General features: G+C 51.6%; 4 protein-coding genes, 1 long non-coding RNA gene and 1 pseudogene across 15 annotated transcripts in view; 2 read left to right on the top strand and 4 right to left on the bottom strand.

Annotated features, from left to right (window-relative positions):
• Positions 1-4340, bottom strand: part of LOC108408745 (olfactory receptor 10T2) — a 6708-nt gene extending 2368 nt beyond the window's left edge. The window contains 2 exon segments of the mRNA XM_037018538.2: positions 3172-3579; positions 4304-4340. Of these exon segments, the coding sequence (XP_036874433.2) occupies positions 3172-3579; positions 4304-4340 (445 nt within the window).
• Positions 4341-9483: 5143 nt separating this feature from the next.
• Positions 9484-40382, bottom strand: NOTCH3 (notch receptor 3). 3 transcript variants are annotated; one of them, XM_017678978.3, is made up of 33 exons: positions 40288-40382; positions 37212-37290; positions 33803-33945; positions 33388-33726; positions 33176-33298; positions 32854-33087; positions 32073-32228; positions 31799-31984; positions 31543-31656; positions 31274-31387; positions 30540-30773; positions 30317-30427; positions 29640-29832; positions 29414-29565; positions 29088-29201; positions 28488-28643; positions 27349-27574; positions 26768-26969; positions 26376-26529; positions 25833-26017; positions 25177-25309; positions 24833-25090; positions 24632-24750; positions 23689-24260; positions 22110-22442; positions 20248-20402; positions 19927-20149; positions 18917-19001; positions 16807-16969; positions 15322-15626; positions 14904-15051; positions 12319-12416; positions 9484-11518 (listed from the first exon to the last, which is right to left on the bottom strand). In XM_017678978.3, the coding sequence occupies exons 1-33, from the start codon at positions 40322-40324 to the stop codon at positions 10466-10468; spliced, it is 6897 nt and encodes a 2298-aa protein (XP_017534467.3). In that variant the 5' UTR covers positions 40325-40382; the 3' UTR covers positions 9484-10465. The 3 variants fall into 3 exon arrangements, with proteins under 3 accessions (XP_017534467.3, XP_036874084.2, XP_017534468.3); XM_037018189.2 differs by lacking the exon at positions 40288-40382 and adding an exon at positions 39692-39899; XM_017678979.3 differs by lacking the exons at positions 37212-37290; positions 40288-40382 and adding an exon at positions 36336-36444.
• Positions 40383-45738: 5356 nt separating this feature from the next.
• On the bottom strand, positions 45739-52229 carry EPHX3 (epoxide hydrolase 3). Of its 2 annotated transcripts, XM_017678976.3 has the most exons (8): positions 52080-52229; positions 51610-51998; positions 51369-51454; positions 50827-50984; positions 50595-50723; positions 49611-49714; positions 49379-49515; positions 45739-49276 (listed from the first exon to the last, which is right to left on the bottom strand). In XM_017678976.3, exons 2-8 carry the CDS (start codon positions 51850-51852, stop codon positions 49051-49053), a joined length of 1083 nt encoding a protein of 360 aa, XP_017534465.1. In that variant the 5' UTR covers positions 51853-51998; positions 52080-52229; the 3' UTR covers positions 45739-49050. The 2 variants fall into 2 exon arrangements, with proteins under 2 accessions (XP_017534465.1, XP_017534466.1); XM_017678977.3 differs by lacking the exon at positions 52080-52229 and having other exon boundaries at positions 51610-52073.
• A 2858-nt stretch (positions 52230-55087) lies between these two features.
• On the bottom strand, positions 55088-138231 carry BRD4 (bromodomain containing 4). Of its 8 annotated transcripts, none has more exons than XR_012124463.1 (21): positions 138081-138217; positions 95332-95467; positions 86720-87038; positions 82976-83113; positions 81544-81679; positions 79894-80186; positions 78887-79249; positions 77934-78062; positions 73873-74082; positions 73066-73265; positions 72426-72721; positions 71272-71382; positions 62054-62106; positions 61603-61945; positions 60482-61063; positions 57564-57938; positions 57317-57447; positions 56993-57198; positions 56726-56921; positions 56092-56609; positions 55088-55713 (listed from the first exon to the last, which is right to left on the bottom strand). XR_012124463.1 is itself a non-coding variant. In XM_073220239.1 (21 exons), exons 2-21 carry the CDS (start codon positions 95400-95402, stop codon positions 56541-56543), a joined length of 4155 nt encoding a protein of 1384 aa, XP_073076340.1. In that variant the 5' UTR covers positions 95403-95467; positions 138081-138217; the 3' UTR covers positions 55088-56540. The 8 variants fall into 8 exon arrangements, 7 of the variants coding, with proteins under 7 accessions (XP_073076340.1, XP_036874296.2, XP_073076338.1 ...); XM_073220239.1 differs by having other exon boundaries at positions 55088-56609; positions 57564-57726; positions 57826-57938; positions 73873-74115; XM_037018401.2 differs by having other exon boundaries at positions 55088-56609; positions 57564-57726; positions 57826-57938.
• On the top strand, positions 108351-121629 carry LOC140845618 (3-oxoacyl-[acyl-carrier-protein] reductase pseudogene; annotated as a pseudogene).
• A 49-nt stretch (positions 138232-138280) lies between the features above and the next one.
• Positions 138281-140450, top strand: LOC140845619 (uncharacterized). The gene is made up of 2 exons (XR_012124464.1): positions 138281-138419; positions 139465-140450. It is a non-coding gene; the product is annotated as an uncharacterized lncRNA (long non-coding RNA).
• Positions 140451-141252: the final 802 nt, after the last annotated feature.

The following is a 141252-nucleotide window of genomic DNA, read 5'->3' as shown; positions in this document are numbered from 1 at the left end:
CAACCTGCAAGCTCAGAAAAAAAAATCTACATTGGAAATGTTTGCACTTTTTTGGGACAAGGGACTTTGTTTTAAGGAAAATGTTCTTAATGCAATGCTTCCTTGCTTATCAAGAGTAAATTGGCTGAAAAAACTAATTCCGTCTTAAGTTCCTTAACCACCTATAGAGAAAAAGGAGGGTGGCCGGGTATGGAGAGGCCTGATTTGTGCGCCATCTGCTGGCATTTGGAGTTATCTGCAAGCCAATGACCCTCAATAGGAAAAAAAGTAGTTGCGCGTTTGAAAAATTCTCATCCAAATAAGGAGCAGAAATTGAGAATGATCATTTAAAAATTTTGGAAGTTTGCTGTAATTTTAATTTTGGAAAAATAAATGTTAGAAATCAGTTCTGAAAACACATAAAGCAGAGAAAAATAACAAAAAATGTGCTTCATGGAATCTTCCAGTTATAAACATGGAATCTCTGTTTATAAAAAAAAGACAAGTCAGGACTACCGGAGAGTGTTAAGTGAAAAAGCAGGAAGCAGGCAGCCATGTTGGTCAGCCTCAGAGGTACACACTTTTTCCTAAAGATAAAGAGCCAGACAGTGAATATTTTAGGTTGTGGGAGCTGTGGAGTCATTGTCGTAACTGCTTGACTCTGCCATTCCAGTGTGAAAGCAGCTATAGACAATGCACAAGCAAGTGTGTATAGTTGTATTTCAATAAAACTTTATTTACAAAAGTAGGCAGGAGGTCAGATTTGGCTCTCAGACTGTAGTTGTCCAACCCCTGAACTAGAACAATTAAAACTAAAAGAATATTCCATTTAGGGAAACTCCACTGAGGTCCTCTGAGGGATTCATGCTATGAAAAAAAGCCAAGCCTGACTTGAAATATTCAGAAACTTAAGCAAAAATGAAACTCCCAAACCAAGAATCTCAGACTCCCCTTTAAACATCTTGACCTAAGACAAAGTATACTGGGTAGAGATGTCCAGAGCATTTGTCCAAAAGAGGCCCTTTATTGAAAATTAAACAATATCAGGGAGAATATCAGAGCCTTTAGATAGTGAGAATGACAGAAACTCAATCACTGAGAAGATTCCATAGAGAAAAAAGTCATTGGATATGACCGTTTAAAAAGTAAAATTTAATCATGCAAAACATGATTAAGTTGAAAAACCGTTATAGGCAAATCACGAACTAGAAAAGGTTATGGTCCTAAAAAAAAAAATCTTTGGCTCTTACAAATCATTAAGAAGAAAATGAAAACTTCCAGTTATAAAATAAATAAGACCTGGGGATGTAATGTACAGCATGCTGACACCAGTTGATAACATTGCACTGCATGTCTGCAGTTGTAAGAGGAGATTTTAAAAGTTCTCAGGGCAAGACAAGAAATTTTTTGACTTTGCGAGGTCATGGATATTAACCAGCCTTATTGTGGTAATCGTGCTGTGGTATATGCTAATATGGAATCATTATGTTGTACACCCGAAACCAATCAGTGTTAACTGTCAATTATATCTGGATTTTAAAAAGAAGAAAAAAACACCCAGGCCCACCCAGCCCCCATACTTGTAGAGTTCAAATGAAAGCCCACATAACCGTATGACTGAATATTTAAAGTTAAGAAATAGTTCAGTGAAACATGTTCTAAGTCCTTAGACTGAGAAACGTAATGACCTGGGAAGCCAGATTTGAATTTAGAGTTCCTGGATGATTTAGAGTGGCGCCCTGGAACGCGGTGGTGTGTGGCGTGTCCTGGCCCTGTCCCCTTCCCCCACCCAGGCTCCACGCAGCACTTCCAGCAGCCTCACATATACACATATGGACACCCCAACGATGCAAGTTCAAGTTGTAGCTACACCACCACCAGCAGCCACTCCTTGGCCAGAACTTAACCCCAGCAGCAGGTCCAAGTTAGAGGGATGCACCCAGGGAAGGGTCCCCATAGTGATTTAAACACACCTGTGTGAGGAATTCTGGGATCTTGTAGGGCTGCTACTTGCATGCTTCTGGCGATGGGGAGGTCACTACCTGACCCAAATAGCCATCACATAGAGCAGAACTCCTGCACTCAGACAATCCTTCAGTGACCTGCCAGGCCAGCGAGGCTGAGCTCTGGAATCAGACAAGCTTGAATTTGAATGTTGGTGGCTTCACTAACCAGGGGCAGTATGACCCAGGGCAGCTCTCTTTGCCCCTCTGAGCCTCGCGTGTGAAAGCAGAGACTGATCCTGTGAGCTTACAGATAACAGCAAGATTCCCTGAACCATGCAGTGAACCCCTTGGTCGCGGATTCCTTGCAAGGACAGCTGCTTGGGTTATTATCCTTGGCTTTGCACTGCCGAGGAAGAGGAGCATAGAGGGATTAATCTCATATTCTTGCAGTTGTGCTGACAGGGTTTGAAGCAGGAGTCCGTGTTTGGAGGCTGGGTCTCAAGGGCTGGATATTCTGCTGCTCACCTTTCATCCTACACGTTTTCGCTGAGCGTCTGTTCAGTGCCGGGCACTGCTCGGCACACAGCAGGGAGCTAAATGGGAGGCGGAGATCCCAGCCTTGGGGGAGCAGAAGATTCTAGAGAAGGGAGTCAGGCAAAAAGCGGCAGGTGTGATAACTAAGCCAGACTGTTTATTAGAAATAAGTAATACAGAAAATGGGAAAGCAGAGTACTAGAGGGAAGTGGAGGGGTCTGAAGACAGTTGTGGCCTTACATGGTCAGGAGGCTTAATGCTGTCTCTCTGCGATTTCTGGCTTGTCCTCCCTCATTTCCAGATCCCAGGGTGCTTGAAAGACCCCAAATTTGCAGTTGGAAGAGATTAGGAAATCAGGAGGATATCTGGGAGAGAGCATCCAGGTAAAGGCAACAGTCAGTGCAAAGGCCCTGGGGCAGGATTGTGCCTGAAACATTGAGGAGGAACAGAGGGATAAAGAGGAGTAAGAGGGTGAGAGGAGGTGAGGGCAGGGAGGTGACAGCAGCATTTTGCCAGGATCCTGTGGGTCACAGAGAGAACTTTGGCTTTTATGCTGAGTGAAGTGGATTCTGAGCAGAACACGGATGTGACCCGTGCACCCTGACGTGCCCCTCTGGCTGCTGCAGGAGAGCAGTGGAGGGAAACGGGTGGAAGCCGGGATACCGAGGAGAAGGTGGCTGAGCCCGTCTAAGTGAGCAGTGATGGGCGCTACACCAGGGTGGGTCCACGAAGGTGGTGGGGGTGGCCAGCTGGGGACAGGCTGTGCAGATGGAGCCCAGCCTTTCCAGACGGCGTAGACGTGGGTGTGAGAGAAAGAGCAGGAGGTCGGTGCCAGCCGAGTGCATCAGGCGGGCAAGGTGGGACCAGTCCAGCCGGGAGGCAGAGGGGACTCTGCTCCTCCCTGGAAGTGCCCAGGCGCCGCACAGCAAGCAGCGCAGCCTCCTGCGGACCGTTAGCCCTTCTCGCCCCAGCCCTCGGCACCCACGCAGCACGGAGGAAGAAGAAACAAGGATAGCCTGAATGTGGCTGAAATGTAACTCCGCAACAGCAGAGGAGCTGTAACGGGGAGTGTGGGGCAACATGTCCCGATTCTGCTTTCCGGTGGTGACAGGTGAGAGTCCTGGGCAGAAGGAAACCGGGTCGCAGGGTGATGAGCTTCCTGATTTGCATACCTGACCCCTTGAAAATCAGTCACACGCATAGAGAGATCCCGAGGAACTAGCAGGAGCCAGGGGGTGCTGATTCTGGGGCCCCGGCCGATGCCACCCTCTTGGTGATGGTGAGGGACTAGAAATGCATGGGCCTGAGATCTGGAGTCTCTCCTTTTCCCCTCTCTGCTCATCAGAAAGCTGCCACCCCAAAACAGGAGCCCCTTCCCCACCACCTTTGAACCCTCACCTCTACATGACCCTTTGGGGGTGTGTGCCCATGAAGCTCCAGGGTGCGTGTGTGTATCTGCTGCTTGCAGGGCGCACACACACGCATGTCACACCCATGTGTTGAGACTGCACCTGAACACCTCCATCTCCCGCCATGTGTGCTGGGGATCTGTGCACGGATTTTGTGTGCAGGTGAGCATGTGTGATTCTGGGGGCCCCGCTCTCCCTTCCTGGGTAGGTATCTTCTCCCGGGCACCACATCCCATCGTCTGCAGAAAACAGAACTGAACCCCCATCGGGCAAACCACCTTCCAAGCCTGGCCCTTTCGGCTGTTTTCAGGTCAATGCTCAGTCAGCTCTGCCATTTCTCTTCCCTGCCCCGACTCATTTTCAGATAACTCCCCTAAACTGGGACGTGCCAGAGTGGCTTCTCCAGCCCAGCAGAAACTCCGGATCCACACTCACCATAGCCGAGGGAGGTTGCCCCTGTGCCTGCCCGCATCTCCCTCTGCCCACCACCTGAGACAGAAGGGGCTGAGGGCCCGGGTTATACAAGGGAGTCCCTGGAGCTGCTGTCCCAGGGGCCCCCAGCCACTAACGAGGCCCCCAGGGCTCAGGCTGGTGACATCCTGAGAAATTTTCCCCCTCCTGGAAACTCAAAACCCTGGGGTCCATTTCTCAGCACCACCCCCAGCTCTGATGGCAAACAATAGGGAAAGACTAAGTGTGATTTCTTTTTGTGGATGGTGCTCCCCAACACCAGTCAGTGCCCACCACATGCAGGGCAAGGCTGCTGCCGCTGGGAAGATGCACCCCCAGCCCTGCCCTCAAGCAGCAGCAGAAGAAATGGATACTTGTTAAACAAATGTTGCCCAGGCTTAACTTCTCCTACTGACACCAGCCCCCTCAGTCCCTCTCCTGCTTTCCCCCAAATTTAGTCCCCAAACCTCTATCCTCTCTTCTCAGCTGCCCCCAGCCCCTCAGCCCCGCCCCAACGCAAACCACATCATTCTTACCTGTTGTAAAAGCCCGTCGTGTCCCCTTCCTCCAGTCCGTCCTCTGCACTGGCCGCAGAACAGCAGACCCTGTCTGTGTTCCTTTTCTGCTCAGAGACCTGCCATGACTCCCCAGTGCCCTCAGAGTAAGTTTCAAATCATCTTTAAGACCCTTGTGATCTGGCCCCTGCTCCCTCCTCTAGTTTCAAATCCAGCATTTGCCCCACGAAAACTGGAACGTCCATTTATGAAATCAACATGAAGGAAGTGGAGTGCAGACCAGCCTCTCCAAGTAGCTGACCCTTCCCCTGGGATTCCCATGCTGTTTCACGCCAGTGTGCCCCTCCCACACCGTTCCCTCAGGAATTTCCTAGCCTCTTGCAAACTTCTATTCTTCCTGAAAGGCACATCCTTATCATTACCTCCTCCAGGAAGTCTTCCCTGGTTGCTCCAGGCTAGTCACATGCAGCGTCTGTGTTCCCGGAGTTCCTGGATTTCCTCTCATATTTTGTGTCCTTGTGTATCTTCCCCAGCCTATGAGCTCCCCAGGACTGTGCTCAACCTCTTCCACCTCCCAGATGACAAATTTCCTCTTTGCAATGCCAGCCTCTTTTCTTTTTTCTTTTGATATCATTAATGTACAATTACTTGAACAACATTATGGTTACTAGACTCCCCCTATTATCAAGTCCCCCCTACATATCCCATTATAATCACTGTCCATCAGCGTAGTGAGACACTATAGAATCATTATTTGTCTTCTCTGTATATACTGCCTTCCCCGTGTGTCGTCCCCCCCCACTACATTATGTGCGCTAATCGTAACGCCCCCTTTCCTCCCCTTGTCCCTCCCTCCCTTCCTACCCATCCTCCCCAGTCCCTTTCCCTTTGGTAACTGTTAGTCCATTCTTGGGGTCTGAGTCTGCTGCTGTTTTGTTCCTTTAGTTTCTGCTTTGTTCTTATGCTCCACACACGAGTGAAATCATTTGGTATTTGTCTTTTTCCGCCTGGCTTATCTCACTGAGCATAATACCCTCTAGCTCCATCCATGTTGTTGCAAATGGTAGGATTTGTTTTCTTCTTATGGCTGAACAATATTCCATTGTGTATATGCTCCACATCTTCCTTATCCATTCATCTACTGCGGGACACTTAGGTTGCTTCCATTTCTTGGCTACTGTAAATAGTGCTGTGATAAACACAGGGGTGCATGTCTTTTTCAAACTGGGCTGCTGCATTCTTAGGGTACCACCTCTTTTCTTTTCTTGGTACCTAATTTTTCCCCACCTCCTTAGCCACTCCTTCTTAATCTCTTCCTCTCACAAATCCTAAAATTAGAATTCCCCAGGGTTCAGTCCTAGACTCTCTTCTCTCTCCCTGAGAAATACATATTTTAAAAAATTTCTTCAGCTTTATTGAGAGAAAATGACATTTAACAGTGTGTAGGTTTAAGGTGTTCATTTGATATATTTATGTATCACAACGTGGTTACCACCATAGCATTGGCTGTCACCTCTGCCCCATCGTATAACTACCTTCTCTTTTTGGTGGTAAGAACATTTAAGATCTACTCTCTTAGCAAGCTTTTGAGTATAGAAATACAGTATCGCTAACTATAATCACCATGCTGTACATTAGGTCCCTAGAACTTGTTAGTCTTATAAGTGGAAGTTTGTATCCTTTGACCAACTTCTTCCCATTTCCCCTGCCCCAAACCCTGGTAACCACTATTCTACTGTTTCTCTGAGTTCAGCTTTTTTAAATTCCACAAATAAATGATATTTTTCTTTCTCCATCTGACTTATTCCACTTCGTGTAACGTCCTCAAGGTTCATCCGAGTTACCGCAAATGGCAAGATGTCCTTCTTCCTCGTCGCTGAATAATATTCCATACTGTATGCACTCCACATTTTCTTTATCCACTCATCCACTGATGGTTCCATATCTTGGCTACTGAGAATAATGAAACAATGAACACGCGGGAGTCCTAGCTCAGAAATTTGACCTCGTGAGTTCCATTTCATGACTGCAAGTTTAGCTCATGATTTTGCATGCCCGCTCTATACAAACCGCCCCTGTTATGTTTTAGGGTCCCCAGAAGCAGACTCTGAGACAAGGACTCGAGTGAATGTTTATTTGGGAGGTGACCCCAGATATCACCAGCAGGGGAATAGAGAGATGGGAAGCAAAGATCAAGCACGTTCTCCCTGTGGCAACTCGGGTGCATTCCCACTGGGAGCCCCTGGTGAGCAGCCTAGGAGAGGTGGCTGAGGTACACAGACACCAACTCCAGTTGGTCATGTTTGAGGGTTAATCCAGGGGGCATTGATTCCCCAGTACTCTTGGCCTGCTGTACACGTGGATAGAGTAAGCTTTCGTGGCCAGAGAAAGCCCTCAAAGAGACACAAGCACCGGCTGTTGGAAGGCACCCTGATGTGCACTTAAGTGATCAGAACAAGGACACTGACATCACCTGCTACGCCTGGTTTTCCCCTTCGTCTCTGACCCTCTTTCCTGACTCCAATATTGAAGCTGTCCAGGGGTTCAGTCTGACTTTCTTCTGTCTGTCTAGATGATCACTTCAATCAGACGGTGTTAAATACCTTATCCATGCCAATACTTCTCAAATTGATATCCTAGACCACTCATTCCCTCTGAACACCAGACCCATAAATCCAACATCAGAAATTTTGGAGTGATGACCTCCCAAAATTCTCTCATCCACAAAGAGAAAACTGGAATGAGATCGTGGTCTGGGAACTAGATAGTGGCTGTGACGGCACACGCTTGTGAGAATACACAACCATCCACTGCATTAAACACTTTAAAATGGTGAACTTTATAGTATATTTATTAGAACTCAATTTAAAAATCAATCAGGATAAGCTATCATCTTAACACCCTAAAGAAGAAAAACGATATAATCATAGTGGACACAGAAAAGGCACTTGACAAAATCCAACATTTGTTCATGAAAAAATATATACATATATACTGTCAGCAAATTAAATATGAGGTTTCCATAACGTGATGTTCTGCTTCTACAAAAAACCTACAGCTACCATTCTCTTTAATGGTGAAAGCTTGAATGTTTTCCCGTAAGGAGTAGAACAAGCCAAGGACGCCTCCTCCACCACTTTCACTCAGTAGCACACCGAGGTCCTACCCCCGTGCAGCGTGGCACGTGTTCCAGGATATGACCCCAAAAGCACAACCCAAAAAAGAAAAAAATCCTGATAGACAAAATGTAGCCAAAGGCCGGAAGGTGGAGTGACTAGGCATTTGCTGCTTCCACAGAATCCCTGCTTCTGCAAGCCTGATTGCCCCTGAATTTATCCCAGCCCCAGTCCCAGAGCAGAGACTGATCGCTTTAAGAAATGAGCGCCGCCCACGTCCCTCTGCCGTGGTGATGAGGTAGAGCGCTGGTGCTCCAAAGCAAGTTTTCCCCCAACTCACAACTGGCCACGTCTGGAGGCATTTTTGTCAAGTGGAGGAGGCGCTGCTTGCAGCTAGTAGGTGGAGGCCAGGGATGCAGATAAACACCCTCCAATGTACAGGACAGCCCCCCACAGCAAAGAATGATCTGGTCTCACATGTCATTAGTGTCAACATTGAGGAACTAGGTTAGAGGATGTGTACATGACCCAACTGGGGTCAATACAAAAATCAACCTCAACACTAGAAGCTTCTCAATTCTGTAGAAAGTGCAATATGATCTTTGCACCTATTTCGCTAACACCGAGGGAGGCTGGAGCTGGAGGGGTGGGAAGAGAAGTGGGGTACCACACCGAACCTGAAGATAAAACTGATGCAGAGGTGAAGAGAAACTCAGCCTTTGTGGACCTCATGTGAACCACTAGATCAAATCTCCCTGAAGCATTTTAGTTACATGAGTTAATTATTTCTTGTGTTCGTTTGTTTAAGCCAGTTGGGTAGATTTTTGCATCACTTGCAACCATGAGCACCCCAACTGACAGGGGGGTCAGTGAACAATTAAATCCCATCCTCCTTGCCTGGAGGACACCAGTGTAAACACAGCCTTGTCTTGGGGCACGATCTGTCATGACATAGAAACCCAGCCAAGCTGGTATATCTAAAGGAGTATTTATTACATGAACAAAGCGTCCCCAGAACCAACGGGAGGTGAGATTCGTGCAGAACCGGCATCAGGCACTTAGAAGGCAATTAGTAAATACCTGTTGTCAGTATAGTGAATGCTCATTTAACAGGCATTGCTACTCCATCTGGAACTGAGATATTCCCTCCAACTCTCTCGAGCTATTTGAGCACTCATTTCTGATGCTTCCTGCGTATGAAATTCTTCTGCTCTGTTTGCCCCTTTGTACCCACCATCTCATATTTCTTAGTCTGCTGGTGACCTTAAAATCTCCACCAACTAACAGAGGGCGTTCTTAGCATGTTCATTAAGCAATCTTCTTGGGCGAGAGAATCTGACTGGCTCATCTTAAGTCAGGTGACCACCCCTGATCCAATCAGAGGCATCATCTGGCCAATGAGGAAGCATGGGCAGGGCAGGCAGGCTACGTGTGCTTATCTCAAGACTGGAGCTCAGGTTAGCCTTGGAGAGACAGTAGGCCCACCACTGTCACCACCCCAGCACCCTCCTTAGCTAAACACAAAGCAGTGACAGAATGTTAACTATGCCTTTATTAGGTGGTGAGAGGAGTGGGGGCTGTACAATGCCAGGCCTGGGAATGTAGCTACACAGAAGCCATATAACAAAAACAGCCTAAAAATAGTTCTATTCTGCCATAGGGCTGGGCCAGGGGGGGTGACAGGAGGAGGAGGGGGTGCTGCCCAGGCAGCTCCTTGCCTTTCTGCAGTCCCGTATTTACAGGGGGAGAAAGGGAAATAAACACATCTGCCCTGGTTCCCACCGAAGTCCCTTCCCAAATGGAAGCAGCCCAGGCTCTAGGGTGGAAGGCTGGCCTAGGGGTGGGCTCTCTGGGCGAGGGGGGCCATCCCCCCAGCAAAGCTATAGGACAAGTTCCATCTGGAATGCAGTGAAGTGAGGGAGTGGGTGTGGGGAGAAGGATCCCAAGTCTTGCCCAACCCCTGGCCCCAGAGAGAGCGCCCGAGGGTGCCTACGTGGTACACACCAGGGCCGTGTACTCAGTACACAGAATCCTGGTCATGCCTGTGTACTCGGTACACAGAATGCAGCTTGGCCGAGTGGGCCCACAGACTTGGCCCCACAGGGGCACCGGGAGATTCACAGGGGCAGGGAGGGAGTGTCTCCATATATATATTTTGTAAAAAATAATAATAATGTTTGCTTAAATGAATTTGTTTCTATACAAAATGTAAAAAAAAAAACAAAAAAAAAAAACGGAAAATAATAATAATCCACCATGTCAGAGCATGAGGCCAAAGGAGGCAAGAAAAGGAGGGAATAGAGAACTGAGGGAGGGGACGGTCCCAGACTCACCGCAAGACCGAGAGGCGGGGATCAGCCCGCACCCCCTATAAATAAAGGAAGACTGAAACCCTACGCCGGTGACCCCTCTGGGCCACACACCACAGGGAGTCAGGGGCGGGGGGCAAGAGGGCTGGTGGGGAGTCTGGACAGGGTGTCTTCTCAGTCCCCCCAAAGCCAAGAACTAGGGAGCCCTCAAGCCAGCACCTGCCTCTTGGGGGTGACTTCCGGCTGGGACCCCAGCTGGGTTTGGGCCTGAGCAAGGGGACCAGGGATGGCCAGGGGGAGCGGCCGGGCAGGCAGCGCCCCGGCAGCCGTGGCCGTGGCCCCGGGGGCGGCGGCCGGGCTGGGTGTGGAGTCGGACCAGTCAGAGAGGGAGGGCGGCGACGGGCTGGCCCACTGCTCCGGGGGCTCAGGAGAGGGGGTCAGGTACGGGTGCTCGCTGGGCACCCGCAGGAAACGGGCCTTGGGGGGGCTGCCGTGAGCCCCGGCTGCCGGGTACTCCTCAGCATGTCCCGGGGCTGCCAGGTACGGTGGGGGCCGCTCCTGGGGGGACACGGGGGTCCCGGCGTTCAGCAGCTGGGGTCCCGGTGCCAAGGGCAGCAGGAACGAGGGCCCCGGCGGGGCAGGTGGGGGGAGCCGGGCCCAGTCGAGGGGAACGGCCACAGGATTCAGCAAGCCCAGGCTGAGCACACAGCCCCCGGGGGGCTGACGCCCTAGACCTGCCCTACCTGGGCCACCAAACTGTGCCAGAGACACCGTGGTGGCAGTGGCTGCCGTGTAGGGCCCCTCAAGGGCAAAGCCACTAGGGGACGCAGGAGGCCCACCAAAGGGCCGCGGGGAGTCCAGCGAGTCCACAGGGGACAGCGTGACCGAGCTCTCAGCCAGCGGGCCCGGGCAGGCCAGCGTTAGCTTCTTGCCCCGTCCCCGGGCACCCTGCGGCCCCAAACCCGCCTTCCCTGGTGGCCTCCGGCTCTTCTTGCCCCCCGACTGTGCCACCTTGAGGCCAGGGAGGAAGGCTCCAGGCGGGCAGAGCATGGGCCCCAGGCCATGGGGGCCGGGGGGGCTGCGGGGCCCACTGGGCTGGTCCAGCAAGTGCACGATGTCTTGGTGCAGCCGCTCCTGGGCCACATCCCGCGGCAGCCTGTCCAGGTGGTCCGTGATCTCGCGGTTGGCAAAGTGGTCCAGCAGCAGTTTGGCGGCCTCGTAGCTGCCCTCCCGGGCGGCCAGGAACAGGGGTGTCTCCTCCTGGGGGGCCCCAAAGCCCACAGCATGTCAGGGTCACAACACCCAGGATTAACTCCCGGCTGGCATCACCACAGCCTCCTGCCTCTGGCGGAAACTAAGAGCTAAGAGTTCCTACTCTCTAGCCCGATGGACCTCAGTTCGAATCCCAGCTCTGCTGATGGAACCTGGGTGGGTTCTTCCCCTTAAACCACAACCATCCAGCACCTCGTAAACACCAGGCCCCAGAGACAAGATGAAGGTGAGGAAAGGCACTCACCTTAGGCACAAAAGTAAAGAGGCGTCAAAAACATCAGTCATTAAAATAAATGATATTCAAATGCAATTTTTTTAAATTAAAATATAAAATATAAAATAAAATATAAAAATTTCAAAGAAGGACAGAATCCACCCCTGCACCCCTCTGAGCTTCACTCTTCCCATCAGTAAAGTGAAGAGAGAGTAATTCCACTTTGCAAGAGTTTTTAAATGATCGTTACAGTTGCCCCTTATGGAGGATCTGCTAAGCATGAGCTTACTGAATCTTCAGGAGATGAAATGAAGTGCGTACTTTTCCTTCCCTACTTCACTATGAGGACAGTGAGGTTCAGATGAGTCAAGCAACTTGCCGAAGGTCACACAGCAGCTGCCATACACTTCCTCCTCTGATCCACTGTTGGAGCCTCTTGGGCCCAAATCTCACCCCTGAAACCCAGCTGCAGGCAGAGTGAATGTCCCCACTAGCCTACCCTACCCTGCTCTCTACCATGCCCAGGAGGCTGTGCCAGAGCTGATGCCCAGGTGGGTCAAGGGCTAGGGCTCACCTTGCTGTCCTGCATGTCCTTGTTGGCTCCATTTTTGAGCAAGGCCAAGGTGGCCTCCACATTGTTGACGGCCGCTGCCCAATGCAAGGCTGATTTCCCTGGGGGGAGAGGGGAGAGGTCAGGGTCTGGACCAGGCTCATTTGCTGGCCTCCCTTGGCAGGGGGACAGGAAGTGTCTAGAATAGGGCCCAGTGGGGGTGCAGTGGGGTGGAGGGAAATGCCTGCCATGGGTATCTGAGCACCTGTGTTTGGATCTATATGTGTGCAGACCTGTGGAATGACTCCCTCTGTCCAAGGGAGACACTCCATGTGTGAGCAGATCTATAGATATAACTAACTCTCCATACATGGGGTACCATGTGGGCCTCATTCCACTGCACCTAGACCTGTGCAGTAGCCACCAGTCACATGTGGCTCAGACCTGTGCTGTTCAATGTGGTAGCCACCAGTCACATGTGGCTCTTTCCATTTAAATTAATTAAAATTAAATAAAATAGGTGCCAAGATCATTCAATGCTGAAAGATGGCTTTCTCAACAAATGGTCAACTGGATCTTCACAATCAAAAGAATGAAGTTGGACTCTATCTCACACTATTCAAAAAAGAACCCAAAAGGAATCAAAGACCTAAATGTAAGAGCTCAAACTATAAAACATTTAGGAACACATAGGAATAAATCTTCATGACCTTGAGTTAGGCACAGAATTCTTAGATATGATACCAAAAACACAAACAACAGAAATAGATACACTAGATATCATCAAAATTAAAACTTTTGTGGTTCTAAAGACACCATCAAGAAAATGAAAGTAAAACCTACAAAATGGGGGAAATATTTATAAGCCATATATCTGATAAGAGACCTACCTAGTGTATATAAAGAACTCTTATAACTCACTATAGCTTATAACCATTATAACTCACAATAATAAAAAAGACAAGTATTAAGAAATAGGCAAAAGATCTTAATAGACATTTCTCCAAAGAAGATATACAAGTGGCCAAGAAGCACATGAAAAGATGCTCAACATCATTAGCCATCAGGGAAATGAAAATCAAAACTACAGTGAGACACCAATTCATACCTACTAGGAGAGCTAAAACAAAAAGATATACATAAGTGTTGATGAGGATGTGGAGATACTGGAACTCTCATGCACTGGTGGTAGGAATGTAAAATAGGGCAGGCTCTGTTGAAAACAGTGTGGCGGTTCCTCAAAAGGCTAACATGGAATTACCATATGACCCAGCAATTCCACTCCCAGGGATATACCAAAGAGAAATTAAAACATATGTCCACGCAAAAACTTATACAGGAAAGTTCATAGCAGCATTATTCATAATAGCCAAAAAGCTGAAACAACTCAAATGTCCATCAACAGATGAACAAGTAAACAATATGTATATCCATACAATGGGATATTATTTAGTCATTAAAAAATAAAAATACTGATACATGCTACAACATTGAAGAACCTTAAAAACATCATGCAGAGTGAAAGTAGTCAGTCAAAAAAGACTGCATAGCATATGATTCCATCTATATGAAATATTCAGAATAGGCAAATCCATAGAAAGTGCATTCTAGGGCTGGGAAGATGAGGGGGTTGGAGGGTGAGAGCTCAGAGTAAGAGCTTTTTTGGGTGACAAACATGTTCTAAAATTTATCGTGATGATAGTTGCATGACACATGGTTATACTAAAAGCCATTGCATTTTATATTTTAAATGCTGAGATGTATGGAACAGGAATTATACCTAAACAAAGCTTTGACAAAATAAAAGCAGGCAAAACAAAGTTTTAAAAATTAAATGACATGAATATTTAGTTCTTCACTCACCCAGCCACAATTTCAAGTGCTCAGTGGCCACCATGCTGCTCAGCATGCACCAAGAATATCTCCAACATCCCAGATAGTTCTGCTGGACAGTGATCCTTTAGAACCACAGCTCTAAACTGAGGGTGAGTCACCTCCAGGGGCATTTGGCAACAGCTGAGGGTATTTTTGGTTGCCACAGCTGGGGAGTGGGGTGCTCCAGGCATCTTACTAGATGGCTGAGGATCCTGCTTAACAGCCTACACTTCACAGGACAGCCCCCAGCGCAATGGATGATCCGACCCCGAACATCAGTGACGCTGCGGTTGAGAACACCTTCCTCAAAGGGTGCTTCTGAGCTTCTGAGCACGGGGTCCTCTGACATGAGGGCAGGTTACTGTGAATCTGCACTGATCAGCTTCTGTGCATACAAAGCCACCCCCACAGAGGGACCTGTTGTCACAGGGATTTGGCCTTTTGCAAATTTACTGTACCAGTTGCCCAGCAGATGGAAGCAGAGTAAGTTCTAACAAAGCTGACCGGAAAGCAGTGTCTTGGGAAGGGTGCCTTTTTCTAAATCATTGTGGTGCCATAGAGGCTGGTGGGTGCCATAAAAACAAATGCATGAGAATGTCAGTCCACGTGGAAGCCCTGTTACACACGAGCTCCATGATTAGGTCTCTGTGTAGGTGCGACATGATACCAGCAAGGTAGTTGGGGCCCAGGTAACACCCGCTCAGCCCCCACCCGCCACCACTCCCACAGCCTACCAAGCTCATCCACAGCATTGACATCAGCATGGCTGGCGATGAGCTCTTCCACCATGCCCTCCACCGCCAGGCGGGCCGCCAGGATCAGTGCTGTTGAGCCATCCGCCATGCGGGCATCCAGGTCTGTGGAGCGGTTCCGGATGAGAATCTAGAGGAGAAGCGTTGTGTGGCTGAGGGTGGGGGTATTTATGGCAGGAACAGGGGAACGAGAAGCACCTCTAGTCTCCCTGAGGTCCCCAACCTCCACATTCCTTCAAATCCATGAGGTTCAGGAAGCAGCTACTTCCTGGGCACTGTACTCTCATATATCCCCATTTTACAAATGAGAAAAACAAGCTCAAAAAGACAGAACCAGGGCTCAAACCCAGGTCTGTCTGATGCTCGTCCCAGCTCTGAAATCCGAAGGGGCCCATCTCACCTGGAAGACACCCTGGGCATCAGCGGTGACAGCCGTGTGCAGGGGGGTGCGGCCGGAGTGATCCTGGGCGTTAGTGTCCGCCCCAGCATCCAGCAGCCGCTTGGCTGCATCAGCCCGGGCATAGCGGGCAGCCAGGTGCAGCGCCGTCTCGCCTGTGCGGTCAGTCCTCGCCCCGAGCTGAGCGCCCTGGCAGATCAGGTCTGAGATGATGCTGGCTGACGTGTCTTCCACCTCATCCTCCTCAGCTGGCATTGGCTCCAGGGCCCCTCCGCAGAAGGAGGCCAGCATTAGCGGAGTAAAGCCGTCTAGAGGGACCAGGAGTGTGTCACAAGGGAGGTGGTCACACGGGACTTCCTAGGGGACACTATTAAAGGCGCCATATCAGGAGGATGTGGGTAACACAGGAGCACGAGAGGGTGTGGTTGGACGCATGTGCATCCCTGGCTGGACGCATGTGCATGTGCACATGTCTGTGTCAGGTGCCCCAGAAGCCAAGCCAGGATGAGGATTCTCAGGCAGGTGATGTGTCACAAAAGAGCTTCTAAAACAGTAGGGGACACAGGACAAGAGAGAGAGAGAGAGAGAGAGAGAGAGAGAGAGAGAGAGAGAGAGAGAGGAGAAGAAGCAAGCATGCAACCTCCAGAGGGACCCTGTCAGCCTGACCCTGAAGGGGGACTCTAGAGGCAGAGCTGGACCTCAGAGTTGCAAGCCAGCTTCCAGCAAAGGAACTGTGTCTTTCCTACTCCCACACCTACTGGTTAAGGGCCACTGCACGGGACATAAACTCCCCGGTAGCCTGAGGAACTTCAAAATAAATCATTCATTTTGCAGGGGCGGATCATTTGGAGCAAAGGCAAAACGCAGCTTGGAGCAAGAACACCCTGAAATCTGGCAAAGAGGGACCCAACAGGATCCAGATGACGTGGTCTGCCACACTCTGTGTGAGCATTTGCCTTGGCCTCACGTAGGGTGCCACTCGGGGCTCCATTCTCCAGCCTCAAGCCCTGGGCAGAGCTGACCCCAGTCCCGGGTTCAAGGACAGGCATGTGACACTAGCCCAGTCAACGTGCATGTGACAGCCCCAGATCAAACTGATTGGTTCAGGGATGACATGTGACCCTATTCCATCCAACCAGAACTCATCCTGGGACTTTTGTTGGTATGACTGGTAAAAAGGTTTTGTGAGGCTGGTCAGGCATGTGGCCATCATGCACCCAGGAGAAAGCCTGCCTGAGGTGTAGCTCAGAGGTGGTGTGTCTTGGATCCAAATATGCCCGATGCTTCCAATTACAAGAGCTGGAAAACCCCTTGTTTTACTTAAGCTAGTTTGAGTTGGGCTATTATCCCTTACAACCGAGAGTCCAAATTAAACACCCCCCACCCCAGCCACAGATGGATACCTGGACAGTCAGCTGTCCCCAGAACACAGACCTAGATGCAACCCCTCATGAGAAGGACAGGTAAGGGGAAGGTGCCCTCACTGACCTGGGCCACGCACGTTGACATCCATGCCATCAGCATCCACGTCACCCTGCGGCGGCGTCAACGCCATGGCTGGTGCCACACGGATGTCCGCAGCAACCAAGTGGTGTTGAGTCCACTGGCGGCAATCCACAGCATCCTCAGCCCCAATGCTGGGCTCCTCTACCTGGGGGTGCAAGAGCCCAGGTTCCCACGGGAGTGGGGAGAGAGTCAGAGGAGATAGTCTGGGCATGCCCACAGGCTTCCTTCCCGGACACACAGCCCTAAGAAGTCATGAACATCTGCTTCTCTTACAGATAAGAAAATAAGAAAGGGATGACAAGGGATTTTAATCTGGGTTGGAAGTGGGGAGGGGCTGGGAACTCAAAGTGAGTGGTCACAGAAGAGACACAGAGAACAGCACCTGTAGGCACACACCTGTCTCTACACTAGACAAGAACACACCAAAACTGAAATTAAGAGAACAATCCCCTTGACAACAGCATCAAGAAGAATAAAATGTTTAGAAAGAAATGTAAAACTTGTAGTTCAGAACCTATGAATCACTGGAAAAAGAAATGTGGGGCATGAGGTGTCCAAGGATCAATTTTAACATGGGAAAGGGGTGAATGGGAGGGAAGGAGAAAGGTGGGGGATGCCCTGGATCCCACATGGGGCTCCAGCCTGGCAAGTTGAACATGAACATCAAGTATCAGGACCAAATAGTTGCACACAAAGGTAGCAATTTACCTGCTACATTCACAGCACCTGGGCCCCTAGGAGGAGCCTGATAAATTTCAGACTTACAGATGGGAGTCGTGAATGACATTATGGAAACAGGGCAGAACATTTCCAGCGAGCCTGTCAGGGCATTTAAGAGCCTTCAGGGACCAAGCATGAAGTCTGATCAAGCCGGACCTGAGCTCAGGGACCCAGGTGGGGAGTTGAAGTTCATGAGACGGGAAAGCCAGGTGATGTACAGCTAACCAGAAAGGGTTAGGGAGGATGTGATAGCATCCTGCGCAGGTTCAAGATCTGACGCTGTCACTTAGTAGCATGTGACTCTGGGCGAATCACATTAGAGCTCCGAGCCTCTCCTTAGCAAAAGAATGACACCGTCATTTTGCAGTGCTGTCAGAGACATACTGCCCTGTCTTCTTAATACCCACTTCTGGATGAGAAAGAAAAACAATGCCTGGTGTGAACAGGTTTCTTTAGTTGTCAGTCATAATAGATGTCTCTGTTTCACAAACATTAAAATATAGGCAGGGATAGTAAGCATAATGTTCTTCATGTAATTGTAGATTAATGATACCAAAATTAAAAAAAATAAATATATATAAGCAGGGAAAGGCAGCTGAGAAGGGAGGTGTATGTCAGTAGCTAATATATAGGGTTTTCATAAAGATGAAATAAGATGCTTTGTCCACATTCAAGATACTTGGCAAGTGTCAAAGTCAAAGTCATGCTAGCAGGAGCTCATTATCAATGTTGTCCCCAGAAGTCGTATGTTGAAGCCCTAAGCCCCGACACGACTATATTTGGAAAGGGGGCCTTTAAAGAGGTAATTCAGGTTAACTGAGGTCATAAGGGTGGAGCCCTGACCCCACAGGGCTGGACCAGAGCTCAGCCTCTCTCTCTGCACACACACTGAGGAAAGGCCGTGTGAGGACACAGTGAGAAGGGGGCCATCTGCAAGGCAGGAAGGGAGGCCTCACCGGGAGCCAACCCTGCCAGCACCTTGATCTTGAACTTCCAGCATCCGGAACTGTGAGAAAATACATGCCCGTTGTTGAAGCCCCCCAGTCTATGGTATTTTGTTATGCAGCCTGAGCTAAGAGAGCCCAGGGGTGTGGCCTGGGAGAGGAAATGCCACTTGGAGCCATCTGGGAGCACATGTCTGGGCACATTGGACAAAATGGGGCCCAGCAGAGAGAAAGCCGAGTTGCTCTCTGGGCCAGGGATCCCCTCCGCTAAGACCCCAGGCTGGCCTGGGAGCAGGGGCTTGGTTCGAGGGGCAGGATGGGAAGGTGTGAGGGCTATTCTCCAGAGCTTGGGACAGCAGACTTTCCCACTGGCCACCGGGGCCCCTACCCAGGACCCTGGGGGCAGGGCACAGAGGAGGGGGCACAACCTTCAGTCGCTTGGCCTCTGGGCACTCTGTGTCCATCCAGTCTGTGGCCACCTCCCCCATCAGACTCTCGCCCTTGGCCATGTTCCTGTGGGGACAATGAGAAGGGGAAAGGAGACAATGTAGACGGGCAATCTGGGGGAGGATTCAGGGTGAGGTTAGAGCAGAAGTCCCAGAAGCAAGATCAAGGTCTGGAGTTGGGATCCAGGGTCCTGGGTCAGTAAGCACAGAAGGCAGGATCAAGATACAGAGTATAGTGAGGGGGCATAGGAAGGGGTCAAGGTCACAAAGGGGACAGTCAGGGGCAACGGTGGTTGATGGTCTTTAAGTAGAATCGGAGAAGGGACAAAAGTGGGGTCAGGGGTCAGAGCAGTAGACTGTAAGACGAGGGTCACAGGCACAGAGCAGGGGCTGTAGAGGATGAGGTCAGGGGTCGTGGAGGATGGAGTCAACAGGTGAGAGGTGCAGCCAGGATCAAGTACATGTTGTTCAGGGGTCAGAAGTCATGGGGTCATGTGACAGGGGTAAGCTCAGAGGTAGGCCAAGGTGGGGTTGGGGTTCTTGAGGGATAGATCAGGGAGTTAGAGGTGAGGCCCCAGGACAAGGCTGGACTGAGGATCATGGAGAAATAAACACTGCACGGGGTGGGGGTGGGGGGTGTCAGAGGTGAGGTCAAAGGTCAGGAGGGTTAGAGCCAGAGGTGGTACTGGGGTCAGAGAATAGGGTCAGTGATCAGTGAGGGGAGGAGGCACACAGAGAGGTGAGGAGGTCAGCAGTCACATGGGAATGAATTTTGAGCATCAGAGTGAAGATTGAGAAGCCAGAGTCAGGGTGGGGTCAGAGCGGGATCTAAGTCAGGCAAATTGGGACACAATGGGGCCAAGGGTCACAAATCAGGGGTGATCCCCAGGGGTCATGGAGTCAGGGGTCAAGGAATGAACACTGGGGTCAGAGGTCAGAGTCAGGTCACAAGCCTCCCACCCTCCGGGTAGGGGGCCGGATAGGGTCCTCACTTCATGCCCAGCGCGTCCTGGCCCACAGGCTCCCGCCGGCCCTTGTGGCCAGTGGCCACGTCCTTGTGCAGCGAGAAGCCCTCGGGGAACCAGAGGGTGCTGTGCTCGCGCTTGCGCCGGGCCACCATGACGCCCAGCACCAGGACGACCAGCAGGAAGACGGCGCTCGCCGCCAACAGCGGCAGCAGCGGCAGGCTCGGCTCCGGCGGCTCCAGCGGCTCCCCTGCGGGCAGGATGGAGGGGCTTCAGCCCCGGGCCGAGGCGCCCGCCCACCGCGGGAGCCCAGGGGCCGCTCGGGTGGCCCGTTGGGCCAGTCCTCACCGCGCGCTGCCCGCAGCGGGTACGGGAAGTCCAGGCGCTCCACGGCCGACAGCGCCCCCAGGTAGTCGGCGGCGCTCTGGGCGTCGCGGAAGCAGTGGCCATTCTCCGGCGACTGCAGGCACAGGCGGTTGTCGATCTCCAGCATCACCACGGAGCTGCGGGGAGCCGGGGCAGGCCAGTCGGGCTCAGCGGGCCTCTGGGGCAAGCCCAGAGCCAGGCTCACCACCTCACGGCCCACGCGCCCCCATCTGGTAGCCAGCCCCACCACACCCCCCAGAGCAGTCTTGCTGTGGCCACCAGCGTCCCCACAGCCGTGAGTCGGACGGGCATCATTCACCTCCCTAGGGCATGCCGTTGGTGCACACCCAGATCTCCATTACCTGGCTGGTGGGTCTGTCTCCCAACACCAGGAACACTGGCTTCTAACACCTGATAGCTGCCCCTTCTCCAGGGAACTGGCCTCGGCAAAGTGGGGTCCCCTCACTTGGGAGGTGACACCCCTTAGGGCAGACCTCTGCCAGTGACTGGCTGGTACAGGTGGACACAAGCTGGCCCTCCTGGCTCCAGGTGCAACTGACTCTGAGATGCCCTTCACACTCCTGTCCTCTCTGTGGGATCAGCTGGGGCCCCTTTCTGCCTCAGTTGCCCCTTCCTGCTTTCCCCAACCCCTCTCCCCTGAGAGCACCCCTTCCAGACACCACGTGGATCTGAATGCCTATCTCAGGCTCTGCTTCGAGAAGCCCAGCCCTCCGAAACTCCCTCCCTCCCCCGAGAGCTCTAGTACCCAGTCCTCCTCTCTCTCTCTCTGGCTCCTTCTCTTTTTTGAGATAGTTTCCTTCAATGAATCCTTAGGTCCCAATGTCCCCAGGCCAGTCTTCTGTCCCCACTTCTGAGTCCTATTCATGGCTTCAGTGATCATTAACATCCTTCTGTCTTTCTTGTCTATGTCTTCAGCCCCCAGCCTCCTCCTGCACGGGCCTCCATGATGCCCCCAGACTCCTCAGACTCTGTGAGCCCAAAGGGACCCATTTTTCACCCTGTGTCCTCACCTCAGTCACCACACTCGGGGGAGGGCACACCCCGACCTTCCTCCCCACCTCAGGCCCACCCAGTCAGAGCCCCCGCCCCCCACCATCTCTAGAATCCAGCCTTCCTTTCCGTGTCAGGGCCCCACGCTCCTCAGAGACCACACCTCCCTTGTGAAGCCTCTATCAGGCCACGGGCAGGAGAGTTCTGTATCCTCCATATATAATAGAAGTGTCATATGTTGAAGCCCTAAGCCTCCGCATGTCTATATTTGGGGAGGGGGCCTTTAAGGAGGTAATTAAGGTTCACTGAGGTCGTAAGGGTAGAGCCTTGATCCCATAGGACTGGGAAGCGACACTAGGGCTCAGCTTCTCTCTCTGTGCACACACAGAGAAAAAGGCCAGGTGGGGACATGGAGGGAAGGCGGCCATCGGCAAGGCAGAAAGAGAGCCCTCACCAGGAGCCAACCCTGCCAGCACCTTGACCTTGGACTTCCACCTAAGAACATGTCCTAAACCATTCTGCTAGACCTCTGCCTCTGCAGAAGAAAGGAGCAGTAGACCAGGGGGCAATTCTGTTCCGCAAAGCACCCTTGCCCCTGTCCAGAGGCATTATCGGTTGTTCCATCCTAAGGGAGGGGGTGCTACTTGCACCTAGTGGGTAGAGGCCAGGGCATGAGGCCACCCACATCAGAGAATGATTCAGCCCTGAGTGTCAACAGTGCCAAGGCTGAGACAGTGGGATGTATTGCTCTCCCAACATTTAAGGGAAGTGATGCATGAGACTAGCTCAGCACCTGTGAGGCCCCACAGTTCCCCAGGGGTGTAGCCACTCACCCAATCACCTCTGGGGCCAGCTCCCGCCGGTTCCGGGATTCAGAGCCAGGGCCGGGCCGGTGGTAAGGGAAGACCATGGCCTGGCCGTGCTCGTCCAGACGGAAGCGCAGCGAGGTCCGCAGAATGCCACTGAGCCGCTGTAGGAAGTCGGCACTGGAGCGCAGCAGCTCCTCAGGGGGCACCAGCACAGTGAGCACCAGCACGCCCCGGGCCAGCAGGGCCGGCACCTCACCCGCACAGTCCAGCCCATCCCAGCCACACTCCTCCGTGTTGCAGCCCTGGTCACAGCGGCCATCGGCAAAGTGGTCTGCACAGTACTTCTCGTACACTGGGCTGGGGGCAAAGAGAGATGCGTCAGGGGGCCTCCAACTCCCTTGCACACATGCCACAGAGCACCCGGATGCCAGAGACCGAGAAGGCAGACAGAGGACTCAGATGTATCCAGCATGTGTCAGGCTTTCTGAAAATCCATTCATTCCCTCCATAATTAACAAGTCAGTAAGTATTGGCTTGGCGTCTGCTATGTGCTGGATGCTGCTGCACGGCCTGAGGATGTGGCCCCAGCCAAATCCACATGGAACAGGCATTCCAGCGGGCAGAAACAGACTTTAAAGGAGATGAATGAACAAAATATACAGCATTTCAATTTCATGTCGGTAAAAGCTAAATGTAAACATGTACACACATGTACACACACACACACACACACACACACACACACACACACACACACACACACAGAGTTCTATATGGAATTAAATGTTCCAGAGAAAAATAAAGCAGAAGTGCTGGGGGTAGCCAGGGAGGAGCTCACTGAGAAAGTGAGGCTACCTAAGCTAAGACAAAGGAGGTGAGGGAGGGCCATGTGCTTCCCTCAGGAAGCATAGTCCATGCAGAGAGGACAGCCAGGGCATAGGTCCTGAGGCGTCCAAACCTGGGTGCCAGGGTGGCTGGAGCAGAGTGAGTGAGTGAGGGCGAGAGTGCAGGGTGGGGAAGAAGATGGGGAGATAAAGGTAAGAGACAGACAAAAGGGCAGAGCACAAGGATGGAGAGATGGAATGCATGGGACAGACAGGCAGGGCTCAGGAATGGACACAAAGAGGGCCAAAGAAGGGCAGGGATAGACAGGGGCAGGAACAGACAGATGGACACACCGGCGAAAAGGGCGAGTGGATGGACAGAAGGACCGACAGCCGAGGCACATGGATGAGCAGGTGAGGCACAAAGATGTACAGGTGGGTGGATAGACTGGCATACAGATAGACAGATGGGTGGACAGATATGGTTCAAAGCTGGACAAGAAGGGGTGTAAACAGTTGGATGCACTGGGGGACGAAAGGAATTCATGGATGGACAGAAAGACAGACAAACAGGACACAGAGAGGGGCAGATGGGGTGCATAGGCAGACAGAAAGGCCCACAGATGATCTGGCGTGGTGCCGGGACAAACGGGCACGAGAAAGGATGGACAGGTAGGTAGGCGGAGGCTGGACCCCGCGGATGGTCGGGAGTGGTAAGGGGACAGAATAGACAGACGCTCGCTCGGGCGCAGGGACGCGCGTATGGGCGAGGGGCTCACTTGCAGGCGCGCTCGCGGCCGCCCGCGCGGCAGTCGAAGTTGTCGTAGAGGCAGGCGGGCGAGCTGCAGGCCGGGTCACAGCGGCTGTTGTTGAAGAGGCGCCAGCACTGCAGCGCCGCGCACTGCCGCCAGGGGTCGCCCACGGTCAGCGAGCAGTCGCCTCCGTCCCAGCCGCAGCCTGGGCTGTTACACTCGCGGTCGCAGCGCTTGTCCCCGCTCTTGGCCTCGCAGGCGGCGCTCGGGCACAGCTGCTCCTCTGGGGCCTCAGGCACCGCGGCCGACACCTCGCAGCGCGTCCCGGCCCAGCCCGGCGCGCACACGCAGCGGAAGAAGGGCGCTAGGGCCGCGGGGCTGCAGGTGCCCCCGTGGAGGCAGGGAGAGGCCACGCAGCTGGCGTTCGTGGCGACCCCCGGCGGCGGCGCACCCCGCGAGCCCCGGCAGGAAGGCCCCGACAACCCCGGGGGGCAGGCGCAGCGCGGCCCACGGACCGTCTGCTGGCACGCGACGCCCCCCGGACACTGCAGCTCCCGGCAGGAGCGCGCCACCCGCTCGCAAAGCGAGCCCCAGAAGGGCTAGGGATTGGTTTGGGGAAGGGAAGTGGGGAGAGGGAAATGAAAGGGCGGAGAAGAGAATCAGAGGGTCCACGGGGGAGAGAGGGAGGATGAGGGTCAGGACTTGCGACCGGTGGAGCCTCCAGTGTCCCTAGGTCTGGCCCAACTTGCCCACTTCCACCAGAGGCCCCACCTCGCAGATAAGCCCGGCCTTCCCCAGGAGGCCACGCTTCCAAACCTCACCTCGCACACACCCAACTCCAGGTAATTCCAACCATTTCCCGGGAACCCCCTTCCATTTCACCTTTTCTCCCCTTCAGCCACGTCCTCCCACAGGCCACCCTGCCACTCTTCTGCCAGAGACCCTGAGGTGACCAACCACCCCCACCTACCGGGACGCATTGGCATGTGAAGGTCAGTATGGCCCCAGGGCCCAGGCCAGGACTGCACTGGCCTCCGTGCTGGCATGGCTGGGACTCACAGGGAGACAGGACAGTCTGACAGCGGGGACCTGGGCAAGCAAAAGCTGGTAGGTCAGCCTCACTAGGGGAATCCAGGCAGGGTCCAAGGCCAGCCCCCTCGCCCACACTGACCTGTGAAGCCGGCTCTGCAGAGGCAGCGGAAGCTCCCACCCGGGGCCTGCAGGCAGTCCCGGGTGTGTGCCCCATGGCAGGCACCCGGGTGACATTCATTGATGTCTGCCTCACAGCGCAGCCCAGTGTATCCAGGGGGACAGGTGCAACGGAAGCCACCCACCAGGTCCACACAGGTACCATTGTGCAGGCACTGGGGGCCTGGGTCCAGGGGCAGGCCTGCACCACAGTCATCCTCATTAATCTCACAGAGCACTCCTGGAGGCAGGGAGGATGGCTGAGCAGTCAGGAGGCATCAGAGACCCAGCCTCCCATCCCGTCCCCCAACCCTGGCCCTGGCATACCCAGCGTGCCAGGGGGGCAGGAGCAGAGATAGCGGGCCACGAGGTCAATGCAGATGCCTCCGTGCTGGCAGGGCTGGGAGGCGCATTCGTCCACATCATCCTCACAGTTGTCACCGGCATAACCAGCTGGACACTGCGGGCAGGTGAGACAGGGACCCACTCAACACAGAGGGACACAGATACTCCCCATGAAGACATGGTGAATCCCAGCCTAAAAAGATACAGGCAGCTTTCCAACCCACGGAAACATGCCCAGCATGCAGAAACACACACACCACCAGATATGGAGGGCTGCAGGATACACCCAGCGCAGAGGGACACACACACACATAATAAATGCACGGGACAGACACACAGGAGAAACACCCAGATGCACCCAGGACACAAACAACCAGAGACACACATTCGGACATGAGCACATGCATTCATACTCAAAGATACGGAGATACGTCCAGGCACAGACACATACCCAGACAGACAAACACCCTCAAATTTACCCAGAGTGATAACCACAAAGGTATACCCAGGGTCACAGAAGTAAAAACCTAGACATGCCTGGAAAGACACCAAGCCACAGACTCACAGAGATGTGTGCCCAGTCACAGCCAGGTGTGACTAGTGCCCCTGTCCCCTCCTCTGGGCACTCCTCCCCTTACCTCACACACGTAACCACCCATGTAGCCTTGGCAGGTGCCCCCATGCTGGCAGGGCTGGGCCAAGCAGGGGTCCAGCTCCTGCTCACAGTGGCTGCCTGTGCGGCCCTCTGGGCACACGCAATAGTGGGAGCTGTCCTTGTCCACACACTGCCCGCCAGCCTGACACAGCCGCTCTGGCCGCACCCCTGCAGAGGAGAGCTCCATCAGACACACATTACCCCGTCCCTGCCTGCATCAGACACACATCACCCAACGTCCCTGCTGGCACTGGTCGCCAGGGTCTCACCCTCTATTGGGTTGTCACATATGCCCCCAAACTGGCAAGGTCTCAGTCACCAATACATACTCACAGCATCACGGACATCCTTCCAGCAACTTCATGGTGAGAGACGCATACACCATCCTGACCTTCATGGCTGTCACTCAACCACACATCCACACACACTTAGTCACACACACCCTCAGCCCACTCCCACTAGCAGGAAGGATGTGCCCACTCACCCACCGGAGCCCCACACACTCGGCCACCACGCTTCCCCTCACCAGTATGGGCTGCAGCCTCCCTGCAGGGCAGGCTCTGGATGTCACAGAGGCGGCCGCTCCACCCAGGGGGGCAAAGGCAGTAGAAGGAGGCCCCAGTACGGGCACAGCGACCTCCATTCTGACAGGGTGCCCGGCTGCACCAGTCTACCGGCATCTGGAGGGGAAGCCCATGGCATCAGCGCTCGGAGACCCCCTAGAACGGCACCCTAACTTCTCTCCCAGGATCCTGAGCAGGCCCCACATCACAACCTGCCTGCAAACCCCTCCCCCAGAACCCAGGCAGGCGTCTTCGCCTGAGTCCCCAGCGGGCTGCAGCCCACTGCCCCACGCAGTCCCTACGCCCAGAACATCCCTCCAGACTCCAACCACAAGACGTCCGTGGCCCCGTCCACCTGGCACTGAGTGCCCGTGAAGCCCTCGGGGCAGGTGCAGCGGAAGCCAGGGTGGGCGGCAGCGCAGACGCCCCCGTGCAGGCAGGGCCGTGAGAGGCAGGGGTCAGCCTCACGTTGGCAGTGTGCACCAGTGTAGCCTGGGCGACACAGGCAGCTGAATGAGTTCACGCCATCCACACAGGTCCCGCCATGAAAGCAAGAGCTGGAGGGGAGGGGAGGGACATGTCAGGCTCCGCCCTCCCACAGGCCTCGCCCCCTGGGACCCTTCTAGCGACGAGGGAGAAGGCAGCCTGAACCCTCCCCTCCCCTAGGCGCTGAGCTCCAGCAGAGGCTGTTGTCCCTTAGTCCCAATTTACCAGGTGGAGACCCCGCCCGGGCCTGGCCTCACCTCCTCGGGGACCAGTATTGCTAAAGTGACCTGCAAACACGTGCCCTGCCCCTTCCCAGGCACTGCTCCACCAGGCCTCAGAGTCCGGAGCCAGGTGCCCAGCTGAAGATCCCCCTCCAACACTTCTGGTCCCCACTTCTTCATGCTGCATACCATGCCGGGGTCCCTGAGCTCCCAAGCAGGCCGCACCCACCTGGGGCTGCAGTCAGGTAAGTCCTGCTCACAGCGGAGGCCTCCATAACCTGGTGGACAGGCGCACGTGAAGGAGGCCACGTGGTCAGTGCAGGTGCCAGGGCCGCACGGGCTGCTCAGGCACTCATCCACGTCGCGGGCACAGCGGGGGCCAGCGAAGCCGGGGAGGCAGGAGCATGAGAAGGAGCCCACAGAGTCCTGACACAAGCCTCCATTCAGGCAGGGGTCTGTAGTCAGAAGGGGGCAGGTCCGGTCACTCACCTCACCCCCCTCTGCCCAGCCTGACTCTGCCACACCTTGCATACAGGAGAATCAGGAGGAAACCAGGATTTGCTGGGAGGGGCCCATTTGGTCAGAGGGGCCAAATTCTGTCCCGTCAGTGGCCTCACCCCCTCCCTTATCTGGAAACCTCCCCTATGTGGAAGGGGGAGGGGTCGGGGGAGCCAGAAGTTCCCTCTAAGCTGCCAAGCACAAGCTCCCAGTTCATCTGCTTAGTTCCTGCGGTCAGTACAGGTCTCCTCCAAACCCGTGCTGGCCAATGTAGTGGCGACTGGCCACCTGTGGCTACTGAGCCCCTGACGTGGGGCTGGTGCAAGTTAAGATGTGCTGTAAGTATAAAATACACACTGGATTTCAGATTTTCAAGACTTAATATAAAAAAAGAATGTAAAATAGTTCAATAATTTCATATTAATTACATGTTGAAATGATAATCTTTTTATATGTTAGGTTAAATAAAATGTTATTAAATTTAGTATGACTTGTTTTTGCTTTTTTAATGTGGCTACTAGAAAAATTGTAATTGCATGTGTAGCTTGTGTTATTTGCTAATGGCACAGCACTCCTGCAGAACTCGCCAGGGGCCTACACTTGACACACAATCCTAACTCAGGTGCTACCAGAGGCAGTCTACAGGCTTCCGAGTCAGACAGACCTGCGCTCCAATCCCAGCTCATCCCCCTATTGTTGTGTGACTTTGGGCAAGTCGTTTCACCTCTCGGGGGCCTCAGTTTCATGAATAAAGTGGGAAAAGTAACGGAACAGTGATGACAGAATGAAAGCACAGTGCTGGGCACACAGTGCAGGCTTGATGAACATGCTCCCTAGGGCAGCAGCCCCTAAGAGCTCCCCTGAACTCACTGGGGTCACAGTCATCGATGTCCTGATCACAGGAGGGGCCACTGTACCCAGCGTGGCAGGTACAGCTGAAACTCCCGGCCAGGTTGGCGCAAATGCCATGGGAGCCACAGGGTGAGGCGCTAGCACACTCGTTCACATCCTGCTGGCATCGTGGGCCTGAGGTTGGGGAGGAAGGTAACATCTAGTGTTAGAGGGTACAGGGTAGGGCCTTGGGTTGCCTGGGGCTCAGCAAACTTGGGGGGCCTGAAGACTGAGATAGCTGAAGGCAGGAACAAGTCACAGTCTTTGCCTCTGGGCATTTTGCACACGTTCTTCCCGAATGGCCTTCTTGTTTCAGTGGGTGCTGAACACATTTTGTGGTTGAGATCTGCTCCCCAACCCCTCAGCCTGAGTCCTTGCTTCCCCATCCCCATAATCCCTTCCTCTTCTTCCAAACTGACCACGTGGGCTGCGAGTATCTGTCCCTCCCTAGAAGGAAGCTCCCTAAAAGGCAGGATCTGGGGTGGGTCACCCTGGAGGACCCCAGCATCACCTAGTATGGGGCAGGGTGCAAAGGAGGTAAAGGAAAAGAGGAGGAGGAAGCAGCAGCAGCTGGTGTACCTTGCCAGCCCAGGGGACAGGAGCAGACAGCCGGCCGGCCTGGGGCAGACTCACAGTGGCCCCCATGCTCACAGGAGCTCGGGGTGCAGATGGACAGCAGTTCACACTGATGGCCTGGGATGGAAGAGCAGAATGGGGCAGTCCTTCAGGGAGTCCTTGTTCTCTCCTCCCTCCAGGGTCCCTACCTTGGTACCCCCCTCCCAATGTCTTGAGGAGAGGGGAGAAAAGGGGCAAAAGGGCAAATGCAGAGGAGGAAGAGAGAATTGAGCAGAAGGGAAATGAGAAAAAGGGGATGTGGCATTGGGAGGGAAGGTGAGGACACTCACCCTGGACACCGGGGGGACAGGTACAGTGGAAGCCTATTCCATCACTGGTGCAGGTGCCACCAGCCTGGCAGGGCTGGGATTCACAGGCATCTCGAGTGAGGCTCTGGCTGCACCGGGGGCCACTCCAGCCAGGCTCACACACACAGCGGAAGCTGGAGGGGGAGGCAGTCAGGGCCAGGGCTTGGGCAGGGATGTACGGGGACCAGGCGCTGGGGAGAGGCCTCACCCTCCAGGTGCATCATGGCAGACACCGTGACTGCAAGGCTCCTGGGCACATGGATGGCTCCGGGGGAGGCAGAGTGGGGGCAGAGAGCCAGGCGGGCAGAGGCAGTGAAAGCCGTTTTCCCCATCCACACAGGAGCCGCCCTCCCCACACGGGCTGGATGCACACTCGTTGATCTCTACATTGCAAAGGGGCCCTGGGGAGCAAGCAGACAATGTCATTCTGGAACGAGGACAAGGGAGCCTACTGGGAGGGACAGCCCTGACCCTTTAGCACGGTCACATCCTTGAGCAAGGGCCACCTCATTTTCCATTTCCATAATGCATCAGCTCTTCTGCAAATTGGGACAACCACCTCAACATGGAGCCACCTTGCCCCAGATCATCTTTGTCCCCAAACTTAAATGAAGTCACTTTTATTGCCACCAGCAATTACCTTGGCCCCACTCAGAAACACCCCCATCCCCTAGTCTGGACACTCTTATCTACGTTCCGCAATAACTTTGAGCTGATTACAGGGACAACCTCACCCAGTGAGAGAGAGCATTGCCTCGGAGCTCAGTGTGGACAATCTCGTTGGACAAGCGTGCGCAAACAGAGGGACGAAACTTAGCCAAGAAAGATGGGAGATTTCACCCTTACCCTATAAAGACCCCCTTTCCATGGCAGCCGCTTGCCCACCTGTGAAGCCAGGCTGGCAGACACAGTCATAGCGGTTGATGCCATCCCGGCAAATCCCAAAGGTGCAGGGGTTGCTGGCGCAGTCATCGATGTTGACCTCGCAATTCACACCTGGGGAAAGGGAACTTGGCAGGGGTAGGCACCGCTGGTGCCCCACCAGGGGCATTATCCCCAAGCCTTCTGTGCCCCTCCAGATGTAGTTTCTGCCCCCAGCCCCACCCACCTGTCGTGCCAGGCGGGCAGCGGCAAAGGTATTTGTCCACCAGGTCCAGACATTTGCCCCCATGGCGACAGGGCTGGCTGCGGCACTCGTCCACCTGTCTCTCACAGCGCGCGCCCGTGTATCCCGGAGCACAGGCACAGGAGAAGCTGGCGATGCCGTCCACGCAGCGCCCATGGTGGCACGGGTCCGGGGAGCAGTCGTCCACGTTGCGCTCACACAGCGTGCCCTCAAAGCCTGCAGGCCCAGAGGGTCAGGCCAGGCCCACTTGACGAAGTACTGCCCACAGCCACGGCCTCGGCCCAATCCTGGCTCAGCTCCACCCCAGCCCCATCCATTGAGCCAACTGGAGGCAGGCTTATCCAGGCCCCTCCCCCAGATGGCCACACCCCATTCAGCCAAACCTTCCAGGGCTCCCTCGCCCTTGGCGGGAAACTTCCACAGTTAAATCCCTCCGCCGGACGTGACCCCTTCTCCAATCCTTGTTGAGGATTGAACTATCAGCCCTGTTCCTGCCTCACCTTGGAAATGGGGACACACGGAAGATACATAGAGAAAGAGCTACTCTGGATCCTGCCAGACCCATTGGTTCATGCTTATGTCCATCATTAGCCTGCCTGTCATTGGGCCTGCCTTGATGCTGCCCTGCCCCCAAATTTTCCTCAAGGTTGTCATTGGCCCTCTCCTCCCTGAGCCCCGCCTCCAGATTCTCGCCGGCCTGTCATTGCTGCGCTCACCCTCTGCGCAGCGGCACTCGTAGCCGTCGGGCTGGTCCACGCACTTGGCTCCATTCCGGCAGGGGGTGCTCGCGCACTCATCCACGTCCAGTTGACACATGGCCCCGCTGAAACCTGCAATGGAGAGTGGGGTGAGCAGAGGCCCAGAGGGGATCAGAGCAGCCACCCACCCCTCGCCAGCCCTAATAAGGCCTTATAGGCCCCCATCCTGAAGCCTTCGCCCCTGCAGGGACCTGCCTTTGTCTGGCTCCCTGGCTCAGGGTCCTCACCTGAGGGGCAGGTACAGCTGAAGCCATTCACTCTGTCCTTGCAGACCCCGCCATTGACACACGGGCTGCTCTGGCACTCGTCCAGATCCACCTCACAGTAAGTACCTGTGAAGCCTGGGGATGGGGCACAAGGGAGAGGGATTAGGATCCCAGGCCAAGCCCAGTTCCACCCCTGACCCCCTCCCTGCCCCGCCTGCAGGCTCCGCTAGCCCCGCCCCCAGCCTCAGGCTCCGCCCCGGCCACACCCACCACGCACCTGCCATGCAGATGCAGGTGAACTGGCCTATGCGGTCGAGGCACGTGGCCTGGTTCCGACAGGGCCCGGATAGGCACTCGTTGACATCGGTCTCGCAGCGTGGGCCGGTGTAGCCGCGGCCACACTGGCACAGGAACGAGCCCTGTGTGTTTACGCACCGACCCAGGTGTTCACAGGGGTTGGCGCCTAAGGGAGTAGGCACAGTCGGTTTGGGTGTGGGCAGCTGAGGACCCGCCTATCCCCTCCTTCCTAGTTCTCAGAATCGTCCCCTCACCGATCGAACACTCATCCACATCCTGGTCACACGCCCCACCGGTGAACCCAGGTGGACAGGTGCAGATGGCCCGGCCGTTCACAGGATTAGTGTCACAGATAGCATCCTCATGACAGGGGTTGCTGACGCAGGCATCATCCAGGTGACACAGAAGCCCTGGGAAGGGGTAAGCAGGGGTCAAGGTCAGACCCCCCCAGCTCTGCCCCAAAAAGCCCCACACCCTCACATAGTTTTGTGTTTTGTTTCTGTTAACCTACAGTGTATAGCAGCTCTTTCCCCCCATTTATTATGAAAAACTTCTAACATACAGAAAATTTTATTCATACATCGTCCACCTTAATTCAACTATTGTAAGCTTTATCTTTCTTTTTTTCTGAACCAATTTGGAAATGAGTTGGAAACATCCACATACTGTTTTTCGATCTGTTGATTCTTTTTTCTGATTATAAAAGGGTCCAACCTTCAAGCCTTTGCTTCTGCAGCATCCTCTGGCTGAGGTGCCCTTCCCTCCACCTCCAAGACCCCCTCCTAAACACTTCCTCTGGCCTTTACCTCTTCCAAAGGTCCCTTCCCGTTCTTGAAAACAGTATAGCTCTCCATTCCCATGGCTTCTGCCCTGGGCTGTGTGCCAGCCTCCTCCCAGGCCTCTCCCAGGCTTACCCTTCACCACAAATCCAGCCTCCAGCATAAACATGCTAACACTCAGGTCAGACTCCATCCTTGCCCCCACTACAGAGCCATCAATGGCTCCCCGCTGCCTGCAGGGAGAACAGCCACTCACCAGTCTTGCCCATGGGGCAGGCGCAGTAGAAGGAGGCTACGCGGTCATGGCAGGTGGCCCCATGGAAGCACACAGCCGTGGCGCAGTCATCAATATTCTGACTGCAGCTCTCACCCGTCCAGCCATTGACACACACACAGCTGTGGCCACCCAGCGTGTTGAAGCACGTGCCCCCGTTGTGGCAAGCATTGGGCTGCAGCTGACACTCGTCCACATCCTCCGTGCAGAATTGGCCTGTGGCACACAGACGCACCAGTCCAGCCACCTGCTACAGGCCCACCTAAGGTTGGCCACCCAGCTCCCTTCAGTCCGGGGTGTTCACCTGTCCACTCGGGAGGGCACTGGCAGTTGTAGGTGTTGACACCATCCACACATGTCCCCCCGTTGAGACATCGGTGCCCTGGACAGTCGTCCATGTTCACTTCACAGTTCTGGCCTTCAAACCCTAGCATGGGGGGAGGAGGTGAGGATGGTCACTGCCAGGCGGGTCTGCTATCCTCCCCACCCCAGCCACCCCTAGTACAGCTCCCTCACCAGGAAGGCAGGCACAGTCATGAGTGAGATCGCTGCTCTGTCTACATGTGCCCCCATTACGGCAGGGTGAGGGGGCACACGGCACTGCGGGGCTCTCACACAGTGGCCCCGTGTAGCCAGCTGGGCACTGGCAGCGGAAGGAGCCAGGCGTGTTCAGGCAGGTGGCACCGTGGCGGCAGGGCCCGCCCACCCGGCACTCATCCACATCGCTTCGGCAGCTGCGGCCCTGGTAGCCAGGCGGGCAGGAGCAGATGTAGCGGCCGTCGGGCCCCACAGAGCAGCGGGCCCCGTGGGCACAGGGGCTGCTGAGGCAGGGGTCTGGCAGTGAGCAGTCAGGGCCTGGAGGGACCAGGAGAGGGTGAGCTTGGGCCGACGACACCCTTGGCCTCAGGCTCCCCTCCAGACTCTCCCTTACCTCGGAAGCCGCGGGGGCAGCGACATGAGAACATGGCAGTGCCTGCCACCACCGAGCTCTGGCAGACCCTGCGGCCAGCACAGGGGCCCGAATGGCAGGGGTCTTCCAGCTGGCACCATGCGCCTACCCAGCCTGGTGGGCACCTGTGGGCAGAGACGGCTCAGTGTTGGCAGAACAGGACAGAGAGCCCCAGAGATATGCACAAGACAGGCCAGAAACAGCCCGGCAAACACACACACTCACATTCACGTGACAAATACCCACAGAGCACTTCCTATATTCTCAGCAGTAGGAATAGAGCAGCACACACACTGAAGGCGGTCTCTACCCTCCTGATGCTCGCAGCCAGATCGGCCTGCATGGAGTTCAGTGGTGACCCCAGAAAAGAAATGTCCACGTCCTAGAACCTGTAACTCTGACTTTACTTGGAAAAAGAGTGTTTGCAGATGTAACTAAGTGACAGATGTCAAGATAAGGTCATCCTGGGTTTTCCAGACGGGCCCTAAATCCACTGACAAGTGTCCTTATAAAAGAAAGACAGAGGGAGATTTGGAGAATGAAGAGAAAGGCAGGTGAAGACAGAGGCAGGGACTGAAGTGTTATGCCCACAAATGAAGGAATGCCTGAAGCTAGGAGAAGTTAGAGAAAGGAAGGGAAACTTCTCCCCTAGAGCAGCTGGAGACACTGAGGCTGCCAACACCTCGCTTTCAGAACTATGAGAATAGATCTCTGTTGCTTTAAACCATCCAGTTTTTGGTCATTTGTTATGGCAGGCCCAGGAAAACCAAGACACAGGGGAAGGGGGCCAGAGGGAGGAGGGAAGGTAAATATTGCATTTTTACAGGCTAAAGAAGTGGGGGAGGGGACCACAGGCTGTGCAGGGAAGAGCATTTCAGGCGGAGGGAAGAGCAAATGCAAAGTCTCAGACTCTGAAGACAACCACAGAGGCCCAGACAGACAGACAACCCCAGAAACACACACACAGCCACCCACAGAGGGACACACCAGGGGAACAGGGTGGCCTGGCAAACGCTTGGACACCAACCCACAGCCTGAGTCATGGATATGGGCAACTTTCACAAGGGCAGACAGAAAGGACCTCCACTAATCCTCTGCCTTACTGGGGGCACGACAACCCTTCCTTCCACTGCGGGGAGGAGGCGGACGCCAATGCTGGTGCCTCCGCTTTAGTGGACAGGTCCTTCAGCCTGCAGCCCCCTCCCCAACCCCACCAAGGCAGCCTTGAATGTGAGGGAGGTTACGGGAGAGCTGGTCTTAACACTGGAACCTTCAGAGGGACACCAGAGGGCCAGAGGGAGAGGCCTGGGGAGGCGATTAGGTCCAGGCCCCGCCCCTGACGCTGCCCACCCCTGAAGCCTGTCCCTCCTTCTGGCTTGTCCCTATAGCGTGGGGCTCAACGCGGGCAGCTGACTCAGTCCTTAGCTTCACCCACAAGATCCTCCCCCCCGCGACAACGGGCCCCCAGCAAAACAGGTCGGGGCACGATGGGCGCGGGTGCAAGGTCGTGCCTGGAGGTGGGGTCCAGCTCCCAGCCCCACTCCCCAAAGGCCCGACGCGCACGGTTGGCCGCCACGACTGCACGTCGGGAGGGGGCGCGCTGCGGCGGGCGCCGAACAAGGCAGGTCCCACCGTCAGGCAGGGCGCGGCCCCCTCCCGCCGCCGCGAGCGGGTTCCCACGCTCTGCGCCCTGCGCCCCTGCCGACCGGTCGGGCCGGTTCCAGCCTCCGCCCGCGCCCCGCCTCACGGCCAGGGCTTTGGGGGAAACGGCGGGGTGGGGAACGGACTTGGTGGGGAGGTTGACGGAGGAGGCCTGAGGCCTGGGAGATACAGGCGAGCTTGGAAGCCTAACTGGAGGCGGAGACTTGGGGGATCCAAAGAGGGACAGCTTGGAGTGTCCCTGAAAGGACACGAGTATTGGGACCTTGAAGGAGATCTGAGGGGCCCGCGGGGAGTGCTTCCCACGCCCCAGCTCCGGAAACAGAGCCCGCTCCACTGCGGGCGATCCGGGCTCCGGGCGGCCGAGCGCGCCGGTGATTCACCTGTTGAGGGGCGGGGCCGCCGAGGGCGCATTCACCTGTCGGCTGTATTCCAGGTGCAGAACTCCGTTGCGCAGGCGCCCAGCCCCGGGGCTCCACCTCCCAGGTGTGTGGCTCCAGGTAGTGTCACACTTTCCCCTACTCCAACCATCAGACTCCCACCGGGAGGAACACGCTCAACGGAGGTAAACCCCCCACCCAGGTGAGCCCAAGTGGGGGTCCAAAGCTCCTGTGTAACTTCAAAGGGGCTCTCCTAGGTCTAAAGTCACCCCAGACCCACCCAGCTTGGGCCTGGCACACTTGTTGATTAAATAAAGACATCAATGAAACAATCAACAGCTATTGGGTGAACTACTATTACTAATGACAATATTATGAAAAGAACTAAGCATTTACCCATAACCTTGAGAGGTTCCCCCTTGACTCCTCTTTCCTGTACCTTATTAAATAACAATCCCTATTTATTGAGCACTTACTGTGTGCTGAGCACTATGCTGGGTTCCTCATATGAAGTATCTTTCAGTCTTTACAATCAGCCTCACGAAGGAGGAACTATTATTGATCCATTTTCCAGATGCAAAAACTGAGGTGTGGAAGTCAAAGCACTTGCTTGAGGTATCCCAGAGCCCAGACTTCAAACTGAGCTCTATCTGCCTCTGTTGAGCTGTTTCCCAGCCCCTGGCCTGCCCCCCCACCCCGCCTCCTTCTGCCTTTCTTGTATTATCCAACAGCTGAATTCTTGGGCCCCTTCATGGTCACAAGCCAGAGGGAAGCACACCTATATCACAGAGGCAATGGGGTTCAGAGAGGGGAAGTAACTGACCCAAGGTCACACAGCAAAGGTAGGTGGGGCGCAAAGGAAGGTGGGGGTTAGCCAGGCCCCCAGGAACCCAGCCCAGAGTGACAGAGTGACAGAGCAGAGCTATATTACAGACCTCCTGTCCTCCCACCACAAAATCTTAATAGGAAGGTGCCGCAGGGTTCCCACTACTGCCAAGCCACTGCCATTGGTCCCTGAAGATTTGTTGATTGAATAATAGCTACCTTCATCAGAGGCTTTACATGCGACCTCAGGCAGCCAAAAACTCTGTGAAGTTGGAGTTATTTTCCAGCCCAAGACATTGAGGTTTAAAGAGTTTAAGTCCCAGGCAGTCAGCGACATTATGCAGGATTTGAACCCAGGCCAGCCAGACTCTAAAGCCCCGCTCCATTCTGATGGGGAAACTAGAGGTTGCCCAAGCCACACACAGGTAGGAAGCGGTAGGGGCATCCACGCTGGACACAAAGGCAAGGGAGAAGACAGAGCACCTCCCCACATGGGGCCCACTGATCACTCAGAGCCAGGCACTCACAGGCAGGCAGCCTCCCGGGAGGGCAGCTGGGTGCAGCGACCTCCATTGGCACATGGGCGTCCATCCAGGCAAGGGGTTGCTGTGTGGGTGCAAAGGAAGGTGGGGGTCAGCCAGGCCCCCAGGAACCCAGCCCAGAGTGACAGACCTCCTCCTTCCCTCCCCCAGGCAACAGCTGCACCAGGCTGGGGTGCCTCTGTGGGTGTGGGGAGACCCCATCCACAGTTCCCACGGCCCCCCGCCCCAGCCCCAGCTGTTGGGGCTGCAGCTGTCCCTGCCAGCTCAGGCCCTGGGAACCACAGGCAGGGGCAGACAGGAGGAGGTGCTGACTTGTGCCAGATGTGGGGGCTCAGGAAGCTGCTGCAATGGGAAGTTCTGAGGCAGGAAGTGAGGGTGCCTAGTGTTAAAGGGAGGTGTATGGCTGTGTACCCCGATCCTGGGGCAACTGAAGGAGCAGAGGCAGAGAGTCCCTTCTTACCCCTGATGTTGGTCATTACTCCAACCAGGCGGGCCTGTGTGGTAGCTCTAGGGAGAGGCCAAGGCATGTCCCCCACGTGCAGTGAGCCTTGGGTGTTTTGGAATAGGATGTACATCGAAGGGAGGGGCAGCCGGTACAAGACGTGTGCTGCCCTGTCCAGCGTCCCCATCCCTGAGGGCTCTGTCCCTCTGGGGTTTGACAAAGTCTAACTGTCTTGCCAGACAGGTCTGGGGTGTGACTGGGTGTGAGCTAGTGGAGAACTGTGTGTGCCAGCAGGTTGCTCTGTGTATGCGTGTGTGTCACCTCAGAGAGCTAGAGATGGAAAGATGGAAGGAACTGGAGAAAAACGGACGCAGACACAAAAAAGGAAACTAGAAGCAGGCAGACACAGGGAGGAGACAGAGAAGGGCAGAGACAGAGAGAGGGAGAGACAATGGTTGGGGCGGGCCCTGAAGACAGCCATCATGGCACATGTCCCCTTCTTCAGGAGATGCCCACAGACTGTGTCACCTGCTGGGAGACACATTGGGAGATGCGTGATGTTGGCTGTGGGCTGTGTGCCACGTGTGTGTGCGTGCGTGATGTGCATGTGTGCATCTGTTGTGCATCTGTGTATGTGAGATACATGCTGTAGCTGGGTGTACAGCTGTGTGTCTGTGTGTGTGACCTGGTGTGCTTGGGTATCTATGTGTGGGCTAGGCTGGATGAGTCTGCGCAAGCTGGGTGTGGGCATGCCCTTGGATGCGTGTCTGCATGTCGTCTGAGTGTGTGCAGGCAGCGAGCGTGAGGCCTTCGGCTGGTGTGCCAGGTTATGTGTGAACATGTGTGCTTGTATGTGCACCTATGTCAGCGTGTGAGCTGGGTGTGCACATCTGCGGGTGTACTCTGTGTGTGCGTGTGTGTACGTACGCCCGCATGTCTGCATCTCTGTATGGGTCACACATACAGATCTGTGCGTGCCTGCCAATGTGTCACAGGCCATGTGTGTGTGCACTGGCCCCGCGGGGGCGGCCGCTCCTGCCAGATGGGGCCCCAAGGCTGGGCAGGCCCTTCCGTCCCGCACCCCTCACCCCTGCTAGCGCCCAGCCCCACAGCGGCTTCCATTGACCCCGGGCCAGGGCCGCTCGCCCGCGTCCCTCCTCCGCCGGCCAGGCCTCCCTTGGGTGGGTGCGCGCCCGCAGCCCCCGCCCGGGCCCCGCCGTCCGTCCCGCTTTGTCTGGCAAAGAAAGCGCGAGGCCGGCTGGGGGGAGGGGGTGTCTAGACGGCGTGGCCATTGTCCCGAGCGGGGGAAGGGAGCTCGGGCGCGGGGAGGGGCGGGGGGCCCCGGCCGGCCGGGAGGGGCTCTGGGGCCGCAGGGGCGCACGTGGGTCCGGGCCCCCGGCCCTCCCGCCCGTCCGCGCCCTCCCCGTGCGGAGGCGGGGTCCGGGGCCGCCCGTCCCGGCCGCCGGGGCCGCGGGAGAGGGCGGGGCGGGGGCGCCGCGGCGGCTCCGGCTCCCGCTGCCGCTCCGGGTCTTGCCGCGCTCCGGCTGGACAAGTTTGCTGCGAGTTCAGAGCTCTGAGAACTTCGCGCCCCGCCGCGTCCCCCGCCCGGCCAGGCCTTCCCGGGAGTGTGTGGGGTGAGGTGGGGGGCTTTTGTGCGAGAGGTCCCCGGCCTGGGGGTACGTGGGCTCCATCTGTGACCTTCGCCGGACACCAGACGGGCACGGATTGCGAGCGAGCCTCAAAATCTTTAGTCCCTTGATTCCCGCACCTCGAGCTCCCAGTTCTGAACTCCCGGGTCCCCTCATTCCCAGCCCTGGTCGTTCCCGGCCCCCTGTTCCTCAGGCCTCTGGTGCCCTGCCCCCAACCCCACGCAGCCCCCGGGCTCCTCCGCCCCCGGCCCCTGTCCTAGTCCTGGGCCCCCAGGCCTCCCCACCTCAGCTGCAAACCCGGGGTCCTTGCACTCTGCTCTAGCGCTCGTCCCCCGCCCCCACCCTGCCCAGCCCGCCGGGTCCCAGCCCCTCACCTGCAGCCCCCGGCCCCGCTAGCAGCAGCAATAAGGGCAGTGCCCGCACGGGCGGCAGTGGCGGTGGCGGCGACATCGGGCGGCGGCGGGGCCCCTGGGCCTCCGGCCCCATGGCTGCCGGCCGCGACCCTCCCTCCCCGTCCTCCCTCCTTCCCAGGGCTCCGGCGCGTCCCGGGCCCGTCTCTGCGCCGCCAACTTCACCAAAGTGAGGCTGCCGGGCCGCCCCGCCCCCAGCCCTCGGCGGCTCGCCCCGCCCCGGGGCCGGCCCTGCTCTCCCCCGCCCCCCGCCCGGCCTCCCGGGGTCCTGGCCCACCCTCCACCCACACAGCCTGGGACCCGCAGGCCTTCAGAAAGCCAGGCCGGCCATGCCGTGCGCCGTGGGCCTACCCCGCAGTGACAGACACACTCAGCCTCCTCAACACCCGCTCCCACCCCACAACCAGAGCTGGGGACACTTCGCAGCCCCAGGATGCAAACACAGACGCCCCGAAATCGAGGCCAGGCAAGTCCTGAGAAGGTGGTGAACACGCAGCCAGAATGCACAAATGCAGATGCAAACACAGGTTCATGGGACTTAAAACTGGGAACACACGAACCTGAACCTCTGGCCAGGCCTTGAGCCCAGGGGGGCATTTGCAGCCTCCGTGCCCAGACACACCCTGGGAGTTTCAGGAACGCAGGCAAACACACAAGCACACCCCTTCTTACTCTCAGCCTTCCGGGAAAGTGATCCCCTTTCTCCTCACTGCTTTGTGTGAACCCCGAAGGTCCACCCCATTCCTCAAGCCCCACCCCATACCCTTCTGTGCTTTGTGGCTCAAACAATCTTGCTCAATTTGATCAGCTGCTTTTCGCAGAGTTGGTCATTGTTGCAAAGCCCCTTTGCAGCCCACTCTGTCCCTGTGATGAGAAAGGGGTCCCAGGAAGGGGCCCAAGCCCAGCCCTGGAAGAGCCCTCAGTCTGTCCAAGAAAAAGCCAGGTATAGACACCCCCAGCCCTGTGAGCTCAGGGCTGGGCCAGAGTCAGGGGACAGCATCTGGGGAGAGCACACGACACAGGGTAAGGGCTCTGCCTGGACATGTCAGATAAATGGGATCATACAACGTGCAGCCTTCTGTGTCTGGCTTCTTTCACTCAGCATGATGTTTTCAAGGTCCATCCACACTGTAGTGCAAATCAGGGCTTCATTCCTTTTTGTGGCTAAGTAATATTCCACTGTAAGGATGGACCACGTTTTGCTTATCCTTCTTCATCCATTACTGCCTCTGATGACTTCTAAATGCTGGAAGAAGAAGTGACAGGCAGAGAAGTACCATAGTTAGAAAGAAGAAGCATGAATGGCCCAGGGTGAAAGTTGAATGACTGACCCCTAGGGATAGTCCTCAGAGATGACCTTAAGCCCTGCTGAGGCCAGCAGATAGCCCAGCCCCAGGAAACAGGAACCAAAATGCTAGGCCACCCATCCTATGGATTCAGCATCTGTGCAGGGGTGGGTTTCTGCCCATCTTATGGTGATTTGCTGGAGGATTTCTGGAGAAAGAGCTGAGATTTGAACCTAGATCTGAGTGACTCCAGGCCAGGTGGAGTGTGGGGGGTGGAGGTGGGGATAAGTCAAAGAAAAAGTCAAGAGTTGCACAAGAAGGGGCCTGGACAGATTCACAGCAAGGGTGCTGAGTCAACAGGCCCCTGGGGCAGGTGCAGCTGAAGCCCCGCCCATGCCTAGCGCTCCAGAGGAAATCCAAGCTGTCAGCCCTCCTTTCACAGCCTTTGGACCCGGCCCCCTTTTGTCATCCTCATCATCACAGAGTCAAACTCTGTCTTCATCCAGCAGGCCTGGCATGCCCACGGCCTCTGCCCAGGTTCTTCCCTCTGCCTGGGGCACCCAGCTGATTAGAAGGGCCCTTCTGCTTCCTCTCCAAGCAGAAACTCACAGCAAGTGTGTTCTCTTCAAAAATGCTTCTCTTCTAGTTACGGGAATGCTCTGCTATTTCCCATACATATGACCCCTCTACCAATGCTGGTCCCTCTTTCTAGCATGCCCTTCTCCCCATGCCCAGCCCCGACATTCCTGTACCTGGTGAACTCCTATACATTCTGGAAGGTTCCAGCTCCAAGAAGACCTCTCTGCACCCCCTGCCCCCTATCAGGCTTCCGCAGGCCCACTGACCAGGGACCTCCTACTCAGTCTTGTCCACAAGGGGCTGGGGCTGTTTTTGTCCTGTTCTGTCTCCCCCCAAGAAGAGGGAATTTCCTGGGGATCAGACATCACCCAGAATGGGGTGGGCACAGAGGTGGTGACATGGGAGGGGTTAGTGACCCAGGAAGTGGCTAAAGGGGTTGGGATGCCAATCCCAGAACAGACACTTCACCGAGCCCAGATCAGTCTCTTCAGTACCATTCTTGGGGGCTGGAGGTCCAGAAAAGGGTCTGGGGGCCCATGGGCAAAGCTAGGGGTTCCTTCCCTGAGCCATCTGAAAAAGGACTTTGAACTGGCATGATACTTTAAGAGGTGCTGAGCTCCCTGTCACAAGGAGCAACCAAGGAAAGTAGACACACATTTTGCTAGGCTCCACGTATCTGGTGGCCCTGACAGAGACAGAGAGGGAACAGTAGTGGTGGAGGCATGGTGGGGGAGGGAGACAAAAGGAAGAAAGACACATTTACAGAGTCCCTATTGCGTGCCAGGCCCTTTCTGAAGCCCTGTGACTCCAAGGGCACCCACTCTGCAAGCAGAAGCTGGGGGTCCCTGCTCCAGCTTCCTGCTTCTGCCCTCCAGCTATGACGAAAGGACCAGCCCAAGGTGTCCAGATCCCTGGGGAAACTGGACAGTCAAGGAATCATTCCCACGGCCTTGCAGCAGGCCGCCACACAGTTCCCAATGTGGTGGGGGTAGGGGTGGGCTTGAGCCCTGTCCCCTGGCCCTGCTGGCCGCCTTGGCCAGGGACTGCATTTCTCCTCAATGAGCTCAGTCCCAGGGGATGTGGGACCTGGGGCCAGGCCAAGCCACAGCTGCCGGGTGCAGGCCCACTGACCAGGGACCTGAGAACGTGCCCTCGGCTTCTTCTCCAGCGACCACACCTCCACTCTCTGCACAGAAGCTGCATCCAAGCCCTCATGCCCAGGCGGTGGGCCAAGAGAGCCACCAAGAACCAGCAGGGGTGAGGGCTGCCGGGTGTGGTCTCTGGCCCAGTCGGGTCTCCTAGCCGCTGCCTCCCTGGGGCCTTCATACGCAAAAGCCTGCCATGGCTCCGCATTGCCCAGAGTAACACCGTCCCCGCCTCAGCAGCTTCACTTCCCTGCCTTCCACTGTTCCCTAGCCTTTGGCGGGCTCCGACCACTGCTGGGAGCACCCTTCCCATACCTTGAAGGCAGCTCACTCTGCTCTCCCAGCCCTTCTTACCTTCATTTAGTCATCCAACAAACATTTACTGAGAACAAATAAGAACAATTGAGTGTGGCATGAGGGAGGGAGAGGTTTCAGAGTGGGGGTTCAGGACAGGCCTCTGATGAGGGGACTGAGAACTGAGACTTCAAGGAGAAGCAGTCGGAGAGGAAAACAGACGAGGAAGATTGTTCCAGGCAGAGAAAAGAGCAAGTGCAGAGACCCAGAGACGGAGGGGGTGGGTGGGTGAGACAGCAGTGCTGAGGCCAGGGTGCTGGGTGCAGAACAAACAAGGGGCGGGAGGTCAGGGAAGCTTGCGGGAGCTAAGTCCCAAGGGGCTGAGGGTCTGGGATTCTTTCACAAGCACAGTGGGAAGGTTTTAGCAGGGAGAAGTGATCTGATTGAGGTTGTAAAAGATTACTCTGGAAGCTCGGCCATCTCTTCATGTGCTCTCGTCTGGCTCCTACTACCTCTTCCCTTTACATAATCCTGCCTGGCTCCCCCATTAAATTTTGAGCTCTGTGGGCATCTGTCCTGCTCACTACTGAATCCTCCATGTCCAGCATAGAGCACATGGTAGGGAGGTGAAATAACTCTCAGGTGAATCAATGAATCTGCCCAGCATCTCTCAGCAGGGCAGAGTAGGACCCAGGAGCTGAGATCTGATTGTGCCCAGCACCAGCCCTGGAGACATCCCTGTCTGGACATACACATGCCTGACCCCATTAGATCAGGGCTGGGTCAGAGGAAGGCAAGGGGCTGGTGGGGTGTCCTGGAGGAGGGGTGTGTGTGTGTAAGAGTTGAAAGTGGAAGAAAAGAGAGTGGAGAAATGGAGCTCACTTCAATCAAGCACCTATTGGATCTGCAGCTCTGGGCGGAGGAAGCGGGGAGACCACTCCCACCCCCTCTGGGGGCAGTAGTTTCCCTGCCTTAGTACCCCGCCACTGGGCAGGACACCCAATGGATGCCTTGGCTTCACAGGCCCTGGAGTCAGAGCACTCCAACCTCCCACACCCCATCTTCTCCTGTTCACCTGTACACCACAGCACTCTAGTGTTCCCTACCTACTTTTCGTCTGTGTGACACACTTGTCCTTCCCACATTTCCTCCTGCTTCAGAGAAGGGGAGCGCCTTCCTGGAGCTTTACATTACCTCCTCCCTTGGCGAAAAGTTGAGGTCTTTTTCCAGATAAAGTGAAAATGGCAGGAATCCGGCGCAACTGTTCTTACTCTCCCACCCCCAGGCTCCTGTCCCTCTCCTCTGCATCTCCCCCCACCTCTGCTGGCTCCCTTGTTCCCCTGCCCCACTCTGCTCTCTGTCCCGAGAGGCTGACCCCTACACACTGCATCAATGGACGTCCTTGTCTCCTGGCTTCCAGGTGGGTTTGACCAATAGGAGGCACTGGCACAAGATAAAGCCAGAAGAGAGAATGGGATATTAATCTCCCCCTGTAGGGTCACCTCTGCTGGCTGTGTCCCTTGCCAAAGGCCCTGTCCATACACATCTCTCCCTGAGCTCTACTAACATCCTGCTTTCCCCCTGCCCAGTCGGCGGGGCCTGGAGATAGTAATGGCTCTCCACGGGCACCTGACCAGGGGTGGTGTACTAACCTTGCCTGCAAATTACCTATAGCAAACCTGCCACCAATTACCCTGTCTGAATGTGACAGTTGTTTCCCTCAGGCTCCTGACTGGGGTTCCCCACTCTTCCCTCCCCACTTCTGCTCAGTGGCATTCAGGGCGTCCAAGCCCTCTGTCCTCTATCTCCGTCCCAGGTTGCCTCCCTTGAGATCTATGTGGCTCAGTCCTCTCAATTCCTTGCAGCTTTGGACACCACCAGCTATGTCTCTCCTCCTGGTGCCCCCCACCTGCCCCCGCCACCATTGCTAGGGCACCAGGTTTGTCTGCTCCCCCTCTTACCCCTGTGGGCTCAGTCTTCTGCCTATCCTTAATATGTTGGGCCCCCAGGGCTCAGTCTTCAATTTTGTTCTCCATTCTGTCCCGCTCTGCCCCACTACACATGGATGCTTTTAACCCATTAGATGTTTCTAGGTCCCTGTGCTAGGAGTCCAGCCTCTCAGACTGAACATGCCCAAACCTACTTCTGGCCTTTCATGCATATCTGCTCCTCCCCAGTGCCTGGACGTGGGCTCATCCTCTATTGCATGGACCACACCCATCCTCCTTCCCAGCCTTCCCACATTCAGTCCTCCGCATCTGGTCCTGCCCCTTCACCAGCTCCCAAATAATATTCCAGAAACACACACTGGTCCGGAACCCAGTCTCTGTCACACTGATGATCAAGCTTCTGGCCTGGTGTTTGAAGCTCCGTCTTCCCATCCCAAACTTTCCTCTGGGTCTCACGGAAATGCTAAACTAACCACCTGGGCATGGGAGGCTTCCGTGGGCTGGAGCACATCCTAGCAGTGTTCAGCTCCAAGGCCACCTTCTCCAGGCAGCCTTCCCTCCCTTCCTCTAGGTCAGAGCCTTTCCCCAGCTCCTCATCCCACCTGGGCCTGACCACACAGGGCTGGGAGCGTCTGTGCCCGGCGTCGTCTCCTATGCCCCATTTCTGGTGCGGGGCCCGCAGTTTAGAGCTGGTAGCAGAGAGAGATGGACGGATGCACGGATGGATGGGTGAATGAGTGAATGATGGAAGGTGGTCTTTAAAAAAAATTTTTTTTATTAAGGTATGATTGATATACACTCTTATGAAGGTTTCACATGAAAAAACAATGTGGTTACTACATTTACCATTATTATCAAGTCCCCACCCATACCCCAATGCAGGCGCTGTCCATCAGTGTAGTAAGATGCCAGATCCACTATTTGCCTTCTCTGTGCTACACTGTTCTCCCCGTGATCCCCCACACCATGTGTAATAAACATAATACCCCTCGATCCCCTCCGCCCTCCCCCACCCCTCCCCTTTGGTAACCGCTAGTCCCTTCTTGGAGTCTCTGAGTCGGCTGCTGTTTTGTTCCTGGAAGGTGGTCTTAAAGCGGGAGCTCAGAAAAGGGAGAGGCCGAGCTGGGGTGCGCCCGCGACCGGAGCAGTCCCCTTCCAAGCCCTTGGGGTTGCCTCCCCTCGCCCCAGAAGCGTTGCGCGCGCCGAGACCCTTGGCCGAAGAAAGACGCGGCCGAACTGGCTCAGACTGGAGAGGCGGGCTGCGGCCGAGCCACGAGTCGCCATTGGCTAGCTCGCCAGGAGTCTGCCCAATCAACGAGATCGGTCCTCCCTCGCCCCCAAGATGCTCTCTTTCTCCGGCCTGAGGCCGCCGAGGCGGAAGACAGCTCTTTCTCGTTACCTGGCAACCGTCAGCGGACTCCGTCGCCCGGCAACTGTCCGAGGCCTCCCGTCAGCCTTCGCTGGGGTCCCTCTGGTTGTCCAGACAACCACGACCCGTTCTGGTCAACCATCAGTCCTTCTCTCGTTTCCCTGGCAACCGTCACCACCCCCTGGACACGCAGTCCGCGTCCTGCCCGCAGGCCTCCTCACTCCAGACCTTCGACCCTGGCTCCGAGGGTCCCGGGCCCTCTCCTACCGCCTATCTCCTGCCCCCAGGGACACTGTTCCCATCCTGGCAGAGGGACCCCTGGGCTGGGTCGGGCCTTGGGGATGCCCTCTCCGGAAGTGGACGGCGGACAGACCGCCGCTGAGGCTGTGCGGACATCCCTGCCCTGCTCCCCGCTCGCGCTCTTGCGTGGGTCCGTCCAGGCACCACAGGGAGCTTTTCAAAATGCAAGCCATGTCCCTCCCCTGCTGAAAACCCTCTCTCAGATCCCCCTGAAAATGGAATCCAAACTCGCCGTAGCCCCCCGCTGGCGGCCTGGCTCTGACGTCTTCTCCCGCGTGCCCCCTCCCTCGCTCAGCCCTAGCAGCCGCTCATCTCCACGCGGTTACTCCCAAGCTTATTCCCACCTCTGACCTTCCTAGGTTCTGCGTCCCCCCAACCCCAAAATGTACGCCCCCAGCAAAAAGCAAGGCCTTTCCTGAACCCCCAGCACACATTCCACACCTCTTTCCTGTGCACTCCACTCCAGAACGAGGCTGTGTTCTTGTTCACACTTTATCCTCGGGGCCTAAACAGTGCCTAACACACGTGATGAGCGAGTGGATGTTATGTTGGGAACAAGGGAGGGCAGAGGCCAGATGACCAGCAGGCAGACCTTGGCCAGGCCAGCCCATCCCAGAGATAAAAGAGGATGTATTTGAGTTCTGCTGAGTCCCCAGGGAGGTCATGACACTGTCTCCAGTGGCCAGGCAAAGGCTGGGGAGACAGCAGTTGATGCTGTGACCAGCCTGGAGCTGGGTGGTCCACCCTTCACTTGCACTGCCCTGTTTGGAGGCTGGAGCCAGGGGTCCCCAGGAAGAATCAGCAGCAACTGTGGGTAATTTGGAGCAGAAGGTTCCAGGAGCTGGAGAGGCCTGCCTCAAACCCCAGATGGCCATTCAGGGAGCTGGGCCCTTCCTGTGCTGGGTCCAGAATCTCACATATCCTGACTGAACTGCTTTCCGGTGGATCTGAGACAGGGATCCCAGAGGTCTCTCCTAGGCTGGGGCAAGATAATTTGACCTTATAAGGCCTGCAGTGACGACTGGGAGGGAGATCGTGGGAGCTGCCAAGAGGCTGGCTGGAGAGGAGTCTGGGCACCCACCTGCCTATCCATGAGGATCCTTCCTTGGTGAGATGGTCAGGAGCCAGGCAGGGGATGTCCCTACTCCAGGAATACCCTCATCAACACCATCCAATAGAACTTTCTATGCTGACAGGGCAATTGTGCCCTTGAACTATATGGCTGAGGAAGTGAGTATTTTTATTTTTATATCGTTAATGTACAATTAACTTGAACAACACTATGGTTACTAGACTCCCCCCACTATCAATCCCCCCCACATACCCCATTACAGTCACTGTCCATCAGCGTAGTAAGATGCTATAGAGTCACTGCTTGTCTTCTCTGTATATACTGCCTTTCCTGTGTCCCCCACCGCTACATTATGTGTGCTAATCTTAATGCCCCTTTTTCCCCCTTATCCCTCCCTTCCCTCCCATCCTCCCCAGTCCCTTTCCCTTTGGTAACTGTCAGTCCATTCTTGGGTTCTTTGAGTCAGTTGCTGTTTTGTTCCTTCAGTGTTCGCTTTGTACTTAAGCTCCACAGATGAGTGAAATCATTTGGTACTTGTCTCTCTCCTACTGGCTTATTTCACTGAGCATAATACCCTCTAGCTCCATCCATGTTGTTGCAAATGGTAGGATTTGTTTTCTTCTTATGGCTGAATAATATTCCATTGTGTATATGTACCACATCTTCTTTATCCATTCATCTACTGATGGACACTTAGGTTGCTTCCATTTCTTGGCTATTGTAAATAGTGCTGCGATAAACATAGGGGTGCATATGTCTTTTTCAAAATTGGCTCCTGCATTCTTAGGGTAAATTCCTAGGAGTGGAATTCCTGGGTCAAATGGTATTTCTATTTTGAGTTTTTTGAGGAACCTCCATACTGCTTTCCACAATGGTTGAACTAGTTTACATTCCCATCAGCCAGTGTAGGAGGGTTCCCCTCTCTCCTGAGGAAGTGAATTTTTAAGTGTATTTAATTTTAATCAATTTGTGTTGAAACTGAAGTAGCCAGATGTGGCTACAGTACCATATTTTTTTTTAGCTGAAGCCCCAGACTGGAGGTGGAAGCCAAGGACAGGAAGATCAGACAGCTTATGGTTTGTGTAGCTCTGGGGGCTGACTTTGGCAAGAAGAGTGGGGCCCCAGGGAGGGGAGAGGTAGGACACTGAGCATCTAGCTCCACAGAGAGGCGCACATGGTTCCCCAAAGCCACAGTGCTTGCTCACATGTGCACACACTCATGCCTGTGTTTGAACATACAGGTTGGTGTGTCTGAGGGCACCCCCAGATCCACCTGGGTGTATACATTGTATGGATCCCAGGTGCACACAGGCTGGCCAACGAGGGCCACTAGTTCAGTAGGTCTTGCAAGAAGGCCCACATGTACTGGTGCATTTCCTTGGGGTTGCTCTGTGGGATCCAGTGGCCCACATCTGGCAGGATGTGGGCTTCCAGCCGGCCGGGCACAAAGCGGCTGCTGATGGCCCCCACCAGCCCTTGGTCGTAGTAGGTGTCCTTCTCCCCCCACAGCAGCAGTGTGGGCATGGCCAGCTCCTGGGGCTCCAGGGGGAAGTACCTGTGACCAAGATAGACAGACAGATAGAGGGACAGAAAGATGGCTGCCCTCATCCCCTGCCCCTGCAACTCCACTGAGCATCCTCCCAGAATCTGGTCTCACCTGAAGAGGTTTCGGTAGTAGTTGAGGGGCCCAGTGAGGCCCCCAGGCTGTGAAAAATCATAAAGGAAGGCCTCCAGCTCGTTGGGGGTCAAGTGTGGGATGCCCCTCTTGTGGTGCGTGAGGGTGGTCTTCAGGATCTGAGCACAACGCAGGACTATGGTTTCAGTGCCCAGCCTTCCCAGTCCCAACCTGCTATCCCCCACCCATGCCTGGGGCCTTCACTCCGTTGCACCTGGAAGTCAGACATGGACAGCAACTTCTCGGGCAGCCAGGGAAGTTGGAACAGGAATATGTAGTTGGAATGGAAGAACTGGCCAATGTGGTGCATGGAGTAGTCTGTGGGGAGAAGGCAGAGATGTGAGGCTTGCCCCCCCAAATGGACCCAGGTCAGGCTCACAGACATGCCAACATTCACTGCTGCCTGCCTGAGCCCATTAGGATACTTGACACTCCTACCAGCCTAGGCTCCCTTCCTTCCCTGCTGTGTGGTCACTGTACCCACAGAATGGGGACCTCTTCCTCCTCAGTTCCCAGGAGCCCCCACAGCTACCAGTGTGCTTTCCCTACCCAGGCCTGGGTGCATTTCCCCTGCTTCATTCAACAAACATTTATTGAGCACCTGCTGTGTGCCAGACCCTGTTTCTAAACCCTAGAGACTCAGCAGTGAATGAACGGACAAAACTCCCTTGTCCTCAGAGAGCTGACGGTCTAGAGATAGAAACAAACAATAAAGAACAGAGTGAGAGAGAGAGCGTGTCAGTGCACAGCTATGACTACAACACTAGGAATTAAAATCAGGTGATGCGATGGCCACTGGATAGCCAGAAAAGGCATCTCATGCTATGGTAGTTGCTTAGTTATCCACGTCTTCCCGGCCAGAAAAAAGCCATTTCACCTCTTTTGCCTCAGTTTCCCCAACTGGATTGTAGAGATAATGGCACTTTCACGATCCCAGGAGGCTTGTGTAGGTTACTGTATGTAAGCACCTTCTCAGAGCAATTGCTACCTCTAAGTGCTCAAAAATGTTACTCACATGCCAAAAAAGGGGGTTACTCATAAGGGTACATTGTTGACTATAGATTGGGAGCACCACGAGGCAAGGGACCCAAGTTTGCGGCTGCACCCTCAGCCCATAGAGTGTTGACTAGTGAACACAGAAGTGCAGACCCAGACACACACCCCTTCACATGGGCAAATCCCAGTGTCCTGCACACACCTTGGTACACAGACATGGGGGCTGCGCTGACCACTACCATCCGCTCAACCAGGGATGGGTAGTAAATGGAGAAATTCCAGGCTAGGAGTGCACCCCAGTCGTGGGACACTAGGATGCACTTGGAGTAACCTGTGGGGAAGTGGAGAGTCAGAGGAACGGTGTAAGATCGGTACCAGGTAGAGGTGAGGCAGGGGTTGGGGAGGCCAGGTCTGGGATAAGGGTGCGTCCCCACCCAGGCCCAGGATGACATCCTGGATGTCTGCCATTAGCAGGTCGATGGTGTAGGAGTCAACACCCCGAGGTGCATCGGTGGAGCCGTATCCCCGCAGGTCCACAGCTACCACGTGGAATCGGCTCTGAAACTCGCGGAGCTGGTAGCGCCAGGAGAACCTGTCGAGCGGGCCAGGGAGGTCGTTCCGGTCAGGGTTCCCAGACTGCACCACCACCTCCACCCTGCAGGGGCCTTTAACACCCCACCTTCCTGCTCTGGACTTCCCAGAAAGGAGATGGGGAACCCCGGATGGAGGGCAAGGTCGGCCGCGCCCCGGATTCAGGGCAGCTTCAAATCTACGTGCCTCTTTCGCTCATCCTTCAGGGACTCCCTTCCTTGAGGGCCCTGATGTAGACTCCTGTTCCTGAGTGCCCCACCTGGGTCTATATGCTTTGCACCACTGGTCTTCCAAGCCCTCATCCCTGCCTCCTGGATGCCCTGGTGGTTGAAATCCCACCGCCCCCGAGCCCTGTGCACCCCAGGTCCCGGGGCCTCAGACGTACCAGTTCTCAGGGAAGCCGTGCAGAAACAGCATGAGGGGCCCGTTGCCGCGTCCGGCGGAGACACAGTGCAGGCGCAGGCCCGAACTCTGGGGGAGGACGCAGTCTGAGACCTGGGGAAACCCCTCTTGCCTAGGCTTGAACCCCCAGTCATGTGCAGACCCAGATTTGGATTCAACCATCTGCTCTCTGCCCGCTACGCACCGGCCGCACACGGCCCCGAAGGCAACCCGCGCGCGCTCACCTCGAGAGTCAGGAAGCAGTGTTCGCCCAGAGTCGGGTCGTTCAAGCAGGCGGGTCGAGTGCGCCGGGGGCGCCCGCAACAGCCGCGCCGGGGCCGGCACAGCACGTTAGTGAGCGCGATGCAGCCGTAGACGGCGGCCGCCACCAGTGCCGCCGAGAACACGAGGGTCCACATGAAGGCGCGCAGCAGCTTCAGGGTCAGGCGCGACGGCGCCAGGAGAGCCGTCACCACCAGCTCGGGCATGTCGCGGTGTCCCGGGATGCCTTTGGCGCTGCCGTCGGGGTGGTGGGTGGGGGGCGCGGGCAGCTGCAGAGAGGCGGGGCCAGGGCCGGGGAGCCCACCGCCTTCCGTCTGGGGCCCCTCTGTACTGTCGGCGCTTGCGGAATGCGCTGAAAGAAGAGGCGGGCGTCTCAGACCGAAACCGTCACCGCGCACCCAAGACTCACCACCTAACTGCCAGGTGAACACACCTGGGCGTGACGGTGACGGAGCAAGGCTAGGGTGCGGGGATGGGGCCCGAGTGGACCGGGGCTTCGGAGGCTAGGGAGGGGCCTTGGGGAGAAGGGATCCGAGGGCTGGAGCTGTGGGCGGAGCCTAGCAAGGCTCGGGCGGGGCTTAAAAAGAGAGCGGGATCTGTTAGGACTCGGGCAGGTGGTGAGGGTTTAAAGTCAAGGGGGAGATTGGGGACTGGATACACACGGGAGAGGGGTGATATGGGAGGGGCCTGGTGCGAAGGGGCGGGGCAATGCAGAGTAGGTGCGGCCTAGGAGCGGGAAAGGTGACCCTAACCAGGCCCGGGAGCGTTGCAAGGGATAGGGGCGTGCCTTAATGGAGGGCGCGGCTTATCGATGGGCGAGGCCATAGGGTCGGGGCCTAATGTTAGGCGGAGAAGGCCCAACGCAGTCCCCGAGTGTGAGGGCTGGGCTAATAAGTTGGGGTAGGTCTGGATGCGGGCCAATGAGGCAGGAGGGGCGGGGCAGGCGGGCCCGGAAGCGAAGGTAGTGCGGTGGCTGGGCCTGTGAGGTAGGCGCGGGCCCGTGTCCTCATCCCGGAGACCTCGGGATCCCCTGCCGCCGCCCCCCCCGGGAGCTTCCCACCCTGCAGAGCGCGACTCGCCCCTCGGCCTGGCTCCGAGAGACCTAGCAGCACCTTCACCCAGCCCTGGCTCCCGCGCCGGCCTCCAGTCGGCTTAGCGGGCCCTTCGGCCCGCCCCTCACGGCTGTGATTGGCTGGCGGCGGCCATTAACATGCGGGCGATAGGTGACACCCTGGACCGATCGGCAGATGTTGGGAGGCAGGGGCTCCGCGGGTGGCGACCAGTGGGAGTTCGGGAGACTGACTCAGAAAGGCGCCGGGGGAGGACCGCGCCGGTCGAGTCACCGGGGTTCTGGCGGAAAGAGGAAGCGGGGCAGGGCCGGGCGAGGCCGGCAGGGCATCTTCCCCCTCCTGTTTTGCAACCTTCCTTCAAGATCCTGAAGAATCTGAAATGTCAGGCTCACTCATCATTTAACCCTTATAAAAATCCTATTAAGTTACTAAGTTAAAGTATTGTCACATCCCCGTGTTACAGATCACGAACACGAAATTCGGGGATTAAATCATTTGCCTAAAGCCAAGCAACCGGCTAAATAGCAATCCAGGATTTGCAGAGGGCAGCAATCTTGGGCCCCACTTCTCCTTCCACAGGGGAGCGCTTTTAACATTTTTTATGTGGCTCTTGATTACCAATTTGGAGCACTACTGACTCGTTCATGTCACCACTCCTGTATATGCCATTTCCATTTTTAGTTGTCCTGTTTCCTCTAAATACAGTCACCTCCCACTTTCCACTGTTAACCTTACCTTTGTTTTGTCAAGGCTGTTAAACGTTATACTATCCAAGGACCATAATTGTGTGGGTTCCTACTTAAAGGGCAATAGTGGTTTATGTGGTTCTACCTCAGTAACAGTACATCTCTGGAGTCCAGCAGACATCTACAATTACACTGCCTATACTGTACAAACGTTTGTTCCCTCTGCATTTATAACCCACCTTTCCTTCCTTGTACGATTAGCCTGCATCACAGCTTTGGTTTCTTTTACACTTCCTATCCCTTCAGCTCTCCAACCTCGTCGATCCTGGTATCCTTTCTGAGTCCTCTCATCTAGCTGCATGGGTGGTGGGTGTCTGGGACCTCCCCTCATGCTCTGCTACACAAAGGTGACTCACACCCTTCTGTCGCCTGGAGCTTTACCCTTCAGCAAAAAAAAACAGTAGTCACAAGACAGTATTTTTATATTCAGTACAAATGTTTATTTTTGCAATGAGAACCGCACAAAAAAAATCCCTTAGTATATAAGTGAAAAGTCTACGAATTCCCTTCTACAAATGTCTGAAGTGTTAAATACAAGTCTCAGATTCACTGACGTAATTATTGGCCAAGCGATCCGTGCATACAGTACAGTGCACGCCTCTTACTCTTGTATAGGACTAGGATTCCTTGTACTGTGGGAAGGATTAGGAAATGGCCAGAGAAATTAAATAGTAGATCCAAGTTCTAATTACAACCCAGTTAGAGAAAACACCCATTAGGGAGGTATGGAGAGGTCCATGGCAGAGTTAAGTCTTGAGAAGGTGCAGACAAAACTGTTCCTCCAGCTAGTTGGACCTGGCCTGGGCAAGTTTCTGAATGAAACACGGAACAAAACTGGAATGAGACGAGATGGAAGCGACCCAAAAAAATCAAAATGTAAGTCACACTTGAACCAGCACAGTGGTGTAAGGAGGAAGTGCCTGTGTGGGGCCAGAGAGGCAGCTGGGGGCTCGGGCTGGATGCCTGAACTGCACCCTCGCAGGGAGGTTTGGCAGATCCCAACCACGAGACAATGCAGGGCCTTTCTGATAGGAAAGGAAAGGGGGATGTGGATTAATAAACAGTGCTAGAAATGTTTCAGTCAGTTTGTGTTTCTGGATACATACAAATGATACCCTTCCGTCTAACATCCTAGGGGCCACTCTTAATGGTATCCCGGCAGGCACATGGGCAGGCTCTCTTGGCAGGAATGTGTGCGTGCACATCTGTGTGCACGGGAAGTGAGGATCCTCTCTTGGGGGATGTATGCTTATCTACGAATATGTGGTTAACCCTGAGCTTAAATAAAAGGAGTCGTAAGGAGGAAGTGGCTCGAGGCCTCTGGTGAGTCAGGAATGAGATGGGATGGGTGAGGGGGCAAAGGGAAGGAATACTGTGTGAGCTGGTCTGCTGGCACACGTTACCCACCTAGGAGGCCAGGGTCCACAGAAGGGGACCTGGGCTCCCTGTCATGGCTTCCGAGTGGGATGGCAGCTCCTGCCCCAAGACAGCATGGATGGGTCATAGGAGATGGGCTAGAGGACCCCTGGTGGTAGTTCTCATACAGATGTGGTCCTGGGGGGGTACCCCTGGGCCAAGCCTAGGCAATAGGTGGTTCACAAAGAAACGTCAGGGAGACGCCAGCATTAAAAAAGAGAGATGTGTTTATTCCATGACCAGTACAGACCAAATGCATATTCACCGTATGAAAGTCAAACCAGTCAGTGACTCCAGAGTTTGGCCAACACTGAGGCACCAGCGTCGTGGTGTAGAGTGGGTTCTCATGGCACGTGTAACCTCGCCAAGGGTTCCAATTATAAAATTTAAAAAGTGGGGTGGGGCGGGGCAGCTGGCTGGTCGGGCTGGGCGGGGACCCTCTGCCTCAGTCTGTGGCCCCCAGCCTCCAACCTCATCCCCTGGCCTTTCCTGGTGAAAAACTCAAACAGATTTGACATTAAAAAACAGGCCAACGAATTGGGGCAGGGAGGGTAAAGAAAACATGGTTTTATAATTAAAAAGACTAATAAAGTTTGAAACTGAGTAAAATAATAGGCAGTTTTTTTGTGTTTTGTGTGTTTTGTTTTTTTTTGTGGGTTTTTGAGGTTTTTTTTTTACACCTGTTTGGTGGAGTCACCAACAAACTTCAAACAAAGATATGCCAACTATGTCCACTACACAGTACAGCCACGGTCACACACTACCCACAGCGCGGTGGCAGCCGCCGCTCAATGAGACGATCACACCATTTCAGAGATAAGCAGTGCCATTGTGTCTGGAGAAGAGAAGAATTAAAAATAAAATAGAATCCAACAAAAAATATATATATAAGAAAAAACAAAAACAAAACAAAAACAAAAACACCCAGAAACACAGGTGGGAAGGAACTGACTTTGGTTGGTGGCCTCACTCACTGGGCGAGGCCGGCCCACACACGCACGTGTGACAGTCACCTCGCTCCAAATTGCCATGGACACACACACACCTCCACGGCACTATTCCCTTTTGCACAAGCGAACACTTACAGAGAGCGGCTCTCGATTAAAGGCTTGTGGGGGGAGGGGAGGGGTGGGATCTGTTCAAGGCAAAGTCAGTGCCAGCAAGGGGTTGGGCAGGTGCCCTCGCCCGCCTCCAGCTCACTTGGCCCACCCACCCTGGTCTCTGGGAGCAGGCAGCGGTGGCTGGGGCCTGGGGGAGGACTCCCAGCGGGCAGGACGTCAGGAACGTCCCGTTCTCGGGACAGGAAACCAGTCATGGTGGCGGCAGCGACGATGTCCTGTGTATACTGTGTAGACATTTGGCGGAGAGAGGGGCCTCTACCCCGCATGCGGGGCTTGGGTCTGGCCAGCACTTGCTCATGGTGAGGCGTGCTCTCTGCTGACGTCCTGTGAGGGGTGGCGGGTGGCGGGTGTCCAGCCGGCTGTAAGGCAGACAGGCTCTGCGGTCCTCAGCTGCCTGACAGGCCTGCCCAGGCATAGGCATGCAGGAGGGCCAGGCCCGGAGACTCCACCTGCCGCTGCTGCCGCCTCCACTGCCGCCCCTAACACTATGGAGAGTCAATGTTTTGCCAGAAAATCAAAGTCAGAAGTCACCTAGGTGCTCTCAGAAAAGATTTTCTTCAAATATTGACAATAGATCGCTCTGGAAATTCATGTCAATGGTAGCTGCCATCTGGAGGGGAGAGGAGGGAGGCCGGAGTGAGGCACGGTGCCCGCCCTGCGGCGGCCCGCAACCCTGGGCCCGCCCGCGGAGGACGAGTGGGAGCCCCGCCCGAGCCCCCAACTCACCGCCTCCCGACGCCTCCGCTCCTGCTCCCGCTTGCGGGCCAGCTCCCTCTGCTGGTCCAGCACTGACTGGGGCTGGGAGCTCTGGGCTTGCGGGGCCGGTGGCGGCGGTGGCTCCTGGCGCTGCTGCTCCTGGCGGCGCCGGGCCTCCTCGTGGGCGCGCCGGGCCTGCTCCAGGGCGTCCTCGTCCTCTCGGCTCCTGGGAGGGCAGCGCCGGGTCAGCCTGCGGCCCACGGCCCGGCCCCCCATGCCCGCCCGGAGCCCCCCGACCTCATGCGCTCCTGTCGCAGCCGCTCCTTCTCCTTCTCTGCATGCTCGGCCTGCGCTTTCAGGGCCTTCTCCCGCTCTTCCTTCTCCCGGGCAGCCCGGCGGAACTGCTCGAAGCTGTCGCTCGATGACTTGGCTGTGGAGGACGGGGTGGTGGGGTGCTTCTGCACTAGGCTAGCCCAGGAGCCCATGTTCTTGATTTTTAGGTCCTGCGAGGCAGAGAGACCGTGGGGTACGTGAGAGGCCCAGGGCTCGGGAACAGGCCTACCAAGGAGCCTCCCCAGGGTGGGTGAAGTGAGGGGCAACTTGTGGACCCACTGTTCCTACCTTTTTGGGTGCAACTGGCGTCTTCAGCTCCTGCTTCTGTTTGTCCTTGTCAGGGACTCCAGGTGGGGGTGCATTCTGCTCAGGGGGCCGGATTACAGGCCTCCCAACATCCACAGGCTTCATTTCAGGCCCTGGAACACAAACAGCCCATGGGCCTAGGGCCCACCACAGCGAGGTGCGTGAAGAAGCTCATGGCCATTGTAGGCCTGGGGGCCTGAGCCCTGGTAGGGGCGGAGAGGGCACTCACGCTGGGGCAGGTGGACTGGGGCCTTGATGCTCTCCGGGTGCTTGGGGGGCTCCGGCCGCAGCGAGGGGCTGAAGGGCTCACTGCGGATGATGGGTGAGTGGGTCTTTTCCTCCTTCACCACCACCAGGGGCTGGGGCTGGACCACAGAGGCCACACGCAGCTCCTGGGACGGCACAGGCATGGTGGCTGTTGAGGCGGGCACGTACCCCTGGCCTGGGCCTGCGCCTGGCCCTGAGGGCTGTGGTACAGCCCTGCCCTTTACCTGCTTCTTAGGCTGGACATTTTGCTGGGGTGGCGACTGGTGGGTCAGGCTCTGGAACTGTGGCATCTGGGGGGAATGTATCATAAGCGGGGAGGGGGCTTCTCGGAGATGACCTAGAGAGGAGACAAGGAGTGTTGGCAGGACTGTGTGGGGACTGCTGGCCTGGGGCCCACCCAGGCCCCTCCAATCAAAGGGGCACCCCACAGTGGCTGTGCCCCCACACACTGGGCCCACGCTCAGCATGGGGCAGGGCTCTGTGGAGCCAAGGGCCCACTCAGTCCCTGGTGTGCACTGTCCATGTTATCATAGTTATCAGGCAACTTTGCAAAGTACTGACCCTGATACATTTAGTCCCAGGTGGGGTCTAGGCGTGAGCAATTCTTAAAAGCTCTCCAAGTGGTTCTACAGCATAGCCTGGGTCGAAAATACAAGGATTGCCAATAACCCCATAGAACAGGCCTCCTGGGCTCCTGGTTATCCCCATATGGCTTGGCCTGTCTGCTTCAGGCCCAGGGCCAGATCCCCAGGACCCTGCCACACAATTCAGCCCACAAGCTCCACACACTGGGACAGCCTAGCGCTGGCCTAACCACAACAGCTGGTAGAACAGGTCCTGGACTTGCAGGAAGTGAGCCAGCCCACCTACCTTCACCTAACCAAGGGCTGGTGAGTGGAAGTGGGTGGACCCAGACAGCCAGAGTTCAAACACCTGGCACAGGACAGGAGCCTGGGATGCCCTACTCCTGGCCCCTGAGAAGGCCCATCAAAGCACTCAGCCTGACCCTCAGCTTCACTGGTGAGGAAAATAGCCCCAGGTCACAGTGGGCTGGCACCTCAGGACCAGGCAGCTGGAAGAACCAGAGTCCTGCCCTGGACTCTTCCACCCGCCCCAGCATGGGGACACCTTCCTCCTTGAATCCCTGCCATGGTTCAGCCAGCCCCAGCGTAAAATAAGCCACACTGGTCCACAAAAAGCAGCCACATCTCCTGCACCTTTGCTCTTGGTCCTGCCTTGTGACTCATGCTGAACCACCCAACCTGGGCTGTGTGTTATCCCTTCCACCAACCTCCTTCAGGTCTGCTCCCAGCCACCATCTGTCACACAGATACCCTTGGGGCCACAGAAACCCTTGGCCAGAGGCGCCCATTTTCATGGGCCTGGAAAGAAGCATAACAGCCCAGGTATGATGGACCCCCGTGCCCTTCTCTCCAGAGCGAGCACTCACTCCCAACCTCAGAAGACAAAACACCATGGAGACAACATGGCAGAAAGGACGAGACTGCCGCTGCACCTTGGTCCCCAATCTGTGGCTGCTTTTGCTGGCCTTGGTATTGGGTGGCCCCACCCAGGCCTCAGTGACCTGCAGACACACCATGACAGCTTCTGGGCCCATGGTTTACAGGAGCTGTCTGTCTGCTTGCATCTTCTCCTGCCAGCACCCAGGCAGGGGAGACCCAGTGGCAACAATGCAGGTCGAACCGCCTGGTTGGCCCAAAGCCCCCAGCTGGGTTCCAAGTCACAGGCTTCCTGTGAACCCATCCCAGGCCACAGGAGCTCAGGAAGAGGTGGGAGTGGGGACTCCCAGCACAGGGGACCAAGGGGGACCTGCCCCGCCCCATCCCATCCCACCCCACCCCTCACCCCACCTCTTCCAAAGGCATTTCATCACCTGCCCATTGCTGCCTACCACAGGGAAGCCTGGCCTTGTTCAAGGGTGGGCACAGGCATAGCTGCATGGCTGCTGGGACCAGCACCAGTCTTTCCCAAGGCAGCCAGCCAGCTGTTTCCAGCTCAGGATGTGTACCAGTCCACTTAGCACCTGGCAGCTTTTGCTGGGCTTTTGCTGGGCTTAAGAGCACTCATGGCCTAAAGTCAAGTCTTCTTGTTCAGGTTGGGGGTGTCAGCCACGGCAATGCCAAGCCGCTGCATGGTCTACCCGCCAGGTCCAGGAGTTTTAACCTGACTTGTACATCATCACATTACGGGGCAACAACTGGAACATTCCCCCACCCCACTGGGGCCGGCCAGGAAGTTCTGGTCACAGATACTTAGGAACGGTGCCCAGAGGAAGGGAGAGAGGGCTTGGTTTGACCAACACTGTCCTTGGAGAAAGGGCAGCTGCATTAGGCTGGAGGCAGGGAGCAGGAGTGGCAGAATATTCTCCGGTGGGCCCCCGAGCTACCTCTGAGCTGCAGCCCATTCTCCCTGACGTGGTCCTGGCTCCACCAGGCGGGCTGCACAATGCCGAGAGCAGAGCCCCTGCTCTTGCAGGTCTCTCAACAGCTGCTGCTGCCAAAACCCGCCCTAGCTTTGCCTGGACCTCATTCTCCATTTGTAACCACCTCCTCCAAGAAGCCTGTTCCAACCCCCAGGGGCCAACTAGCAGCTTCTCCTGGGCTCTAGGCTTCCCCACCCACAGGGACCCGGTGCACCACAATGTTCTTGCTGAGTTCTGAGAGAAGGGCCCAAGGGGACCTTGTTGTGCCGTCTCAGGCTGCAGACAAAAGAGACACCTGACAGGCACTGCACAAAGCACCTCTGCCCCTTTCAACCTGCCCAGAGGCTTTGGGGCTAAGCCCAGAGCCTATCTCAGCCTGAACCAAGGGCTGAACTGTCTGGCTTCTCCTGAATCCCTGGGGCACTGGGGCCACTTACCGGTTGAGTAGGGGTCCGACTTGTGGTGCCGGGGTGAAGGGTGGTGCTGGATGACTTGCTGGGCTTTGGCAGGCTGTGGTGGGGGTGGCTGCTGGCCCGGGGGTGGGGGTGGGGGCTGCTGGCCTGGGGGAGGTGGGGGCTGCTGGATGTGGGCAGGGAACTGCATGGGTGGCATGTGCACGGGCCGTTGTGGGGGCTGGTGCTGTGGCTGGGGGGGCGGCTGTGGCTGGGGGGGTGGGGGCGGTGGTTGGAGCTGCTGCTGCACAGAGGGGTGGGGTGGAGGTGGCAGGGGCGGCGGGGGTTGGGACTGCACCTTCACGGAAGGGAGTAGCGGCGTGGGGGGCTGCACCTTCTGCAGCTGCTGCAGGTAGAGCTGCATCTGCATGGAGGTGAGGGGTGGGGCAGGTGGCTCTTCGTCCTCCTGCAAGAGCACTTGGGGAGGCTGAGCCATGGGGGGCTGTGGAAGCAGGGGCGGCTGGGCTAGGGCAGGTGACACAGCTGGGGGCCGGGCCGGCTTGGGGGGCAGGGCAGCAGCTCTGTTGCTGGGCCGCGACGGCTGCTGGGGCAGTGCGTTGTGCAAAGCTGGAAGGAAAAGGACAGCACAGCAGTAAGGCCCCCAGCCCGGTCCTTCTGCTCCATCTTGACCTCCTCCTGGTCTCCCTCCACCTAGCAATCTCTCCCCGACTTCTAGACTTCCCCCCAGAACAAGGACAATTTCCAGGGAGGCTACAGGATTGGCCCATCACCAGCATCATTCTGCCCTGCGCCCCCCACCTTCAGGTCTCAGAGCAGGCCTTCCCTGAGTCCCCCAGGATGAGTGTGTGTCCACCACTGCCTGGGAGCTCCAATAGGTCACGTCTTTTCTCGTCTCTCACATGATGCCCGGCCCAGCAGCACTGAATTAGCACCTTCTTTATCAAAGTGTTAACTATGCAGAGCCAGTTCCGGGTGTCTCCTATAATTCTCCTAACAGCCCTGAGCAACTGCTGACCTCCCCTTAGAGACAGGACAGCTGAGGCTGAGAGGGGTTCACAAGTCTCCTAGAGGGCCCAGTCACAGGCGAGACCCAAGCAGCACAGACAGGGGCCTCCCCACACCTGGGCAGGTGGGGTGCAGCTCACCTGGAGGAGAAACCACCGAGTGCTGGTTGAGATGAGGCGGAGTGCTGTGCTCGGGTGGCTGGGGCAGGTGGGGAGGCAGCTCGGGCTGCGGCAGGTGCAGGATGGGCTGGGTGAAGTGACCGATAGGATCGAAGACGCTGCCTGGGAGCTGGGGCTCCAGGACGGGGACCTGGGCAGCGATGAAGGGTGGTGGCGAGGACTTCATCGTGGGGGCAGCCTGCTGCGGCATGGAGGGCGGTGGAGGTGGCGGTGGGGGCTGCTGCTGTGGAGGTGGGGGCGGCGGGGGCTGCTGAGGCACAGGGGCTGGGGCCTGTTGCATCTGTTGATGGTGGTGATGATGGTGCTGCGTACAGGCAAGCCAGTGTCAGGCAGCCCAACCCCGCCTAGGTCAGACCCAGGATCCCCCAAGGGTGCCCACAGTATCAGGCAGCCACCCCCGAAGACCACGTACCTTCTTCTGCTCCCTCCCGGGGTGCCCCTTCTTTTTTGACTTTGGAGCCATCTCTGCAGAGGAAAAGAAAAGGCCATGAGGCTCTGGGAGAGAAGACTGTGAGCTGGACTTGGAGGCAGCGAGGAGAAAACAGGGTGAGTTCAGAGAAAGGGCTAGTGATGGTGACAGGGAGCGTGGCTGGGGTCAATGCAGGATGGGTGCTGGTCAGGCGGGAGGGAGATGTGTGGGGTATCACCTACCCACTGGCCTGCTGCTTTCCTAGCAGGGACCACGCCTGCAAAGCCTCCCTGCCAACCCCCAGGCCTCCAGCTACATTCGAGTGACACCCTGGTGGCCTGAGAGCTGAGCTAGAGACCTCCCTTACCCCAAGTCTCCCGACTTGCTGGGCAGATGCCACCAGCATGACCTGAGCATCTGCTTGCTCCCCAAGCATTCAAAATGATCACGTCCACTTGCCCTGGGTCACACAGCTAAGAAGTAACAGAGCGGTGGTCTCCAATTGCACTGCCCACTGGGGCTTGCTTCCATCCTCCCAGAGAGGCGAAGCAGGTGAGGGAGACCACGGTGCCAGCCTGAACCCCAGAGCCATGGGACAGATGGGGGGACTGAAGACAAGTTAGAAGGCCACAGGCTGAGTACTCCGCGAGAGGAAGGGAAGGAAGCTGGCGGCCAGCCAGCCTTCCTCCCTGGGTTGACCAGGAGCAAGCTGGGGAGGTGCTCACTGCCATGGCCAGCAGAGGCAGCCGCCACGGGTCAGCTTCCCCTTTCTCCAGGGTATCAGCCTCAGTGCTGTCCCCAGGTCGGGACACAGTCCATGTGCTGCAGGGAGAAGGCAGTACACGCCCTGGTCGGTACCACTGTGCAGACTTGTCCTGCCTCTGCGAGACCCAAGAGTGCAAAAGCTGGCATGCCCACCTCTGCTCCCTCTCCACAGAGGTTCATGCTATGGAACTTCTGCCGGCTGTTGTTCCTTGCCAAACACTGCAGGTGGGCAAACCCCAGAGAGGGAGAGGAGGCCTGGCCAGTGCTTGTGGGCTAGGTAACAACGAAGTCACCAACCATTGGGTGAGGTGGGACGGACCAACAGTGCCCTTCTGGATTCCTGTCCCTGAGGCATCTCAGGGCTTTGCCTGCCACCCTGAGCTCCTTGCCAGGTGCTGGCTCTTGCTGTTGGTGTGGAAGGACACATGCTTTGCCCAAAGTGGGGCTGCCTCTGCTCGTAGCTGCTTCCCAGAGAGCTGTGCTATGCTTCTGTGAGGCACATGGCCTCAGGGTGCAGTGTGCCACCAAAAGGGATGAGAAGGGACCTTGTGCCCTGTGAGAGATCGCCAGTCCATGCGACACAAGATAGGGGGACACACGTCAGCAGCTATAGACATGTCTTCATACAAATGACAGCAACTGGGGACCATCTGGGACACGGGAACAGTAGGTGCAGCCCAAACCTGGACCTGGAGATGCCAGAATCTGGGGCTCAGGACTCTTTGCGTCACAGTATGAAACCTGGTGAGAGGGACACTGTGGGTGGGACAAACAGAGGAAGTCTGGGGGACCTGCAGGATCAGGGCCACAGGGATGGCAGCTGTGGAGCAGGGGAGCAGCACTGGACTGAGAGGCTGGAGCCCCAAGACCAAGGGGAACCCACACGCACTAGGGGAAGCATGCTGAGTGGAGCTCCTGAGCAAAGGGAGTGGGAGGAAGGGCTGGGGTGGGGGTGTCCCTCCAGGACGGGCTCCCCTCCCAGCATGGATGCCAGTAACAGAAACTGCAGCTCAAGGGAGGCAGGGGGCAGCTACTTGCACACTGGGCATACCTTTGGGAGGCGCCTGGGGTAGAGGCAGGGATGGCAAGCCGGGCAAAGAAGGGGGCCCACAGGTAAAGTCTGACCAGGAGAAGACACGGTCATAGGCAGAAGGCTAGGCAGGGGGAGGTGGTGTGTCAGCTAGTAGTAGCCTTGGGGGAAGCACTGTTTTTTTCCACCACAAAAGAGGGATGGTGGCTGGCTGCAGGCAGTGAGCAGTGGCCCACCCGAAAACTCCTGGGGACAAAGTGCAACGGGGCCTGGTGGTTCTTGGAATGGGTCATCAGTTGCTATGGAAAAGACACTGGGAGTATCTCAAGGCTCCAAGGAAGTGCTGGGTGGGACAGCTGACCAAGCGGTGTCGGAGCCTGCTGGCGACAGCCCCATCTGGCCCACACAGCCCGAGGCTCCTGCCGGAGTTACTGGTAGAAGACAACATGTGAAGTGCAGTTTCACGGCACACCAGCCCCACAATAGCCCCACACAAAACTCTCTAGAAAGGGTTACATGAAGATGGCCTCAAGTACTGTGTGATCTTTATTCCATGAAAATCTTGAACTCAACACAAATTTCATCTTTACATAGGATGGTAATTGTACAAAGAATTAAAACGTTTTTGTAAAATCTGATTAAAACACTGCTTCCTCCAGCTCCCCACCCCCACCTCAAGGGAAAAAGATAGAATAGAGGGTAAGGGCAGGGCAGAGGCGTGGAGCCCCTCAACTGAACCGATGGGGGAGCCTCAGCAGCAGTGGCTGCCGGCCTTCTGTCCCCTCACTAACTCCTCATGCCCCTCAACCCAGCTGGTGTCGAGGCCTGGCTGGCACCACCCCTGCCCGCATACAGGAGGCGACCAATAAGGAGTTATGGGGACACTGCTCTCTGCTCTGTTCATGGAGCACTGGGCACAGGTGACAGCTCAAGTCTAAAGATCAAGTTCTCTGCCAGATGGATGCCCCACAGGCAAGAAGGGTGGGAACCCGGACAGTGAGAGTCCAAGGACACTGCAGGAGAGTTGGCCTGCAGCACAGCCTGGGTGTACGCGTGTGGGAAGTGATGGGTCGGCACATGGGCCAACACTCTGGGAAGCCAGACTGCCATTTGTTCCAAGACAGCAGCAGAATCTTCCCAGAAAGACAATGCCAGCCAGCAGCTTCCCAAATGTCCTGTGGGAATCTCTGGGCATGAAGCCCCCCGGCACCAGCCAGGCCAAGTTGTGCTGGGAACACGTCAGGCACAGGCCAAACGGCAGCTCAAAACAGTCTGTCTAGCAAACGGAGCTCGACTGGGGGCCCACCAGCCAGGATCAGGCCCCAGCCTAGGAACTCCCAAGCACCACTGCAGGGCCCTGGAGGCGGCTCTGGGGAGACAGGCGCTAGAACCCAAGGCAAGGCGGGTGTGGGGCAGTTAGAGCTGCTCAGGCCCAGATCCCAGGGAGCTCGTGGAGGGGTGTGGGGCTTCCACACAGACAGCGGCCAATGCCCAAGGGCCTGCTGAGAGTAAGCTGCACCTCCTCAAATCTGCTTCTGGCTCCACAAGGCAGGCTCCAAGAAGCCAGGAGTTGGCTAGGCCTTCGAGAAGTAGACACAAAGTACACTTAAAAAAAACCCCCCCAAAAAAAAGACAAAAACAAACAAAAAAACATGCTCCCTGAAACACAGATGCTGTTCCTCAGGGAACTTTCCACATCAGGCAGTTTTCGGCTGAGATGCTGGATTCATGACCAAAAAAGGGCCGATATTTATTTTGAGAGTTAAAAAAGCCTATTCAGTGCCTCTCTGAGGGCTCGTGTGATGCAGCCATCCTGGTCTGCCCCACTCCCAGTGGCTGTCGTCATTCTAGGGGACTGAAGACCAAGAGGGTGCCCAAGCTGGCAACACCCCACAGGCATCGCAGAGCAGGCTGACCCCACAGGGCAGGGATGGTGGGCCTGGGGGGCCAGGTCGGCTGGCTGCACGGCTGCTCCTCCCCTCCGCCCTGCTCCTTACCAGTAGCCTGCCTGAAAGCTCTTACCCACTGCAGCCTGTTTCTCATTACCTGGTGGGGGTGGAGGGGTGGGGAGATGACTGGGAGACAGCCTAAGAGGTACTTGTACTTTTCCCTGTGTGACTTTAGGAGAAGCAGCTAAAGAAGTTGGGAAATGCCTAACAGGCAATGATGGAACAATTAAAATGGAAGAATTCCAGGGGACTAGGAGTTAAATGTGGCTGGTGAGAGCCTCTGGCTAATGAAGCCTGTAGCCACCAGAGAAGGGTGTGCTGAGGGACTGCCCCACTGAGCCTTTGGGACCAGCTGGCCTTGTCCCAAGAAAGCCTCTTCCTAAGCTGAATGAGATCTTCCCTGGGCTAAGGTCACTGCAAGGGCCAGGAGGGAAGCAGTTAGGATCCATTTGTCCCAGAAAAGAGGGAGCGATGGAGAGAGAAAACATATGTGTGATGGGGCCTTGCACACGGAGCAGCACCACATGTATGCGGGTGCAGGGGGGACTGTCATCACCCTCCGGCAGATGCCGCCCACCTGGAGGACCCCGGATGCCCAAGGAGGCTGGGTGGGACAGCCAGGAAGTCTTTACACAGGAGGCCCGGGCAGCTGGCCAGGCAGGCAAGCCTTCCCAGAGGCGGGACTAGGCGTGTGCCGCTGGACATGACTAATCCACCCCAGGACAGGCCCAGGGCTCTGAGGAATTCCATGACTCGATGGAGTCCTGTCCCTTTCACAGAAGAAAATGGACTTAAGCTATAGCTTGCTGGTAAGGAATCTGGAACTGAAGACCGTTTTATTAAGAGTCCGTGTCCAATGATTAGGCAGGACCTACATAGAGGGAGAGAGAAACCAGTGTGAGAGAAATGGTGTGGAATGCACCACTCAAGTCACAAGAACAGAAGAAACGCAGGTCAAGCCAGCCTCCTGTGCCCTGCTGGCTGACAAGACAACAGAGCACAGTGAGGGAGACTAGGAGCCCCGCCCCTGCCTGGCTAGTCATGGCAGGGACAGACCCACCTTCCCCTAAGAAGGGCCACAGGTCCAGCACGTGTGGGTGGCTCCAAAACTGCCCCAGCTTGTCTGTGCTTCTGGACAGAACTGCTTCCAGTAACAAGTTCCATGGGTGCCCTGAGCACTCGCTGGCATCTCTCCAGCAGGGAGGTCTGTGAATCTGGGAGGTACACAGTGCCCTGGGTCTGTCCTCCTCAAGATCACGCCTGAAGATCAGTCCATGTGCGACACCCATCAGGCACTGGCTCTGAACCGACGCCCCTGGGCCCTCCTGTACCTTGTCTATCTCAGCGTAGTGATGCTGGCCCATCCCCAGGGCTTGGCAGAGGTTAAGAAAAGCCCCCATGAAAGGAGGTTCTTGAGTGTAGGCCCTCCGGCTAACAGCCTTATCTGTGCACTCCTATGAACCCCAAGAAATAAAAAGTCAATTAAAAAAGAGAAACCCGTTTTATACACTCTCTGAGGAGGAGGAAAAAAGGAATAAAAAAATGGGTCAAGGAGAAAAGTTGTCCCTTTTTTCCTGTGGCATGGAACACAGTCCCCCTTGACTGGGGAGGGCGTGAGGCTCATCCCCACCCGCACAGCAGAGCAGATGGCTCTACGAGAGTCACAGGCACAACCACCACTGCACTCCCACGGCCCCCAAGTGTGCACATGGGAAAACCCCGCCCACTGGCTGGCCCATCATTCCGGGCACATTCCACAAGGCTGGCCCTTGCCCGTGAAGCTCCAGAAGCCCTCCAGCTGTGAGCCGTGTGTGAGGGTGTGCAAGGGGTCACCTGGAAGGCAGGCAGGCAGGCAGAACCGGCCGCAGTGCCCTCCTCCTGTCTTGAGAGCAAGCGCCACACCCCTGAAGAGGGCAGCAGCAGGCCTCCAGATGGGACTGGGACCAAGTCCTTCAAAGACCCTGGGGGTCGGAAGCTGAGGCTGGTTGTCTGGGAAGAATGCTCCGTGGCCTCTGTCTGCACTTTCCAGCTCAAATCTTTCCAAAATATCAAGCATTCCTTTTTCCCCTGGAGCTATTAAGAAACACCCACATGCTCTAATCCTGGGAAAAGGAAACCAGGAGACTAAAATAACTGGAGTGTGTTCCCACTGCAACAAGCAGATCAGGCCAAGTTCAAGAGAATTGCCCCACACCACCTACCAGGTAGCTGGGGGCAGGGGATCCTCCTGAAAGACACACACAGTGTCCACCCCTGCCCAGAAAAGACCTGTGGATGGCATATGTTAAGAGCCAGACATCAGCAAAATGATGGGGTGCAAGCTGAACTTAAGAGTTCTAGGATACCCCCCAGGAGCCAGGCTGATGTGATCCCAGCTCTGCCTAAAGCCTATCAGGACAGCAGTGGAAGTGGGGAATCAGGGCACCCACCTCCAGCCTGCCCAGCTGGGGTCTACAGAGGCCTTGGTATGGTGGCAGGGTGGCACTTGTACCCCGCCCACCCTGCCCTCCCAATACTTAACCCTCAAGCAGATCCAGACTCTAGCCAGAATCGAAGCTCAACAGAAGACCACAACCCAAGTAATAGCTGGGTTCAGAGAATGTGGTGAGACAGACCACAACCCAAGTGCTGCCGAGTGGGGGAAATGTGGAGCCCTGGGACCAGCTGGGGGAGACACATCCCCGCCACCCCCACATATATGGCATACTACCTCCCTGAACTGCAGCTGGATCCCAAGAATTAGCCCTGTACCCCAGGCAGGCGGCAGAATCCCACCCTGTGGACAACAGCCAGGAAGGGTCAATGTGCCACCTCAAAGCCCAAATTTAGTGCCTCTGTTCCATTTCTTTTGGTGATACATGTCTTGGAGCCATGTCAGCAGAACTGACCCTTAGTACAAGTAACAAAAATAGGCCCTTTCAGGAATTTCGGCTCCAGTCCAAATGGAAACATAAGAACAAGGATGGCAAAACAAGCCCCAAAAGACCAAGGGAAATACCTTCAATGCCCCCGATCCTGCCCATCCCCTCAAGAAAGAACCTTGGTAAGTGGTCACAGAACTTGGGCTGCTCGGCTCCAAGGGCCCAATGTGAACAGCTGCTGGAGTTGCTGCTGTAGAGGGAGTGCAGTTTCCGGTGCAGCAGAGATGGTGGACGGCCAGGGCCGGAAGTGCAGGCGCCTGCTTTGGGGCCCCCAGAGTCTGAGCCAAATGGCCAACCCACAGGGTGCATCCCTCCCGAGAGCAGCACCACCCAGCCGGCTCAAGACAGAGCTTTCCAGCGCAGGTGGACGGCAAGGGAAAAACCAGGAGCAGAAGACAAAAGGCAGCCTCGGAAAACCCAAGGTGGGGAGGGTGCGCCTGGGGAGAGGATGACCTGGAAGCAGCCTCGCCAACCGCCAGGGCCAGCTCACTGGAGCCTGGGATCCTGCAGGCGGGTGGCTGAGACTGTAAATCTTGCCCTCCTTCTCACCAGGACAGCTGTTCCCAGGACTCTCAGATTACTTGTTGCACAATCTTTCCACTTTCTTTAAAAGGATGGAAAATGTGAAAGAAATAAAAAAAAATCTCGGTGGCAGCAGAGTACTGCTGGAAATGCCATCACGGCTGCCCTACAGCAGAGGCAGTGGGTGGGGTGTAGGGGCATTTCTACCTAAAGCAAGTACACCGGGAAGTGGGGCCTGAGCACCAGGGACGCAGGCCATGGTCAAAATACTTGCAATCAAGATATCGGGACTGGACACTCACAGCCTCCTGAAGTACCACACAAGGGCCAAGAAGAGCTGCTTTAACTATCAGATCCCCTCCAATTCCAGCCTTTGGAGTTTTCTTTTGGTCACTCAGCTCCTTAGGAGAAAAGGCTGCTTAGGAGAAACCGTTAGTAAGTGCAGCCTGCTAGAAAACACAGGAGGTGCAAAACCCCACAGCAGAGGCAACTCTGGGGCATGGCAGCCACAAAGAATGCTAATTGGGCCCAAGAATGCAGCTATTCACCCATCTGAGGGCAGTGGGCCCTGGCCAGAGGAGTCGGCCCTTTCCAGGTTGGCAAGGGGCTCAGCGCCCCCTGCTGGTTGAAATAAAAAAAAGCAATGGGGGGAGGGTCCCGAGAAGAGAAGAAGGTGAAGGATGGACAGAGGTGGCCAGCCAACTATCTAGTCTCTGCACATGATGCAGCTCAATAAATACAGAACGTAGCCTAGTAAACTTCATGCCATCTGGGCCCATTGGAAACGAGGTGGTCCAGAGCATTTGGAGTCCTGGAGAAGCCCTAAGCCCGCCCCAAGGCAAGTCCCCACTCACTTGGGAAGCCTGGTGCCCTTAACTACAAAACAGAAGAGGAACAGTGACAAGGCCAGAGGCTCCCTTGTCCCTTGACTTGCCTGGGCAGAAACGGCCTGAGCCCTCAGGAGGGCCTGTGTGCACGTGCCTTGGAAGCACCACTCCTCCCAGCTGCTCTGATTCTCACACTTCCTTGTCACCATCAGGTCACTTTATTTATGTGAACTGATAATGTGGGGCTTATCTTTGTTTCCACATACAATAAAGTACAGGAGACGGGATAAGTCCATGGAAGAATGTGTCAGGCATCTGTTGTCTCCCACCATTGACTCGCACACCATGGCCTGCTTCAAGGGGTATGCTGGAGGCCTGAGGGCCAGCTCTCCAGGGGTCTGCAGCCTCTCTGCTCAGTGCATGGGGGCAACCCCACCACCCAGACAGATGGGCAGCTCCGCCTTGCAGCATGGGCTGGGTTCCCGGCTTCTTCCCTAGCCCAGCTTGAATTTGATCTCTGGCCCAGCTTGAGCAGCTACTCCCTTAAAAATCATCAGGAAAGCACACAGCTGGGAGAGAGACCCCCCTCCCCACCACCCAGCTGGCCCTTGGCATTTCCACTTGCCGCCATAACCCGAGTCCAAGTGGATGCTCAGGCAGGCGGTGGGCTCTGTCGGGGCCCCCAGGGGTGCATGTGCAGGGCCACGGGGCATGGAGAAGTGCCGTTAGGGTGCAGAACATTCATATCCAAGTGCATGTGCGGTTAGGAGCACCCCATAGAGCAGTGAGCACACTTGGAGGGTGGTGGTGCCGAGCCAGGAACAGCAGGGTGCGAGCAGGGTACTCCATGTTTGCCGAGCACATCACCTGGAATGGCCACACTACATGTGACTGTGATGTAGGAAGGCTGTGGACTGGGCAGGGTTAAGGTTGATGCCACCACCTAGACGTGACAGCCAAAGCCCTCACTAGGCCGCCCACCTTCCAGGGCTCTGCAGTGTCCACACCCTCAGCCATGCGTCCGTAGGGTGCAAAGCTACCCACTGCCCCAGGAAGAAGGCGGAAACAGTGGCCAGGCAGACAGACAGGTGGGAAGGCCTGCCAGTTCTCAGGACCACATATCCAATCTCTAGCAGCCCGGACACAGGACAGAGCAGTGCCGAGAGCACAGGCAGGGGTGCGACAAGACGCTAAGGAAACATCTAACCTGTTTCAGAGTCTTCACTGTCAGAGGAGCTGGATTCACTGGTGCTCTCAGACTCAGAGGAGGAGAAGCCCTTCATCTTGGAGGAGCCAGCGACCACATCTACTTTCTCGGCTGCAATAAAACAACAGTGATTGTGTCAGGCTGGGGCCCCAACCTTGGGGCCCAGCCACAGGCACACTCTGCTTCCCGCAGGAAGGGCTAGTGGGGCTGCTCCTACTGGCCAGCTGCAACCTTCCCAGGCCCCGACCAGTTCCACACTTCCCAGAAATAAGCTGCTAGCCTACTGCATGTCAGCCACAAGCCTGGCTTATGCTGGAATTTCCAGACCCCTCCAATTTCTCAGAACACCCTCTGTAGGGCTCATCGAGGATTAAGAGACATAGGAAGAGGGAATTCCCAACATGAGAAACCTCTGGACTTGGCTCCCTGAGTTACTTGTTTGGCAGCAGGGGAAGAGGACCCTAAAGGGACGTGATAGAGACAAAGCAAGACAAGGAAAGAGCCCCAAGGTCACCCAGCACCTCAGAGTACAGACCAAGGGTGAGTGCCCCAGGACGCCAGCAGTCCGTTTGGGCTGAGACAAAGGCTGTGTGCAATGTTCTGACATGGATCCCATGACCTCCTGGTCCTAAGACAAGCTGTGAGCCAAGACAAGGCACATAGAACACAAAAGAGCTGTGACTGCAGAGTGGACATACAGAGCTGGACAAGAGCAGCCAGCAGGTACCACCCTGATGGCCTTCCTCCTGCCACACCTCCCCAGGGCTCCGAGAGGCAGTGGGGTGGCTTTTGGGGAAGCAAGACTCAGAGGCAGGCAGCTGAGGATGAAAGGTGCGTGAAGCTCAGCACAAGGCTTTAGGACACTGGGGTGCAGGTGAGCCTCACATGGCCACCAGCCCGCCAGAGGTGGAAAAAGGCACTGATAGGCGCGAGTTGAGTGTGATGTCACAATTCTCCAGAGGTTTTTATGTTGAGGACACAGATTTTATGATTGGGAGAAAAGCCTGCAGAGGGGAGAGGGCAAAGCCAGAAAGGCAAGGCTAACTGAGCGTGCCCACAGGTGCCTTCCAGCAAGAGTGAGAGGCGGCGGCAGCCCGGTTCACTTGCCACTGGCCACCCCCACCCCCCAGCCTGCTCCCAGGGGCCAACGGCACCTTGAGGTTTCCTTTTCTTCCGCAAACAGGAGGTGACATAGCGCTCCAGCTCCCGTAGGGTGGATGGCTTCAGGGTCTCGAAGTCGATCTCTATTTCGTCGGGGTTGGAGTTCTTGAGTGAGGGCTCCCGAGACTGGATGATGTGTACCACGCGGCCTAGCTTCTCGCCGGGGAGCTTGTTGATATCCAGGCTGAGCTGCCGCTTCTCCTCGTACGACATGGGCTTGCACTTGTCTTCCTCCTCTGACTCATACGCAGGAGGGGGCTTGCTCTTTGTGGGCGCCGGCTCCTTCTTGCTACGAAGGGACGATACAGACCCTGTCAGGAATGGGTCCACTGGGGAAGGTAGCCACCCATTCTTTTTGGGGCAGACCCCACCCCCACCCAGCTGGCCTTCACAGGAGATGTGAGTAGGGTGACGCTGGCCAGGAGTACCCAGTGGAGACTCACTACGAACCACACCCAGGGGCTGCTTGGGTCCAGGGCACTGCTCTGGCCTGCCCCTGCTGCCAGCCCCACGTGACGTGCTATCCTCCCTCACTTCACCAAACACGGTGGGCAACACGGGCTCATCCCAGAGAGGAGGAAAGAGAGACTGCCCCTCCCCCAACCCCCCCGGTGCTAACTTAGGGGCACAGACCTCACGTTGCTGTTACTGCTGGTATTTTTCTTGGTCTTTTTGGGAGGAAGTTCCTTGGCTTTGCTTTTCTTATTCTCCTCTACTTCCTCTTTCTTTTTGTGCTTTTCTTTCTTCTTTTCCTTCTTATCTTTCTCCTTTTTCTTTGGTTTGTTCTGCTGGGGCTGCGAGAGGGCTGCAAGCTGCTCATGCACGGCTTTGAGCTATGGAGCAGACAGGCAAGGCAAGGCACACCGCCTGTCACCGAGGGGCCCCCAGGCGCCAGGGCACGGGGACAGGGAGCAGGCTAGCCCTCAGCTCCATGATCTGTGTGCTGCCCCACCAGGTTTCCTAAGTGCCCATACCACCCAGGCCCTGAGCTCCAAGAGTGGCCAGTGTCCTCCTCGCCAGAAGGGCTGCTCAGGCTGACAAACACTGAGCCCGTGCTCTCCTGGCTCCAGGAAGGGAGTCCTTAGGTGGCTGGGCAGGTGTGCACAGACCCATGTGGGCACTGATGGCCTGATGGCTTGGCTTGTAGGAAGGAGAGCAACCATGAGGCCCCAGGAGAGACTGACATCTGGCCTGGTCTCCTTCCTGACATTGGAAGGATCCCCCCCCTCTGCCCAGAGAGCAGTCATGTGCATGTACATACCTCACCCACGGTGAACGTTATATATGTGCACAAAGCACGTGCCCTAGCCTGAGGAGACCACTGGGAATCCACTCCTGCTGAACGCAGAGCTGAGGCCACTGAATGGAGACCTCTGGACAGACTGCCCTGGTCCATGGATGTCGGCAGGGATGGTGGGGGGGAGCCGCCTGCGTCCTCACCTGCTCCTGGAGCTCGGCCAGCCGCTGGGCTCGCTCCTCCTCAGAGTCGTCAGTGGAACTGTCACTATCTGAGGAGCTATCACTGCTGCTGTCGCTAGATGAGGGTGGGGCCACAACCTTGGTGGGGGGTGGCACCGCCGGGGAGGAAACGGCCACCACAGGCTCCTCGGGCTCATCTGGCATCTTGGCAAAGCGCATCTCGAACACATCCTGGGTTGGGGGGAAAAGCCGTGCCCATGAGGGCTGCGGGGTGCCCAGTGTGTGGGCAGGGAACACCTGATATCATCACAGCCTCCCTGGCTGCTGGGGCTGACTGCACAGGAAGCTAGTGTGAGGGTCAAGGAGGGCTAGGGCTGGACTGCCAGTGCGCCCCTCCTACCACTAAAGCAAGGTGCTGGCCAGGGCCCCCCCAACGGCTCTTCCAATACTCCTCTGAAATCTCCCTTTGAGATGTGATCTGTCACCCACTCTCTGGGAGACAACCCAGGTAAAGCACTCATGACCCAGCTCATAGGTGGCAGCTGGCCCACTGAGGGCATTGATCTGGGATTCTTGATAGATGGCGGCCAGGGGACAGAACCCACACACAGAGCGCCGAGGCTCCCAAAAGCTTTGTGCTCATGAGGCCAGCGCATCTGAGGGGCCCTTCTGGATGTCATGGCAGGACACCGAGACATAACGGTGAACAAAAAGGGACACTCTGCCCCACTGTGGCTCACATTCCTGCAGGGAGCAGATGGCATCTGCAGTTGTAGAGAACTTTCCAGGCAGAGGGAACAGCATGGGCAAAGGCCCTGTGATGGGAGCATGTGCAGCAAAGCCCATGGCTGGTGAAGGGGCTGAGCCCCCACCACAATGGGCACATCTGCATCCGCTTTCCTGCTCAAGACTACCTCTGCGACGTGAGTGAGCAGGGCCATGCCCCTCAGCAGAGTGGCTAAGGCGTCTCCTGGGAATGCCAGGCAAGTTGAGAAAGGTATAAGAGAGCACATGTGGGGGTGCTGAGGACAGGCCCTCACAGAGGGAGGGTGTCAGCGATTAAAGCAGAGGCCAGAGCCACTAAGCATGGGATCCTTCCCCAGAAGACTCCAAGCCCTTCCAACTACAACATCCAGGTATCTGAAGGAACTGCAGGGGTCATGGAGCTCAGAGAACAGCAGCCCTGCCTGGGCCCCTGGCGGGCCAGCCAAGTGTTGCCTTATCAGCCCACTGGCAGGTCCCTTCCTACCCTGAGGGCTCAAAGATCACAAATCCAGTGACAACTGAGGACAGAGGACAGCAGAAGGAACAGAGGTGGCTTTCCAGTACAATTCTGAGACCTGCTAAGACCTGAAATAAGTCAGTCAACGTGGCATCTCACATAAGGGAAAAGGCTTTCCCCAAGTGGGAGTCAGTGCTCTAAAGAAGACAGTAGCCCACAAGGCCCAGGAGCTCTAAGGCTGCTGTTCAAACTGGAGTGCATTTGACAGAGGCCCCCTAGCAGGCCTTACTGATGTCTCTGGAAAAACAGCTTCAGGTTTCCCCCTGAACAGCAGGGCACGTGTCCCACACAACTGTGGTGCGGGGCCCTCCCCTCCAGACCATCTTAAGAGGCAGCTTCTCTTCCCAGCAAGCGTCTACATCTTGGGCAAGAGAAACAAAATAAAAAATGAACAAGTGGCAGTACATCAAAGTAAAAAGCTTTATCCAGTAAGAGGTTAACATCCAAAATATATAAAGAGCTCATATACAACACCAAAAAAAACATAACCCAATGGGTAGAGGATCTGAACAGATGTTTCTCCAAAGAAAAAAACTGATGGCCAACATGAAAAGATGCTCCATACCGCTAATCATAAGGGAAATGCAAATCAAAACCACAATGAGATACCACCTCATACCAGTTAGAACAGCCACTATCCACAAGACAAGGAACAACAAATGCTGGTGAGGGTGCAGAGAAATAGGAACCCTCCTACACTACTAGCGGCAATGAGAACTGGTGCAACTGCTTGCTGTGGAAAGCAATATGGCGGTTTCTCAAAAAACTAAATAGAAATACCATTTGACCCAGTAATTCCACTCTTAGGAACTTATCTGAAGAAACAAAATTCCTGATTTGAAAAGATATGTACACCCCTATGTTTATTGCTGAACTGTTTACAACAGCCAAGTTATGGGAGCAACCTAAGGGTCCATCAGCCATAAAAAGAAAAGAACTACTGCCATTTGCAACATGGATAGACCTAGAGATTATTATGCTCAGTGAAATAAGTCAGGTGGGTAAATAAATACCATATGATTTCACTTATTTGTGGAATATAAAAAGAAAACAAAACAGAAGTAATGAAACTTTAACCTCAGACACTGAGAAGTGACTCTAGTGGTTATGAAGAGAGAAGGGTGGTGGTGGTGGTGGGTGGCGGATAAAGTGGCACAATAATTCGTAATCACAATATAAGCTGATCACAGGGACCGATGAACCACTGTGATGTACATCTGAAACCAACATAAGATTGTACATTAAAGATGCTTTAAAAAGAAAAAAATTAAAAAAGAAAAAAAAGATGCAGCTGAGGGTGCCACTGCCACCTGGTGTCCAGGTGGGGGAACTGCCATAATATCAGATCCAAAAAGAGCTTGAGCTCCCTCAAGGATGGAGGTGCCTACCTAGTGAAAGGGCAACTTTGTGAAGAGTGCAGAGAGCACCAAATGAAGAGAGCTCCCCACCTCAAAAACAAAACAAAACAAACAACCTTAAGAGAAAATAAACCAAAAAAAAAAAACAGCAAGGAGAAATTAAACTCCTTCAAGTCGGAGTGTGTAATAATCAACAATAGCCAGGGCTACACTAGTTAAGTTTTTTGCTACCCCCAAGAGATTCAGGACACATTTTATACACCATAGAGAGCCCCTGACCCAGACAGGAGCCAAGTGGAGGAATGGGGTAGACTGTGCCTCGGAAACATGATCGCTAGGGTGGCGAGTCTGGGACAAACATGGAGCTAGTGGGGCCAGGGGGAGGGTGGGCAGAGGGGTTCAGGCACCCCTGATGGGCAGAGACCCTCAGGTCACCAAAGGCTTTTTGCAAGTCTTCACTTCTGGCCTGGAAGCACTCACAGGGCAGGAAAAGCCATATGTGAGGAAGCCCAGCCTGGCAACCAGACACAGGCTCTGCAGGCTAACCTGATCCCCACCAGAGTGCCTGCACCTGTGAAGACAGGCGGCCCAGACCTCAGCCTGCTCTGACCCTGAAAGCGGAAGGCAACTTGGAACCTTGGGGAAAAGAAGCTGGGAATTTTTATACCTTATGTGTAATATTAAAGAATTATGCACAAAAAAGCAGATTATAAAAGTACTAAACACTGACTTTGTTCTCTAATTTTTACCCTCTCATCTTCTACCCAATGAAAACCACTGTGACATTTGGGTGTATGTATGTATGTTTTAAATTAAGCAAAGTGGCGTTAGTTCACACATAATGCTGTAATCTACTCCCTCCCCTCTCTTCCACCCACATGTTCACTTTACAGTAGCACCACCTGGATCAACTTTAAGCCATGAGCCCACTAGGGAATCATGGCCACCCAGAACATCCAAAAGCAGCCATCCTGCAGCTGGGAGGCAAATAAAAGCTTTCAAGGCTCTGGTGAAGAAATGCCCACAGTCGAGCAATTACTACTTCAGCTCACAACGGTCACAAAGTGTCTACCTGGCAAGAGTGTCCCCCGCCGGCTTGAGACAGGTCTGTTTTGGAGAAGAGATTGGGCCACCCACAGCACACGTGCTCTTCCAGCCAAGGGAAACCGAATGCAGGTGGGGGGAGGGGCTTTCAGTGGGACACCCCAAAATGCCCAAGACCAAAAACCAACCACCCTGCTTCAACTATGAGATGATCCCAAAGCAAAATATACGTGTTATCCCAACTCGATCTACTCTTCAGAAGCAACATGGCATTACACCAAAGTAAGGTGACAGACATAAAACTGACCAAGGCCCATAGTGGCCTGGCCCGCAAGGACCCCAGCCTGTGCCTGGTCGGCCACAGGATGCTAAGCCCAGAGCCTCCCTGAGAGCCTTACCTGGAGTTTGCGGGCCATGGCCACGACCTCGTGGTCGGGAGGGTTGTACTTGTAGCAGTTGGAGAACATCAATCGGACATCAGCCCCAAATTCCTGAGCATCACGGTACTCGCGGGCCTCTAGTTTAGACTGGAAAGACAAAGCAGGTCCTGGTTAGCCATGTCTGCCCCCATTCCAATGGGGAGGCGGCAGCAGGGAGAGCTGCTCATAGGAGCAAGCCAGCTTCTCGGTGGCTCTGGGTTCAACCCAGACCCTGGAGGAGGAGAGGTCACCATGCTAGTTCTCAGTGTCAAATGGAGAAGGAGACACTTTAACAGGACTCTCAGGGCCAGGAACCACCTTGCCAGCATGCCAAACCTACTTGCTGGGGCCACTATCTGGCTAAGGGGCAAGTGGACATGGAATCCACTAAGACAGAGCTTAATAAGCCAGACCCATTAAGGGAGGGCTGGGACCAGTTCTGACCTTGCATATACTTGTCTTGGTAACACGGGACAGGACAACTGGTCAAAAGGAACACATTGTCCCTTGTTCTGCCTGTTCCACATTTGGGCAGACTTACTCCATTCACAGAAGAAAAATGTGAAAAAGCTTAAAATAAACAAATATAACCAGATAGGCCTCAAATATTACTGTGAAAATGTCACATTTGTCACGTGCCTCCTTCCAAGAGGAGACATCCTGGTCCTCTCCATGACACAGAGGCCGCCAGTCACCAATCCCCAAATTCCTGGAACATCTACTGCAGGAACTGGGCCCCTCCTCAGAAGAGGGGCAGCACTGCTGTGACCCAAATAGTGGAGCACACGCTGCCTTGAAGAACATCCCCACAATTCCCAGCAGAGGGCGCTGGGCTTCTCCAGGCTGGAGGCCCCTCTAGGACGGGCCTAGGAGGTTCTATCTTCCTTGTCCCAGGGAACGTCGCCCCCAGGGCCAGGAGCACATCCCCTCACCTTGATTGTGCTCATGTCCATGGGGTGCTTGATGATGTCACAGTAGTCATGAAGACCCAGCGCCTCCACGTCCACGGGCTTGTAGAATGGCCAGGCATAGGCTGCATGCTTCTTGGCAAACATCTCCTTGAGGATGCCGCTGCAGCACTTGAGCTGCTCTGAGACCTTGCTGCTCTTATCTGGAGCTGGGTGCTGCTGTGAGTCAGGCACATCCTTCTTCGGGGGCTTCACAGGCCGACTACTCTCCCGGCGGGGGCCCAGCTTGGTGGTCTTGGGCTCTGGGGGCAGTGAGGGTGGCTCATGAATGGGGTCGATGGTGGTGGGGGTGGTTGTGTCCGCTTTCCTCTTAACCCCCTTCTTTGTCTGCAGAGAGCACAGTGCGACAGGCACAGTCAAGGTGGTGGCCAGAACAACTGGCCCTCAGGTCACCCTGCCAGGTCCTCTCCAGGATCCCAGCATTCACAGGGACCAGGGCTCAAAGCAATTCCACAGCAAAGGACCAAGGACAGGGAGACCCATCCCACCACTCTGCTCTGCAGCTGGGACGGTGGCAGGAGAAAGCTGAAGACTTAGTGTAGGGTCTGCTAGTGGGGCCAGAGAGCCCCTCTGCGGTAGCTTCCTACTTAATGCCAGGGACTCTCCCAGAGCCAAGCCTCACCACTCGGGCAGGCCACCCATGGCAGGCACATTTCAGAGACCATGCAGACAGCATCTACAAATGTGCACAGTCCAAATCAGAAACGGGGGAGAGGGGGCAGTCACCCTGGGAGTTGTCACTCAACTGTGGGCTATCTGGGGCAGTAAGGCAGCAGCTTCTGGGCTGCACTGACTTAAACAGCCGGAGCCTCCCGGACAGACCCACAAGTGCCTCTGAGCAGGGCAGGCTCTGCGTGAAGCAGTGGGAAGGATGGGTGCCTGTCTCCTGCAAACCTCAGTGCTGTGGAGCAGACAAGAGAGGGGGCTACCTGAGGCAGCCAGGCTAGGCCACACGCACACGGGATGCTCACCTTCACAGGCTGTGGGGCAGCTGCAATGATGGGTGGGTGGCTCTGCACGGGCTGGGGGACGGGTGCAGGTGGGGGTAGTGGCTGAGGGGGCACCGGCGGGGGTGTCTGTAGTGCCTGGGGAGGCACCACTGTCATGACAGGAGTCTGGACGATGAGGTCTGGGGTGACTGAGGGGAAGGGGTGAGGCGTGGCCTGCACGGGTGGTGGAGGGTTCTGCTGAGGGGTCTGGGTCTGCGGAGGAGTCGATGCTTGCGTTGTGTTTGGTACCGTGGAGACGCCAGGTTTTGCCGTCCCTACCAATCACAAAAGGGACAGGTGGTTAAATGTCGAGCCTGACATGCTGACTAACCTTGTGTGGACATTGTCACATGTGGTGAACACACATCTGCATGGGCATGGCACACAGTGTCACCATAACTTTTTGCCTAAGAGAACAGCCTGAACACCCTAGACCTTGGCCAAGTCTGTCCACCTGCCCTGGGGCTCTGAGAGCAGCAGCACACCACATCCCACACCTTCTGGGGTGTTCTGGTTGCAAGTCCCAACCTGGGCACAAAGACTCCCTCATGAGCACAGAAGCCTGGGCCAAAGAGGCGGGGGTCACATGCTGAGAGTCAGCCCCCGACTGTGGATGCAGAGCAGGGAAAAGGTCCTAGGAGCTTTCAGGCAGAGCCGTCCTCATTCCCAGCAGGTCTGCCTTCTGAGTGAGCATTTCTGGCAGGGGGCCAGCTTCAGCAGCCCTGGCCAAGGTGTCTGGAACCTAGCAAGCCCCCACCTCCCTGAGCCAGAGGTGGCTGGGCGATGGCAGGCCTTGGTGATCAATTCTGTTTGCCTCCCTGTAGCTGTGGAAGTGAGGCCAAACCCACAATGCCTCATACTGCCCCTTTGGTTCTAAGGATAATGGGGTGACCCTCTAGACCAGCTCTCCTTGGCTAACCTTCAGCACTACAGGGGATCTAGCTAACCCTCTTCTGCTCCCATGAACTACTGCTTCTGAACAGGGTGGAAAGTCAGGTGAAAGCCCTCTCCTCATAGAAGCAGATGGCTCAGAGCACAGGCCACCTGGCAAACACTGCCCTTCTGCAGCACGAAGCTGCGGGTGGCAAGATGCGGAAGGCAGCTGGCAGGGCTTTTCCTAGACAGAAATATTTCATGCTTTCTACTCCCCAACCAGCTGGCATCCTGTGTCAGGCTGAGAGTCCAGGAGCAGGGGAGAGGGGTGGGGGCTGGAGGCTTGATGTAGACCTCAGAGGACTGAGCAACGAAAACAGGTATGGCTGTGGCACCAGTGCATTAAGCTAATTCAACCAGGCTGGAGGCTTGGGATATTAGTTAGAAGTGCCTTTGGTTAAGTTAATTTCTTTTCTCTAAAATGGAAAAGCAAAGACTCTGGCACTGATGGGTGAAGAACTCAGATAAGATAAACATGCTTTGAGAAAGTTGTGTTTTTAACCAAGGTCTATGAAAACAGGCAGGGCCCAATTATTTCTACTTTCTGGGATGGCCCACAGTAATGTGACCTCTGGGGCTTCCAGGGCACATATAATGCAGGCATCCCCCCACCACTCCTAGTCCTCCACTGAACTTGGAGGAGAAGACTGGGGAGAAATAAAGACAATTTCCTTGCTATTTCAGTGTGAGGTACACTACCTGCTTCTTTCCTTCCACGTCCTCTTCCTTTTGCCTGGACTATCATGATCTCTGTTTCTTCTGTGGGCAGTTCATTGATTTTTTGCAAGAAGAGCTTCTCCAGAGCTTCTGCCATTAAGACTATGTCATCTCCAGGCTGGAAGAGGAGACACATGGGGTGAGGGTCAGAAAGCCCTCTCCACCTTTCTAGAGAGAGCAAGAGCTCCCCACCCTTGCCCCTGCCCCAAAGCTTTAAGCATCATAGTCAGGGTCCTTTCCTGATCCGAACCCCAAAGAGCCACAACAGTTACACTACCAGATGTCACAGAGGAGGGTCACGTGCCTGCAGGTCTGTTGAGCCAGCACCTGTCCATCCACACCTCCCTCTCTATTCTTTTAAGCTGTGGCCAGAGAAGCCATCCATTCCCCGTAAGCACCGTTCTGCCTGTCACTGACAGGGGTTCTCCCTGTATTAGGGCTTCCTTTGACACAATTCAACTTCACTAGTAATACTTGAGTTACAGGAGATTGCTTGCCACAGACACATTAGCAGGGCTCTGAAAGTGCTCCCCATTGTACCCCCAGACTGTTTGTTCGCTGGGGCTTGGAGTGATGCCCATCTGGAATGGCCTTATAGGTCCCCACTCTGTTGCCTGCCTGTGACATGCTATCCCACTTAGCTCAACACTGAGAACCTCATCTGTGTACATTTCACTGAAACCTAGTGGTGAGAGCTGAGACTTAGAAACAGTGAACTTCAGGAAACTCACTGACCTATCACTTCTGGGCAATTTTACTCACTACACCAGCACAGCCCAGAATCTGAGTTCTATGTAGTGTCTCCCTCCAGAGCCATTCTATTTGAAGGGCTGGTTTTAGTCACATCTGTGGTCTGAACTATGAGCAAATGATTGGGCTTTCACAGTATAGCTGAAGCAAAAGGTGTGACTATAGGGTTAATTTAAGCAGTGATCTTCAACTCTGCATGTATGATTGAAGGACCTCAATTCCATGTCATGAGTTGTCAGTGGTCAGGCCCGCAGTTCCAGATACAGCAGTCCTCACCATACCCTCCCTCACATTGTGGCTTCTGTTTGAGCACACCATTGCTCAAAATTTTAATGGGTTCCTTCTTGCCAATTCATGTCACCCAAACAGATTTTTTAATGAGTTGTCACTGTCCTTCTCACACCTTCTCTTACTAGACAGGCTCAAGGACCAAATTCCCAAGGGCATCAAAAGCACATGCTTCAACTTCAAGCTACCAAGGACAGCTTGGAAGTACAAGGCCAGCACCCTCCTCTGAGGTGGCATGGGGTACGGTACCCACAGATGTCATTACCTCTGCCTCCAAACAGTCTTCTCCCAGACACCAACCTCATTGCTCCCAGCACCCCTCTTCTCTGTGCCTCCCCTCCCCGAAGGGCAGCTGGACACTGGCCCCACACCTCACCTTATTGTAGATGTAACAATTTGTAAACATAGTGTTGAAGTCCTGGATACATTCCTGAGCATTCCAGTAATAGTTGTTCTCCAAGCGCTTCTTTATTGTTCCCATATCCATAGGTGTTTTAATGATCTTATAGTAATCCTGGAGATCAGAGAGAGCAAAAGGCCGGGTCACCTCTGCAGCCACACGGCAGTCCTAAGTGGGACTGCAGACCTCACTTGAGGTTGCTCCACAGGCACAGACCGGGGCTCTTCCACAGCTTCAGCCAGCAATCTCCAGGGGAACCCCAGAATGAAGTGGGCCATGGGAGGGGCCACCACTGCGGGGTGGCAACTGGGAGGGAAAATGGGCAAGTTTGCCAACTACACTGGTCTGGGAACAGGTTGTCTTTACTGAAATCGATGGGTTATTTTTCCCTCTTATGTTAAATGAATATCCTTTCATTTTTAATAAATAACAGAAGCAGCACACAGCCCTTTAAAAAGTGGTTCTTATCTAGTAAAACAACTTGGGGCAGGTTCTACTTTCTCCCCACCATTTGAGATTTTAACACGTCCATAAAATGAAAAATCTTGGGAGTCAGCCTTGGGACCCACCCATAACAACTGGACTCCTTGCTTCCTGTCATGCTAAGGAACCACAGTCAGGAGTCCCCACCTTCAGTCAAGTTCAGTGCACATTCTTTTCTTTTACTTGCACACAATCTACCACCAAGTAGCCATTAGCATCTGCAAACTGTCAAACAACTTAGCAGGTTAAGTCAAAGTAAAGAGTCTGGACGGCCTTCTCCATCCTCACTAAAATCCCCTCAGACCCACTCATCAAACCTTTGGACCTCAGTCTTCAAACGGGAAGACCTGGTGGCAGGTGTGCATGCCCTAACGCCCTTCAAATCAAACTACTACTGTTACCACCTTCCTCTAAAAATCTAAACCCATTCTAAAACCAAATGTTTATTTTTAAAAACACAGGAGGAACTTAGGGACAGATCAGGCAGCACCTGGGTTTCCAGGTGGAAGGACTGCAGAGGGCCAGGTAGGGGAACCTGCATGCAGCCAGCCAGGCCCATTGAGAACTGCATTTGCTAAGGGTCCCGTGATTAGGCTTGGGTAGGGTATCAACCAAGCACAAGTGGAAACCCAATGGCAGAGGGGCAGGCCTAGTCTTTAGCAAGGACCAAAATCCTGCCTGGGAACAGTGGTGGATATATGGGAAAGGCAAGCATAGGGTGTGAGGTTCTGAGTTGCTCAGACACCCATAGAAAAGGAACAAAAATCACCAGCTTACATGTGAGGGCTGACAGATGAGTGCCCTGACCCAACAAGGGCTGCAGGTACATGCCAAGGCACCCTGGCCAGGAGACTGCAAGGGGAGACTGAACCGGACTTTCTATTGGTTATTATACTATGCTCTGACCACCTTTCCCAAGAGAACTAATTCCAAATATATCTGCCCAAGTGAAATTTTAGATTTATTCTATGGCCAAAGGTCTGTTAGAATGGTGCCAGAGGCTTGAACTGGCCATAGTGTATCAGTGGCCCAAGGGCAGACAGGACAGTGACCAGCGCAGGGAGGAGAGAAAATGTGGGAGGAAGACAAAGGTAGGGCAGGGGAAGGACCTGACCAGGAGGCAGTGGGTTTAGGGGCATGGCAGCCCAACTGGTTATCCCCATGTACTGAATGAAAGAGGCAGGCACCAGAGGCCAGACCACAGGTAAAGACTTCAAAGGTGTCAAAACAGAAAGAGAAGGAACACTTTTTAGGGTGGCCCTGTTAACATCTTCTGCAGGAGGGGTGGGTCCCTGGAAAACAGAGCTCTAACGTGACTCGACTCAGTGGTCAACGAGCCCCGCCCCTCTGGATCAGCTCCTGGCTCTCCCACCTCTCTGAGGATACTGGATCAGCGCCATTGTCCTCCCACCTCTTCTTCCTAAGTCAGAGCTGTGGAGGGTGGCATCAGTGGTCAGAGACAGGGACTCACCCTGCATGCCCTGGGGAGCCTGGCCTCCACAGCACAGAGATGACCTCAAATTCCCAACCCCTTGGGCCTAACAACAGACCACCCAAGCTGTGGCTGGGATGCTACCTTCTTGGGATCTCAGGTCCCCCATTCTCCTCTGCTTACACCCTCTCACCTTCAGTCTTTTTCTGAATACACCAACCCCTCCTCCACGCTGGCCCTGCCGCGCTTTCCCTTCAAAGCCAAATTTTTTGAAATGATGGCTTCATATCCTCACCTTCGCATTCACACCGCCGTGAATCTGGTTTCTACGTCTGCGTCACATCTTCCTAAGGTCACCAATGCCCTCCTAAAGGCCAACAGGAGGGTCAGGTCGGAATCCTCATCTCTTTGACCTCCCTGTAGCCTCTGATGTGGAAAATGGGGTACAGCTCTCTGCTGCAGGCCTCCCACCTCCCTCAGTCCTGTAAATGCTACGGCCCCCTGGGTTCTTCCCCACCCTGCTCCTTCTCTCCCCATTCTTTGCATTTGCTCTGGCAAGGTCACCCTCACCTGTGGACACTGCATGGTTCAGCTCAGCCCAACCTAGTCCACTAGCCCGGCCAGAGGGCACTGCAGCAAGCTCTCCCAAGAGCCTCCCTCCAGAGACTGGTGGCTGGCTCTACTCCTTGTCATGGTCAACAGCAAGAGTGGCCTTCTGGGTTCAGATCTGGTGAAGACCCTCTTTGCCTCCACTCCCTTTGTTGAGCCAGTTTATGACCTACACCTGTAGGGTCCCTCCTGACTCACTCCCTCCTGAGTGCAAGTGATGTGCTCAGCAGACAGTATTGGACAGCTGTCACAGACACAGCAGCTTTCAATCCAGGAGGATCCTGCTGGGGCTTCTATCTTTTTGAAACTAGATGTCTGGCAGAGGCTGAGGTGCCCACACCCACGCAGTTCTAACACAGGCCGGTGCCTGGGTCAATGGCAACAATCATCTCATTCCAATCCCCTCATCCTCAGCACGTGGAACTAGAATTTGGCAGATACGACAGAGGACAATTTAAAGACCATTAGTCTTTGATGTTTTGAAGAATAAAGTTAAAGCATTTATCCTGTTTGCTCCCCAAGGTTCAGTTAAGACATACAAGTTGAGATTCCAGAACCATTTGCTAGGGATGTGGGTAAACACAAAAGCCTTAAGGGAAAGAGAAGAGGGGCAGTGGTACAAAAGAACAAGGGCAAGGGCCATGTGACCACAATGAGAAGTGCATGCATGATGGTGGACACAGGCAGCCGGGGGCAAAGCTGCACCCACACCCCCTTTTCCAGGGGACCACATCTATATACTTGCTCCTGGGGAGATACTCCACTAACTCTCCCTCCCTGTGCTCTGGGCGATGATGATGGCGCCAGCACCCAAAGAGGTACTGTAGCAAGCCTGACCCCCTTCCGCATGGTCTGACCAACCAAGTCTACTTCTTCTGGGCCAGCTGACCCCACCTGGGAAGAGGGCCTCCCTCGGACACTCAGTGAGCCCCACGAATCAGAAGGAAAACTGAAAGCACTCCGCCCCTATTTCAACCTCTCTAGATAGTAGTTCTCAGGATCCCAACCCCTAAGAACCCAGTCACTGTGTAAGCCAGGTAGCAGGTCCTCTCTGCCCCTCCATCAGGACCACCGAAACCCCTCTTGCAAAGGCCACACAGGTACTGGAGTGCAGGGCTGGGCCCCACGCTTTCACAGTGACCCTAAAGGCAGGCAGCCTGAGAAGGGCAGCCAGGGGCCCCGCACAGGCTACTCACAGGGAGGTTTAGCTTGACGGCATCCACAGGCTGCTGGAAAGGCCACGCAAACTGGTGTTTCCATAGTGTCTTGAGCACCACTTTGAGCAGATACTGCAGCTGGTTGGTCTGCCTCCTGGGCCTGTTGGGGTTGGAGGTCTCCGGGGGTGGGGGGTTACTGCCGGCTGCGCTGGCTTGCGGGGGCTGGGCCTGGGCCTGAGGCGTAGACATCTGGGTAGTTTCTAGTCCATCCCCCATTACTGGCGGATTTCTCAATCTCGTCCCAGGGCCGCTCTCCACAGACATGCTACTGTTCCCATCACATTCTCCACCAGGCACTCTACAAGGAAGAAAAAAGCCACTATCAGAGACCAGGAAGCAGACAGGCACCAGTTGTAAGAGACATGAGGATGTGGCCTGTGGGCTGAGCTCCTCTGGTGCAGCCTGGTCAGGGTGGCTGAGGAGCCACTCCATGCAATGATTCAAAGCCCCCAGTGCCTGCTCTCCTCCAGAGATCAGGCACCAATGGCGAGAGACAGGGCATGGGGGCAAAAGCTAACCAGGGGCTGCAGGCACTATGGAGTTCACAGGAAATGGGGAACAATGAGCAAGAAACCAAGTTGTCAAATCTGAGACCATTTAGGGGACCCTGCCTGTGTGGGAGAGAAGGTATCTGCCAATCCCCAAAAACGTTGTTTACATTAAAATTCTTTGCATGTGTGGCTCACAAAGCATCAAGGCAAGTCAGTATTCTGCTTGGTTAGCAGGTCAAGCATGGAAGAGCAGGAAGGCCAGGTCACGTGCCCTCAAAAGGCCCACACAGTCGCTGCTGAATGCTCAGGGCAAAGCCTGATGCCCATTAAGGACACTGTCGTGGTAACTTAATGCATGCTTCCTGATCAAAGAAATTCCTGGTAACCTTAAAATGAATCTACACTCAACCTGTTTTATTAGTCAGTTTTTCAAGACTTTATTTATAAAGGTATAGAGAGGAACCACTTCTGACCTGCCCAGGGGGTGGGAGACTCCTTCACTCCTATCTCGAGGGAGACTCGATGCCCATGTGAGCACCTTGTTCTGTGCACTCCCCTCACCAGGACCACCCGAGCTCTGGGCCATGCCAACAATGCAAACCCTGCCACAAGTATCCTTGCAATTGCAATTTTGTGCACCTGTTCAGTTACTCTAACAAGACAACCACAGGTCAGAGAGTTCACCTTTTTATTGCCAAACTGCCCTCTGGCAACACCTTACCCACCCACCCCCACCTACCTGCAGCGCCTATTTGCAAGAAAAAAACACTTGCTCAAATGCGTACTGATCATATGCATTCTTTTTGTGCACTATGTTCTTCTGTCAAAAAAGGGAAATGAACTCTCAGCTTTGAACCAAATCCCTGGAGCAAGAAGCACTTTTTTAGTTAGGAACTATCTGCATCTAATGAGCATCTCCAAAAATAAACCAAGGAGTTCAAAGGAGTGGAGGGAAGGAAAACCTCTCTGGCTAAGGAAGCCAGGCGAAGCTTAGGGAAAGAGGGCAGATTTTATGGGAAAAGGACTTTGGTAGGCAAGGGAGACAAGAAAAGACTAGGTGAGCCGGCTGGCTCTGTCAGGGCTTTCTTTCTACAACACAATCGGCACATGCTAGGCACTTTAGTTGCTGATGAATTGCAGGGTGAGCCCAAGTGCTGACAAAACCAACACAGCTAGGGAGACAGCTTTCTTTTCAGGGTGCTCTGGCTGACCACAGGGCCAGCCATCAACTGGTTGGAGAACACGTGGAGAGAGCATTGCCCTAAGGGAGAGGCTTCTGCAAGAAGGGACTTATGTGAGCAGCTCAAGTGCATCTTGCACAAAACCCTGACTCTTAACATATTCAGTCTGGGAACTCAACCTGTGTTTTACTTTAAAGAGGAAGGATTACTCTTTAACCCTTTTTCAGCAAACAGGTTAACAGATTTAAGAGTGCCTTTTGCCTATTCGGAGATGGGATGCCAATCACTTTAAAAAATACTGAATAATTCATTAATCCTTTAACTCACAGGAGGGGACAACACTGTGGAGAGAAACACACCTGCCACCTGCATGGAAACATCCAAGGCGCTGGAGGGAGACATCACAGCAGTGTGAGTTAGGTCAGAGGTGCTTGGTCTTGAATCTGATGCTAACTTTAGTAGTTAACAAGGTTCAAATGTATCCAAGACACCAAATGAGAATTTCAGTCTGTGCCCTCCAGGGTACTCTGGAGACCCAAGAGTGGGAGGGATAGCTCCCTCCTACGGCAACTTCTAAGACAGGCATGATCTACCTGGAGGGCGCCAGCCTGGGAAGTATGTACACTTACAGGGATGGGGATCAAGGATGGTTCTGCAGGTGCAAAGCGATTTCCTGGTACCTCTCCCACCTGGGTGCTATAGACGCGGAAAGGGCACCCAGAGCTAAACTAGACAGGGACTAGTGGTGGGAACAGGCTGAGCAGCAGCCTCTGGAGAGTATCCCCTGAGCCGAGAGAGGAGGGCAACAAGAGTTTGGGACCACAGAGGATCATTTTCCTGAAGCAACTTCATGGGTATGCAAACATTGCATGGACACAGGTTTGCAGGAACATCAGGAGTAGCTAGTTTCCAAAGGTGGATGTGACTGGTTGGTCTGCCTCAGGCTCCGGGGACACAAGGAACTCTGCTCTCCCAACAGGGGTGCTTCTGATACCAGCCTGGCCAGAAGTAAAGGGCCTGGGGCATGAATCAGGTCATGGAGCAGGGATGGAGGTGCACCTGGAACCAGAGACTTAAGTAAATGTGCCCCGATGGAAACAGAAAGGAGGCCACATCCAGATCCGGGGGGGGGGGCACACAGAGACTGGGGTAAGGTACAGAACCTGCAGAGAGAGCATGTTCTGAAGAGGGGATGAAGGCTCTAGGCTGGCTCAGCACCGCGAGCAAGACACGGGGGAAGGGAAGGCCAAGAGCACATCACTGCGGAACCATCGTGGCTGCAACAGGGTGTGACGGGCAGGCAAAGGAGGGGTCCAAGGGAGGTAGTACCCAGAAGATGTGTTTGGCTGTGCATAGAGCCTTGCAGACAGAAAATGTGCCTTCATTCTGGGTGATGAAGCAGCAGTGAAAAGAGGATTCCTCCACGCTGAGAGCAGAACCTCAATCTGAGAGAAGTAGGTCTCAGCCAGTAACTGCAGGGTGGTGGGGCCCTGGGTGGAAGACATTTAATCACTTGGTGCACGTTCCCTCTTTTATTTTCACTCTTGTTCCAGTATTGACAAGGAAAGTCCCTGTTTGAGGCCAGTGTGAAAGGCTCTCTGCTCAGTGGTGTCAGCAGACAACACTACTGTCTGAATGGAATTTAACAGTGTTTTGTTCTCATGGTATTTAATTTTACTGCTATCTAGTGTGGCTTTTGATTTAGTTTCCTTTCAGAATAAAAGTACTATAAACAAAACAGTAAACTTAAAAAAAAAACCAATTAAGGGATATAAGAATCAAGACAGGTCAGGGGTGAGGCAGGAGTGTGAAGGCAGTGGGACTCCAGGAGGGGCAACCACATACACAGAGGTCACCTGGCTCTGTGGTCTCCAACTGTGGCCCTTTCCAGGGAAGCCAGCCAACAGCACTGCAGGCTCCAGCTGGAGCAGTCAGTGGGCCAGGAGAGTTTGTGGGGAAACTGCAGAAGATGGAGGGAGGGAGGACAGAGGGGCACTCACGGACTTTGCAGACAGCTGGTAGATGGGGTAATCACACACTGGGCAACTTAAGAATCCAGGAGTGGGGCCTGTGAGACAGGTGAGGGAGGAAGGGATGAATGACGCAGATGACACGCCAACTGGCCAGGAGCTTTGGTCCAGTGGCCACAGTTGAGGCACCGAACCCAAGACGTGCTGAGTGCCTGTATTCAAGCACAGGGTTGGGGGTGGGGGTGCAGGGGGGTGGCACTCAAAAACAAGGAAACATGTCAGCGGGATTTAAGGATATCTGGAGTCGGCTGGGAGAGGGCTTCCATGCAGCTGGACCCACAAGCCCAAAGGAATAAAAGGGGACAAGTGTAAATGTGGCCTATAATGAAAGGAAACCTGGATATGGTGGAGAAGCAAGTCTGGAAGGGAGACTGGCATTCAGCGAGGACAAAGAACGATGTGCAGTTTGGTTTCCACATTAGGTTTTTCTAGAAAGCAGCTTGGGAAATACACAGCCAAGCAAGGGTCAGATGAGCCTCCCAAGGTTATGTTCTGTCCGCCAGGCAGTGAAGCCCTGTCAGCCACGAGGACACAGACTGACAGGGGTTAAGCCAAGGATGTCCCACCAGGAAATAGCCCCATAAACTTTCCATTAGGTAATGACATTGTGGAAATCTGCAAGCAATGTCCTGAGGCAAGAGGAAGTCAAGGTAAGTGACTTCTGGAGCTGCTGGGCTGGGGCTGGATCTTTCTCTTTCAAAAGGACTCTCCAAGGGATAGAGGGCTCTGGACCTAACTCTTTTTCTTCAAGCCAGGTCCAGGTGGGGGCCCTTGAGCCAAGGGAGCTGAATTTTCTGTTCACAAAATGAATGGAGGAGTTCTTTCTACAGAAAACCTGATACTCACCTTTGCTCTCATCTGTGCGTTAAACCACTACCTCCACCACAAGTCAAAACATCCTTCCTGGCTAGCCTGCTCACGTTTGACACACAGTAACATTTAAATCCTCAAACAACTCTGGGACTGTTTCAGGCCTCCTCCACACTTTAAAAGACAGGAAACCAAGGCAGAGACAGGTGACTTACCCGGAAAGTGGAAAGATGGGATTCTAACCAGCCAGGGGTGGCCCTAAATCTGGCACAATTCCTGGGACATCTCAGTTGACCTTTGAACCAAGAAAGTTCCCACTTGTGAGCTGAACATGCATTCTCAGAAGGGTCCAATGAAAATAGTGGTACAGCTGGCCCTTCTTAAGTAACACAAGACCCACAAACCTATAATGAGGTCAATTCCATAAGGACTACAGAGGCTCTCAGGTCAAATGTGAAGGCATGATGATCCACGTCCGACAGACAGGATGGGTCTGGGACCACAGGTACCTCCAAGTTTCTTTTAGGAGGCTCTGAGGACTACCACTGACAGCTGACATCCATGAGATGCCCAGATCTCCTGTTCTGCACCCATACCTTGAGAGGCCTTGCCCAACCTGCATCTTGCAGCTCAGCCCTTCAAAGACTGCAAACAAGTAAATCCTTAAGAAACTTCAAAATGCCACTCACTGGTATTACAACAAAGGACACAAAGGAAACCAACAAGATTCCCTAGTCCGTTGTGGGGCAAGAAGAGAGGCACCTGTGAACAGCTCTAGGTGAGAGCCAGGACCACTTCCTTCTCTTAGGCACAGATTCAACTAGGTCACTACCTTGGGTAAATTTCTCCCACAGTGTGGGCCCCCCATCCCCAAGCCTGCACGCCTGGGCCCCTCACATCAATGCTCCAAGCACAATGGCCACAATGGACCCCTTCCTTGTCATCTTCAGGCCTTTCATTTGCTACACATGGTGACTCCCTGAGACAAGCAGTCTGAGTTGTTTTGAGGATTTAAATATTAGTATGTGTCAAAATTGAGCAGGCTGGCTAGTAAGGATGTTTTGACTTTTGTGGTGGAGGTAGTGGGTTAAAGCACAGATGACAGCAAAGTTTGAGGATCAGGCTTTCCATAGAAAGAGCTCCATTTATTTTGTGAATAGAAAATTCAGCTTCCTTGGCTGAAGGGCCCTGCACTCACACGCCTGGGAGCCTGAGGGCAGGGCCACATTCACTTCACTCTCATCCTCCCAATATACAACAGATGTTCAGCGAACGGCACATGCAGAGAAGGCACCCTACAGTGACCACACATGACTGCCACTCTGGGGACTCCAGCTCATCTCAAATCTCTGGAGAAGGAAAGCAGATTGCACGCCCCACAAGGAAAACTCAGGAGACTGCAATACAAGCATCCCGAGGTACATGCCAGGCCTGGAACTCTGTGGTCAACATGACATTTGTCAAGTGGTTAAGCAATAAATACTCTGATGAGTACTGTGAAGGAGGAGGTCAGGGCGGGTAGGCCTGGCACTGGCCAGGAGGCACAGAGGACAGATGCAATAAGGCACAAGTCTGGGGGCAGGAGGAGCACTTCCCTGACTGCAGGGGGTGAGAGGGGGGAATGGGGGTGCAGTGGCTTGGATGGGACACTGGAGACAGATTTCAGGGACATTGGGGAGGTAGAAACAACAGGAGAATCCCATTCCTGCCTCGATTTTCATCCTCAACTGTATCTGCAGTCATGGAGCATGCTGCTTACAGATGCAGAGATGGAGGATCCATCCTAGAGGGGCTGCAGAGGGGCAGGGTGAGTCAGTGAGGGTGGGTGCCAAGGTTGCTTTGTGTACTCTGAGTTCTGACGGAAACTGGGGCTCACTGGAGAGAGACTGAAAGCTCAGAAACTCATAAATCTACCTGCAGATACAAGAAGCAATTTATTGCTTGCATTCTCCTGACGCAGAAGACATTGTCTTCAACCAATTCAACTGAAGTATTATATCTAAAAGATCCAAAAATGCTGTTTCCTCTGTTTTTATTACACTGACCTATGGCCAAGAAGTGGGCGCCACTATCCATTGTAGTGAGGTAACTGAAGGGCAAGGGACAGGAAGGGGATTTCACCTACTGTTTCCAACCCAAAAAAAAGGATGCATGATCCAACTGGATGGCCTATTTCTGGATCTACTCCCAATAATATCCTACAACATGTTCTCAGTTTAGAGAAGAAAAACAGAGAGATTGGATGGTTAGTGGCCTGGTTCCCAAACTGAGTGACAAGGGCTTCATAGTAACTCAGCACAAGGCAACTGAGAATTTCAACATTATATTGCATTCTATTCCTGTTGACATTGAATCTCTCAGAGCTTGGTATTTAGCAGTTGCTGTAATAAAAAGCAAACACTATGTAAAAATCCTTGTGGAACAGGAAATGCTAGCGGCAGGTTATCTGCACTGGTTCTAAGGTTTGAGGAGTCAGGCAGTGACCAACAGACACATATATTTCAGGAAGTAATATGGCTATGCAATGATATAATATTTTCCCTTTCAACTTCAGTTTTATTTTTACAAACAGTTATACAGTTGCTGGGACATTAGTACTTACTCCATTTGTATCTAGCCATGTAATAAATGAAATTGTAAAGGCATTTCCCTTGGCCTATGAGCATCATGAAAAAACTGAGATGCTAAAAATGCTTAGTCTGCTACCATCCCAACTTATCTAAGTGATCTGAGAATATTTTAAGGATAGACAATATTTAGCAGACAACACAACACAACTGTAACGGTTTTCACATTTCTAAAGTAAGAAAATATTTTGTTTCCTGAAGATTAGGAGGCAAGACAGAGACAGGCAGACATGGGGTACGCTTGGTTCTGGGAATCGTTAAGGGCAAGCAAGAGAGGTAAAGAGAAAGCCACATGCAACTGCCCAGACATCAGCTGGTGTTTAGAGATGCACTGTGAGATGCTCATCAAACTTAGCAGGTTGTGACCTGGTCTCCCAGAATGCCCGTGAAACCCAGTGACCCTGTCTCAATTCTGTCCTGCACATTCACTCACCCTGTCCTAAAGTGACACAGCATTTATGCAGCAACATGCCACAAAAGGCAGGAGCAGCGCAGGTTAACGGAAAGGCTTTATGAATTCTCTTGTGAAATACGGGGACCACAGTTAACAGAGCTTTAGGTGCGCCATCACCGCATCTTTGCCAGGGTCTAGGAAAACTCACCAGTGGTTACCTGCTGCTTCCTGGGCCAGTGCTCTTTACTGAGTACTCTGTATCTGCTTACTTAATCATCATGGTAATGCTACAAAGCAGGTAGCAGCAGCAAGCAGCAGCATCTTCATCCCCGTGGCAGCATGGGAAGAGGGTGGTGGCCTGCGCAGCCGGAGGTCACCCAGGGATGTGTGTGTCTCAAGGACTCTGCCCCACAGCTGCCTCTGCTCACCATGTGGGCCCATGTGGACTGTGGTTTGGCCAAGGGCACCCCACTCCCACGTCTGGCATGTATTCATCACCAGGCCTGCCCTATCTGCAGAAGAAGTTGAAGGCCACGTGGCCCTCGAGCTGGGTCTCAAGTCAGATTTCCCAAAGTGATATTTGCAAGGAATTTCAACCCAGTAGACAAGTTAGAGCCAAGGTAACTCTCACAGCCCTGGCCATGTGTTCACAATATGACTCAGTCCAGGTCACAGGTAAAATCTGAAGCATTCTTCCTTTCTGATGCCATGGGGAGTGGACAGAAGGGACTAGCACCAAATTGTTATCTGTGTTTCCCAAGCAGTAAGGGGCCCAAGGCACTGTTCTTTAAACTTGTTTCAATGGCAAGTAAAAAACTTGGGACGCCAGCTCAACCTCACCCCTCAAAATTACAGGCTCACAGTTGCCACACACCCTTCAGACAGGGGTGTCACCTCACCACCATTGTAAGGCTCTCCTATAAATTGATTTGGGGAAAGTGCTAGATTCTACTTTCTACTCAGGGACAACAAGAAGAGGAATGGGAGAGGGGGGTACTTCTGACTTTGGTAAAAACCTGGCAATTTCTCCGTAACAGTCAACTTGTAGCAAATCTTACCCTGTCTTGGGAATATTTTTCTTGAAATGTTGGTTATACAAGTCATGGAACACTAATTTCAGGAGATCCATTCCCTCTTGGTCCCAGAGCAGACTTTATTTCCCATTTGTGGCGATGGCCCACTTCACTGTGCGATCTGTATCAGTGGGGAAGCATACACAGGATTAGTTTTCCATCAGACTAGTTTATTAGGCAGCTGGTGAGAACAGTGCTCATGTCATCAGCCAGAGTGCACTGTCTGGAGTCTGGCCAACGGCTGTACAGAGAGACAGATCTTAGAAGGCTTAATCCTCCTTCAGGCAGCTTGTACACACCCTGACCTCTGTCCCTGGACCTGCCAAGTGGGACCCCATTACCTCAGACTTGGCCCTGCAGCTTGCCTTGAACCAGATGACTCAAGGTGGAGATGAGTCAGTCTTCCTGCTAAGGGAGAGCACAGAGCCAAGCTCTCTGTCCCCAAACAGAGGGACCAAGTCCACCACAAGACTTTGTGTCCAGGAGGACCAGGAGCCAGGCCTGGGCAGGACACAACCCCACTAATCAGAATTACAGTGCTTTTGCTTTAGAAACCTAGCAGGCTCATTAGGGGCACTGCGAATTTTGTACCACCGTTGCCCCATGAAAGCTGCCAGCAGCAGGAGTGATGAGCAGTACAGGTACAGCAAAAGGTTCTATTGTTACATGTGGGTCACATCAAGGTGCTGATGGTAAAATCTGGGCAGATGGATTTTATGAATTTAAAATGATGCTGTGATGGACACGCAGTAAAAACAAAATTTTGATGCAGACAAGATTGAAATTGCTGGGCTAAAACTTAATCCATCAGGGTGGGCTAATTTCTCCTATAAAGGGCCAGAGAGTAAACACAGTCGGTTATGCAGATACAATCTGTCACAATACTCTACTTTGCTGTTGCTATATCGCGAAGCAGCCCACTGACAATCCTTAGACAAATAAGTGTGGCTGTGCGCCAACAAAATTTGGATCAGCCAGTGGACTGTAGTCTGCAAACCCTGTTCTACAGATTTCTAGATTTTGTGTCAAGGCAAAAGAAATGTTATGGAACAAAATGTTGTTAGAAAAGCAGAATGCAAAATTACAGACGAAATTAGGTAAAGATATGAAAGTGGGTGGGTACAAGAAACCAGCAAATGAAGTCGGATAAGTGGCAGGTCTGTGGATGGCTATACCTTTTTACTTAGAAAAACCTACCAACCAACACATGTAAAAACAGCTTGGCTATTTTGCAATCCACCCCTTTCACAAGCCCCCACTGCCTTTGTTGGTGTGTTTGTTCCGTCTGCCTGCCTCTCCACCTGGTGAGCTGGCCTCCAGGCACTGCTTCTCAAAGCAGCCTTGACCTGGCCAAGTCTCCAAATTAGACGCTGGAAGATTATGACAGAAACACGATGCCTTTAATTCAAATTTGACATCCTCGCTGACTTAGGTCTTGGGTTGTATCCTTCACTGGTTAAGGTAAGAGTGACGTTTTCTTCTGCTTGACTCTTTTAAAGGTATTACTCCAACTCCTTTACTTCTTCACGTTTACATTTTAGTTATTCCACAGAGCTGGTGTGGTGGCAGTGGCACTGAGACGAACCCACACTCTTTATGAAATGCAATCTAACATGACTGTTGATTCTTGCATTCTTGCAGCGCAATCCTGTTTTGGAAGGTGGACTCCCAGACGGCCACATGCAGACTACAAAGTTGAGGCGGGCAGGGAGGCTGGACACTTAGACAAGGCTTCCCCAGTAGGAAGGAAGCTCAGGGAACACTGGAGAAAAGAATGTGCGAGGCAGCAAGACTGGGAGATGATGCTCACTTCTCAGAGGACCAAGAACTACTAAAATGGGGATGGGGGAAAGAGTGAGAAACTAGGTTAGTCAAACTAGGCTGACAATAGAGTCTTGGGCTGCCCAGTGTAAACTAGACCAGAAGGCTTCTGAGGATGACACACCAGTCCTCTGAAACCCTCCCCATTTCCAACAAAAGGAGAAAAACCAAGTTCAAGACCCTCATGAACAAATCTAAAACTCAAAAAAGACACTAGGGTGTTTCCAGCACACCACCAGGGGAACACAGTATCAAGCAGGTAGGTCAAAATCAAGCTGCTCAGGAATTTGGAGGGCCAAGAAGAGGAAGGCGAGCAAAACGCAAATGATGAACACCCACACAGTTGATGGCTAGCACCACAGGAGAGAGGCAGTCCACCGTGTGGTGAAATGTTCCAGAACGTGTAGTCTTGGCAAACAGGCTTGTTAACACCTAAGTGGAAACATTCAACTCACGGACAGACTCATGAATAGGAAAGGCAACATTCTCATATATTTTTTTGCAAGTTCATCCCCTGGGAAGCAGCCTCATGCTGGGAGGACCTCCCCAGGAGAGTACCCTGTGCCTCTGAGCTCCTCTTAGCAGCAGAGTGGTGGCTGAGAGGATGCAAGCATCCCTGCAACCCCCTGCACTTCCTAGGGACTAGGGGCTCAGCTCAGGGAACTAGCATGAGAGTTTCCAGAGATACCACAACTGACATCCAAGCAACACCTCAGCCATGACCACCCAGAGCGCTCACTGAGAGGGAAGGCCAAGCCAGGCCTCCATGGCCAGGAGGTGAGACATGGAGGCACTCCAAGGAGACAGGAACAGACGCAGTCATGAAGGACAAGGGCACACAGTGTCTTGGGGTTTAGGGATGCAGAAGCCTGGTTACCTTGATGAAGAGCTGATGCTTATGGGGTGACCTTTTTTTAATATTACCCTTTGACCTTCACTATGAAGCTGAATTTTAAAAAAAAGATCTGGGGAAAAAGGATACATCTGTCAGTATCAGGCACTCTCAAGAAAGCAGCAGTTCCAGGGAAGGTGGCTTTTCCTCCTCTTGCCTCACCTTTCATCAGGTACAGAACCCAAATTATAGGGATGAGGGGAGGGAGAACATTAATTCTCCCCCCAAAAAAGGGACACAGAAAGTGACACAAAGTTAACTTCAGAACTGGGAAGATCCCCAAGTCCCCAGTTTACGAAGTGGGAACTGAAAGACTGAGCCAAGGCCTAAAGACAGCCAGGCAGAGAACTGCCTGCCTGGGCAAGACACACGCTCCAAGGGCATGGCAAGGACTGATCCTCTGACGGCCAAGAAGCCCAGGGCGCAGGCCCAAGGCCCAGCTTCCACGCAGCCTAGACCCATGAGGCACCTGCTGTCAGGTAAGCGTAACCCACTCAAGAAACGGCCTCCATGTACTACTGGGAGACCTCAACTCTCAGGAGAGAGTCACTGTCTACTTCTGCCCTGACAACCTGTCAGCTTGAGACAGAGGCTTGGATTTAAACAACTGACCTCCTTCCAATCTCAGTAATGTTCAGAGTGCAAAGGCACTGTGTGAGGACAAAACTCACACCATTTCAAACGAGAACAGCTAAGGAAGCAAAGAGCTGGAAAGGGCTCTGTTGCTTTGTGAGAACCAATGTTCTTGTTTGCCATGAATTCCACCTAACTTCCACTATAGTCAATGTCCCACATAAGCCAAGTGCCCTAGCTGTGATGCCAACAGGAGAGTGGACGCAGGCACTGGAGAGCAACGGGCAAACGACACAGTGCATGGGATCTCCCCACAGGGCTTGCCAGCTGTTCCTTCCTCCTGTCCCTAGCCCGCTCTCCCCTGGGCTGCACGGTCCTTGCTAGCAGGCAGTGACCCCTGGCAAAGCGAGCCTGGGTGCTATGCCCCACGGGAGCCTTGGCCACAGCCAGGTGAGCATCTCACAGATCCAGATTGTCACAGCCCAAGTTTCCTTCCTGGCAGACATGGTCGGTTCGACCTTAGTGTCCACTTAGGAGTAAGAATCATTCACTGGAGGAGCTTTCAGCCCATTAGAAACCAAAACACCTGCCCAGTCAGGCCATCACACTCCCAATGACCTGCAGCACTCCCTGGAACCCCTCACTGCCTCTGAACTGAAAATACAAAAGATAAAAGATAACTTAAGGATGTGTAACTAACAACCATCACATATGAAGCTTCAAACCAGGGTCTAGTGTACAGTGACTAAATAAAAATGTGCTCAAACGCCTACCCTACATTTAGTACTAGGTTTGTGAGCCATGCATGGGCAAAACTGGAGGCCCATACCCTACCCCCCCTCCAAACCCAGCTCTCAGCATCACTCTGGGATTCTATTCGTTCTCCTGGAGTCCATGTGGGGCACTTCTCACACAGGGAACAGCTGAGCTGGTGCCCCCACTATCCTCTCTGGGGTCCCTGTGCCTCCCACTGAGACCCACACCTCTGTGCAGAGGACCTGGAGCAAAGAGCTGCAGAGAGGAAGAGTAGAAAGGCCTTCTCCTATGTACCCAGTTACATACATCAGCTCCTGTTCCTCCTGCCTGGCCTGGCCTCACGCCAATATGGCACAGCCCCTTCTCTCCAGCAGCCTAACACCTAGTGGAGGAGCAAGGCATGCCCAGGGCTCAGGCACACACAGACCTGAGGCCTCGCTAGGACAGAAGTTAAGAAAGGGACTCCAGCCAAAAATTCACCAAAAAACAACAGGGTCCAAAGGCTTCAGTCACCCCAAAAGGGAAGTGAGAGAGGGAACTAGCAGAGTACAGCAGTGGGAGCTGCCGCAAGAGAATGCAACACTTCATACTTGCACCGCAGCTACTCCTGTCTGCTAGAAATATGTGGCCACTCCAGCGCTTCCAAATTTCCTAGTAGCCACATTAATGCAAAGTGGTGAAGTTAACGGTGTATTTTATTGAACATATAACAGTATGTTTCACTAAACCAAATATACCCAAACATCACTTCAATGTCTCCACTATAAAACACTGAGACATTTCATACGAAGTGTCTGACATCCAAGTGTGTATGCCACACTAAAAGCACGTCTCAATTCAGGAGTTAAATTTTCATCCACTATTTGATCTGTATACAGATTCTTATAAGATTTATAGTTGAAAAAGTACATGCACACACTCAATGTGTCCCAAAATTAAGCATTGGTTTTAAAACCTAAGTAAATTAGAATTCAATGAAACTTACAAATTCAGCTCAATTGCAGTGGCCACATTTTGATGCTCAAGAGCCCTATGAGGTTAGTGCCAACCTTGCTGGAAAGAGCTAGAAGGTTTCTCCTCTCAAAGCCAGGCAGCCAGGGCTTCCACTTTAGGAACTCAGATCCAGGGCACAAATACCCAGTCACTACACATTCAGGGTTGGTCTGAATCCAGTCAGGCCACACCAGACACCTTCACCATCCATAGGTGCATCTGAGCTTTAAATAAACTCACTTTTAAAAATCAACTTTAATATATTTACTTAAAGGAAAGCATTATATACCGCATGCAACATCGGAGCCTGCTTGAAGACAGACACTTTGGGAGACAACCACTGGAAATTTTAATGGGATGCAATTATTATTGCTCTTCTTGTATGTAACGATGTTCACTATGGTGGTTTTGTAGGACAATGCCTTTAAAAAAATAAATAAAAACTAACATCTCTTCATTGTGTTAAAGCAGACATAACAAAATCTGCCATTTATTCATTTTTAAATGCACAGTTCAGTGGCATTAAGTGCAATCACACTGTTCACCCATCACCACCATTCATCTCTAGAACTTTTTTCATCTTCCAAAACCGAAACTCTGTACCCACTTAACACTAACTTTCCATATCCCCTCCCCTGGCACCCACCATCCTACATTCTGTCTCTATGAACCTGACTGCTCTAGGGACCTCATATAAGTGGAACCTCAAGTATCTGTCCTGTTATGACTACCATTCTTTCACTTGACATAATGTCCTCATGGGTCTCCAGGTTGTAGCATGTGTCAGAATCACCTTACTTTTCAAGACTGAGTAATATTCCAGTGCATGGATACACCTCATTTGTTTGTCTATCCATCCATTCATGGATACCTGAGCTGTTTCCACCTTTTGGCTGCTGTGACCAATACCAGAGACATGGGTGCACTAGTGTCTGCTGGTGTCCCTGCTTTTGAAAGAATATCCTTATTCGTAAAGAGATGTTCACCAAACTCCATAAGGTAAAGTATCATATTTGCAACCTCAAAGGATTTAGGGGAAAAAACTGTGCGCTAATAAAACAAATGTTGGCAAACATTTGTAGATTGAAGATTCGTACAAATGTACGAAAAGTAGATTCATTGGTGAATCTACTTTTTTATAGATTTGATAAATTCTGAAATTAAAAGGAAAGAAAAAAGTCATTAACTTAAAAACCAGCACAAAGGGTTTTTAGAGAAAGCCACTGTAAAAGTAAGTACAATGAATACATCACTGGTATGGCCACGGGTGAGATTCAGAGCAGTGCTCAATTTGCACAACAGGAGATTTCACCAATGAGACTTTCTCCTTAAAATGAGGTAGAAAGACTGCAGGAAACAAAGGGTTAATGTGCCCTTCTCTTACGGGGAATGCTAGGCGCTGGACTAGCTAGTCACCTCACTTAGGGGTTAGGCATCCCTCAAGCGGGGAACGTTATCAAGGGGATGAAGAGGAAGTTCAGCATGAAGGCCACTGCAGGAACAGAACAGAACCAAAAAAAGCCAGAAGACAGGATCAGACTCAAAGATAATTTAAGACGCTGAGTCCCCACTGTTGAAGCCAAGGGGGAAGCCCAGGATTCATCTCGACTGCTGAACCAGACACAACACAAACTCTGTCTCAGGGAAAGCTGGCTACTAGGGAATAGGAAAAGAGCACAGTAGCTGCTGCTGAGCAACAAGGACTGAGCGAGACCACTCTAACTGTGGGCCCAAGAGGAGAATGCCCAGAATAATGTTGACTGAAGACCCTGCAGGGAGGAGGTCGTCAGAGATGTGGAATTCGGGGCTTCCTGGATGGTGACCTCCCAAGGCAAGTTAGAGGTGAAGTGTGAACCATGTGCGCTTAGCTCAGCACCACAGCACTCCTGGGATGTTCAATCAGGCTGCTGGCAATTTAATCAGAGGAGTATGAGAAACCTAAGTTTGTCCTCCAAGAGCTGAACAGTTGATGTGAAAGGGGAGGAAATGGAAACCATCCTCCAAATGTTAATAAACCAGAGGTATATAAAGCATCAGACACTTAAGGAGAGTTTTGGACCAAGACACACACACCAAAAGGGGGAGGTGGGATGAGAAAAGAACTTTGCATAACGATTCCAGAGCCTGGGCTAGGACCCTGCTGGGCCCCTGCGTTCCTCTAACTAATTAGCAGGAGGGAGCTGGGATGCAGGATCCAATTATAAACTTGGCTCCTTCCGGAAGCTGTATTTGTGAGACACATCAAGAATTCAGCTGGACTACTGACTCTGCCCTGAAACCCATCCCCACCCCCACCCCCACATGGCTCCTCCCGCAGGCCTGAAGATGGGAGAGAGGCTTTGAGCTTCCCTTGTTCTGGCCTCCGCGACTAAGAAGCTGGTGCTGCCCGGGACTGTACACAACATCAGGCTGACATGAGGAACTCAGTGCACGAAGGGTGGCCTCCGGGCGGGTATCAGGCGCTATCCCCAGATGGAGGAAGGCAGAGCGCTGGGTCCACCCTTGGTGAATAGCATGAATGAGTTCTTTCACTGGCAAAGGAGAACATGCAACAGCACGATCTGCTGAGTGGAGATAAAGGTCAGAGAAACAGGCACCAATCCTCAGTCCTCTGCAGCCAGGAGGCTGGGCCCCACCCACGGTGCCAAGGTGGCTGGAGCAGGCAAGGCCTAAACATGAGAAGCTAAACTACAGTCTCTCTGCCTGTAGCAACCGGGGAAACCATAGTGCAGAACCAGCCCAGAAGGGCTTCACATCTTTCTTCCACCTCTGGCTGCCCGTGTTCAGCACTCTAGGCCCCCAAAACTTCTGGGCTCAGATACTAAGTGCCCAGTCAGCGACGGCAAAGATACTTCACCCAAGATGTCTCCAAACTACTCCAGTAGAAAGCTTAGGTGGCTTATCGACTTAAAATCAGAACACAGGTGGGCATCATTTCCTCACCCCCAAAACCACTATCAGGACAGCTCTGCTGAAACCAAGGGAAAGGCAGCAGGCTAAGGCGTGGCTCCAGGTGATGGGAACAGGTTGCTCACGGGGATAGTGGGCCCTCCTTCCCCATGGGATGCCATCACGCCAGGGACTTGCCCTCACAGACTGAAAGCACAGGACACTACTTCCCAGGGTGCCACCATCACCTCAGCAAGGGCTCAGGTCAGAGAAAGCTTCCTTAAGTGACCTTCCTCAGGTCCACAGACGAGAAAGTCACATTTTTGTTTTATTCTGTCTCTTGGAAAGGTTTGGTTAAAGGGCAGGCTAGACAAGTAAAAACCCCGATTTGTAGGCTCAGGTGGGTGGACGGTATCAAACACTTCAACACAAAAAATCTCCAATGACTGGTGTGTGAATAAAATATTCTCTTGAAGCTTTAATGAGGGGTCATGTTGGATTAAAAATAAGCTCCTATTAAGCCCCCACCACCAAAAACACCACCTAATGACATTTAAAACTCAGTTGAATGACCTGCATATTAGAAATGTACTCAAATGGAGTCACTTACCATTGTAGCATTGAAACAGTTTGATTCTCTTCAAAATACACCACTGACTTACAGTGGAATTTTCAATGTGCCTTCACCGATCCTGTTACCATGTTACAGCACAAAAATAGAACTTGTTCCCTTGGAGTTCACTGGTTGCCATAGAAATGGCACCAAAATGCATTTTAGTTTCAGGTGAAGAAATGCACCATGGATGCTGAAGAAAAACCCCCTCATCAAACTCTGTTCAAACTCAGATTTCTTTAATAATAAACAGGTGCAAATATACCCAGACCACCACCCGAACAGAGATTCTCTAGCCACGGGGAAAAAGCAATTTCACTTATCCACTCAACATAACATATAGAACCCCCTCCCCACTCCCCACCCCACGGAAGACCCTCTAGACAAACTCCACTGACCTGGCCAGGGGACCTTTCTCGCTGGGACTCACCATACTCTGCCCCCAGCCTGGGTGCACCCTAGAGGTGATGGAGCTCACAGCACACACACCTTCTTTTGGCTCTAAGCCCACAGTTTTCATGTTTCTGATATGTTCCATTTTCATACTGACCCATAATTATGAAATGTAAGCTTCCTCCCCTAACAGGCACAAGTTCCTTCATTGGATAAGGCTTACTATATCTATTAAGTAAAGACAGAGATACCAGCTATTAGAGATTTGATTTCAACCCAAGGTATGATTTGAGAGGTTTTTAAAAAAAGAAAAGTCTTGCATTTCAGGGCTAACAGTCCCAGCAGGACCCACATGGAAAGAAGCAAGCATGATGGCACTTGATACTGCAAAACCCCAAATAGCGGTTCTGGCGAGGAGTCAGCTTGCCCCAGTGATCTATTGCTCCTCCCCTCACTAACCAGCCTCTTCTGTAGCCTGCCCTGCTTCTAACATTTGCTGCCCCCCACCCCCGCCCTTCACTGATAGGTGCTATGCATCTGTCTAGTGTAGGTCTAAGAAGCGATGGTGCAGAGAAAGCAGGCTGAAAACCAACTCCTGGTCCACGCTGACCGAGCAGCAGAATCTTGTGTATGACTAGGTAATACTCTATTACTTGGGGTATTGATTTGGATGAAAACTTTGGATTTCTGATTCAGCCATTCAACAAACCACATAGTAGGCATTTTGCGACATTGCAGGCTCTTGGGATTCTACACAGACATCTGCTCTCATGGATTCACATTTCAGCCCAGAGATGGGGGGATGGGAACAGGCAGACAATCAAAAATGAAAGTAACAACTAGAATTACGTGATGTACTACGAGAAAAAGAAAAGACAGGAGGCACATGGGATTGGGGCTTTAAAGTTCCTACCCCTTGGGACTGTCACAAGCAAGACTGCAGTCCCTCATCTTTTCTCATTTCCTCCATATTATGCACTAAAGGGATAACAGTCCACCCAGAGAACAAATTTTCTCCACTCAAACATCCCATTCATGAGTAAATTACTGTAGACAGTTCCCCAGATATGTATCTCTTGAATAATGAATGGAGCTTGTGGCTTACTTAAAACCACAGCTTCCATTCAGTGATAGCATCTTTACATTGTCTTTACCTTTGAGAATTTACATGTATAACACAACTCACTGAGCAAGTTCCATGCTACAAGTTTACTTTTGACCTGGACATTGATTATGAGTATAGGCACAGTGACCTGCAGAGTCGTGTCAGGTCAGTCATCCCTGACTCTACCCCCCAGGCAGGTTACAATGATGGCAGACCCTTGGTTTACACTGTTATTATCAGAAGGATGCTGATTCCTTCCCCTACACCAGTTATTTTGCTGGTAGTAACAAAATGATACCCTAAATAAATGTTGCAATTATAAGCAGTACTGAATGACAGCTACTTGGTTGACTAAAGCTTGATCTTTCATTTCACCAACAGGATCCACCTTTAATTAGGAAAGCAGGACAGAGTCCCCTAGCCATGATAAGCAGCCACAGAGCTCTACTGAATGACTCCACCCTGGTCTAATCTATCCCAGATTTCTCAGAAGTTTCACAGCTCCTATCCACCAAAAGCAAAGAGCTTTGCATCACAACTATCTGGGGAGGTGCCATCATGACCTCTACCCATGCTGGCAGACTCAGGGTAATACACACCCCAAGGGTGTCTCTGCTGCAATTGACTGTGGTCCCAGAAGCCCCAGGTATTATCTGGATTACACAACGGACTGTGGAGAAAGCTGCTTGCCTAATATAAGAACTAAGAGCAAACGAGAAAACATCTGAAGGTGTTTTTTTTTTTTGAAAAGTCCAAACACCCCAAACTGAAAGCATCCTAGGTCTTGGGTTCCACTGTTTGAGGCCTGTGAGGATTCCAGCAAAGGAAGGAGAGCAGCTCTCCACTCGTCACTGGACAGGCAGGAGGACAGGCACTTCCTCTTGGAGTTCAGGGCCCTTGGAAGGGTGGCTCATACCAGACCACCACGCCAAGCGCACACCCAGGGGTCCTCACAATAGCCCTCCACCATCCATGCCAACAGCGCCAGGGAGCCAATGGAAGCACCACCCACAATGACATCCAGACAGAAACAAATAACAAATTCATCTTTAACTCAAAACAAGATTAGCTGAACCTCAGATGCCACTGTAAAAATTGAAGCTAAAAAAACAATCTTGAAACTCAACAGTTTAGCTCCACCAGAGTGGCTGGTTGAGGGGTTCCCGGACACCTGAAGTCCTAGGAGGGTGGCACGGGGTAAGGCCACCACAAAGCCCCACACCACTAAGTAGGCAGGCTTATCTCTGTGTTCCCAGAACACCAGCTTAACAGCAGCCCGTTCAAGAGGAAGAGGAGCAGTTGAAGGCACAAGAGCAGGAAGTAACAGCTGGCAATTTGATAGCAGGCAGAGACAGCTATGCCGTTTTACCAAAGGAAAAAAAACGGCCAACAATTTAACTGCCATGACAGAGGGCAACAGCCTTAGATGGCCTATCAAGCACCAATCACTAGCCTGTGGTGAATGGATCAATGTCCTCAAGGGGGCCCCCAGCCAGCTACAAAGAAGAGGTAAGGCATGGCCATTAAAAACATTTTAACTGTGGTAAAATATACATAAAATGTATCATCTTAACCATTTTTACCCATGCAGTTCAGTGGCATTAAGTACATTCACACTGTTGTTCAACCATCAACACCACCCTCCCAAACTTTTCCATCTTCCCAAACTGAAACTCTGTCCCCATTAAACACTAACTCCCACTCCCCTACCCTTTCCCCGGCAACTACTTCTATTTTCTGTCTCTGAATCTGACTGTTTTAGGTATCTCATAGAAGTGGAATCACACAGTTTTTGTCCTTTTATGTCTGGCTTATGTTGCTTAGCATAATGTCCTTCAGGTTCATCCACATTGTAGTGGTGACAGAATTTCCTTCTTTTTCATCTGAATAATATTCCATTGTATGAACGGGCCACGCTTTATTCATTCATCTGTCAGTGGACATATGGGTTGTTCCTATCTTTTAACTACTGTGAACAGTGCTGCTGTGGGCATTGGTGAAGGCACACTCCTTTTTACCACAGTGCAAAGATTGTGGTGATTCATTTCAGAATGTTGTCCACCTCCAATGACTAGCAGAAATGCATCAGCACTTACAACAGAGCCCAAATGTAGCCAGAATAGCCAACCAGGTCTTAAACCAGACCATTTCCTCTGTTCTCAGGCAGAGAAGGTGGTGCTCTGCAATGAAGAGAGCAAAGGAAAAATCCAAGGGTGGATAGGAATAAAAGCATCTAGCATCCATGCCCAGAAGAATCTGCAACATGTCCAAGTGTCTCTCTTCCTGAGACTGTGTGGCTTCCGTATTCTCAACACTCAGCTCCTGACCCAGAGTGAAATCTGAGTACAAACAGCAGTTTACAAAACTGGACAGTTGGCAGCATTCAGGAAACTAAAAAAATACTGATGCCTGGGTCCCTTCCCAGAGATTCTAAAGAAAAAGGTCCTGTATAGGGGCCAAATATAAGGATTTTTCAAAAGCTCCCCCCAGTGATTCTAACATCCATGCCAAGACTGGGAACCACTGCACAATCAAGATCAAGAAACAAGGCACCATGCCAAATTAGACCAAGAGTTTGTGAGTTTTCACAAATGTAATTCATAGCAATTTTCTCATAATCTGAAGCTAAACATTTCTGCATTGAGTAAAACATAAATGAAAACACGAAAGAGGAATGTTCTCCTTTCCTTGAATTTCTGCAGTTGTGACTGATAAAGGTCTGGAAGTGCAGTTCACATTGAAGGAGATACATTCTGGCCTCTACGTACACATCTGACAGACAGGCACCAGGCCCTCCACTGTGATCTCCACCAGCTAGGTGGAAAACAGTGTCATGAAGGTATTTTCCTCTCTAGTCCAGAAGCTGAAGGGGTGGGAAGAGAAATGGTGGCGATTCTACTGTAGGACTGAACACAACTGAAACTTGGCTACAATTCCAGGGCTTATTTTTGGGTGTGGAAATTCCCACTGTTCTTGCAGAAAAATCTCCTCTATATACAACAGGAACCAGCAGCCTAGGCCAGACTCAAGTTCCGAAAGTTCAGCAAGCCAGTCCTTGGGACTTCTCTGCTGGATTCCCAGGGAAAAATGTTGTAAATGATGGCTGGCTGCCAGGGCTAATCCAAATGAACGGAATCACTGATCTCCTTGGAGCCTGGGGCTCCAGGGTCTGGCTGACATCCAAGATTCCTGGGATGTAGAGAGCCAGTGCGGGGCCAGGCTTGGCATTTGGGGCCCTGAGTGGTGGTGTGGTAGTGAATGGGCAGTCAAAGGTAGTGAATGGTGGGGCAGGCTGTCCCAGACCCCAGAGGCCAATCTGGGACAAAGAATATGTCTGCCTTTAATGAAGGGGAAGCTCAAACTGTTCTTTAGATCTGATTGTTTCCCCAATTGCCTCAACACTCAACCCTGTAATGCTTCATACTGTTTAGAATTCCCAGGTCAGGTACCAAACAGAGGTGCCCTGAAGGGGAACAGGCACCTAAGGAACAGGCCGAACAGTTGAAGATGAGCCGTGGTAGAGCCTCCGCACCCCAGAGAACCACTCACTGAAGGAAGCTGCACCTCACCTCTACTCCTCCTGCCGTCTGGAGGTGCCATGGTCTGTTGTCTCTGCAGAACATGTCCCTGACACCTCAGGACACTGGCCACATGACAGGAGCCCAAGGATTCTAGCCAGGTTCCCTCAGAGAGATGCTCACTGTTACTTGCATGTGGACTATTCTGACATTCCTGATTGCTTCCTTTGATTCTTACTGGACCTTCCCTGCCTGGAATACCCTGTCCTCCACAGCACCCTATCCAGGCAACCCCTCTCCTTCAAGCAGCCTTCCCTGAGTTCCTACCTCTCTGCGCACCCCATGTCTGCCTTAGGTGACCTTCTGAAGGATTCCTGTGGCCAGATTTTCTTATCACAATTGTAGGATCTACTTAATGCTGAGAAACTACATTCTCTTCCTCTAAGATCTGGACCAAGGCAAGGACATCCCTTCTTACGACTCCTTTTCAATACTGTGCTGGAAGTCCTAACGGATTAGGACAAGGAAAGGGATACAGGTTGAGAAAGAAGAAATAAAACTCTTTATTCACCACAGATGGCATGCTTGTCTATGTCAAGAATCCGAAAGAATAAAAAAAAAAACAGAAAACTGGAACTAAGAGGCAATCACAGCGAGGCTGCAGGATCTGAGGTTAATACACAAATGTCAACTGCTTTCCTATATGCCAGCAACGAACAATAAAAATTTAAAATAACAAACCACCAATAGCATCCACCAAACTGTGAATGTGTTTACTCCCCCTCTTCTTTCAAGTTCATATTGCTATGGACAGCACTGAGACAGCAGTTGGCAGGTCAAAAGATCCCAATAATTGTGTGAAGGAAGTCAGAAACCAACCATGGATGTCAGCCACACAAAGCCTAGAGCCTGGGACAGGGCCCCTGCCAAGCCCAGAGAGGATAGGACGCCTGCAGATGAGCCAGCATGTCCTTAGGCAGCAGTCATGCAGACAGTATGTTATGGCTGGTTAGCTGACAGGGAGTCAAGAGGATTGGAAAGGGTGTGGGGAGGTGGCACCCCAACTTGAGGTATACTGACCTACTCCTGAAGCAGCACTCTAACAGCAGGCTTTCAATTTGAGTTTTGAAAATCCAGGGGCCTAAGCTGGAGACAAACCAATTTATTCTCAAATCATCTGAAAATCCACTTTAAAAATAGTTACGTTGATAGAGGCTTCTCTAATCTGGAGAACCTGTATCTTTCTGGTTCTCTAACTTCCTTTGCCTCCCATTTGTGGGGAGTAGTCTCTAATGCTGGTGACTCTTCAGATAAGACATAAACTTTGACCAAGCAAGAACATGGTTCAGATCCTGCCCATGTAACTAACCCTGGGCAGGCACCTCAGTCTCTCCTGTGGGGATTCTGCAATACCTACCTTGTATTTTCTTGAGGGCTAAATTAAGGAAAAAGCAGTCACACAGCTTCCAGCAAACAATAAAAAAAAATTAGTTCCTTCTGCTCCCATAATAGTTAACAGCAAGATGTGAAACAGTAGCAATCCTGAGCTATGTTCTCACTATCTTGACAAAAGACACAGTGTGGCAACCAGGGAGACCTGCCACCCTCCCCTGATCAGGCAGCAGTGTCCCAGGCCTTCACAGGTTGTTCTTTCCCCAGTTACAAACTTACTGGGAGCTTTTCTTCTTTGTTTCAAGGAAAACCTCAGGTGGAATATATTACTCCCTCATGTTTGTAAACAAACAAAGGAGACAGAATCATTTACCTCAGGTGGCTCTGTGCTTAAGGAATCTGTAAGTCGCCTCGGAGGGATTCAGTTGCTTCTCTATTCTACTGATCAAAGCCTGACACACTCCCACACCTTCCTTTGTTTTGTCTACTGGACCAATAGAGAGAACTTTCTATTTGCATAGTTAATAGGTCTCTTTCAGAGCATGTTGACATTTAATCTGCTTTTGGATCTGCCTTTGCATCAAAGCTCAGGTCTGGTGGGAAATGCCCCCAGCTGCTGACAAAGGGAATGGAGATGTGGGCTCTAACAAGGAGCATCCCCATCTCCTGTCTGAGACCAGCCCTCACTCAGCTCAGGGGATGATGTAAGAGGCAAGCTGCTTTTCTTGGAAATTGAAGATGGAATTGTAACAGCATCACAGAAGGGAGCAGTCCATAAGCCAAACACCCTGAGCTCCCAAGAAACTGTAAACAGGGAGGAAGGGGTGCTTGCTGTCTGCATGCCCCTGTCCAAAATCTCAGGCATTTCTGCTTCCAGAAATACTCTCACTTCCAGGTGAAGATGAAGCAGAACAGGAAGTTCTGTAACAAGCAGTAGTAGTATCCCCAGCCGAGGAACCACCATGAGCCACAACATGACAGGTGACCAGACACCTGGTCATGAAGCAGCCAACAGTTACGCATGCAGGCCCATGTACTCACTACCTAACCTGGACTTCATTAGTAAGCAGTGGTTTACTGGTGGGCTCTGCAAAACATACAAACACAGCTAGATGTCCATAAACAGAAACATTCACCACAAACACTGCTAGAATATTTGGCTTGTTTCTGCCTGAATGTTGGCTAAGCCTGTACAAGACCATGGTTAACTCAAAATGGCTGTCAAGAAAACTGCAAAATGCTTTCCTGGCCTTCTTAATGTCAAAGCCCTTCAGCACACCACTCCACTCCTCCCCACCCCCTGAAAAAGGGATGAAAGCGCTTCTATACAGCTTCCCTAACACTTGTGAACTAAACCAAAATTCTAACAATCTACTTCTACAACCAGAAAATCAGCTTAACAGAAAGAACGCCAAATCATTCATCCCTAGGTTAAACTCAATTAAGCTCCACCCATGGCCTAAGCAAAGGAAACAGGTCCCCCACTGAATGATCCCTAAGTAGTCCAGGCTAATTTCCTGGGATCCCAGCACTTGGGTAACTGCTGGGATGTCCTGATATCACTTTTGTGGGTCATGCCCTGGGCACTGCAGCAACAAACGTTTTCTGTTGGCACAGCGTCGTTCCTCAGTTACGGGGCACCACAAACACTTGCACACAGGGACATCTGGGGACCAAATGTGCTCTGCTACTATAGCTGCCTGCACAAATACCCAAGGCGTTCGTTGGCCTGGCACTGCTTGTGACATCCCCACACCCCCACCCCATGTCTGTCTTCCAGAAGGTCCCAGTCCTTTATTAGAAGGTTATCATAATGAATCAATGGGCAGAGTGCCCTCCTCCATTTTAAAAAGAATCCCCCCTTGAAAGCTCTACAATTTTCACAAAAAGTCACACAATTCTTTCAGTGATATATGTGCTTTATCAGTAGTTATCAACTCAGAGTCCCTTGGTTGGGATAGGGGATGGGATGAACAGAGACCTGGGTAGAAACAATCCCAGCTAAGCAGCAGTTTATTCTGTGATCCCCGCAGCAATAGCAGCTCTGGCTGCAGGCAGAACTGCCAATAAGGACAGCTACAGAGGCGCATGGAGCAGGGAGTCACACCCATGGCTCCTTTGGTGCCCACATGAGCACACTCCCCAGCACTGACACTCATGCTTTCCCCTTCTTCCCCAGAGCAGGGCTGCAGCAACAGGCTGCAACTATTCCAGCGGTGCAAGCACAACATTCCAGGGCTACCTGCTTTTCCAGCAAGCGGCCACCCGCTTCTGTGTCCCACCCACCAAGGCTCATAGGCAAAAAGACAACTTAATTGCTGTTCTGCAGAGAGCTTGTAAGGTGGCGGCTCTCATCTCTGGCTTGCAGAGAACTGCTTGGGGAGCTTGTTTTGAAAACCCATGTGGAACTGGGGATGGGAAGAAGGGCTGACTACAAAGAGGTACAAAGGGAATTTGGGGGGATATGTTGTAAATATTCTGTATCTTGACTATGTGTTTGTCAGTGCATTTTATAGCACATAAACTCACGAAAATGAACAAACCAACATCTGGTCCTCACCCGCTTCAGACCTGCTGCTGTGTAGGGAGGGAAGAGACAGACCTCCAGGCGCATAGTAACAGCAAGGGCTGAGCCCCCAGCTTCAGAGCCAAGCTGGAGGGCTCTCAGCAACAACCACTGTGGGCAGGCTCTGACTCCCCATCTGCGAAGCAGAGTGGTTGTAGGACCCACCCTCAGGGATGTCCGAGGGATCCGCAGTCTTAGGAATGGTGCCTGCTGTATATATGTGAAATGTTCAGTGTTATCCAATCACAGTTTGAGGGGGACAGGGTGGTGGGGACCCTATTCTACTTTCTGGAATGATCCATCCACATTGTGTAGCTGGGGAGCTCCTCCAAGATGAGAGCTACTGGAACACTACTAACAACTAAGCATTGAAAAGGGCTTTTCTGGAAGGAGAGCTCTAGCCTCAGTGAAGAATGGGTCCTGTGACTGTGGTTTACACTTAAGACAGCAAAGCAGCAAAACTGACAATCTTAAAGGAATAAAAAGTCCTCATGGGCTGCACGACCACAGCATTTCCTGCACGCCCACCAACTGGGGAAGAGGGGATACTCCTAAGCTTAGAGCAAGGGAAAAGGCGCCACCCAGCAATCCACGAGTGTTTATTGCACAAGACAATTGGTTAATCTTTCGAGAAAACTAACTTATCCTGATAGAACAAAGCTACTGTGTATAATTTTTCATACTAAATACTTCCTACAGGATCTTGGCCTAATTTTTAAAGACTTGGTTAAATCTCAAAACTTGTAAAGACATTTGCCACTGCAGGGATGGGGGGAGAAGGGCGAGCACAACACTTCCAGGCTACAAAATGGTAGAGAAAACAACAACTTTCGGCTGGCCTGGCCAGAGTTAACACCTTTGGTTCAGAGGGACTAGCACCACTAAACAGGACCATTTGCCTTTTGACTGAGGTATTTTGATTAAAACATTTAACTGTCATTACAATAAAACCCAACATAGCCAGGAGCAGGGAAAAGGTCACCCTACATCACATCTATTTTTACATGTGTAAAACCATAGGGTTACTTAAAATCAATAATCTCTTCACATTCTGTATTCTGGTGTTGATGGTACATGTGTATCAGACCCTATCTGTCACCTTTAACTGTGATGTGACAGCTGCTCCACAGCACGAGAGGACAAAGCTCACAAGCCACTCCCCAACTGTTTTATGTCGGGATGGTTCCAGGTTTTCAACTGTGGACATTACAGGGTGGAATAGGATTAACAAATACTTGATGTCTTATTATTAAATGCACACCTCAGTGGTCCTCTCCACAAAAGGTTTATGACAAAGCCCTCATCGAAACACTCCAGCAAGCACACTGCGAGAGCACCTTGTCCGACACAACAGACTCCAGGAGCAGACCTTGGAGATGCCTTTGGTTTCCCCAAGTCCTCATTCTGGCATCTGACCTCCCAGAGCACACAAAGAAATGCCCACCCATTCTTCATGGTCATCACTCTCCTCCAGAGAGAAATGCAAAGCCTCTCTGACCACGGACATCTTTGTACCACTCCACCCAGTCCCAGCCCATTCTCTTCCTTCGTGAGTCTACGGAAGAAAGCATGCTGTGACACAAGCACCGATAACGACCAGCTCCCAGGCCATATTTGCTCACACGAACGCACATAATGTCTGCACGTGTGGTCACTGGCAGCCATTAAACAAGCCCCTCTTAAAGCCCAAAGCTCCTGTATAGAAGACTGTGCTGACTCAGCCTTGTGACTAACACCAGAGACCTAGGAAGTTGTCATTTTTAGAATGCAACAGGTAGCACAACCACTGGCTCGAGGCCTGACAGGAGCCTACGAGGCCCACCTGGAGCGAGCTTTGAAGCAGCTGAACATTCTCAGAGCCACCAGAGCCCTGCTGGGGATTCTCTCTGAGCAGCCAAACCCAGCATAGCCCTGATGCCTGTAGTGGTTGGCAGGCAATGTACTAGCAACAACTTTCCCAGTTAAGCGCCAACTCTCCCTGAGTGTCCACATGCTTAGGGAATGTAGCTGGACTCAGACCAAGGAGCAATTACTGAATCCCTACTGAGGCTCAGGGCTCACTGTGCTGGGATGCTGTGTTCTGATGACAAATCAAAAACTCTATGAGACCGAGATTTTGCTCAAAATAAGAGGGATTATTGAGCCTTTACAGATGCTAGCCAGAAAAAGGACTGAGTTCTGGGTCAGGCAGTTTCTGCTTCACCAGCAACAAGGCCAGTTTACAGAAACAACTTGTCTGCCAGACTCAAGAAAGAGTTGACATTTATAGGGGGTCTCAAAGACAGGAAGGTCTTTAAATTTACACTAGCTACAGATGGTGGGCTACTGTGAAGCCAGGGTAAGTCTAGGCAGGGATAGGTGGTTAGTCCATGGAGAAGGCTCATGGATTGCTTGATGGCCAAACACTATTAACATGGAGGAAGGATGGCATGGTTTGGGGGACCTTCTAGATAATTGCTGAAATGATTTCATAGAGGAATGTTAAGTTTCTGGTTAGCTATACCGCCCACAGCTATTAACTGATTACTTTCCGTTTCTCTCCCCCATTCTCTGGCCCTATGTCACTTAATTTTAGGACATCTCAGAATTTTTCCTTATCACCAACCTCATGAGAACCTTGCAAACAGTAGGGATTAGGATCTCAGTTGTGCAGCTGAAGACACTGATGTTAGAAGAAACCATTCATTTATCTGAGGTCACAAAGTCTGCAAGGGATGTGAACGCTGCATGACTCCTCACCCTACACCCAAAAATCATTTCCTTATGGATTAAGGGCATACATTCGGACTACAAAATCTCACAACTTTTAGAGAATACAGAATATTTTACTTCAAGTAGTGTATTTTCCACCAATCATAAAATAAAGATTCATAAATTCACCTACATTCGTCCAAAGATACTATAAACGTTGGTGGGAGGACGGTGGAGGGAGGATGCCAGGTTGAGACACCGAACTAGGGGAAGATACTTGGAAAACTCACTACCCACAAATACCTGATATTCTGATTCTAGAAAAAACTCCTGCAACTAACTTCAAAAGATAAACAAGCTAAAAGAAAATGAATAGTCAGAAACAGGCATTTCAACAAGCACAATGGATAATAAACCTAAGAAGATGCTCAGTCCCATTAATGTGCATCTCCTTGATAACTGAAGCCACAATGCCATTTTATATCCAGCATGAATGGCAAAATAAATGAAGTCTGTTAAGGCCAATGGTGGTAAAAAAGTGGTCCAGTATTTTGGGATATGAGAAGGTAAGCTCATTCTGACAACTGACCTTCCAGAGCACACAAAGAAATGTCCACCCATCCTTCATGATCATCACTCTCCTCCAGAGGTAATTGCAAAGCCTCTCTGATCATGGACATCTTTGTACTGCACCACACAATCCCAGCCCATTCTATTCCTCATGGAATAGTCCCCTGGGGAGCAAATGTACTCAGCTACTATAGCTGCCCACACAAATACCCAAGGCTCTGGCCTGGCACTGCTTGTGACTTCCCCCTCCCCCCCATACACACCCATGTTTGTCTTCCAGAGGGTCCCAGTGCTTTATTAGATTATCATAATGCATGAATGGGCAGAGTGCCCTCCCCAATTTAAAAAGAATCCCCCTTGAGAGCTCTACAACTTTCACAAAAAGTCACACAATTCTTTCAGTCCCAGGCATCGGTGAGAAGAACTGCCTGAAAAGAATTTGGCCTTCAGTCATACCCTATGACCCAGTAATTCCACTCCTGAACACTTACTGAGACACTTGCACATGTCTCTGATGCATGCACACGTCAGAGAATGCTCAGCACAATGATGCTTAACAAATCTAATGACCCAAATGTCCACCAATACAAGAATGAATAAACATATCCACATTTTGGTGAAAATGAATGAGTTATAGTAGAGGACGAACTGTAAACAAGTCTGCAAATGGTAGGGCACATTGATAATAAAGCTGAAAGAAGATTCAGCAATGGACTGTTTACAGGTATATGCTACTGAGGCGGGCAAAGCAGCCCACCCAAGGAAGAGACACCTGAACTACTCACACCAAGTCTCAAGCTGGGAGACAGAAATCAGAATCATTCCAATTTGAAGTACAAACCTCCACACCTTTGATCACAGATGACTGTGTTACAGCATGTTCTGAGAACTCGGAGGACCTCAGGGTAGGCAGGTTACTAACATAGGGCTGCATGACACCAGACACAAGGCCATCTCAACCTGAAGGCAGGTGGGGTGTTTTACCCCATTTTACTGATAGGGAAATAGAGGCTCAGGTAAAAGACTGTCCCAGATCACTGCCCATTTCTCCACATGCTGCAGAGTGATCTCCATTTTCAGCTTCAGTATCACAAGTCACAGCTCATCAGCTCACATCCCAGGGAAGTGCATTCCACTTTCAGCATGCTCTAATGGTCAGTGGTGTCACACCAGACGTTTAGAGGATTTCAGCTAAGCATGAAATGACAGAGTGACCAGCTCATCCCCTTCCCATGACAAGAGAATGCTAATGACAGTTTAATGGTAAAAAGAGTGACTTCAAAGTTATGGCTGGTTTCAAAACCTGTAAGGCACAGTCTGCCTAAGATCCATGAGTAAAGTCCTCACCCTCAACCCTTGACCAGAAGCTGTTCAGCAATAAGTATAGAGAGTGAGATGGGCTCTGAAACACATCTTCAGCCTCAGGTATGCAGGCATATCTCTAAGTAAAAAGCTGGAAGGGAGAATGTGGATTGGAATGCTCACCCCAAGACAGGAGTACTGTATTACTTAAAAAGATCAATTAAGACATCACTAGGGAAAAAATTCACAGAAAATAAATCCTATGATACAGAATTAAAATGCAATCTCTTAATACTATGGATTCAGGTCTGCAAGCAGGGCCATTTGGTTAACTGGTGCACCACATGACAACTCATCTGAGAGAAGTATCCTCCAAGACCACTGAGAAAACACTATTTATCCAGCAATTGCAGCTCAACGGGAAGATCAAAAGGGAAGGGATAAGTAAAAGGTGAAACTACTTAACTTCTGCTAGGTTTAAATGGAATCTGTGCTATAATCAGGAAGACAGATAAAAAGTGCTGGTAAGGACAACTTTACATTTCCCTGTATGGCCCCGGAAGATGACTGGTTAGCCAGAGACGGGTAAGATTCCTCAAGGGAGGAACAACCTAAGACAGGCACAGTCGCAGGGGGGCCATCAGGTGAGAATTTGGGGATCGACAGAGGTGAGGCTCAGAACCTCACCCCCCCTTGAGAGAAATCATCTGCATCCGTGGATGTTTTGCTGCCCTTGTCTAGCCTGGATTAATACTTAGTCCATAGGCACACACCTGATCATCTGATCATCTACATTTGCCCTCTTACAGCACTAAACTATGTTTTCTACCTTTATCTTGCATCTACCTACCACTTCAGCATTTTATTAAAAATAAAAATAATAATAACAATAAAGGGAGAAATGTGGGATCAACATATAAATCAAGTACAAAAATCAAACGAATATTCATATTTGACCTGATTGTTTATAGGTCATAATGCGTGATCAAAACCGAAAGTTTCTGTGATGAATGCCCTTGTACTGTTCACCATGTAAGAATTTATTCACTATGTAAGAATTCGTTCACCATGTAAGAACTTGTTCGTTATGCTTCAGAAGATTGGAGACTGACGAGAATTAGACTTGAGATGGATTAATGATTGTATATTGAGCATTGACCCCCCTATACTGAATTTTATTGTTGTTCACAACCATTTGATCAATAAATATGAGATGCCCTCTCAAAAAAAAAAGTGTTGGTAAGGATGTGGGGAAACTGGAACCCTCATACACTACTGACTGGAATGTAAACGGGAGCAGCAACTTTGGAAAGCAGATGGATGGTTCCCCCATTGGTTAAACTTAGTTACCACATGGACATCCCACCCGAGGTATATACGCGAGAGAAAGGAGAAAACAGCCAACCAAACACCTACAACATGAATGCTCACAGCAGCATATTCACAAGAGCCAAAGAGCAGAAACTGAAATGTCCATGAACTGATGAATTGTAGTCCCTTTTATAAGGATATGACCACACTTTCTGAAAACAGAGGGGGGAAAACCCCACTAAACTACTTTCTTTTGGGGGAGCAAACTGTTTCCTGTGGCAACTGTTTATCCTGAGGCTCTATGCTCCCCACTTCCAAGGACAGAAGTTCAGTGCTCCTTGCACTGGGTAGGTGGGCAGGTGGATTAAACAATCCAAGTTGTCCAGGCATGAGTCACAGCACGCTGAGTGCGGGAAGAGGCAGGGCCTGCCAAGACTGGTGCTGGAGGAGGCATCCCTCACCTCTGCTATATCTGCTCAGGAGCTGCAAAGAGCCCTTCCCACTTAAACGATTTCAAGTATTAAGCTTCTCTAGACACACTTTGAGGCAATGCACAGAGAAACATTAACAGTGATTCTGCAAGCCTCTTCAGGGTTAGACCGTCTAAATTAAAGACAGAAGTCAAGCTATGTGCTGTGTGTGTTAGTGGGTTGGGTTGAGAAGCCACGAAGGGGTTGGGGGTCCAATCCATTTTTAACCCATCACTTATTTTCTTTTAGATTGCCTGAAATACACCTGGCCAGACACTGAGGAACCAGTGCTTGACCCATCTCCCATACCCTTCTGTCCACTCTTCATGGGTGCTAGATAAAAATCCTCCAATCCCAGTGGCGGTGGGAGGTGGGCATTGCGGAGGCCTGATGGCTGCTGGCTGGCTATCCTCAGGGCGTGCCGCTCCTGGCCCAGGATGCCCCGAGTTTGCGCAGCCTTCATGGTCTCCTGCAGCATCGGCAGGGCCGTGGCGCAGCTCCTGGCCCAGAAATGCTACCCACCTGGCTGTCACTGCCACTGGGGCCCTGGGCAGAGATCACTGGGCATTTAGCTGTGATGTTGCCAGAGAACATGAAGTTCAAAATACATTTGAAGAGATTGAAAAAAAATTTGGTCAAGTTAATTTCTTGGTAAATACAGCTGGAATTAACAAGGATAGCCTTTTAGTAAGAACAGAAACTGAAGATATGATCTCTCAGCTTCATACTAACCTCTTGGGTTCCACGCTGACCTGTAAAGCTGCCGTGGAAGAGTATAATTCAGCAACAGAGAGGGTCGATTGTTAATGTCGGAAGTGTTATTGGTTTAAAAGGCAACTCTGTCCAGTCTGTGTACAGTGCCAGTAAAGGAGACTTGGTTGGGTTTTCACGTACTCTTGCTAAAGTAGCAAGAAAGAAAATTAGAGTGAACATAGTTGCACCAGGATTTGTTCACACAGAAATGACAGAAGACTTGAAAGAAGAACATTTAAAGAAAAGTATCCCTCTGGGGAGGTTTAGGGAACTTGCTGACGTGGCCTGTGCGGTTGGGTTTCTTCTAGAATCGCCGTATGTCATGGGGCATGTCCTGGTGGTGGATGGGGGTTGCAGCTTGTCATGTGATTGACAGTCTTTGGCTGTGACACTGATGAGCGCCGGCCCTTTGGTGTTGGCTAGACAATCCTGACTTTACGGATGACATTTGCTGATTGAGCCTACTGATGCTACAGATGTTGATTATCATCTTTCTGTAAATATATATCTGAAAAGAACAGTGAGTGGGTGTGTTTTCTAAATGGTATGGACCTTACAACAGGCTGTAGCAATTTCCATGTGACATTCGCCGATGATATAAACAGCTATTACCTTAATTTATATATTTTTGTTTCAAAAGTGGCAACAGTTATTGTCTGACTGAATGGATTATTTCATGGCATCTGGCTGAGTTCTGCAGAGGTTAACATTGTGGGCTATTGCCAGAACAAGAGTGTTTACTGGGCACACATTAGTTATCAGTACTTTAGCAGCCCTGCTCAAACACCTGGACTGCCAGTTTTTGTATGTTTCAGATAGATGGAGGTGTGAAGTTAGAGTCTCATTTCTTTGATTGGCTTTACTCTTGATTGAGCAGCTGGGCAAAATAGTCTACAAGTAAGAGAGTGGTATAGCTGACCCATTCTATAGACATTCTCAGTTGTTGAAGATTAACCCTTATCTTAAGGCTTTAGGGTCTGGTCCAGTAATGAGCTGCACAGCAATGGAAGTGCAAGTTTTTTTCTGTTGTTCTTTTTCTTTAATCCAGAAAACACTAAGTATAGTTAGCTATTAAAAACAGTATACGAAATAAGACATTTAAAAAAGATTTTGCATTAATGATTCTTACTCTCAAGATTTTAGAAAGATAACTACTAATGAACAATCATAAATGACAAATAAATATGCCTGAACAATGAATTAAATGTCTTTATACAAGGAACATGTAAAGATGTAAAGCATTAGTCTTTAAAGAAATTACCTGAGAGAAGAGATAAACACAAACTGAAAGTAAAATATCAGGCAACTTGTTTTGCATTGAACTTTTTGGGGAATAGTGTGGTATTTTAAATGTCACTGTATTCATGTTGATTTTTATTATTTATCATTGAAAATGTTAAAAAAAAAAACCCTCCAATCCAAAACCAGTTTCAGCACGCAATAGGATGTGGGAATTTGGTAGCACCCAACAGGCTTCTCTGTCCAAGTTCTAAGTTCTAACCTGTGTTCAACAAAGTAAGCAAGTGGCTATTTGCACACCCATGTTCACTGCAGAGCTATTCACAATAGCCAATAAGTGGAAGCAACCCGAATGTCCATCAACACACAAATGGATAAATGAATGCAGTATGCATGTACAATGGAGTATTATTTTGCCTTAAAAAGGAAAGAAATTCTGCCGTAAGATACAGCATGAATGAACCTGGTGGACATTTGTTAAATGAAAGAAGCCAGACAGACTAACATTGTGTGATTCCACTTACCTGAGGTACCTATCTAAAGTAGTCACTCTTGGAAACTGAGAGTACAATGTGGTTGCCAGGCCTTGGGTCAGGGGTCAAGGGTGGGAGTTCAGTAAGTTTCCAGATGTTACAACCACGTGCACATAAGTTAATACTACTGTGCACTTAAAAATGTTAAGATGGTAAAATTTTATGTTACTTGTTTTTTGTCATTAAAAAAAGAAGGCATCGATAATAAGAGTGAATGTAGTAATCACACTGTTTTTCTTGTGAAACCTTCATAAGAGTGTGTATCAATACCTTAATAAAAAAAGAGGCAGATGGCTTCACTGTAGCTTGCTCAACTCTAAAATGGAGATAAGCCCCTCCTTCCTTCATATGGCTGGTATAAGCTGATGCAAGTGTCAGATGAGATGCAACAGAAAGTGTTCAAGAAACTGTATTATCATACTATTTATAAAAGTGAGTATCATGACTTACTCACTTTTAAGATACTCACATTTCATGAGCCTGTAATTACAGAGTAAAACCAAATGGGCGGCGAGGTCTGGTCTGCAGCGCACAAGAACTAGTTCTGCAGGCAGGTTTCATCCACCTTTCTTAGTTGACTCACTCCAAGGAGGCCTCACCACTGGCACCTTCTAGAACCACAGCTCAGCCTGCAGTCCCTGCTTGAAGCTTTACTCACATTTTCCATATACACAGAGGTAATGGGCTAAATGGGCCAACCCTGCCCCCAAAGCTCTACACACAAATGAGGGGAGGAGGGAGATGTATGGAGTGAATGAAATGAAATGTATGGAGTGAGTGAAGCAAATTCCAAAGAGGGGTGGGAAACTCTCTAGGCTGTAACAACAGAAGGGCAAAGACTAGCAAACATTATAGCTATTCAACTGGAGTTGGAAGGAAAAGCCCTTGCCCTGATGAAGACGGACTCTCCACCAGAGCTCTTACCTCACTGCCTAGGTATGCCTTCTCTGGCCCTGAACCTTGCTGGAACTCCCTTCCAACCTCCTCTGGCATGGGGACAGGGTGACTTGCCTATCTCCATAAATCAGGATTCAGTGCTAGATGACCTTCTCACCCTAAATCCTGGCCCCACATCCTCCTCTTCTTTCTCCACACAGACCCAGGGAGACCTCACCCATCTTCCTGGCAATGCCCAAAACCCCCAAGTCTAGTCTAAACCCAGTTCTATATTCTAGACACCCTCTGCAATGTCAACCAAGACACCTCACCAACACCGTGGGAGGAAAACACGCCCATCTTCTTTAAAACTTGTCAAAGCAGGCACAACAAATCTTACAGCCACCTTCAAGGGGTCACTTGCCACGTAGTAGTGGCTACAATGCTGGATAACCCTGAAACTGAACATTTCCATCACTGCAGAAAGTTCCACTGGACAGCACTGCTTTAGAAACCGGGTAGGTCACTTAAAGTAAGTAATATTCATGGTGCACATGGTATGTGTTGGGGGTCATGGAGAAGACAGTGTAGCTCAGAGAAGACAAACAGGGACTCTGTGGCATCTTACTACACTGATGGACAGTGACTGCACTGGAGTATGGGAAGGACTCAATAATAATGAATGTAATAACCACAGCATTTTTCTTGTGAAACCTTCATAAGAGTGTATATCAATGATACCGTAATAAAAAAAATAAGTAATATTTTAGGTCAAAGTACTTTCAGGTCAAAGTAGACCCTGAAAGATGGGAGTCTAGAAGCAAAGAATCAAAGACATGGAATGGGACCGTAGCCTGTCGCACAAACTAGGAACCCAGAGTACCAAAGGATGGAAAACAGTTTGAGTTTTATCCTATGTGTAGTAGTGTTTTGGAGTAGCCAAAGAATTATGCTGCAATAAATCTGTATTACATTTTGATCATGTCCTTCCTAACCAGCTTACTACCCCAGTTTAACCACTCAACAATTTTCTCTTTGGGTTTTTCTCACAGCTACCCACTCTCATCCAATGAGATTGTCATTTACAAAGTCAAAGGAAAGTTTTAAAACTAAAATGAAAATCTGTTCCTTCAGGGCACTCTTGTTAAGTGAATTACTACCTTTCTATCACTGGCCCACTGCCCACCATAGAAGATGCAGGATCCCCAAAACACCTGCCTCACATTCTCCCTGGTCATGTTTTCACTGTACATGGCACAAAGACATAGGAAAGACCTTTATTCACCACTGAATCCCCACTGCACACGCAAAACACAGCACAGTGCCTAATTACCTAGCAGGTCCACCAGACACACTGGCACAATCTCCCAACTTACCCTGTTTGCTCTGGGCACGAAATTCCCTTTAATAAGAACCCCTAAGTGGGAAAAGGCACCCTAGGTGGAAAGCCATTCCACCCTACAAAAAGCAGAACTTTGAAACTAGAGGCTCACCATAAACCTAAGACATCATCCAGTTCACACCCCCGATTTAACAAGCCCAGGAGCCTGGGCTACTCCAGCTTACTTACTCCCCTCAACTCCCTCTTCTGAACTTAAAACCTTTACTGAAGTATTGAGACAGGGACCACAGATGTAGTCAGAACAGAGTGAAGGCCTCCAGAGAGGGCAGGGCAGGATATTTGCAGTCAGAGCAATGTAACCACATGCAAGGAAACCCCCCTACTAAAACTCTTATGTTAAACATTAAGCTCTAGAATCATTCTTCAGTGAAATCAGTTAATGTTCCCCAGATAATGAAGAGTAGCACATGTTTTATTATGCTAATCATTTGTAACCATGTGTACGATTCACTTTAGCATACTAAAAGGCCCAGGCCTATGTGCTGTCTCTCCTCCTTCAGATCTGACGAGGTGATTTTGCAAACTGAGCAACTAACTTAGCATGCAGACCCAGCTGTAGACGGCAGGGTAAAGGGCAGGAAGAATTCCATCTTAAAGATAAGATTGCATCATTTTAACACCCAATAAGTTCAAGAGGCAAGATTCTTTAGCAAGCAGACAATACCTCAGCCCACCTTGGGGGCTGGGCAGGCAACCTTTTGATATGCTCCCAGACCAAGACACCGGTGTCCCAGGGAGAAATCAAGGCAAGAAATTCCTTACAGTTAAGTTAATTTTTAATATTCAAGAACCACTTAACAAGTCCCCACCCCTAAGTTTCTTCATGTTCTCGAAAAATCCTCAACTGCCTATAAAACGCCCTAGACGACGCACCACTACGGACTCTCTTGTCCCCTCCTGGCGTAAGCCGGGAGCTCTGTCCTTTCACTTTATCTCTAAATAAAAGCCTGTACCTTGCTCTCCTACCTTGACTGTTTGTGAAGCTCATTCTTCGGCTCCGCAAACAAGAACCCCGGCATCAGTATCAAGGAAAAAGCGGAGGTGAAACCAAATCAAGGCAGCTTGGTGTTCTACTAGAAACCTTGTCAAAGTAAGGTTTTAATTCCATTTGTGTGACTTCAGGTGACTCCTGAGAAAGGTAGCACTGCATTTCATGACCGATATGTGGATGGAAAGGAGGACAGCCAGCCTGAACAATGACCTTTCTATGACTCTTCCCCAGCCTAGAGAACTCCACCAGCATATAGGTGCTTGTTTGCAGAACTGTCCAGGTCTCTATGGAGACCTCTGCAATTCTTATAGATGGACCAGCCTATATGTCAGCTCCTTTCCTTCACTCACAGCTAGGTCTCTCTCCTTTCTAGTACTGCTGGTCTGTACTGCTCAGAGAGGTCTATCTGGTGTTTATTAGTAACATCTGAACCACCTGCACGGGATGGAGTCCCTCCTTCCACAGCTTTTAAACACAAGTCAAGAACACACGGGCTCTGGAGCCAGGTGCTGCCACTTTCCAGCTCTGTGCCCTTGCAACCCTGTCCAAGTGACCAAAGTCTGTGGGTGTCAGCTTCCTTATTTGCAAAAGAGAGACAGATGATGCCAGTGCTCAGTTACCAACGTTGTTTTCTGAGGACTTAAGGACTACACAGGGCCTTGGAAACTCAGCACCTGGCACACAGTAATTACTAAATACACTAAAACAGTTAAGTCCGGGGAGAGGAAATCCCGGGGCAAAATACCTCTAAAACTGAAATCAGTCAAAGGGAGAAATAAAGTTTAAAACCTGTTTATTGCTTACAAACTGCAGTCCAGACCATCTCTCTCTCCTGCTCCTGCAGGGGCAAAATGGGCCGGGCCCTCCCCTCACTTCTCAGGTACAGATAAGCCCTCCTGCCCAGGTAATTTACCCATTGATACGGAGACGAACTTCTTTCCACCCCTGAGGAATGATGCAAATGCACTAAAGCCAGGTGAGATATTCTGGAAATATTACAATTTTACCCACAGAGAGATCATAAACATATGCACAAGCTCCCAGTCTGAGGAAATTATCAGTGGAGAAGGAGAAGTGATCCACATTGCAGCTCCATCCATACATTAAGGATGTCAGAGCAGGGTGACTCCTGTTCTACTTCACCATTTCAGAATAGGCAAGCAGTATAAGTAACAGGGGAAAAAAAAGGTCCATTCAGAAAAGGTAGTTTTATCCTTCATAGGGAAATCTATTCACAGGCAACTACTTGCTAAAAGCCTTGGATGCTTTTCAGAGTCAACGATCAAAGATAAGCAGTGCCTCAAGGTGAATAATGGGAATGTGGGAGTCTGGAAGGCAAGCAGCAAAGAGCTCCAGGCCAGGGAGGGCAGCCTGCTATCACCAAGGGCAAGGGAAGGGAAGAATGCTCACACAGTTCCCAGAGCAAGCAGGCTCAGAGATGTCCTGAGAGATGACACTGAGGACAAGCTGAATTGCAGGATGCATGCAACTTAAAAAGGTTCCAATACTGGTAACTCAAAACTGCATTCCTGGGATAACAAAGATATGTGAGTTATTATCTTGAAATAGATAAACATGAAGGTGGTGTTATTTCCAGAAGCTAATCTGTCAGCTCAATTGTTTCCTAGTATCAAAATGAAAACAAATGAAGACCCATACATGCAACTTTATTACTTGTCAGCCTTTTATAACTGGAAGCACTTCAGAGCCAAACAATTTCTAATGAAGACCAGAAATAAAAACAACCTACACATGGATGGTACCACCTTTTACAAAATTCTCCTCACAGACGCTATCTTGTTTGTTCCTTTTAATTACAGAATAGAAAGGGGGAACCACTTAATACCACAAATCATGCCTGTATAAGATTATAATTCAACTAAGCAGAATAAAAGGATTAAGGCCAACGCCAACAGTAAATGAATGGGGGAATATCCATTAGAACATACAAAATTTAATCTTCAAACTTTAGAGATTAAGGAAGAGCAAAGGAATTTTTAATACACACCTATTCTTAGAAGTAATAGTTCTTTTCCATCCTCTTGACAACTCTACCCCAGTTACAGAAGTATGAATTATTCAAGTTTATGGCATTGTATTTCCTATTTCTTCCATCAGACAGGGATTTGGGAGGGTGAGTTAGAGTGGCATCATGCACAATATCTAGCGTACTGTATTCATATTCCTAAAAATGAGAGCATGGTGCTGCAGAAGGGTACTTTCCCATCTCACCAATTCTGTCTACCTCGGCCTGCAGGTTCTAGTGCATGCAAGAACAAATGCTCCACAGCAGAGAGCAGGCACTAAGCCACATAAGGGACCACAGCCATAAATCTGTTAAGTCTCCCCACATCCACACCACGAAATGATCAGGCTGGCTAGCGGCCCACTGCGTTACCTTTAGCAGCAAAGACTCCAGGCCAACACCAAATCGTGCAGTTTTACTAACAACAGCAGCCTTACTGAAGAAGTCCAGAAAAATCTTCCTTCATCTGCAGTTAGTTGCTCCAACAGACCCATTCTGACATTCCTCATCCCCAAGAAAGAAAGGTGAAAAAGAGGGGTGCACAGGGGCCCCAGAGTAGGTCTGCACCACTGCTGACACACAGGTTACTTGATGGCTTTGAAAAAAAACCTCTGGAGGCTTTTTACAAGAACAAACCAAAATGGGTGTTCCACATTGTTTCCAAGTCTTAAATTTGTAAATGTCTACAAAAGTAGGATGCATGCACAAAAAGTAAAGTGTTCAAAATCATCAAGAGCCTTTTAATTAACAGAAAGTTTCTTACTCTCAAAATAAAATCCAGGAAATTCATTTTAGTATACGTCCCTTAGTTGGCCTTAGGGTTCTGAGAACTGCCCTTCCCCTGTTTTAATTTTCATGCATATGCATTTTTTTAAAGAAAGGATCCACAGCATGCCTCACAATCTCAAAATCTGACCTCCCCTCAAGTTAAGAACCATGCTGTAGTGAGAAGCAAGGTTGGATTAATCCTTGGCCACTGGACCCTCAATTATTCTGAGCCCCTTAAAGTACTGAATAAATCCAGCATCAAGAACTATAGGAAAATTATTACTCCAGCAGTGCTTAACACTTGTTTTTGATTATGGAAATCTGAGCAGGCTTTCTACAATACTAGAGGAAGGCCAATCGGCAGACTTTATAAGAACTTAAGTACAGAGACAGCTTAGCAAATGGCAAAATTACAACTGTAGTTTTTGCAGGCATGGATGAAAGACAAATCCATTCAACTGAAATATTCTCCATACAGTTTCATTCATGCAAGCATTTACTGAAATTTATCTATGGTCTTTTATCTGACTCTTTTCCTGCACTTCCTTGAAGGCCTAAGCCCACCTCACTCCTGTGGTTCCTGAGGGCTGTTTCTGTGGCCAAACCCGGCCTTCCTACTGGTGGCCTGAGGCCACTTGTGCACCCACTCTTGAGACCTGGCTTAACTGCTCCTAGCACCCCCACAGCAGCTCCTTCTGTACCTGGGACCTGGTAAAGTAAACCATGTCTTTTATTCAATCCTCTACCAAAGGATTTGGAATATATACGTCCTTAACCATTTTGAAAATGGTTAACCCTTTTCTCAAAAGTTAACCATCTTTGTTTAACTCAACCTAAGCTGATGTCAACTAATTCTGGCTTATGGCCCAGTATGGAAAATTAGCTTCCCTTTCAGCCATCCAGAATCTCTTCCTTCATGTTAGGGGCACACTCTACTTCCGGTATAAAAGACAGACTGTTCAACAAAAGTGTAGAATCTATAGCATGCCTCATAATGATGAACAAGATACTGCTGGAGGTGGGGTAAGTGGAAGGTAGAGAGGGGTGCCAGGTGCCACGTTTGAAGCAAGATGGTGTGGCAGTCCCATTCTGCACATGGTCAGGGATGGGCAATGACCCCAGCCAGAGTCCGCCATCAGAGCAGTTACTGAGAGAAGACTCACTCTTAACCTTGAGATAAGGATACCACTGACAGAGAACAAGCTCTGGTGTCCCTTTAAGCCTCTGGGTTCATCCATGCTTGAGCTCCACTCCATACCTGTCATATCAACCAACAAACTCCCTTTGGTTTTAACCAGTTTTGTTTGTTATCAGCATCAAAGAGACCTAACCAATACAGCAATTTCCCAAAAGAATAGACATCTTAATTTAAAAGTTGGGAGGGCAGTATCTGAGAATAAACGACAAGCAACTTGCCTTACACACAGTTTTTTAAAAAAAAGACACAAGACAATGGGCCCAAAATGGAGTCACTTGTGCTAAGTCTCAGGTTATCGAACTGAGATTTAATATCTGACTTAATGAGCTTCAACTTCTCCCATAAGTGGAATTTTAAGCCAATCATTCTAGAATTACCTGGTCAGCACCAGTAATCTGCCTGAGAGCCCCCTGCCTGCTCCTGCCTCCAAAGGAAGGTGACCATGCCCCAATCTACTTTGCTTTTATAACTTGTCTTGTCCCCTTCTGCTCACAAGTCTCATTTTATACAGCTCTTTGGAGCTCCTTTTTGTTTACTAGATAGGATGCTGCCCAAAATATGAATTGTTGAATAAAGCCAGTAAGAGCTTAAAATTTACTGTTGAATTTTGTTTTTTAACAAGACACACACATAACACTCCTTATAATTTATACTTCCTGTGATGCCTGTTGCAAACTACTGACAACCTTCACCACTACATGCTGCCTGAATTTCCCCAGCACATGCCGCCCCTAGAGATCCTCTAGCAAGCAGTGGGTACAAGAAAGAAAAGAAAGACCAAGGCAATTCATCTCTACTAGAAAGCATATCCAGGTCAGTCACCCTTGACAAGTGAGGAAAACAGACTGCAAAATGGCTAAAAAGAAGAAGAAAAAAAATCAGTGAAGTACCACCCAGTTACCACTGAGTAGCATCTAAAGCAACTATTGAAAACTACTAAATACACTTCATTACTCAAAGTTTGAAAATAACTCAGATACAAAATAAGAATGACTTACTTTTCAAATCCAGATTCTGGAGAAAGTAACTCAGACCCTATCATCTTATTTTACATTTAAGAAAATGAGGCTTGGGAGAGTACTCAACTGATCCAAGGTAGGTACATGGCAGGTGTAGTGCCTCTTTCTCATTCTCTTTCTACACACACACACCAACCTGTGCGGGGAACACAGACACAGACACAGAGACACATGCACCATCCTGTGCGGGTAGGTTCCACACCTCTTGCAATTCCGTTTCAACCCTTATAGTAATATTTGCTCCCATGAAATGTGTATTTCCTCAAACACAGTGGGAAATGTTTCGAGTGTAAAATCACCAAATTGATCTCTCTTCCTTGTCTTTTGCACAGTATCAAAGGCCAATTGCCCACAGGTATGTGTTGTTGCCTGGGGTAAGACAACTGGGGACATTAGCCCCACACAAGGACACAGGAATTACTAATTCCAGTTTCTGGAAACTGCAATAACATTAAGCCAAACACCTTTCCCCTGGCACTGCTCCTACAGTATACCAGTGTCTCCTGATGTAACAGCAGCTACAAATGAGTAAGGAGTTTCAGCTTTAAGTGGACACCAAGGTGAAGAAGGTGACCACAGGCACGATGGACCCTGGAGAGCTTTTCTGGAAGCCCTTCAGAGGCAGAGCAAAGCAAGTGGTCTCCCCATCCCTGTGCATCTGAAAACAATACAGATCAGAGGATCCCCTCTCCTTCCTTCAATCTGAATATAAACAGACGACTCCCACTTTTATCCACCAGGTGATGCCTAAGCACACAGACCCAATTTTACAAATAAGAAAACTGAGGTTTAGGGAGATGATGCAACTTGCCTGAGGTCAAGGCCAAAGTGGGTAGAGCTGGGACTGAACCCTGACTGTGGACTCCAGTTCTTCCTCTCCAGTATACATCTCCACCCGCCACAGACCAAAGTCCTGGAACTTCCTACATTGGGCAGAACAGGCCAACACTTGTCAAGGAAAAGATCAAAGTGTAGCCTACACCTGAACTAAAAAAGTCCTTATTTGTTAAGTATATCACAAATCAGAAGGAAATGGCATATTCAATCGATTATTTTCATGCAGCTTACTCCTCAGATCTGACCATTCTCTGAAAGAAGTATCATCTCCAAATTGGTTCGACACAAAGGGTATTCCAAGCAGCACTGTATATTTCTGACCCCGAGTAATGCTGACTGGCATCTACTGGTTCTTGTGGTCAACACGCTGGAAGTACACTGGCAGGACCTCAGTCTCCCAGCCAGGAACTCCACCTTCCTGGCCCATCCAGCTGTCTGCTACCCTTCCAATGAGACCCTATCTTGTGACACAAACCTTCCTGGAAACCAGAATCCTTTTACTAAGTCCAGATGTCAATATAATTCAACTTAGGGCATGGAAAATATGGAAAGATGTTGTACTTATGCTCTGGGAAAACTTCAATCCACCAGCAACTAATGGAGCCCTGGCCACTGCCTCTGTTCAGATAATTAAATTTTAATAAAATGGTAAGATACATTTTAGGACTGAGGAAACATTCCCCTGATAGATCATTCTCCCAAACTGCAGCCAACATTCCAGGCTGGATGCCCCCAGAGATGCTGCATTTCCACTAAAAGGAAGAAATAGGAAGAGGGGTCTGGAAGGCACCTGGTGCCCCAGTCTTCAGACATGTCAGCTGGCGCACCTTCCTGCCCTCAGTAGTTTTGCTCATACCTGGCTACCTTTTCCGACTTCTATTCTCACCCCAGGCAATGACAGCAAGTTAGTAGCCAACCTTGAGCAGGCACTGCCTCATTCACCTCCAGCTGAAAGATGGGTGAGTGAAGTTTGGGGAAAGGTTGAGTGAGTTAACAGGCTGAAGGTCAGAGTGGGCAGCAAGGCCTGGATTCAAAATGAGGTCTGTGCCACACTGGGTGGCATCAATCTTTGGAGCAGGCCAGCAAAAATGAGACAGGATTGGATGCCAAGAGGCTGCTCAATCTCTCCATGGCCACCCTCCCCAGAGCATTCATGATTAACACTGAGCTCCTATCACAGGGTCAGGAATTCTGCAACAATTTTAGGAAACAAAGTCCAACTCTGGGCAGGAGAGAGTAGAAAGGTTGAAGAGGAAGATCTCCAGATATTTATGCTTCTCAGAAGCCTGCAGAACACACTTAAGACATTTTTAAATTGTTGCTTTTTTGTGTGTATGTGTGGTATGTGGGGGGGGGGGGGTTAAAAACCTCACCCTTATAAGGAAGACACTGTCAAGCTGTGATTGGAGAAATGGAAATTCACCGAACTTTTCTAGAAAACTGATTTGTATCAAGTTTTCAAAAACTCACTTTGGTCCAGTGATTCACTTTTGAGATAGGAAAAGAGGAGACACTTGAAAATCACATCCAAAAATAGCAGAATTAAATTATGGTACATTCATATGATAGGACATTAGGCAACCATTTAAATAGTGCATTTTGAGAATGTTCACACTGCAGTATTTTTTTAAAACTTAAGAGTACAATCTCATTTTGTATTTCATGTGTTAAAAGGATGGAATAAAAATGGGACTAAGTTAATTTTTAATATTTAACATCATCTGAACATTCTGTATTTTCCGAATTCTTTAAAATTGTGAACTACTTTCATTTACAGAAAATACCTTATAATCTCATTTTCAAATGTGGACCAATCAGTGCTATTCCATTCCCCTTCAGGGTTCAGTCAAGAATCAGACAAATGGCTGCTTTGCCGTAACTTTGACACTGGACTCACTCTTCATCTATTTCTTTAGAGTGGAATGCGTCCCATGATTTATACCAAGACATGTGGGTGCAGCTTAATCAAGTTTAATCAGTAGTAGTCTGTTTAGACTGAAAAAGAAAAGTTAACTGTTTTTTAATGTCACCCATAACAACAACTATAGTGCAAGTTTGAGGTGCATCTGTTCTAGACTGTTTCCTGTGCGTTACCAGCATTTCAAACTGTTCTCTATATACAATTTTAAAAAACCAAATGGGGATCAATCCACAAAGACTGCACTATGTATATCAACATGCTGACATCCATTTCCTCATTCTTTTAAATGGCTACACCATATTTCATTACACTTTTCTTTCAACCCCTCTGTGAAAATACAATATTAACGCGGTTAAAAGGTCATTGCATATCCTCAAAAAGTTAGTTATGAAGACCAAGCAATTCCACTCCTAGGTATCTACCCATGAGAAATAAATCCATATGTCCACAGAAAACCTTGTACATGCATGTTCATAGCAGCACCATTCACAACAGCCAAAAAATGGGAGCAACTCTAATATCCACCAACTGATGAATAAAAAGGGGCAAATCCATGATGGAATACTGTTTCAGTCATAAAAAGGAATGACAGTTGACATCCAAAATATATAAAGAGCTCACGCACCTCAACAAACAAAAAGCAAATAATCCAATTAAAAAATGGTCAGAGGAGCTAAACAGACAGTTCTCCAAAGAAGAAATTCAGATGGACAACACGCACGTGAAAAGATGCTACACATTGCTAGTCATCAGAGAAATGCAAATTAAAACCACAATGAGATATCACCTCACACTAGTAAGGATCTGCCACCATCCAAAAGACAAACAACAAATGTTGGTGAGGTTGTGGAGAAAGGGAAACCCTCCTACACTGGTGGGAGTGTAAATTAGTTCAACCATTGTGGAAAGCAGTATAGAGGTTCCTCAAAAAGCTCAAAATAGAAATACTATTTGACCCAGGAATTCCACTCCTACGAATTTACCCTAAGAATGCAGCAGCCCAGTTTGAAAAAGACAGATGCACCCCTATGTTTATCGCAGCACTGTTTACAATGGCCAAGAAATGGAAGCAACTTAAGTGTCCATCAGTAGATGAATGGATAAAGATGTGATACATATACACAATGGAATATTATTCAGCCATAAGAAGAAACAAATCCTACTATTTGCAACAACATGGATGGAGCTAGAGGGTATTATGCTCAATGAAATAAGCCAGACAGAGAAAGACAAGTATCAAATGATTTCACTCATCTATTGAGCGTAAGAACAAAGAAAAAACTGAAGGAGGAACAAAACAACAGCAGACTCACAGAATCCAAGAATGGACTAACAGTTACCAAAGGGAAAGGGACTGGGGAGAATGGGTGGGAAGGGAGGGATAGATAAGGGGGGGGGAGAAAGGGGGCTATATGATTAGCATGTACAATGGTCGGGGTGGGGGACGGGGAGGGCTGTACAACACAGAGCAGATGAGTGATTCTACAGCATCTTACTACACTGATGGGCAGTGACTGCAGTGGGGGTATGTGTGGGGGAGTCTGGTGATGGGGAGAGTCTAGTAAACATGTTCCCCATGTAATTGTAGATTAATGATACAAAAAAAACCCTAAATGATATACGCTAAAAAAAAAAAATGGCATACTGACTAATGTTACACTACCAATCTTGAAAGCAAACCGAGTGAAAGAAGCAAGTCACAAAAGGTTATACAGATTCCTGAAATATCCAGAAGGAGCAAATATACAGGCAGATCAGTGGGTTGCCAGGGGTAGGGGTGCAGGTGGAGAGTGACTACTATGGATGGGGGTTTCCTTTTTGGAGGAAAATGTTCTCAAATCAAATGTTCTAAAACTGATTGTGGTGATGGCTGCACAACTGTGAATATACTAAAAACCACTGAACTATACTCTTTAAATTAGGGAACTGTATCATGTGTGAATTATATATTACATCTCAATAAAGCTGATACGAAAAACTAAGATGTTTAATATGGGTTTTACGATAACAGTGTAATGATCATTACACATAATTTATATTCAATTAACATTTGAAGGATGGACACAATAAAGAACACAGTACCAAAAAGTCATTGTGTAAAAATCTTTAGTCTTCCTTTGTACACAGTAAAAGCTCAGGAACTATTTGTTGAGATGGTCAATTCACATACACATGAAATGGGAATACTAAAAAGTGCTCAACATGAAAAAAAAAAGATCAAGTTCTTACTGACAACATGAGATTCACATTAAGAAATGTCCATACATGTTTATTACCCACTTCTTCCTCTTAAAATACTCTTTCCACATCAAGGTTAAACCACCACTCAAACCCACTCACCACATTCTGAACTGCTAAGTGGGAAAGGTACAGTAGAGAGTGCACAGAAGCAACTGTATGCCATGCTGCTTGGACTATTAATAAGTTAACTACAAGTTTAAGATCCTCAATGTTATCTTAGCTAAAACATTCCTTCTACGTCACTACTGACTAATTATGTCTACTGTTAACAATATTTTAATAATTTTAGAGAAATCACTTACTTTTGGTATTATGGACACAACACATTACTTACTGCTTGATTCTCTCCAGTTTGTTCAAAGAATACTTTAGGTATTCTTCCAGGCATTGAGGATGCAATAGAAAATAAAAATAGGCAAAGCAAAGCAGACAAAACCCTGCCCTCACAGAACTTACATTCCAGTAAAAAAATAATAATTTAAGAAAATTTTATTTTTACAAACTCATGTCTTACAAAGTAGATGTCAGCACCAGCAAAGAATTCCCCAAATTCTCACCTTGCAAATGTCCAGTCTTTTCTAAACACTAGAAATCACAAAAGATTTATGAAACATTAGTAGCAGTTTCCAATGAAAAGCGTTTTCCTCTTTACAGATATACCAGAAACAAAGACAAACGTGGTTTTTTACAAGTTCGAAACCAGAAATTGAAACAATTCAGACCTACACAATCCGGAGGCCGGCAGTAGTTTGCCAGAAGATGTTAATTAACAGCCCAGAGTTTTCTCCAAATCCGCAGAGGTATCAAATAGGTTTTGACTAAAAACAAACAAAAAAAAAGACTCCACTTTTCCTCTAGAATCTGCAAATCTCAAGTCATCAATAGCAAGAATTGTGTAATGCGAAAATGTTGCACACCGCCCACCACCACCACCAGAAGCAAAACTGCGATTCAGTACAAAGATCACAACTGGTTCAAAAAGGTAACTTTTATAAACAAAGTCTAAATTTCTTAAACAATTCAATAATTAAGTGGAAATTTCACAAAGTGGCCAATGAGGCTCTTAGCAATTCTGAGATACAAGTTTTCCCTTCTCACTACCCAGAACAGCCAACTTATTCTTAAAATGCCGCCACTTTTATGATCTAACTTTGAACTGTGGGCAAAGTTCCTTATCTTCAATAATTCCGCAGGGACTTAATTCTGGCAAGACACACACAGGTGGGCTCATCTCCTTCCAGCTAAAGACCAACTAAAACCACCTGAACAGACTGTCCTCCACAGCTTGAGCCTTTAGATACTTTGCTACCTACCAAGGTTAAGGTATGGTGGGTAAGAGAAGAGCAATGCATTTTGTTTCAGATGAGGCTATTCCTTCTCGATTGGGTCAATAGATCTGAAGGGTTTATCTTCCCCTGGCTGAAATCTGGGGGGAGTAGGGCTGATCATCTACAACGCCAATCTTGGTGGAAAGGTAATTCCCATGTAAATTAAACGGAAAGGTTTGTTTTATTAAATTATTGGCAAGGTAGTAAAACAGATTGGGCCAACCAAAACCTCCTTGAGATTGAAAACATTCATAAATTCCTGTTGAATATCGCTCTTTACAAATTCCAAGGACTAACAATTTCAGGAGCTTGACACCCCCATTCATAAAAATCTCCCAACAATTATTACAGCTTACCAAGGTGAGACTTGGTTTTCATAAACACGGATAGGTAGAGCCCTCTCGAAGGTAAGTAAAGACACTTCAATTCTCACGAGGCGCAAACTCCGAGAGGTCACTTCTTATATCCAACACATACATTTATATGAATCCAACGACCAAGAACATAAACCCACCACGCCACACCAAAACAAACGAGTAAACATATAAAAATAACACTTCAAAACAGCACGCACAATTCGTCGTCTGGAGTAAAAGGGAGGTCAACCACTCAGCAAAAAGCACATGACTCAGCCACAGGCCTGAACAGAAGCATTTCCACTGCCCACTACACCGAAGTGGGATTTCCCATCTTCATCCCAGGCCGGCCTTGGAAGGAGGCAGCGGGGGGAGTTGAGGGGAGGAGGGGAGGCATCTCAGTCGGGTGAAGTTGTGCTATTTCCGTTTGTGAAAGGGTGTGCATGGGGGGGGGGTCATTTTATTTCGCTGAATCACAACTGCCCCGTATCCCCACCCCGAACCACCACCACGCACGACTCCGCAAATAGACGAGGCCGTGGCAAGGACGCCAGTGGGCACCGACCGAGCAAAACAAAGCGCCCAGCAACCCCCCGCTGGTGGGTGCAGGGTACCAGGCTCGCACCCCCGGAGCACCGCTCCCACCCCCCGGCCCGGGGCCTATCTGCGCACAGGCGTGCAAAGGCAGCCTCCTCCCTCCGCCCGTGGACAGACCCCGTGCTCCGCAAAGCTCCAGGGGAGGTCGGAAGGGAGAAAATTGGGGCGGGGGCGCGTTGCCCCAGTACGGGCAGGACGACCCAGGCGCCGGGGTAGCAAAGAGAGCGCCGGGACCGGCCCACGTGAACGCCCGCGCCGGGCCCCGGCCCGCGCCAGGGGCCGCGAGCGGACACAGCGGCGCCCGCCTTTCCCGCTCCCGGCCAGGCTTACCCGGCCCGGCGCCGCGGGGCCCGCAGCGGCCGCTTCCTCCTCCGCCGCCTCCTCCTCCTCACTGGACAAAATGGCGGCGGCAGGAAGTGCCGGGCGCCTCGGCCCGCCCCCCGCCCGCCCCCGGCCGTCCGCCCGCCCGTCCGCCCCGCAGCGGCACCCGCGACCCCCGCCCGCAGGCCGGCCCGGGCCGGGAAGCGGCGGCGCTACCCACGGTGCGGCGCGGCGAGTCGCGCGGCCGCCCAGAAGCCAACGGCGCGGGTGGTCCCGGCCCAGCGAGGCGCGGGGACGCTGGACGCCCGCAGGCCCGAGCCCGCGCCGCCCGGCCGCTCCACCGCCGCGCCGCGCCGATGGCGTAGGTGCTGGCGCAGCGGCCCCATCACGCAGTGCAGGTGATGCGGACCGCCCCGCGCGCCCCGCCGGCCGCCCCGCGCCGCCCGCCGCCCCGAAGGGCACCGGCCCTTTACCTGAGACACTAGGCCGCACACCGCCCCCGCCGGCCGCACGCCGCCGCCGCCCCCTCCGGCTAGGGCTGCCCGCGCGGCGCCGGGACCCGCCCGCCGCACCCGCGCTCCGCCGCTCTCCCAGGCCCCGCTCGCCCGCGGGCACTGCCGGCGGCCGCCGCCGCAGCCACAGCTCCGGCTCCTCGGCTGCGGGAGGGCAGAACAAACAGCCCTGCCGCCGCCGTCGCCGCCGCCGCCGCCAGCGCACTTACGTCACCGCGCACGCTGCGCGCGCGGCCCCGCAGCCCCGCAGCCCGACTGCCGCCCGGCGCTGGCGAGACTTGGAGTGCCGGCGGCGGTGAGGTGAGCGGGGAAGTTGGGCGCGCGGGGATGGGGGGACACCTGGCGAGAGGACTACGGAGAGACCACGCAGACCGAGGGAGGGGACCCCTGAGGCGAGAGGGGTGCCGGAGGGAGACCCACTGGACTGCGGGAGAAGATTCCAAGGCAGCGGGAGAGGCAGCCCGGGATCTTAGCGGGGCTCTGACTTCAAACCCTCGGAGGGCGGGAGGACACCGAGAGGAGACCCCGCAGGGCGCCGGCCTGCGAGGGGAGCCCTCGGCCCGCAGGCGGCCGCGCCTCCGCGCACGGCGCCGTCCCTCCCGGTGCCCCCGCTGTCCTCCTCTTGCGGCCCCAAACCCACAAGTCACCTGCATAACACGTGGAGATTGGGCTCGGGTCGCTTGCAGTTGCAAATGATGTCCCCGTGAAATTTTTCCAACGGGAAAACATGGCCAACTCTCTCGTTCGCCCTAGTCCTTGCTCCTTTCTTAGCATTTTTAGTCCCATCTTTTACAAATAGGTGGGGGTGGGGGGAATGGGTGACAGATGAAGAGGTACAAACTTACAGTTATAAAATAAATCAGTCACAAGGATAGAAGTATAGCACCAGGAACATAGCCAATAATAGCCTAGTCACTTGGTGTGGTGGCAGAGGGTAACCACACATACCGTGGTGAGCACTATGTCATGTAATCATCGGATCACTATGTTGTACATATGAGACCAATATAATATTGTATATCAACTACATTCTGATAAGAAAAAATAGCGGAAGTGGAAAAAAATCAAACGTAGCTTTTCTAAAAAGTCTAGGTGATTACAAAATGTCTTAATGGCCTGTTTCAGAATATATGAACATGCTTAAGAGCAGTCAAATAATTTGGTTTCTGTCATGGTATTTGCTCATTCTTCACTTTAGGACAATCACAAGTTATTGATGGGTCCTGAGCAACGTCAATAATTTTAACCTTTATTTTAGCAAAGCATGACATTCTTAAGTGGAAGAAAGAAATTAGGTAGTTATAACTGATTAATTACTAAGCTTCCTTCTAATTCTGTATTACAGAATGTTGAAATTTGTGAATACCTTCTGGCTCCTAATTTTGGATGCTAGGCAACTTGCAGAGGATGATCAGAAGTGGAAAAATAGGAAGATGCACAGGGCTATGTGAATGCAGAATAAGTTCTTTCCCACGGAACTGGAAAGCGTCCGTTTTAAGCTGTTCTCCCGTATAGTTGTCTTCTTGCATTATCTAGTGAAGTTACTGTTGCTCATAATAAATGTTTCTGGAAGTAATTTGAAAGTGCCAGTTGGCAAGTCACAAAATAAAATGTTTCGTTTTACTCAAGAGTCACACTTCATTTTAGACAAACCATAATATCTAGCTTGATTTACTGGTCCCAACTGGAGGGCTTTGGGCTATTGTTAGAAGTGAAGTCCAACCTGAAGAGAATATGCAAGCTTAAAGCTGTCCCCAAAAATCTAGAACGATACCTCATTCTTTTCATCTTCCATAGGACATAGCCTAACTCCTCACAGACAGCTCAAACTCAGAAAATGTTCATGCAGGTGAGTCAGCTTAGTAAAAATAGTCTTGTTACTTAATGATTCACATTTTGAATAATTTCTTTTTACTTTGTCTTGTAAATATGTTTGCACTACTAAAACCCAGAAAAAATGAATAAAACCATTAAGGAATGAAACACAAAGTATATACTATATTCTGACTGCTTTTAAATATGTATTCATTTTTAATAAAGTAATACATTAAACCATTTTAATTGAGTAATGCTAAAGAATATAAAGGAAAAATAAAGCATTCTGCTTCTCTTTCCTGACCAGAGTAACCACTATTACCATTTTGATGTATTTTAAACCTAGTGAATGCTTGAAAGTTATTTGGCCCAAATTGAGTTATGTTGTAAGTACAAAATCCACACTGCATGAAAAGACTTACTATGAAAAACATGTAAAATATCTCATTTTTATATTGCTTACTTGTTGAAGTAATTTATTAATATATTGGGTTAAATAAAATACATTAAGCTTAATTTTATTTGTTTTTATTTTTTAATGTGGCTACTAGAAAATACAAAATTACATATACAGCTTGCAGTATGTTTCTATTGGACAACATTGGTCTAGATGTTCTTCTGTGCATCAATATATATCTACATAGAAATAGTTGTGTTATAAAACAGAAGGGAATCATTTGTTAATTTGTTAATTTACCTGTTAGTTTGTAACATGCTTTTTTTCAAATAATATATCAGAAATCATTCCACAGGAGTACTTGGAGATTTGCCTAATTGGGAGATAACACTGTGTTTATCTATTGTGGATATATCATTATTTAGCCATTCTCTTATTATGTACACTTAATTCATTCCCAGTTTTTCCATCATGATAATATTGCAGTGAACACCCTTGTACATTTCTCTTCTGATTTTTTCCAGTATTTTTTTCAGGTTTAAAAAAAGTATACAATGTTTTCTTAAAAGGACAATCAGCTTTAGAAAAACTGGAGGTGTTTGATTTGTTATGGCCTAAATCCATGCCCACTTTCCAATGAGAACACGCCCTTGAAGTTACACTCTGGAATGTATAGTTAGGTCCTAGAGAGGGTGAGTGACTTACCTAAGACCACATGTTTATATAATCAGATCTCCAGACTGTATGAAAACTGCCTGCATATTTTCTCTAGCTCAGGAATTAACAAACTTTTTCCTTAAAGAACCAAGTAGTCAATGTTTAAGGCTTCATTTGCCATATCATCCCTGTAACATGGGATTGTAAATCTTTATAACTCTGTCATTGTAGCACAAAAGCAGACAAACTTAATAGGTAAACAAA

This window comes from Manis javanica, chromosome 13 (genome assembly GCF_040802235.1).
Source record: "Manis javanica isolate MJ-LG chromosome 13, MJ_LKY, whole genome shotgun sequence".
Lineage (NCBI taxonomy): Eukaryota > Metazoa > Chordata > Mammalia > Pholidota > Manidae > Manis > Manis javanica.
This window is presented reverse-complemented; position numbering and strand designations above follow the sequence as displayed.

Bases quoted from the DNA above. Each gene is read 5' to 3' on its own strand.
- NOTCH3 (XM_037018189.2), bottom strand. From the start codon at position 39,803: ATGGGGCCGGAGGCCCAGGGGCCCCGCCGCCGCCCGATGTCGCCGCCA. The intron at 33,299-33,387 runs GTGAGGGAGCTG...CCCCCATGCTAG, and splicing joins TGACTGTGCCTGCCTTCCTG to GGTTTGAAGGCCAGAACTGT. The intron at 30,774-31,273 runs GTGAGCGCAGCA...CTGGGCCTGCAG, and splicing joins CGAGTGCCGCTGCGCAGAGG to GCTTTGAGGGCACGCTGTGT.
- EPHX3 (XM_017678976.3), bottom strand. From the start codon at position 51,852: ATGCCCGAGCTGGTGGTGACGGCTCTCCTGGCGCCGTCGCGCCTGACC. The intron at 49,715-50,594 runs GTGTGTGCAGGA...TTCTCCCCACAG, and splicing joins CCCCATGTCTGTGTACCAAG to ACTACTCCATGCACCACATT. The intron at 49,516-49,610 runs GTGCAACGGAGT...CGTTGTGCTCAG, and splicing joins TGTCCATGTCTGACTTCCAG to ATCCTGAAGACCACCCTCAC.
- BRD4 (XM_073220237.1), bottom strand. From the start codon at position 95,402: ATGGATCTCCTGAAATTAGTGTTCCATGACTTGTATAACCAACATTTC. The intron at 78,063-78,886 runs GTGAGGGGATGT...TTGTCTTTCCAG, and splicing joins TGGACATGAGCACAATCAAG to TCTAAACTAGAGGCCCGCGA. The intron at 57,199-57,316 runs GTAGGAACAGTG...TCTGCCTCGCAG, and splicing joins CGCCAGTTGCACCCAAAAAG to GACCTAAAAATCAAGAACAT.